This window comes from Lycium ferocissimum, chromosome 7 (genome assembly GCF_029784015.1).
Source record: "Lycium ferocissimum isolate CSIRO_LF1 chromosome 7, AGI_CSIRO_Lferr_CH_V1, whole genome shotgun sequence".
In the NCBI taxonomy this organism is placed as follows: Eukaryota; Viridiplantae; Streptophyta; class Magnoliopsida; order Solanales; family Solanaceae; genus Lycium; species Lycium ferocissimum.
Window position 1 is genome coordinate 17755052 of NC_081348.1, and position 144179 is coordinate 17899230.

At 34.5% G+C, this 144179-nt stretch overlaps 12 protein-coding genes, 2 long non-coding RNA genes and 1 pseudogene across 32 annotated transcripts; 6 read left to right on the forward strand and 9 right to left on the reverse strand.

Annotated features, from left to right (window-relative positions):
• Positions 1 to 345: 345 nt before the first annotated feature.
• Positions 346 to 2108, reverse strand: LOC132063578 (deoxyuridine 5'-triphosphate nucleotidohydrolase-like). Its single transcript, XM_059456181.1, has 3 exons — positions 1901 to 2108; positions 1316 to 1407; positions 346 to 778 (listed from the first exon to the last, which is right to left on the reverse strand). Exons 1-3 carry the CDS (start codon positions 2008 to 2010, stop codon positions 534 to 536), a joined length of 447 nt encoding a protein of 148 aa, XP_059312164.1. The 5' UTR covers positions 2011 to 2108; the 3' UTR covers positions 346 to 533.
• A 3656-nt stretch (positions 2109 to 5764) lies between these two features.
• Positions 5765 to 9158, forward strand: LOC132063582 (late embryogenesis abundant protein 47-like). The gene is made up of 3 exons (XM_059456198.1): positions 5765 to 6212; positions 8436 to 8711; positions 8795 to 9158. Exons 1-3 carry the CDS (start codon positions 6084 to 6086, stop codon positions 9026 to 9028), a joined length of 639 nt encoding a protein of 212 aa, XP_059312181.1. The 5' UTR covers positions 5765 to 6083; the 3' UTR covers positions 9029 to 9158.
• Positions 9159 to 9992: 834 nt separating this feature from the next.
• LOC132063579 (cysteine synthase) lies at positions 9993 to 40894 on the reverse strand. Of its 17 annotated transcripts, none has more exons than XM_059456186.1 (11): positions 32635 to 32769; positions 30719 to 30774; positions 30518 to 30627; positions 30321 to 30378; positions 27300 to 27563; positions 27104 to 27241; positions 26909 to 26960; positions 26172 to 26251; positions 19708 to 19767; positions 19501 to 19581; positions 9993 to 10249 (listed from the first exon to the last, which is right to left on the reverse strand). In XM_059456186.1, the coding sequence occupies exons 1-11, from the start codon at positions 32645 to 32647 to the stop codon at positions 10160 to 10162; spliced, it is 1002 nt and encodes a 333-aa protein (XP_059312169.1). In that variant the 5' UTR covers positions 32648 to 32769; the 3' UTR covers positions 9993 to 10159. The 17 variants fall into 17 exon arrangements, 16 of the variants coding, with proteins under 16 accessions (XP_059312169.1, XP_059312168.1, XP_059312166.1 ...); XM_059456185.1 differs by lacking the exon at positions 19501 to 19581 and adding an exon at positions 11738 to 11816 and having other exon boundaries at positions 19706 to 19767; XM_059456183.1 differs by lacking the exon at positions 19708 to 19767 and adding an exon at positions 25621 to 25680 and having other exon boundaries at positions 32635 to 32767.
• LOC132063581 (cysteine synthase-like) lies at positions 12011 to 15624 on the reverse strand (annotated as a pseudogene).
• LOC132063583 (cysteine synthase-like) lies at positions 19776 to 22507 on the reverse strand. 3 transcript variants are annotated; one of them, XM_059456199.1, is made up of 6 exons: positions 21974 to 22507; positions 21785 to 21881; positions 21486 to 21616; positions 20823 to 20875; positions 20628 to 20679; positions 19776 to 20000 (listed from the first exon to the last, which is right to left on the reverse strand). In XM_059456199.1, exons 1-6 carry the CDS (start codon positions 21982 to 21984, stop codon positions 19991 to 19993), a joined length of 354 nt encoding a protein of 117 aa, XP_059312182.1. In that variant the 5' UTR covers positions 21985 to 22507; the 3' UTR covers positions 19776 to 19990. The 3 variants fall into 3 exon arrangements, with proteins under 3 accessions (XP_059312182.1, XP_059312184.1, XP_059312185.1); XM_059456201.1 differs by lacking the exon at positions 21974 to 22507 and having other exon boundaries at positions 21560 to 21616; positions 21785 to 21967; XM_059456202.1 differs by lacking the exon at positions 21974 to 22507 and having other exon boundaries at positions 21560 to 21616; positions 21730 to 21967.
• A 1915-nt stretch (positions 40895 to 42809) lies between the features above and the next one.
• Positions 42810 to 43292, reverse strand: LOC132061986 (uncharacterized). The gene has a single exon (XM_059454652.1). The coding sequence runs from the start codon at positions 43290 to 43292 to the stop codon at positions 42810 to 42812; it is 483 nt and encodes a 160-aa protein (XP_059310635.1).
• Positions 43293 to 47625: 4333 nt separating this feature from the next.
• On the forward strand, positions 47626 to 48075 carry LOC132061987 (S-protein homolog 5-like). Its single transcript, XM_059454653.1, has one exon. It carries the CDS (start codon positions 47626 to 47628, stop codon positions 48073 to 48075), a length of 450 nt encoding a protein of 149 aa, XP_059310636.1.
• Positions 48076 to 52705: 4630 nt separating this feature from the next.
• Positions 52706 to 53623, reverse strand: LOC132063584 (uncharacterized). Its single transcript, XM_059456203.1, has one exon. It carries the CDS (start codon positions 53435 to 53437, stop codon positions 52823 to 52825), a length of 615 nt encoding a protein of 204 aa, XP_059312186.1. The 5' UTR covers positions 53438 to 53623; the 3' UTR covers positions 52706 to 52822.
• A 10631-nt stretch (positions 53624 to 64254) lies between these two features.
• LOC132063585 (probable transcription factor At3g04930) lies at positions 64255 to 65906 on the forward strand. Its single transcript, XM_059456204.1, has one exon. The coding sequence runs from the start codon at positions 64481 to 64483 to the stop codon at positions 65651 to 65653; it is 1173 nt and encodes a 390-aa protein (XP_059312187.1). The 5' UTR covers positions 64255 to 64480; the 3' UTR covers positions 65654 to 65906.
• A 1161-nt stretch (positions 65907 to 67067) lies between these two features.
• Positions 67068 to 73321, reverse strand: LOC132063586 (guanosine deaminase). The gene is made up of 5 exons (XM_059456205.1): positions 73163 to 73321; positions 72003 to 72062; positions 71289 to 71479; positions 67834 to 67938; positions 67068 to 67723 (listed from the first exon to the last, which is right to left on the reverse strand). The coding sequence occupies exons 1-5, from the start codon at positions 73176 to 73178 to the stop codon at positions 67535 to 67537; spliced, it is 561 nt and encodes a 186-aa protein (XP_059312188.1). The 5' UTR covers positions 73179 to 73321; the 3' UTR covers positions 67068 to 67534.
• Positions 69414 to 70101, forward strand: LOC132063587 (uncharacterized). The gene is made up of 2 exons (XR_009416404.1): positions 69414 to 69706; positions 69926 to 70101. It is a non-coding gene; the product is annotated as an uncharacterized LOC132063587 (long non-coding RNA).
• Positions 73322 to 84601: 11280 nt separating the features above from the next.
• On the reverse strand, positions 84602 to 87239 carry LOC132063588 (small ribosomal subunit protein eS24z). Its single transcript, XM_059456206.1, has 5 exons — positions 87076 to 87239; positions 86159 to 86200; positions 85884 to 86054; positions 85006 to 85092; positions 84602 to 84915 (listed from the first exon to the last, which is right to left on the reverse strand). Exons 1-5 carry the CDS (start codon positions 87145 to 87147, stop codon positions 84886 to 84888), a joined length of 402 nt encoding a protein of 133 aa, XP_059312189.1. The 5' UTR covers positions 87148 to 87239; the 3' UTR covers positions 84602 to 84885.
• A 10631-nt stretch (positions 87240 to 97870) lies between these two features.
• LOC132063589 (uncharacterized) lies at positions 97871 to 107752 on the forward strand. Its single transcript, XM_059456207.1, has 6 exons — positions 97871 to 98676; positions 100581 to 100683; positions 102664 to 102719; positions 106579 to 106743; positions 107307 to 107420; positions 107503 to 107752. The coding sequence occupies exons 1-6, from the start codon at positions 98035 to 98037 to the stop codon at positions 107593 to 107595; spliced, it is 1173 nt and encodes a 390-aa protein (XP_059312190.1). The 5' UTR covers positions 97871 to 98034; the 3' UTR covers positions 107596 to 107752.
• On the forward strand, positions 98958 to 99602 carry LOC132062573 (uncharacterized). The gene is made up of 2 exons (XR_009416211.1): positions 98958 to 98995; positions 99174 to 99602. It is a non-coding gene; the product is annotated as an uncharacterized LOC132062573 (long non-coding RNA).
• Positions 107753 to 135613: 27861 nt separating the features above from the next.
• LOC132063591 (probable serine/threonine-protein kinase WNK9) lies at positions 135614 to 139389 on the reverse strand. Its single transcript, XM_059456208.1, has 7 exons — positions 138933 to 139389; positions 138768 to 138805; positions 138310 to 138537; positions 137961 to 138181; positions 137697 to 137854; positions 137156 to 137615; positions 135614 to 137081 (listed from the first exon to the last, which is right to left on the reverse strand). Exons 1-7 carry the CDS (start codon positions 139005 to 139007, stop codon positions 136012 to 136014), a joined length of 2250 nt encoding a protein of 749 aa, XP_059312191.1. The 5' UTR covers positions 139008 to 139389; the 3' UTR covers positions 135614 to 136011.
• Positions 139390 to 144179: the final 4790 nt, after the last annotated feature.

Below are 144179 nucleotides of genomic sequence, written 5' to 3' on the forward strand. Positions count from 1 at the left end.
GCCAAAGAATAATAATTTGTTGAAAAAGGGGGATAGTCATCTAATTCTATCTTGCATTCATCATTGGCTTGAAGTTGTGACCTAAGCACAGACGTACTTCAATAAACGGAGTACTTTATATTTAAGTATTACCATAACTTTCATCAGTACTTAAAAAATCCCTTTAGCCTCTTTGTAAACTCTGCCCGAATAAGTTTTTGTAAGTTGGTAAAGAAGTAGCCGCTTGAGAAATGGCACGTTATTAAATCTATATAGTGAAATGCCTAAAGACTGAATCATTCAGCTTCCGGACCTTTGCCATCAGGTTGAATTTACAAGGTTATCTAACATTTTCAAACAATTACCTGACCAAATTTAATTCCCATTGAACAGTAACCTAAACTTATATCATGACTTAAACAAATGTCATTTAGAAAACACAGAGATCAACATTGACAAAGCATAAAGCACAAGTCATGCGGCAGCAAAATTTACACATCAGAAGATCCTGGTAAATATAGTGATCAATATGATTCTAATTCAAGCCAAAGGTTTCAAACACCGGTGGATCCAAAGCCTCCAGAGCCCCTAACTGTGGAGTCTAGATCATCAACCTCCTCGACATCTGGCACAATGATTTTCTCAATGATTAATTGAGCTATTCTGTCACCAATTTTCACTTCAAAATCAACATCAGAATGGTTGAAAAGTATAACACCAACTGGTCCCCTATAGTCTGCATCAATAACACCTGCCCCAACATCTATAGAATGCTTCCAGGTCAATCCTGATCTTGGAGCTATAAAAAGAAACAACATATCACGAACTAATTAGCCCCTTGTGTTCTAGAAAATATAGAATTAAATTTCAAATATCCGACCTAAAACAAAATCAAGAACATTACTCTTATAATCTAATTACAACTATGGAATAGCAAACTAAATTACTGGATTAGTATAATAAGGTTGTATCCAAAACTCAATGGATTATGGGCCCCCTTTCTATACTTCTCTAACAAGAAGAAAAAATAGGATTGGATTCTGAATTTTATAAAACTTAATCTACTAGGTTCTACCGAACCCACCAGTGTTCAAGACTTCAAAAGTGCGGGTGTGGGTCTAACAGACACATAACACAATAATTATTACCGCTAGACCAAAGCTTATGATAAGTACAACATTATTGTGTGCCAACTGCCCTAATATCTTTAAAGTGTTTTGCACAATTATGAACTCGCACCTCTAAAGTAGAATCTTCTTTTGCAATTTCTACCAATCAACTCCTAATTAAGTGTGTTAGACATGATGGAAGTGAAAGAAAAGGAGCAAGAAAATACCTATGCGCGCATATGTTCCTTCAGGAACGGCAATACTAAGATCTGTAGTTACTAGAGCCTTTCCCCTGGCAGGCACTTTCGTCTCCATCGCACTGCACAAAAACAGAAGAAACAAAATGAGAATAAGTTGAAGAAAAAGTACAGATCCCCAAAATTGATTTAATCAAAATACCCACAAGATTTAGAGAAAAGATCTACAACAACAACAAAAAAAACTCGGTGTAATCCCACAAGTGAGGTCTGGGGAAGATAGAGTGTTGACAGACCTTATCCCTATCTAATGACGGAGCCAAAATTTTAGGAGCCAAAATTTTAACTTAGCGGGTTAAAAAATATAAAGAAGTAGACAAAATAAAAAGTCAAGAAAATTTAACATCTATTATACATAGATAAAAAATAATTTTCACCTTGTATATACAGTATAATTTTTGCCCAAACCCCTTGGGCTTTACTGGCTCCGCCCCTGCCCCTACCTTGATAGGCAGAGAGGGCTGTTTCCGATAGATTAGAGAAAAGATCTAATTATGTGAAATGGGTTTAGTCTAATTTCATATAGAAAACAAGGGGGGGGGGGGGGGGGGGAACCTGGAGAGATCATAGCCAGCAGAGAGAGGGGAGCCTCTAGAGGGCAAAACAGCCTTATCTGAGAGCTTTTTGACGCGGAAGAAGGAAGCGATAATGCCATTTGCAGCCATTTTTGGGAGTAAAATTGTAATATGGGGATGGAGAAGGGTTTCAGGATCGTGGAAGAAGATTGATGTGGACGTTTATATAAGGGTGTATTGACTGGGAAATGTGGGATACCGCCAAAAGTTCCCGCCATTCTAAATTGAGGACAGATGAACCTAATATGTGTGTCGATTAATCAAGAAAAGAATTTATAATGTTTATATTACGTTATTAATGTAGCGTGACATATTATATATAGGTTGATAATTTTCCTAATACTTATTATAGTGATTTACCTATAATTATATCACAATAAGTGACGTAATTTTTGTATTTTTAACCAGTAGTGTATTAAAAATTAACGCACTAACAAAATTAATATGTATGGATGAAAAGTAATAATATGTTGTATGTAAAGAAAAAAAAAAGAATATATTATACAGTGTAACTATTACAGCCAAATAATATAAGTTCAAGAATGCTATTTAGGATTGGAGAATAAATAATGCTCCATCATTTTTCAATGGGAAAATGTCTAAATTTAACCCCTTTAACTTTGTGAGAATAGTCCACATTTTCCATTAGTGATAATTGAGATGTTTCTGCCATTATAAAATTGAGCTAGATTCGTCCCTGTTAACTAATGACAGAAAATTTTCAATATATGGGCCTTTTTTAATAAAAGAATATGGTCGATTTGCCTTGCACTGTGCGAAATGGTCAATATTTGGTCATTTGAATTTTGCAAAGTAGTCTAGATTTGACCGCTATTGTTATGAACCATCATCCCTTTTCACTTTTAAATTGGCGACCGCCATAATAATTGGTTCTCTCTGCTCCCAAAAACACCACTCGAAGATCATTGTAACTTTATCACTACTTTTCACTTCCGTGTCATTTACAAAACAGAACACACAATTTTTTTACAAAGAACACCTTATTCAGACGATCTCTCCCACCATTTCATCTTTATAACTTTCACCCGTTAACAGTTTACTCTATCGACTCTCAACCAATATAACTCCACCTTAACCGCTACAATACTATTGCAAATGATTAGGAGCTGAATTCTACGTAGTTGGGATTGTCTTAGCTTTAGGAGGTCGATGGGGAACTCTCTTATCACCATTGAAGAATGAGAAGGATTCATGATATAGTTCTATCGTTGGAGTTCCACAGAAGTGAAAATTCAATTTGGTGGTGCAACTAATCATTATTTAAGTTCCATTTGGACTCATTTTAGGAGTCCGAGAGCCTAAATGGCATAAATTTGCCACAAAAAAACCAAAATGGTATTTTTTTTTTTTCAAATTAAAATGGGTATTTCGTTGATAACCAACGAAATACCCGTGTCATCTTACTTGTTCATGCCCGAATTATTTCAGTCAAATTTTTTTTTTTTTTTTAATTTTGGTGCATTTCGTGAAATGTCAAATGGCATTAAAATTTTTTTTTTTTTTAATTTCGTTTATACAAAAAACGAAAGTAAAAATAAAAATATTTTTAATGCCATTTTTCGTTGGACTACCAACGAAATAGACAAATTTTTTTTTTTTTTTAATTTCGTTTTTGTTAGCCAAATTGTTAGCCAAATAAAAAAAAAAAAAATATATATATATGCTTCAAGGGAAAGTCTCCCACCATTTCATCTTTTAGTTGTGTTTAAGTAAAAGTGTCTGTACAGGCGATTTTTAGTTATTCATACAAGAACTATACATATTGCGACAAACTATAAGATTTTATTATAGCCAACCAAACCAAACACGTAATGTTGATAACCAAATTCATATCAACTTTTCAACATTATTATTATTAAAATTGTATTACGAATGGCATAAAGTTTGCCCATTAAATTTTGCCTTATAAGGCAAACTTTTGTTATATAAGGAAAACTTACGCATGGGGCATACTTTTAGTTATGTTTTGGGACACACTTTTAGCTAAGGCATTACGTTTCCCTTGAAAAGTTAAAAAAAATATATATATATGCTTCAATACTATTTTAGTCGCAAATGATTGTGTTTAAGTAAAAGTACGAGCAAAGAACCACATATTGCGACAAACTATATATATATATATATATTTCATTCATGTACCAATGAAATAGGATGAATATATATATATTTTTGTTTCTTTTGATTGTATCCAATCTCAATGAATAACATTTTCCCACTCAATGCGATAAGTATTTGCCTACCGTCGAGGAAGTGGAATACTAGAAATGACGTATCGATCATAAAGTACAAAAATATTAGTTGGTGCCATGGCAATAATGGAAGCCCTATCTCTTATGGAAGACACAACAACCCTTGGCAACAATCATAGCCGACGTTACTTCCACTCTCTCGTTTCGTTTTTCTTCTTTTGTCCTTCTAAGAAAATTGCTTTACATATAGTTCAAAGTTACTTCATGTTTTTACAATATTTCAATCTTTATATATGTGGAGATTGATACTCATCAAAAGAAACAAAAATATATATATATTCATCCTATTTCATTGGTACATGAATGAAATATATATATATAGTTTGTCTGTATGAATAACTAAAAGTTCGTTCTTTTTTACTTAAACACAACTAAAAGTCTCCGTTCTCTCCGTACTTTTTACTTAAACACAACTAAAAGTTCCCACACTTTCCTTCTGAAGATATATATATTTTTTTTAACTTTTCAAGGGAAACTTTTAGTAATGCCATTTTAAAAGTGTGTCCCATAAAACATAACTAAAAGTATGCCCCATAAGGCGTAAGTTTTCCTTAAGGTATAACAAAAGTTTGCCTTATAAGGCAAAATTTAATGGGCAAACTTTTATGCCCATTACGTGTAGAACCGAGTACAATTTTAATAATAATAATGTTGAAAAGTTGATATGAATTTGGTTATCAACATTACGTGTTTGGTTTGGTTGGCTATAATAAAATCTTATAGTTTGTCCGCAATATGTATGGTTATCCGTATGAATAACTAAAAGTCCGCCCTCCCAGACTTTTTACTTAAACACAACTAAAAGTCCGCCCCCTGAAAGGAGTCCGGAGGGGGCGTACTTTCCTTGAAGATATATATATATTTTTTTATTTGGCTAACAATTTGGCTAACAAAAACGAAATTAAAAAAAAAAAAAATTTTAATGCCATTTCGTTCAGCATTTCACGAAATGCACCAAAATTAAAAAAAAAAAAAAAATTTTGATTAAATAATTCGGGCATGAACAGTAAGATGCGGGTATTTCGTTGGTTATCCAACGAAATACCCATTTTGGTTTGAAAAAAAAAGGCATACCATTTTGGTTTTTTTGTGGCAAATTTATGCCATTTAGGCTCCGGACTCCTCATTTTTTAGGCTTGAAGGTGATTACTTTTGAGCTTTGAGAATATAAATATGGAGATTGGAGGTATTGAGTATTAAAGAAGATGGTGGTGGTGCTGCGTGAACTGCGACCATGTTATTCATAGTTCAGGAATAAATATAAACCGTAGTTCAAGAATAAATTTGGTAGTTTTTTTTTTTTTTTTTTGGGTAAAAGTTCCACGTATTGGAAAACTTTATGACATGGTTAGTCAATAAGAACAAATCTAGCGCATGTTGAAAATGTTTGTTTCCCATTCTTTTTATCAAATTATAGTAATCATTTTCTTCTAACTGTAATTGATCATAGGGGATCATTTCATTTGTAATTAAGCACAAGGTTTTATCAAATACTTTAACTTTTAATCACATGCAACGTGACAAGTTATATAAATCTCCTAAAACATCATGGTCCATTTTGATTGAAATTTCCCCTTCAAATTCTTGTGACCCTAACAAACTCATGATACAAGTACATCTAAAAGAAAAAGTCACAAGGAGTTTGCAATACTTTCGGGCCTCCCATCTCCACCAAAGTAGCTAACTCCTAACCAAAACCCATTCCAAACAAAACAAGACTAGTTACCCAACACGTGTTTAGCTTTGATACTTCCCCCTTTTATCGACACAAAAGTGGAAACTATCTTCTCCATGCAAACTTATAACACCATATACAAGATCAGGCGTTACCATCTTTAATTTCCTTAAAAAAATATTCCTATACTTGAGATCTTGTACTTTGAGATATTAAAAATGAGCCAGGAACAACCAAGAAGGGAAGAAGCTGAGGAAGAGCATGCGTCCGTTAAACAAGAGGATGTAGTTGATGTTCAAGGTTCACTTGCTCGCAAGAGAGCTGTTGCTGAGTCTATTGGTGGACAGGTTCTATAACTATTTTTCACTTTCTTTTTGGTTACATGTACATTTAGGAAATATCTCCTATTTTTCGTTTTATGTTAAGCATGTTGAACGGATATTTAATCATAGATACTATTTTCCTTTGAAAATACATATTGAAAATACATACACAGTCGCGCACGCACACACATCTATGTTTTAGAGGGAAAGAGTAAACATAATCCTTTACTATTTGAAAATCAATTAGAACAGAAGAAGATGGCCTTACAACGATTTCCTATATATTATTTTTAGATCTTTTACGTATAACACAAAAATTTCTAATAAAAAAAAACTAAACTAAAAATAATTTTGTAAAAGGCTACAATCGATTGACCTGTTTTCATGTGCTACGCGGATGTGATAGAGAGGTTTCCTGCTCTTTCAGGTAATTTTTTATCAAACAGTTTATACCAATGCAACTAAGCAAGGGCAATTTGCAGGATTGCCCTTCGCTGGAGGTGGTCTTTAATTTTTACCCCTCAAAATGGTGGTCTTTAAATTCTGCCCTTAAGGCAGAATTTCTGCCGGTGCAAATTCTGCCTTAAGGCCCAAATAGACAGAATTTGCAAAATTCGGGCAATTCACAGAATTGCCCTTCTTTTGGGGTGGTCTTTAAATTTTGCCCCTCATATTTGAAATCTTTAAATTTTGCCCTTCGGCTAAACCCCATGGGTTCCAGGTTCGAACCCCCATACAGTCAAAATTTTAAAAAAAATTCGCAAGACAGAGTTTAAATTTCGCTATGCCCCCACCGGCATAAAAGTTTGCCCATTAAAAGTATGCCCCCACCGGCATAAACTTGTCAAGGAATTACCAAACTTATGCCGGACCCGACATACTTATGCCTTATGGCCAGACTTGGCATAAGTATGTCGGGTCCGGCATAACTTTGATAATTCCTTCACAAGTTTATGTCGGGTCCGGCATAAAAGTTTGCCCATTAAAAGTATGCCCCCACGGGCATAAACTTGTTAAGGAATTACCAAAGTTATGCGGACCGATACTTATGCCAAGTCTGCCCATAAGGCACTTAGTATGCGGTCCGCATAAATTTGGTAATTCCTTAACAAGTATATGCCGGGTCCGGCATACACGCGACCCAAACCTTGCCTTGCAATTTTTTTTTTTTTTAATTTATGCTCGAGCAGGGATTCGAACTCAGAACCTCTTGATTTCTGCGTGAACGCTCAGAGTTGCAATGCGAAGGGCAAAAATTAAAGACCAGCAAAATGAGGGGCATAACTTAAAGACCACAAATATGAGGGGCAAAATTTAAAGACCACCCCAAAAGAAGGGCAATCCGCGCAAAAAAATGGCAAAATTCTACCTTGCGATTTTTTTTTTTTTACCGGAATTCGAGCTCGAACCCACAACCTTAGGCGAGGCAATACTTAAAGACCACCAATTTGAAGGGCAAAAATTAAAGACCACCCCAAATGAAGGGCAATCCGCACAAAAAAAAAGACTTAAGCAGGGGCATTTGAAGTTAATGTCTGGGGTAGAGACAAAATTATTGTTTTTCCTTTTTTTCGGAATGAGATACTAGTATTAATTTTTATTTATTTATTCTTTTTTTTTTTTTTTTTTTTTAAAAAACCTCGAACCATTGAACGAAGCTCACGAACCATTATTTGGCAATATTTCTTCCTTAGGCATCATATGATTCTATCATCTCAAGTGTAAATATACCCAAAAGCTCATTGAATGAAGCTCACGAACCATGATCTTGGTCGTTACTGTTTTTATCTTTTTTTACTTTCCGGTCCCAAAAGTAGAACTTGTAAATCTAGAAACTGCAAATAAACTACCAAAATGTTACAAGTATATCATAATCTAAAGATGCTAAAATAGTTGAGAATATTAGAGTTAGAATAAAAGGTTTTATGATTTATATAGCCAACCCTAATTTATTTGGGAGGCAGAATTGTTATTGTTATTGTCATATAGCCTTTAGAAATAGAAAGGAGGAAAGTGTAAAAAAATGTCAAGATTCTTAGACCATTTCTGATTCTATCCAGTCAAATTTCCAAGGTGGATCCATTTATATTTGAAGATTTATTTGCATGGGAAAAAAGAATGCTCTTTAGCTACCAACTTTTTAAACAAAATGGTGCTGTCAATGTATTATGTGCAGTTAATTGTAGTAATAAACTCGACACAAGATCAAATTGTCTTACTTTTGTGGAATGTGACCTCTACTTCAAGGTACTTGGAAAAGACAGAAAACAACCGAGTTCAGAATCAGTCTCAGCAAGAGCAAACATTACCATTGGTGAAGCCCTTGAAGCCACTGTTGTCACAGCTGGAAACAGGCCGGTTGATTACAGCGACGCAGCGGCAATACAGGCAGCAGAAGTGAGAGCCACCGGACGTACCAACATCATCCCTGGTGGAGTTGCTGCTGCTGCTCAGTCAGCTGCTACTCGCAATGCTAGACTTACCAAAGAGGAAGAAAAAACTAAACTGGCTGAAATCCTCGCGGTAAGAGTTCTTTAAATTGTCAGTGCATATAAGTTAAACCGTCGGTGTATATATAAGTAAGACATTAAATTGATGTTTGGCAGGATGCAAGTTCAAAGTTACCATCAGATAAGCCAGTGACACGCAAAGATGCAGAGGGAGTGATCGGTGCGGAACTGAGGAATGATCCAAACTTGTGCACCCGTCCTGGTGGTGTAGCTGCTTCTATTGCTGCTGCTGCAAGGCTCAACCAAAGTAACAGTACTACTAATACCACTAGTGGCACCAAGAATAATGATAAAAACAGCACCAATCTCATGAAACAAAAACAAAACTAGGATAAGAGTAAACTTCTGTTATATCTAATCCTTCAAGCCTGTCCTGTCTCTCAATCCGTCTTTAATTAAACCGTTCTGTTCTTGTTTTCTTTTGATGTTTTGAAGACATATCACATTTTTTCTCCTGCCCTATAGTAGCTTTTGCGCGAGGGACTGTTACACGCCCTAACTATTGAGGCTTAGCTTATAGGAGTAGTTATTTGTAGTGAATAATACTCGGAGAATCTGTATGCTGAGTTTCTTTTCCCTTCCCAGCTCTGTGCAAGGGTTCAAGAGTATTTCAAGAATGTGTGCCTTTTCATTACTAACTGTTGAGTTAGAGAGATGTTTTAGAGAGATGTTTTGCAATTAAGACCAGAAAATGTATGCTTTACACTGTACAGGAATAATCTCTTGAATTGCTTCAATCTAGTTCCAACTTCCAAGCATTTGCTGGATATCTTCCTAGTGGGTAGCAGAATGGTACAAGTGTTCAGCAGTCCCTCTTTTTTCCATTCTTTCATTTTCCTTTTTTGTCCCTGCCTTCATTACAGACCTCCAGTTGCATAAGTGCAAGCGAGAAAAAGAATAATACGAATAGTAGCTGGTTTGACAACCCGATGTGAAAGGTATCAAAACAGTAAATACCTGCCTGCCTGCTGATGGAAGCCTTTCTCAAAAAAGTATGCCATTGGGAAATTGTCGAGGATGTGCTAACTAGTGACAGTGGTTACACTGTTCAAAAAAACAATGTTGCAAATTTTGGTTCTGTTAACAATTTGTAAGTTTAAAGTGGTAGATTTTAAGAAGCTAAATTAGTTAAATACCTGCAAAAAAATAGTTTGGGGAAATTGTAACCTAGAGAAAAAAGGAGGTTAAAAGCTAATTTGTGCCAGTAAGAAAAAGAGTTTAAAATCTAATTCTCATGTAACTTATAAAGGAGACAAGCTAAAGCAGACCACGTAACACGAGAGGTTAATATCTGTAGAGGAACAAATAGCTGCTCTTTGTACCATTCAAATAGTAAGAATGTTTGTATTTGTGAAATAGTTCACCCATTTAGAGGTTACACTCAGTTGTCTTTACTGTTTTACTGGATTACAACATATAACCTCCTTCATACCCTTTCTCTCAACCCCAAGAAGCATAAAGTTACTCAACAGTCATGTTTGCCACCTCTTCTCGAATAGAATCAAACAGCACAGTGGAAAGATAACGCTCCCCAGAACTAGCGAAGATGATCTGCATAGAGAATTAAAGCAGAGAATTTAGGCCAGTCTTCAACTGTTCATTTTAGGCCAGAATCAAGTGTGCGCAACTCATGGTAATGATTGGTGGAATACCAAGCAAGTTCCTTAACTAAATATCAGAGTAATATTTGAGTTATTGACCATCACCTGACCTCACGCGAGAGACTCCACACCGAGTGATTTTCCCTCAGAAAACTCTACATGTGATGTTCCGAAAACAAAAACATGTGATTTAATAAATTAGAACCCATTGTCGGGTTGGGCTGTTCACTTTATCGATTGGACTGATTCAGGCACATCAATCAAAGATCTTGCTTATCCGATAGCTTTCCTCAAGAAGGAGAGAAAGTTTGACAAGCTAAGAAAGTCATGTTGAAAGCATGAACTCAGTCAAAGGGCCGCTTAAGCCATGAAGCGAGACTCAAAACATGTTGAGCGCTTCACCTCACTTAATGCGCTTTGTGTCGTCATCAAGGCTTTAGGACATACTTTTCCTTGCTAATGAGCGTTTTGTTGAAGAGGCGACACTAAACAATTAATACTTCACTTTATTGTTATTTTTATTTCAATTTATATATCTATATATTTGTTATTCATGCTTATAATTATTAGTCTTGGACTACACAAAATATTTTGTATTTTTCTCCATTTGCACCTTTTTTCATTAAAGCTCACGCTTTATTTGCGCTTTGCGCTTAAAGCCTCGACGGACCTTAGAGTTATTTTTGCTTTTGATAACACTAGTTTGATGTTCGTTAACACTATCATAATCATCGTACGACGAGTTCGTTCCCATGGTTTGATCCTTCCCAGTAAAACACACCAGCACTATACATTAGTATCTCTCAAGCTTCCAGTCGATATAAAAAGTAGTTTGCAGAGATCAGTATATCTGGCTTTTCCTCGCGTAAAGGACTACTAAACTCCATCATAGATGAGAAGAGCCTGAATAATGCTTAAGCAAAGAGATTTGTATGACAGTAAAAATTAGTACTATAATTTACACATTCTTATCTGGTGAAAAGATATCTGCAGTGATGTGTCTAAGCATACATTTCTTTATCATCTTTTTGTGTTAAAAATATTCAGTTGTTTATTTCTTCTATAGGTGGAGTCTTAATGTCCTATCAGAGTTGAAGAATACACTATAAACAAATATCCAGCATTCTAATTCACCCAAAATAGATTTTTCCTTGTGTTCGCTATAGATCACACTTCAATTCAACAAGTAAACAGTCGCAGAGCAATTACTAGAAATTCCAGCATTAACCTTCATACCAGGTACTATGTCGCATATGGAGTTAACCAGAGGGAGTACAAAGTACAAAAATACTCTTGCTTAGAATATAACAGTCTATGAATGAATGACTCTATAGGAAAAAGGGGGAGAAAAACAGAAACAAGTAATACACATGTACCCGAAAAGTTTGAAGGAGACACAGAAAGAGTGTTATCAGCTTACAGAATAGATCTAGCTTACCACAATAAGTTTCCCAGCATTTTCTGGCTTTTTTGCTACTTTTACTGCTGCAGCGGCTGCAGCCCCTGATGATATTCCCACCCGAAAATATTCCAAAAGAAAAAGGAAGTATGTCGTGATGATATCAGAATGCATTTAACAAATGAAGCGGCGGACACAGACAATCGGTGGACTCAGAAGTGATTTTTATAGACTGGTGAACTTACCAGCAGACCTTCTTTCAATGCAAGAAGCTTTGTCATTTCAATAGCTTCATCACTAGATATCCTGAACACAAATAAAAGGAGCAGCTGTCATCATACCAGGAAATATAGCAAGCAGTCCCATTGGAGGCCAAAAAATTAACAACATTAGTAACATAAGGGAGGGCGCGATTATTAGTTTAGTTTGATCTGTTAATGAACTAAATCAGATGGACATGTTACAGAGATACAGTAAGCTGGAAACTATTACTTTGGAAAGTCACGAATATTCTGGAAACAATTCTGTCAATAAATGGATATATCTAACTTTATCCTACACAGAGATCTGGTCTATGTTCCCATTTTTGTATCTCTGCTTCTGTGAGTTGTAAATGCATTAGTTTTCTATTAACCAAATTGATATTGTCAATCAGATCATAGCAGATTCATCATCTGATTGGAGAATTATTTGTAAGATATGCAGGCTTGATAGAAAAAACTTATACACACTGAGCAGAAATTTAAATGTTATAATCTGACAGCTATTTATATGATTTACAGCCTTACTTGAAGAACTTCATCCAGGATGCTGAGATCGAGAACAGATGGGAAAAGACCAGCACCAATTCCTTGGATTTTATGCGGCCCTTTAAGGGTAACATTTAATTACACACACCAGTCTATGATAAAAAATAATTTACAGAAAGTAGTGATAAAAACAGTGTGTGTGAGAGATGAGCTGGAAAAACTCTTTACATAGAACTAATGCAATGACATGTTAGTTTCTACATGGAGCTGGATATTCTGAGAAGACACAGAAAGATGGAGATTTTTTGCAGCAGAAAAGTTTGGATGAAAAGCACATTTTCTCTGAAAAAGGAATGTAATACTTCGTCTGTAGCAAAATAGCTTTATTAGGTAGCATATTAGTCCGTTTAGTTCCATGCGTGATGGAGATACCTGTATACCAGAGCATAAGGAGGTAGTGCTAATATTCAAATAACTTGAATGAGGTAGTATTTGGTTTAAAAATGCTACCCAAGCAAAACAATAAAAATATGATAGAAGGTGCTGCTTTATCATGAGATGGTGAGATGTGTTAGGGCTTCATGTTAACAATTAGATGCATCTACAAGAGTTAATGTGTTTAAGAAAAGATGCATCTTTAAGAAAGAACCAACAGGTCTGTGCTTAATTTCTCCAACGAAAATAATAGCACGGCTCCAATCAATTTCATGAGACAGCTCAAATAGGGGGGGGGGGGGGGGAACTTGACTGACCTAGTTGTCCTCCATTTAGAAATGCATTTTCGGCTGGTTCTATACCATATACCTGATTTGCCCACAAGACAAAGGAAGGAAAAAAAAAAAACTAAGAAATCAAGACAAAAAGAAAGAAGAACAATACCACTTATCTTCTCTCTTTTATCAACATTCTTGATACCACTTCTTCCATCTTGCCACTCACAAATAACCTAACCTTTATTTCTGGATTCTTCTCCTTGAGAAACCATCCAGCTCCTGTCACTGTGCCTCCAGTCCCAATCCCAGCAATAAAAATGTCAACTTTCCCTCTTGTACAATTCTATATTTCTGGTCCAGTTGCTTCATAGTGGATCTACAGATGGATACTTGATAAGTATGATGTTTTTATAACAAATGAACAAGCTATTCAGAAAGACACCTTTGGATTGGCAGGGTTCTCGTCCTGATGAAGAAAATGACAGTTTGGTGTCCTATCTATTATCTCTTGGGCCTTCTGAAGCAGACCATCTAAACCTCTGGCAGGATCTGTGATGTATAACTCAGCCCCCAAAGCATTAAGAACAATCCTTCTCTCAACACTAAATGATGCTGGCATCACTATCACTAGTTTATAGCCACGAGCTGCTGCAATAAACGCAAGACCAATGCCGGTATTTCCACTGGATACCTCGATGAGGGCCGTCTTCAGCCACCATTATTTCAACATTAGAAAACCAAGTAAATAATTTCAGTTCAGCCTTTCAGACAAATGAATCATAGATCGCAGGGAACTACAGGTAAAATTTCCACCTCTATCAAGAGAGAATTCATATTATTATCACGAGAAATGAGCATATATGGAAAGTCATTTTAAGCATGCATCAAAATTTGTGACAAAGTACTTGAAATCGTAAAATATCTCTTCAATGTGTTTCTTTTTCCTCCTGACGTGTATTGTCACACAAACTTCACCAACCTTTCCTGGGGTAATCAGGCCCCTCTCTTCTGCGTCTTTGATCATACTGAGTGCAACCCTACATATTAAGGACTGAAAGTTAGAAATAAGAGGTGAAAATTTCTGTAAATTCAAGATTTTGCAAATTGAGTGAAGAGCGACGGGCACACTAGAAACAGGAAGAAAGAAAACTTCTCGAGAAGAAACTGTTTGAGGGGAGTGAAAAATAAACACCTATCTTTGATACTTTTGCATGGCTGCATTGTCTCCAATTTGGCTGCAATTTGGGCAGAAAAACCTTCCACGATTTTGTTGAGATATACCATAGGGGTGTTTCCAATAAGCTACATTGTGAAGACATCAAAATGAGATGATTTGATGCTGAAAAAGGAAGATGTAAAAAATACCAAGAAAGATCTCAGAAAGGAAACTACTTCCGTGACATCTTTCGCGATCTCACTCTTCTCTTCCATATTTTCTTGCAGACTTACTGCAACAAATAAACAAGAGAGAGCTATACATAGTTTATAGTTAATACTACGAAGAAGATAAACTTATGTAACCTACTACACTCTCATGGAAGTGAAGCCAAATGAGATATCATGGTAGAGTACAACCAATTACAGCGAAGGAAATAATTTGTTCTGTTCATTGAAATGAAAACCATGAGCTCTCTCAAAACTGGTAATAACAAAAGGAAACTAACACAAAATTTACATCAAGTGTAACTAGGATAACATGAAACTGAGGAAGAACCCCAGATGTTTTCCACAGCAATCAGCATATATAGAATGAGGATAAATTACACTAGGAGCTCATAAACTAACATGAAATAAAAACCCAAAGTAATTTTAGATAAGGAAAAGAGCAATTTTTTCCAGCATATTGTTTGCTAATTTACTACATAATCTTCCATATGAGAGCATCAAATAAAAAGACAACTACTAGTAATTGCTTCAATTTAAATTGGAATGGGACTGATTTTTCAGATACTCACTTGCAAAAACCAATCAAACAGAGCCTTTTCTGACGAAGTCAACAAGTTAATCAGAAATTTAGAACTAATACAAGAACCCAATTTGGTTCTTTGTGGTTATGGGGAGAAAAAAAAAAAATACCGTGTGGATGCTTTGACATTTGCTAACTGCCTACGCAAAAACCCATATGAAAAAGACCAAAAAATGTGTGGTATTAATAGTACCTTAAAATCTACAAACAGTGAAACAACTACGTACTCTGATGTGATTTGCATGTTATCCATGTTATAGGTTCTTAACTAGTTTTCAATTCAAAGTGTCCTCTTTGACTTATATGGTCCCTCTGTTCCTTATCCCAATTTATTATACAGTTCCGATTTCGAAAGTAAATTCTTTATTTTGAGCATGAGTTCGGACTTAAATTTTTTGAAAAATAATTTACTTATTTGAAAACTACACATAAGTCAAAATTATTAATAATTTAAAGTATATAAAGGGTGTACGAATAAATTGCGGTCAAAGATTTTCATATTTGTGCTCTTAATCAGCTTGTCACGTAAAGGCGGGGAAAGTGAGTACAAACTTTGTGTCAGGTTTTGGCCATTTTAACAAAAGAATAAACTCGATTTACGGAGTTCAAGAAGAAAGAATTAGGGTCGTCTGGTTGGCGGATTAGTTATATACTGAAATTATAATCTCTGGATTATAATATAGACATTAAATAATGATGAGATTGTAAATAAATTGAGGGTTGATTACGCTAAACACTCTTATAATATGACTCAGTTGTGAATGCACTCTATGTAGTTTAAATCAAACACTTACGCCTCATATAATACCGTACTAAAAGTACTACACTCACACCCTCTATGAGATATATTTGTAACTATATATATATATATATATATATATATTAAACAATAATTCTTAAAAGACAAATTAAAATTATAAATATTTTTTGTGATGAAATTTTAAAAAGAAGAGAAACTCTTTTGTTGAAATCTTTTATGCATGCATTTGACTAGAAAAGCGATTAAACGCTTTTTAAAAATATGTATCTTTTGGAACTCATAATTTAGAAATTAGCAAAAAAATATAATCATCTTATTAAGTGTTTGTGTTCATTTTCTATTAAGAGTTTCAAAATATACATGTTTAATAAATTATTTATTCTCTTTTTTAATCAAAAGCATAAATAAAGGTCTTCAATAAAAATGTTTATTCTCTTTTTAAAATTTCATTAAGAAAATAAATGCATAAAAGCTTTTAACTAATTTTAATTTGTCACTTAACAGTTGTATTTTGATATATTTAATTAAGGAGAATAAATTTGAGGATACTTAATTTGAAGTATCCTCAAATAAAACAAGTTTTCTTTTTATTACACTTTTGTCATATAAAAAAAGGATATTTAATTATAAATAATTGTCATGACTTATTCCACTTCTTTTGTTGGTTCTAAAAATATAACATTTATTTAAAGAATGATTAAAAGATAACGTTTTCAAATTCTTTTTAGATATGTAACTTTAATCATCATTTTTGCACAAGAGAGGTCAATATGTGTAGCCGTGAAGGCGAACAAATAGCAATTTTTTGCACGGATTGCCCTTCTTTTGGGGTGGTCTTAAATTTTTATTTTTCATGTTGTGTTAACAAGTTTTGCCTTGGCTTGGATACTTGAGGTTCTAGGTTCGAACCCCCGTTCGGAGGCATAAAATAAAAAAATAATTTCGCAAGACGAGGGGGAGAGTGTATGGGATCCGGCGTACTGATCCTTAAGGAAAAACCAAAGTTATGCGGAGGAAATGACGGACTTTGCCTTGAGACTTTTTTTTTTTTTTTTTTAAACTTTTCAAAGGCACACTTTTAGTTAAGGCATACTTTTGGTTATGCCTTAATTAAAAGTAAAGCCCATAAGGCATAGTTCCTTAGGAAAAATTTTGCCCCATAAGGCAAAACTAAATTATGCCTTGCGGAAAAGTTATGCCTCAAGGCATAACTTTAGTTTTTTCAGGAAGTTATGCGGAGAAATGAGACTTTGCCTTGAGACATTTTTTTTTTTTTTTTAACTTTTAAACACACTTTTAGTTAAGGCATACTTTTGGTTATGCCTTAATTAAAAGTATGCCCCATAAGGCATAGTTCCTTAAGGAAAAATTTTGCCCCGTAAGGCAAAACTAAATTATGCCTTGAGGAAAAGTTATGCCCCTCCGGCATAACTTTAGTTTTTGTTAAGGAAGTTATCTTGCCGGAGGGGCAGACTTTGCCTTGAGACATTTTTTTTTTTTTTTTTTTTTAACTTTTAGTTAAGGCATACTTTTGGTTATGCCTTAATTAAAAATCCCCCATAAGGCATAATTCCTAAGGAAAAGTTTTGCCCATAAGGAAAGGCAAAACTAAATTATGCCCTCGGCATAACTTTAGTTTTCCTTAAGGAAGTTATGCGAGGGACTTTGCCTTGAGACATTTTTTTTTTTTTGAACTTTTCAAGGCACACTTTTAGTTAAGGCATACTTTTGGTTATGCCTTAATTAAAATCCTGCACTTGTAGGCATAGTTCCCTTAAGGAAAAGTTTTGCTCCATAAGGCATAACTAAACTATGTCTTGAGGAAAAGTTATGCCCCCTCCGGCATAACTTTAGTTTTTCCTTAAGGAAGTTATGCCGGAGGGGGCAGACACTCCCTCCAGCCCTGCCTTGCGAAATTATTTCTTTATTTTATGCTTGAGCGGGGGTTCGAACCCAAAACCTCAGGTATCCAAGCTAAGGGCAAAACTTAAAGACCACAAATATGAAGGGCAAAATTTAAAGACCGCAAATATGAGGGGCAAAATTTAAAGACCACCCCAAAAGAAGGGCAATTCTGCGAATTGCCCAACAAATAGTTGTTCTTTGTATCATTCAAATGGTACGAATGTTTGTATTGTGAACAATAGTTCACCCATTTAGGAGGTTAAACTTCAGCCGTCTTTTTCATGAGGATGGTTCACCATTACTTTAGAAAATAATGGCAAAAATTAAAAAAGCTGCCCGAGCTGGGGATTGAACCCGGGAGCTTCAGAATACAAAAATAACCTTTGACCAGCGCTCCACTCAGCCTATTATGACCGTGTGTTCACTTAGTTAATATTAGATATATTTTCAGAATTATACACATAATATATCGAGATTAATCGAGTGACCATGTGTTCACGTGACCCAAAATTTACACACAAATTCGCCCCTGCTCACAAGTTACAACAAATGACTTCTATCTATCAGTCCAAAGAAGCATAAAGTTACTCAATTGAAATGTTAGCCACCTCTTCTGGAATAGAATCAAACAGCACGGTGGAAAGATAACGCTCCCCAGAACTAGCAAAGATGACCTGCATAGATCATTAGAATTTTAGGCCAGTGTTCATTTGCTTCAACCATAGAGATATCTCTTAAGGAGCCATGCTAGCTGCAATATAGCAACTTCCAGCTCATAATTCTGCAAAGTAGTTACAGAAACATCTAAGATCATAAAAGTAACAATTCAACCATAAAGTTGCTATCATTTGCATGTGAAAACTGAGGAAATGAATGAATATGTCCACGAGATCCCAAGTTCTCGTATATCATCAAAGATCCCCTAGTGAAATGACAGATAAGACTAAAGAGACATAGAATATGGGCATGAAAACTAAGTGTAAGCTGCTATTATTTGTACCTGAGCTTCTACTGCGAAGAACAGACAGGAAAAGAGTGAAATATTAACATAACAAGGTTAAAAAGATTACTGATTATTAGTACATTCTTATCAGAAAAGTGTGCACAACTCATGGTAATAATTGGTTCTTCTTCTCACCAGAAACAGGACCGAGTAGGAGATATTGGTTAGCTTTTGAGAATACATCACACTATGAGTTTGGTTAATGATACAACGGTGAGCTCCAAGGGACCTCTATATGCAAAGTTCCCATGCTTCTGCCGTTACATGTCATATGCAGGAATTTGAAGTCAGATCAAGTTAGTTCCTCGAAGATGGGAGAGCATGTTTTATTAAGCTAATACGAAGAGACTAGGGACATTGAGCACCCTATGACTGACATTCGTAATGGTGGTATCACTTCAATTCAACAATTAAACGCTACTTTTTTCCATTAACAGTAGCAGAGCAATTACTTGAAAAGTCCAGCATTAAACTTCATACATACTACGTTACATATGGAATGAACCAGAAGGAGTACAAAGTACAAATACTCTCTAGAATATAACAGTCCATGAATGACTGTCTGTATCATAAGGGGGAGAAAACAGAAAAAATGGAAAATAGAAACAAGTAATACACATTGACCCCATTAAATGAATTAATTAGACAGTGAAGAGTTTCAAACAAGAATCAGAAAGAGTGCTATCAGCTTACTGATCTAACTTACCGCAATAAGTTTCCCAGCATTTTCTGGTTTTTTTGCTACTTTTACTGCAGCAGCAGCTGTAGCTCCTGATGATATTCCTACCTGAAAATATTCCAAAAGAAAAAGGAAGTATGTCGTGAATTGTGATGATATCAGAAAGCACATTACAAATGAAGCGGAGGACAATCTGTAGACTAAGAAGTGATCTTTGTAGACTGGTGAACTTACCAGCAGACCTTCTTTCAATGCAAGAAGCTTTGTCATTTCAATAGCTTCATCACTAGACACCTGAACATAAATAAAAGCAGAAGCTGTTATCATACCAGGAAATATAGTAAGTAACCCCAGTGAACCAAAAAATCAATTAGAAACATAAGAGAGGACATCATAATGGATTTACTCTGATCTGTCAATGGAATAAATCAGATGGATATGTTTCAGAGCTAGAACTTCATCCAGGATGCTGAGATCGAGAACAGATGGGGAAAAACCAGCACCAATTCCTTGGATTTTATGCGGCCCTTTAACGGTAACAGTTAATTATTCATATCAGTCTATGATAAAAATTAATTTACAGAAAGTAGTGACAAAAACAGTGTATGTGAGAGATGAGCTGGAAAAACTCTTTATATAGAACTAATGCAATGACATGTTAGTTTCTATATGGAGCTGGATATTCTGAGAAGACACAGAAAGATGGAGATTTTTTGCAGCAGAAAAGTTTAGATGAAAAGCACATTTTCTCCGCAAAAGGAATGTAATACTTGGTCCGTAGCAAAATAGCTTTATTAGGTAGCATATTAGTCCATTTAGTTCCATGCGTGATGGAGATACCTGGATACCAGAGCATAAGGAGGTAGTGCTAATATTCAAATAACTTGAATGAGGTAGTATTTGGTTTGAAAATGCTACCCAAGCAAAACAATAAAAATATGATAGAAGGTGCTGCTTTATCATGAGATAGTGAGATGTGCTGGGGCTTCATGTTAGCAATTAGATGCATCTACAAAAGTTAATGTGTTTAAGAAAAGATGCATCTTTAAGAAAGAACCAACAGAGTCTGTGCTTAATTTCTCCAACGAAAATAATAGCACAGCTCCAATCAATTTCATGAGACAGCTCAAATAGGGGAAAAAAACTTGACTGACCTAGTTGTCCTCCATTTAGAAATGCATTTTCGGCTGGTTCTATACCATATACCTGATTTGCCCACAAGACAAAGGAAGGAAAAAAAAACTAAGAAATCAAGACAAAAAGAAAGAAGAACAATACCACTTATCTTCTCTCTTTTATCAACATTCTTGATACCACTTCTTCCATCTTGCCACTCACAATAACCTAACCTTTATTTCTGGATTCTTCTCCTTGAGAAACCGTCCAGCTCCTGTCACTGTGCCTCCAGTCCCAATCCCAGCAATAAAAATGTCAGCTTTCCCTCCGGTACAATTCCATATTTCTGGTCAAGTTGCTTCATAATGGATCTACACATGGATACTTGATAAGTATGATGTTTTATAACAAATGAACAAGCTATTCAGAAAGACACCTTTGGATTGGCAGGGTTCTTCAGAAGAAAATGACAGTTTGGTGTCCTATCTATTATCTCCTGTGAAGCAGACCATCTAAACCTCTGGCAGGATCTGTGATGTATAACTCAGCCCCCAAAGCTTTAAGAACAATCCTTCTCTCAACACTAAATGATGCTGGCATCACTATCACCAGTTTATAGCCACGAGCTGCTGCAATAAACGGAAAACCAATGCCGGTAATTACACTGGATACCTCAATGAGGAACGTCTTCAAGCCACCATTATTTCAACATTTAAAAGCCAAGAAAATAATTTTGGTTCAGGCTTTCAGACATATGATCATAGACCAGAGGGAAATGGAGGTAAAATTTGCACCTCTATCAAGGGAGAATTCACATTATATCAAGAGAAATGAGCATAAATGGGAAGTCATTTTAACCCCATTTTAAGCATGCATCAAAATCTGTGACAAAGTACTTGGAATCATATAATATCTCTTCAACGTGTTCCTTTTTCATCCTGATATTTATTCTCACACAAACTTCACCAACCTTTCCTGGGGTAATCAGGCCCTCTCTTCTGCATCTCTGATCATACTGAATGCAACCCTACATATTAAGAATTGGAAGTCAGAAATAAGAGGTCAAAATTTCTGTAAATTCAAGATTTTGCAAATTGAGTGAAGGGTGATGGGCACACTAGAAATAGGAAGAAAGAAAACTTCTCAAGAAGAAACTGGCTGAGGGAAGTGAAAGATAAACACCTTTCTTTGATACTTTTGCATGGCTCCATTGTCTCCAATTTGGCTGCAATTTGGGCAGAACAACCTTCCATGATTTTGTTGAGATATACCATAGGGGTGTTTCCAATAAGCTACGTTGTAAAGATAACAAAATGAGATGATTCAATGCTGAAAAAAAGGAAGATGTAAAGAGTACCAAGAAAGATCTGAGGAAGTGAACTACTTCTGTGACATCTTTCGTGATCTCACTCTTCTCTTCCATATTTTCTTGCTGACTTACTGCAATAAGTAATAAGAGCTACCTAAGGAAAGAGCAACAAATAGTTAATAATATAAAGAAGATGACCTATGTAACCTACTACACTCTCATGGAATTGAAACCAAATGAGATATCATAGTAGAGTACAACCAATTACAGCAAAGGAAATAGTTTGTTCTGTTCATGGAAATAAAGCCATGAACTTCTCAAAACTGGTAATAACAAAAGGAAACTAACATAAAATCTACATCAAGTCAACTAAGATAACATAAAACTGCGGAAGAACCCCAGATATTTTCCACAACAATCAGTATAGAATAAGGATAAATTACACTAGGAGCTCATAAAATAACAACAACAACAACATACCCAGTATAATCCCAGCAGGTGGGGTCTGGGGAGGGTAGAGTGTACGCCTACCTTACCCCTACCTTGTGAATGTAGATAGGCTGTTTCTGATAAACCCTCGGCTCAAGAAAAGATGCAAAGACAACAATAATAATAGTGATAATAATAATAATAGGCAGTAATAGCAGCAATATAATAAGATAAATTAAGTAAAGAAACAATCAAGTTGTCATAGAGATCTTAAAAAATAAGCAAATGTACAAAGATATTAATACTCCTAGTACGGAAAATAAATTCTCACGGCAACCTACTAGTCCTCTACCCTGATACTCCACCTCCACACCCTCCTATCAAAGGTCATGTCCTCGGTAAGCTGAGGCTGCGCCATTTCCTGCCTAATCACCTCTCCCCAGGACTTCTTTGGCCTACCCCTCCCTCTCCCCAGGCCCACCAAGATCATAAACTAACTCAAAATGAAAAAAGAAAAAAAAAAAGAGACATCTACTTTTAACTGCTTCGATTTAAATTGGTATGGAACTGATTTTTTAGATACTCACTTGCAAAAACCAGTCAAACAGAGCCTTTTCTGACGAAGTCAACAAGTTAATCAGAAATTTAGAACTAACTCAAGAACCCAATTTGGTTCTTTGTGGTTATGGGGAGAAAAAATAATACCTTGTGGGTGCTTTGACGTTTGCTAGCTGACTCTGCAAAAACCCATATGAAAAAAAAAAAACAAAAAATGGGTGGTATTAATAATACCTTCAAATCTGCAACAACTACGTACTATGATGTCATTTGCATGTTGTCCACATAATAGGTTATTTACTATTTTTCAATTCAGAGTGTCCTCTTTGACTTAAACTACTCCCTCTGTCCGTCAAACTTTTTGTTGTTAGCGTAAATTCGGATATACAATCTTAAGTCTTTGAAAAATAATGTATATATTTGGAAATTATATAAAATGTATAATAAGTCACAATTATTAATAATTTAAAGTATTTAAAGGACATATGAATAAATATGGGTGAAAGATTTTCTTATTTGACGCTCGAAATCCGAACTATATAGGAAGTACAAATTTTGTGTCAGCTTTTGGCGATTTTAACAAAAGAATAAGCTCGTTAGGTGAGTTCAAAAGATTGGTGGATTGGTGGATTTGTTATATACTGAAATTATAATCTCTGGATTATAATACGGACATTAAATAATGATGAGATTGTAAATAAATTTTAGGGTTGATTACACTAAACACTTTTATAATATGTACTCAATTGTAAATACGCTCCATGTAGCTTAAGATCAAACACATACAGCTCCTATGAGATATATTTGTTACTAAGTATATAAAATTATAATTATTAAAAAACAAATTAATAAAGTATGCTATTGGGATAGTGTCAAGGATGACTTGTTTGTTGACAGAACAAAGAGCTAACTAGGGACAGTGATTACACTGTTCAAAAAAATAATGTTGCAAATTCTGTTCTGTTAAAACAGTTTAAGTTGGTAGATTTTAAGAAGCTATGTTACTTAGATACCTGCAAAAAATAGTTTCAGGGGAAATTGTAAGCTAGAGGAAAAAAAAAAAGAGGTAAAAAGCTAACTTGGGGGGGGTTGTCACTAAGGAAAAAGAGCTTAAAAACCAACTCTCATGTAAATTATAAAGGAAACGAGCAAAAACAGACCACTTAGCACAAGAGAGGTAACAAATAGTTGCTCTGTGTATCATTCAAATGTAAGAATGTTTGTATTTGTGAACAATAGTTCACCCATTTAGGAGGTTACACGTCAGTCGTCTTCCCCATTCTACCTCAAGTAACAACAAATAACTTCTCTCTCTCAGTCCAAAGAAGCATAAAGTTACTCGAAAGTCATTTTTGCCACCTCTTCTCGAATAGAATCAAATAGCACGGTGGAAAGATAACGCTCCCCAGCACTAGCGAAGATGACCTGCACAAGAGAAATGAAATAGAGAATTTTAGGCCAGTGTTCATTTGCTTCAAATTATAGAGATATATCCTAAGGAGCCATGGTAGCTGGAAAATAGCAACTATAAGCTCATAATTCTGCAAAGTAGTTACAGAAACATCTAAGATCATACAAGATACATTTCAACCATAAAGTTGCTATTATTTGCATGTGAAAAGCGAGGAAATGAATGAATATGTCAACGAGATCCCAAGTTCTGGTATATCATCAAAGATCCCGAAGTTAAATGACAGATAAAGAGACATACAATATGGGCATGAAAACAAAGTGTACGCTGCTATTTTCTGTACTTGAGCTTAATTCTACTAAGAAAATCAGACAAGAAAAGATTGAAATATTAACATAGCATCATTAAAGATCAGTGGTTATTGGTACTATGGTGACGCCGTTCTTATCAGAGAAGTGTGTGCAACTCAAGGTAATGATTGGTGGAATACACAGCAAGTTCCTTAAGTGAACAATCATTAATAATCTATTCCTCACCAGAAACAGCACCTAGTAGGTGATATTGGTTATCGTTTAGAGAAGAGATCACATTATGAGTTTTGTTAACGATACAATGGTGAGCTCCAAGTCACCCCTCTATGATGCGAAGTTCCCATGCTTCCTCTATTACATGTCATATGCAGGAATTCGAAGTCAGATCAAGTTAGTTCCTCGAAGCATGGGAGTGCATTTTTTCCTAAGCTAATATGAAGAGACTACGGAGATTTGAGCACCATATGCTGACATACATAATGGTGGTATTACTTCAATTCAACAAATAAAACGTTACGTCCTTTCATTAACAGTAGCAGAGCAATTACTAGAAACTCCAGCATTAACCTTCATACATACTAAGTCACATATGGAATGAACCAGAAGGAGTACAAAGTACAAATACTCTTGCTATAATATTGTTGTCCATGAATGACTGACTGTATCGGAAAATGGGGAGAAAACAGAAAGAAAAGAAAACAGATTCAGGTAATACACATTCACCCCATAAATGAATTAGTTAGACAGTGAACAGTTGCAAGCAAGACTCAGGAAGAGTGCTATCAGCTTACTGAAATAGATCTAACTTACCGCAATAAGTTTCCCAGCATTTTCTGGCTTTTTTGCTACTTTTACTGCCGCAGCAGCTGCAGCCCCTGATGATAGTCCTACCTGAAAATATTCGAGGATAAAAAGGAAGTATAGTTGTGATGATATCAAAATGCACATCACAAAGGAAGTGGAGGACAGACAATCTGTGGACTCAGTAGTGATCTTTAGACTAGTGAACATACCAGCAGACCTTCTTTCAATGCAAGAAGCTTTGTCATTTCAATAGCTTCATCACTAGATACCTGAACACAAACAAAAACAGAAGCTGTCATCATATCAGGAAATATAGCACGTAACCCCAGTAAACCAAAAGTCAATAGAAATATAAGAGAGGACATTATAATGAATTTATGTTGATCTGTTAATGAACACAATCAGATGGATATGTTTCAGATATTGAGTAAGCTCAAAACTTTTACATAGGGAAGTCACGAATAATCTGGAGATTCAGACAATTCTTTCAACAGAAGGATATATCTAACTTTACAGTTTGCCCTACATAGCGATCTAGTCTTTGTTCCCATCCTTCTTATCTTTGCTTGTGTGAGTTGTAAATGCATTAGTTTTATATTAACCAAATTGATATTGTCAGTCAGATCATAGTAGATTCATCACCTGATTAGAGAGTCATTTGTAAGATATTCAGTTTTTTATGGCAAAATTTCATACACATTGAGCAGAAATTTAAATGTTTAAGAAATCTGACAGCTATTTATATGGTATACAGTCTTACTTGAAGAACTTCATCCAGGATGCTGAGATCGAGAACGGGTGCGATAAAACCAGCACCAATTCCTTGGATTTTATGCGGCCCTTTAATGGTAATACGTTTAGTTACATATATCAGTATATGATAAATAATAGTTCACAGAAGCAGAGATGAAAACCCAGTGTGTGAGAAGATAAGCTGGCAAAAACTCTTTATTTAATGAGAGTATAGAACTAATGCAATGGCATATTAGTTTCTAGAATGATCTGGATAATCTGAGAAGACAAAGAAAGACGGGAAATTTTTTGCAGCAGAAAACTTTGGATGAAAAGCACATGTCTGCAAAAGGAAAGTAGTACTTAGTCTTTATAAATATAGATTTATTAAGCAGAAATATAGTCCATTTAGTGCCATGACAGTATGCATGCCAGAGATACCTGGATACAAAATATAAGAGGGTGGTGGTAATATCTTTTAGAGAAAAAAATGAGGTAGTGCTAATATTCAAATAACTAGAATGAGATAGGGGTTAGTTTAAATGCTACCCAACTAGAATAATACAAAAACGATAGAAGGTACTGCTTTATCAATGAGATAGGAGATGTGCTACTGTTTCATGTTCACAAAAGGATGCATTTTTAAGAAAAAATCAAAAGAGTCTGTGGTTAATTTCCCGAACTAGTAACTGCAGTTATGAATATAACTGTACAGTTTCAATCAATTTGATGAGACAACTCGACTGGGAAAAAAACTTGACTGACCTAGTTGTCCTCCATTTATAATTGCACTTTCGGCTGGTTCTATTCCATATACCTGGTTTGCCCACAAGACGAAGGAAGGAAAGAAAATGAGAAACCAAGACAAAAAGGAAAAAGAAAAATATTACTTTTCTTCCTCTTTTGTCAACCCTCTTGATACCACTTCTTTTTCCATCCTTCCACTCACAAACAACCTACCTTTATTTCTGGATTCTTCTCCTTAAGGAACCTTCCTGCTCCCGTCACTGTGCCTCCTGTCCCAATCCCGGCAATAAAAATATCAACTTTTCCTCCTGTGCACTCCCATATTTCTGGTCCAGTTGTTTCATAATGGGTCTATAGATTGATAATTGATAAGTATAGCAAATAAACAAATTATTTGTAAAAGAGACACCTTTGGATTGGCAGGATTCTCGAACTGACGCAAAAAATGACAGTTTGGCGTCCTATCTAGTATCTCTTCGGCCTTCTTAAGCTCACCATCTATACCTTTGGCTGGATCTGTGATGTATAGCTCAGCCCCCAAAGCTTTAAGAACAATCCTCCTCTCAAGACTATATGATGCTGGCATTACTGTCACGAGTTTGTAGCCACGAGCTGCAGCAATAAATGCAAGACCAATGCCGGTATTACCACCAGTTACCTCAAGGAGTACAGTCTTCAGCAGCCATTGTTTCAACATTTGAAAAAAAAAAAACAAGCAAACCATTTCAGTACAGCCTTTCAGGCAAATAATCATTAAGAGCACAGGGAATTAAAAGTAAAAGGTTCCATCTGTCTTCGGACAGAATTGGCAAAATACATCAAAACACCGCTAAACTTAGAGGTGTTCACGGTTCTGTTTGGGTCGGTTATTGATTAAAACCATAACCAAACCAATTGAGTCGATTTTTAAATATCTAAAACCATAACCAAACCAAATAAAATAATGACCACCGGTTTGGTTATTGTCGGGTTGGTTTGATTTTGTTTTTGTCTGAGACAAAAAAACATTAAAAAGTTGAAAAAGACATGTCTTTTTTTTATTATTATTTAAACGGTAACTTTTATTTATAGTTTAAGGTTATACATCATGGAAATATTTTCACTATTAGATTTATTAAGTTACCCAGAAACTATTACATATAGAGCCTAACTTAGTAGTGGCTGCACCATTTTTGTCATCTTAATACACATACCAAGAAATATGCATGCTTTTAGTTGTTGATACATATTAATTAAACATAAAGACTACCTAAAATTAAAATGAAAATATATGAAATAAAAAAACTTTGTGTAATGATCCCAAATTTTGGGGCAATACTTGCATTTTGCCCTCAATTCTCCCATTTTATTAAAAAAACTGTGTGTAATGATCCCAAACTTCAAATGTTTTTCTATCATTATCCCCAAGGTAGTGGTTTCGACTATAAGGAGTTATTCTTTTTGCTTTTTAGAGGATTACCCGCGAAAGAAGTATTCAAACATTACCAAATCTTCTACGCAACCTCCAAATCTACAACCTCCGATATAATATAAATTTGGAAAAAAGAAGAAGAAACAACCTAAAATCAAATGGCCGACAAAGAAAGACAAAAACGATAGAAGGTAAAAGACTTAAAGACTTTACACACTCAAAAATGAGATAGGAGATGTGCTTTGTTTCATGTTCACAAAAGAATGCATCTTTAAGAAAAACATCAAAAGAGTCTTTTGGTTATGCCTGGATCCGGATAAAGTTTGCCCATTAAAAGTAACTAGTAACTGCAGTTATGAATATAACTGTACAGTTTCAATCAATTTGATGAGACAACTCGACTGGGAAAAAAACTTGACTGACCTAGTTGTCCTCCATTTATAATGGCATTTTCAGCTGGTTCAATTCCATATACCTGGTTTGCCCACAAGACCAAGGAATTTAAAGAAAGAAAATGAGAAAATTTAAGACAAAAAGGAAAAAAAATGAAATGAAATTAATATCATAAAATATTTATAATTATTTATGAAAAACTAATATTATACATATAAATAATTATAAAATTTATGATATAATTTATCGGTTTGGTTTTATTTTTTCGGTTATTTTTTAATAGAACCATTTTGGTTTTTCCATCCTTCCAAACCAAAACAACCTACCTTTATTTCTGGATTTTTCTTTGATTTTGGTTTTATCCAAAAGGAACCTATATACCCAAAATGTCAATATCACACCTAAACTATGCCTCACACCTTAACATCTTAAAAGTCCCAATCCCGCAATAAAAAAATAATTAATAAGTGGCATTTTTTATAAAAATTTATTTTTTATTCCATTTTTTATTAAAATAAATAATTTTGTAACCCCCGACCCCTCCTCCCCACCCTCCCTTTCTTCTTCATCCCTATTTCTTATTGCATAACCACCATTGTTTCCAATGTTCAATATTTTCATAATGGATCTTCTTCATTTTCCGATTGATCTAATCCACCTGAAAATAATAATGAGCATATTTTCCGATGAGCTTCCATTTTTTCGTTTCTATAGCAAATAAACAAATTATTTGTAAAATTTGCATCTAATCCCTATAAAATAAAATGGGAAATATTGAAGAAATTTGCATCAAATGAAATTTTCTTCATTGTTGTTAAACAATGAAGAAATTGCACGAACTGCAAAAATGAAGACATTGGCGAATTGCCCTTCATCTAGTATCTCCCAGTGTAGTTAGGACTAAATCTGTTATTTTCACCATCTAAAAAAAAAAAAAAAATCCCTTCAGTTCAGCAAAGCTTTTTTTTTTAGCCCTTTCAAATTTGCTGGACGCCGTCATAGCTCAGCCCCCAAAGCTTTAAGAAATCAATCCTTCTCTCCTTGAGAACTAAGGTAAAAAATGAATTTGCTTTTAATCACTGTCAACTGGGTTTTCAAGATTTTTGGTTCTTACATAATTTTTTCAGTTGTATTATTCAGCATATAAAAATGGAAAATCAAGACTAGTTCTTACATGATTTTCTCAACTTGTTAATTTTTTTATTTTATGGTGGTGGGTTTGATGGTTGGTAGTTGAAATTGATTGTGGTGACAGTCTGAGTGAAATGGGTGGTGGCAGCAGCCATTGTTTCAACATTTGAAAAAAAGAAGAAAAGGAAAAAGAAAATAGTGCAAATTAAAAAGAAAAAAGAAAAAGTACTGAAAATAATAAAATTTATTTTATTTCAGTACAGCCTTTCAGGCAAATAATCATTAAGAGCACAGGTAATGAAAAGTAAAAGTTTCCATCTGTCTTAGGACAGAATTCGAATAACCTGGTATTAAGAGAAATGGGAGAAATGGGCATATATGAAAAATTCTGTTAAGCCTATTTTACAATCACATCATATTTTGTGAATTATATAACATCTCTTCAAGCTGTTACTTTTTCCTCCTAGAATGTTTTCTCAAATGAATTTCACCAACCTTTCCAGGGGTAATTAGACCCTTCTCTTCTGCATCTTTGATCATACTGTATGCCATCCTACATAACAGTAACTGAGGTGAAAAATTCTGTGAATTCAAGATTTTTCAAATTCAGATAAGAACGATGTACACACTAGAAACAGGAAGAAAGAAAAGTCCCAAGAAGAAACTGGATCAGAGGATTGAAGAATAAACACCTGTCTTTGACACTTGAGCAAGGTTCCATTGACTCCAATTTGGCTGCAATTTGGGCATCACAACCTTCGACGATTTTGTTGAGATATACCATAGGGGTGTTTCCGATAAGCTACATTGTGAAGACAACAAAATGAGACGATTTGATGCTGAAAAAGGAAGATTGTAAAGAGTACCAAGAAAGATCTCAGAAAGGGAACTACTTCTGTGACATCTTTCGCGATCTCATTCTTCTCTTTCATAATTTGTTGCTGACTTACTGCAACAAGAAACAAGAGCTAGATAAGGAAAGGGCTACAAAGTTCAAAATAGGAAGAAGAGAACCTACTTAACCTACAACACGCCCATGGAAGTGAAACCACAAAGTATGATGAGCCAGACAAGGAATGCATTATATATACCAACCATACAAGAAAAACCTGCTCGATCTTTGACACTCTCTTGGAAGTGAAACCACAACAAAAATATCAACTTTTCAAGTTATGCTAAAGTAGGAATAAGATGAAGAAGTTAGAAGACGAATATGATATTAACCAACACAAATGAAGATGCTGATCAGGTATCTCAAAGAGGAGAACAAGAATGAAAAAGAAATAAATCAACTGATTGAGGACGTAATCAGCAAAACAAAGCCAGCTAGATAAGTTCCCAGAGAGATATCATTAGTATCTTAAGATCGTGGCAGGGTGGACCCACTTTTATCAATTATTGACACCCCTTCGCTGGAAAATTATACTGTGTAGATAGGTAAATTTTTAATATATAGAACTATATGTTGAATCCCTTAGCTGTGTATACTTGTTTATGTTTTCACTCCTCTTAGCAAAAGATCCTGGAACTACTGAAGGGTGTGTGTAAGGAACTACTGAGCTTTAGGAATAAACACGGGACACGATTATCTGGAGCTAGAAATTCTCTCCTGGAGTCCTAAACAATGAAATCTATTTTGGCTTTGCAACAGAGGCAAAAAATCAATACACTGCAAATACCAAGTTAAAACCCCTAAATTTCAATTAAAAAAATGGAAGAACTAAAGAGATATGACGGGCGAACAAATGAAATGTGGCAGGCAACCCCAAGCAAATGGCAGTAAGAACTATAGCTCCAGTATTTGTTCAAAGAACTCATTTCCTCCAATGAGAACCAACTTATAGGAGAGGCCATTAGTTCAAGAACAACATCAGAAGGGTTTGACCAGAAATACATCTCAAAACTAGACAGAGATGATGAATAACTTGGAAAATAGATGAGGAATCGCAAATTTTTACCTGAAACCAAGGGCCAGTGGCGGAGCTAGGGGGGCGCAATGCCGGAAAGTTACATTGTCTAAACAAGGTCAAAGTTATCTTTTCATGTACTATATATAGTAATAGATGTTAATCCCCTTGAATTCTTCGTAAGTTTTGCTCTTTATTTTTTGAATCCCCTTAGTGAAAATTCTGACTCTGCTACTATCAAGGGCAATAAATTAACTTCTGCGGAGACCAAATGAGATACTCCCTCCGGATCAAAAAGAGTGTCCACTTAGCCATTTGCACACCCCTTAAGAAAATACTAACTCCTAGAACAAAATAGTAGGTAATTTAACTAAACTGCTCCTAATTAAATATGTATTGAGATTTGATCACATAGCACTTAAATTTGAAAAATAAGGCAAATTTGAAAATAAATGAACACTTTTTTGATTTAAAAAATAAGTGACATGACTTTTTTATCCAGAGGGAGTATCATAGTAGAGTACAACCAATCACAACAAAGGAAAGAACCCCATATATTTTCCACAACAATCAGCATAGAATTAAGATAACTTACACTAGGAAATAAAAAACTGCCACAAAAAGAACAACCCAAAGCAATTCTAAATAAGGAAAAGAGAAAATTCGAGCTCAGCACATTGTTCACCTAAGGTAATTGACTACATAACTTCCATATGAGAGGTTCAAATAAACAGACATCTACTAGTAATATCTTCTATAACTTGGAACAGAACCGATTTTTCAGATACGCACTTAAGAAACAAATCAAACAGTGCCTTTTTCTGAAGAAGTCAACAAGTTAATGATAAATTCAAGAACCCAATTTGGTTCTTTGCAGTTATTATGGGAAGAGAAAACAATACCTTGTGGATGCATTGACGGTTGGTAGCTTCCTTATCTTGCGATTCCAAAAAAACCCAATATGAAAAAGACAAAACAATGCGCGGTATTAATAGTACATTAATATCTGCAACATACGTAAACAACTATGATATGATGTGCAAGTTGTCCATATTAAAGTAGTTTCTTTAACTAGTTTTCAGTTCAGATTGTCCCCTCTGAGTAGTATCATAAAATAAACTGGCGGCTAATAAAATACAAACTCCTTTTTTTTTTTTTTTGTCAAATTTCTTAATTTTGATCGTGTGTTAAATATAAAATCTTTAAATTTTTTGAAATATAATTTACATATTTAAAAAATATATTTAAAAAGTAAATAAGTCAACATAATTAATAATTTAAAATATTTAAAAGTTTTTCTTTATTCTTCAAAAAAATTCAGCTCAAACCCATCCCATTCCTCTCCTTCTTTTCTCCAAAAGAAAAATGTCAAACTAATTCGGATGGATGGAGCAATAACCTTACTGGCTGAGTTATTTTAATACTCTCAATGTCGTTAACATGGTTTGAAATCATGGTTTGAAATCTCAAATCATGCTTTTTTTAATGATTTGGGATTTCATCCCATGATTTGAAATCATGAGATAAAATCGCATGTCCAAACGCCTACTTAGATTCAAAATATAAAAAATACTCCATTTGTTTTAGATTTGAATGTTTATGTTTCCTTCTTCTTCTTGTTCTTCTTTTTTTTTTTTTTTTGGCCTTTGTGTCAGAACACTACTATTAAAAAATACAATTAGACTTTTCAAACATTTATTATGATACATTTTTATCATTTTTTATGATACATTTATTACTTGAGAGTTAAAATAATTTTTCTTTTGACTACAATTTTATCATACATTGTTAAGTATTTAAAAATTAGAAGTAATTATGATTAAAAAGTACTTCTTCATAGTTTTTAAAATATGTAACTTTTTAAAGCAAAATTGGTAATAAACAATTTTCATATTTTTATATATGTATTTTCATATTTTTATATATGTAACTATTATTATTGTTATTATTATTATATATGTTTGAGAATAATTCAAGAACCTATTTGGTTCATTCTGGTTATGGGAAAGAAAACAATATCCCGTGGATGTTTAATCTAAAGATTCAAGGTTGGTTTCTTTAATATTTTTGAATGAAGTATAAATCAGTAAATTAAAAGGTAATCTGGTGAAAGGAGGTCAAACTAGGTATTGATATATAATGAAAATTAGAAAAATATGGAGCAAACGCAAGCAATTATGTATTATGCGATGTGCAAGTGGCAGACATATATTTATTCTACAAATAATGGACGAGAAAAGGACCAAAATAGTACATTATCTTTGGGTTTGGACCTAAAATAATACATGTTCTTTTACATGGAGTATTAATAGTCCATTATGTTTGCATAAGTAGTACACTTTTAGTCAACTCCCAAATATTTTGTTAAAATTTAACGGAAAAAGGCAAAAATGCCCCTGAACTATTAGAAATGGTCTAAAAATACTCTTCATTAATATATTTTGCTACCTCCTTTTTAGCTCATTTATTCCCTTTAACTTACAGTCAACACTAAATTTTTAAAAATAATTATTCAAATTACTCATGGCATTCTATTACTAGAAAATTGATTTTTCTTTAAAAAAATCTGGATTTTTTTTTTTTTTTTTTGAATTAGGAAAACTGATTTTTTAGAAAGAAAAAAAAAACTAGAAAACTAGATTCTTGTAATTAAAATATCATCAAAAATGGTTTTTCTTTAAATCAGGAAAATTGATTTTTTTTGTCCTAAAATTTTTAGATTTTCATGATAAATTATTTTTAGGACACTTTAAAAAAAAAATACGAAAAAGTGTTTTTTTTTCTTTTCAGAATCTGAAAAACTTGATTTTTATAAAAATCTGGAAAAAATGATTTTTTTTATAAAAAGTATGAAAAAACCGTGTTTAAAAAGAAAAATCCAGAAAACTATTTTTTTTTGAATTTAGAAGAAAATTATGGAGTATTAGTTTTGCACATTTTACTTAAAAAATTCAGTTTTTCTGATTTAAAAAATCCAAATTTAAATAAAAAATTCAATTTTCCATATTTAAAAAAAATGGGTTTTCCACCCTTTAAAAAAAAAATAGTTTTCCAGATTTAAAAAATTCCACATTTGTTAATAAAAATCCAATCCTGATTTTTTTGTTTTTTTTAAAAAAGGGATTACCACATTTTTAAAAAAAAATTAGTTGTTCCAGATTTTATAAAAATTGAATTTTTTCAGATTTAGAAAATCAGACTAGTAATAAAATGCCATGTGTAATTTAAATAATTTATTTTAAAAAAATATAGTGTTGACCATTAGTCAAAGGATATAAATGAGCCAAAAATTTGAATTGAGAGGTATTTTTAGCAAAATAGATGAATGAAGGGTATTTTTAGACCTTTTCTAATAGTTCAGGGGCATTTTTGCCCTTTTTCGTTAATTTTTAACAAAATATTTGGGAGTTGACTAAAAGTGCACCACTTATGCAAATATAATGGACTATTAATGCTCCATGTAAAAGAACATGTATGGTTTTAGGTCCAAACCCAAAGATAATGTACTATTTTGGTCCTTTTCTCACCTGATTTTAAGTTGGGCCAAAGGTGCAAATATACCTCATCAACTTTGCGATTTAGAGCAGATATATCCCTTATTACAAAAATAATGTATATATACACTTGTCGTTATAAAACAGTGTAAATATACCCCTGGCGTTATAAAATGGTACAAATATACCTTTTTCGCTGACGGAATTTTTAAAAAAAATCTACCCATTTTTTTTAGTAGACATACTTTTCTAAAGCCACATAGTAATTTTTTTCTGGTGAGTCGGGTGTAGTTTGTTTAAAAAAATGGATAGACTTATTTTTTAAAAGTCACAGAGATATTTTTTAAACGAACCAGACCCGACACACCAGAAAAAAATTACCATGTGGCTTTAGAAAAATATGTTTACTAAAGAAAAATAGGTAGACTTTTTTTTTTAAAGTCACGTGGCATTTTTTTAATTAAAAATAACCTACATAATTTTTTTTTTTAAATTCCGTCAGTGAAAAGGGTATATTTGCACCATTTTGTAACGGCAAGGGTATATTTGCTTCATTTTGTAACAGCCGAGGTATATATACACTACTTTTAGGAGCCGTTTGGACATGGTTTGAAATCATATTTGGACATGTAATTTGGATGTCTTAAGTTGTATTTTCTCTTATAGACATAAAAAACCCACAAGTAATGAAAACTATCAAAACATTCCCAATTCTTCAAATGAGCAAGTCATAGTTCATAACAAAATTAATACGCTATTAGAAGGCCTTTCTAAAAAATTCTACCATCAATTGATCAAATTTTAGTTCAATAAAAACGAAAATTTAACATGAATAATAATGTAATTACTCTTTAATATAATCCTCCCACATGATAGACATAAATAAAGGTTGGTGGAAGTTAGTGATGTTAGTAAATGGTTGGTGGGACTAATTGTTAAAAATATTTATCAACGTATGGGTCTTTTTTTATAAAATATAAACTTATGGGTCAAGTTTTATATTTAAATTTTTTGAAATCATGGTTTGAAACTCCAAATCATGCCTTTTTGGTTGATTTGGAGTTTCACAGATGAAATGCATGTCCAAAAGCTGATTTCATCTCATGGTTTCAAACTACGGTTTCAAACCGCATGTCCAAACGCCTACTTATAACGAGGGGTATATCTACTCTAAATCGCAAAATTGAGGGGTATATTTACACCTTTTTCGGTGCTCACGATCTAATCACACAGACTTTAGTGTTGGTAAAAACTTACCAAGATTTTAGAGTTGATATACTGTACAAATGTTGAATATTTTTGTTAAGTCGTCTAATTCAATGTATAAACAAGGCAAGAGGCATAAATTGGCCCCTAAACTTGTCCTCAAAAGTCGATATCACACTTAAACTATCATGTCGTCCCATTACACACCTTATGTATCTAAAAGTGATATTTTTTATCCCTTGAGAGCTGATGTGGCACAAGATATAAAAATTAAAAAAAAGGAGGCGCGTTTTGGTTATATATTATTTATTTTTTCTTTTTTCTTTTTTTTTTAATTGTAAAATTCAATTTTTTGTAACCCCCCCCCCCCCCCCACCCCCTCATTTTCTTCTTCACTTCCACTTCTGCCGAAGCTCCGACGAGTTCGTCTCCGGCAGCGACCCACCAGCTGACGACCATCTTTGCCCACAAAAACGATCTCCGCTTTAATTTCATCATTAATAATCTTTTCTTAAAATTTGAAATAAATCTTCTTCTTCATCAACCCACATGTTAAGAAAATAATTAATTTTTTCGGTCCCAACCCGATTTAGTCATAAACCAATTCATCATCTTCACTTTCCTCAATTTGCATCAGATAGTCTTATTTAAGGGTGAAGCAAAAAAGTCACATAAGGCACCATTACCTCCCTGAACTATACCCGAATTTGCTACGACACACCTTACCTTTCCCTGGGCCCTATTACCCCCCTAAACTTATTTAAAACGGAATAATTACCCCCCTAAACGCTGATATGGCAAAGAGAGTGTATTTCACTCTCTTTGAGAGAGTGAGAAACATAAAAAAGGGGAAAACTTAATTTTTTTTCTTAAAAATCTGCATTTTCTTAAAAATTTGAAAATAAATCTAGTCTTCTACATTTAGTTTTAAAAAACGGGTTTTCCACATGTTAAGAAAATAATTAATTTTTTTCAAAATTTTATAAAATATTTAAAAATAAGCTACAGTTTTTTTCACATTTTGGCAAGAAAAACATTTTTCCGGATTTTATTTGAAAAATAAAAGTATCCTAAGAAAATGAAATCAAGATTTTTTAAGACATTTTAAAAAAATAATCAAGTTTTCCATATTTTTAACAAATCCATTTTTCCATATTTAAAAAAAAAAATCATTTTTCAGTTTTTTTTTCTTTTTCAAAAACGGGTTTTAAAAAAAAAAAAAAACAAATTTTCAATTTTTTTTTTTTTGAAAAGGGTTTTAAAAAATCCTTTTTTTAAAAGAAAATTCAGTTTTTTAATCCATGTTTTTAGTTTTTTTTTTTTTTTAAATGGGTTTAAAAAAAAATTAATTTTTTGCCACGAGTCAAATTTTCAAATTAAAAAAAAAAATAGACGGGTTTTAAAACTCTTTTTTTTTTTTAATGAAAATTCAGTTTTTTATTTTTATTTTAAAAAAAATTGACACGTAAATTGCATTGTATAACATAAAAAATTTAAAAAAAAAAACTATTGAAAAAAACAAATAAATACACATAGTGGCAAGGAGAGTGTATGTCACTCTCCCATATGAGAGTTTTTAAAGAAAATATAATTTAATTATGGCTATCGCTAATTTAGGGGGTAATTATTCCGTTTATATAATAAGTTTAGGAGGGTAATAGGACCACTAACAATGAAAAATTTAATGTGGTTGAAATGTAAGTCCATTAACAAAACGATTATATTATAATATACTTATTAAATAAGTGTCGTTTTGATTATAATTAAATTAAATCCAATTAATAATTTAAGTAACAAATTATAAAGTTTAAACAACTATGGGGGCTTTACTAATTTAATCTAGACATAAAAATTGGTAACGTTTATTAATTATCCCTTTTTCTTTCTCTCCAGATCTCTCTCTTTCTCTATCTCCATACCCACTCACAAATTTGGTTAATCTTGAGTTTCTTTTCTTTCAAATTTAGGATTTTGATTTGTCCGTTTCAGCCGGTAGAGATATGAAATTGCACTTTTTTCACTCAATTTCTTGTTTGGCCACTTTGTTGGTTATGTCGATCTGTAAAGTTTTGATTATGGATTTTTTCTTGATTTTGTAGTTCATTGGTTCCGTTAGAGTAGAGTAGAGAGGAAGAAGATAAAGATAAGATAAATATTCAAAATTAAAAGATTTCTGACGTGCTATTCACATGGCGGTGATATGGCGAGAGAGTGTGTGACACCTTCCACCATGTGACTAGTTACATGTGCGTCAGGAGTAAATAATATCACTTTTTCATATATTAGGTGTGTAATAGGTCACTAGTAAAGTTTAAGGGTCAATTTATGTCTTTTGCCTATAAACAATTTCACATGTTCTGGTACGGATGTTACGCGAGACTTGAGACTTTAATGGTTCCTAAGTTTTCATTAGTCTATTACTTTTCTGTCTCAATTATTTTTTTAATGACATGGGGACAATTTTAGAATGGAGGGGCAAAAGTGTTGCCTATACTTTAATATGGTTCCTTTCTACGTCGGTGCGCAAAGATAAACCCAGTCCTCTCATGTAATAACTCACAAACCACATTTTTTTTTTCTTCTCTTAGAGAGAGATAACCCGCACTAGACAAGCCCCGTGCGACGAGCTCGACTCAAAAGGAACCAAATGAGCTACCCTAGTTGGAGTTAAATTTTAAGGTGATTTCATTATGAAAATATAAAGTTTAAGAATGAAAAAGGAAATTGAAATTTATATTTAAAATAAGCTACAGATATTTGAATGATTATAAATTATCTAATTAAGAGTAAAATGAAAAAATTAAAGTTAAATTGTTACTAAATGTAGAAAGGTGAAATTTTGTTGGAACTGACAAAAGAGGTAATAGTGATACTCCTTCCGTTTTATTTTACTCGGCCCTTATACTAAAAATAAATTTTTCTTTTTACTTTTTCATTTTGCAATTCAAGAAAGATTTATTATTTTCTTACAATATGGTACGGATGTTACGTGAGACTTGTGACTTTAATGGTTTGTTAACTTTTTTATTAGTTTAATAGTTTTTCGTCTCAATTTATGTAAAGGTACTTGACTGAGTATGAAGTGTAAGAATGAAAAAATAATTTTTGAAACTTATAATTTAAAATAAGCTATAGACATTTGAATGACTATAAATTATCTAATTAAGTATAAAAAGAAAAATTTAAAGTTAAATTGTTACTAAATGTAAAAAGGTGAAATTTAGTTGGAACTAACTAAAAAGGAAATAGTGATAGATGTTAATCCCCTTGAATTCTTCCTAAGTTTTGCTCTTTATTTTTTGAATCCCCTTAGTGAAAATTTCGACTCTACCACTATCAAAGGCAATAAATTAACTTCTGCGGAGACCAAATGAGATACTCCCTTCGAATCAAAAAGAGTGTTCAGTTAGCCATTTGCACACCCTTAAGAAAATACTAACTCCTAGAACAAAATATTAGGTAATTTGACTAAACTGCCCCTTATTAAATATGTATATTAGGTAATTTGACTAAACTGCCCCTAATTAAATATGTATTGAGATTTGATCACATAACACTTAATGAGGGCAAATTTGAAAAATAAGGTTAATTCTTTCTTGATTTGATAAGTGGACACTATTTTTTATCCAAAAAAAGAAGAAGCTAAGTGGACATTCTTTTTTATCCGGAGGGAGTATCATAGTAGAGTACAACCAATCACAACAAAGGAAAGAACCCCATATATTTTCCACAACAATCAGCATAGATTTAAGATAAACTACACTAGGAAATACTCCCTCCGTCCCATAATAAGGTGTCACCTTAGCCAAACTTTTTTGTCCCATAATAAGTGTCACCTTAGGAAATCAAGACATAAATTGACTAGTTTTTTTCAATTCTACCCTTAGACAATAAAGTAACATTTAAATGATGATTGGAAAAGCCACATAATAATTCGGTATTGTTGGATTCCCAATGTCAAAAGGTTTACTTCTTCTGCATGCTCTAATCAAAAGATAAAAGTAATTTATTTTGATTATATAGGGGTAATTTGGTAAACTTTACATTGCATTATTGGTTTCTTAATATGCATATTTTGGTTAAGGTGACACTTATTATGGGACGGAGGGAGTAACAGACTGCCACAAAAAGAACAAGCCAAAGCAATTCTAGATAAGGAAAAGAGAAAATTCGAGCTCAGCACATTGTTCACCTAAGGTAATTGACTACATAACTTCCATATGAGAGGTTCTAATAAACAGACATCTACTAGTAATTTCTTCTATAACTTGGAACAGAACCGATTTTTCAGATACCCACGAAACAAATCAAACAATGACTTTTTCTGAAGAAGTCAACAAGTTAATCATAAATTTAGAATAAATTCAAGAACCCAATTTGGTTCTTTGCAGTTATTATGGGAAGAGAAAACAATACCTTGTGGATGCTTTGATGGTTGGTAGCTTCCTTATCAGGCAATTCCGCAAAAACCCAATAAGAAAAAGACCAAACAATGGGTGGCATTAATAAATAGTACATTAATATCTGCAACATTTTACTACTATTACTATTACTTTACTAATTTTTACTTTAATAAGAGAGAAAGTGAGGAGCTTCAGGTCAAAGTGAAATTACCAAAAATCTCAAAACCTTAACATTTTAATTTATTCCTTTCTTTGTCTTGACAATGCCTGCTGCATCACGAGGATAAGTTGATCATTTGAAGTAAGGATATTTTCGACATTCAGTTACTTTAGCGCGATAAATAGTCGTACTTCATTGCTTTATAAACGTATTTTTCTACTATTAGACTGAAATATCCCACGCTCATCTTTTATTTGTCACGGTCATGTCAGCCGAAAAGCTGCAGGTCAGCTTTCCCTATGCCTATGGGGCCCTCCACTCAATCCTCAGTCCTTACTCTTTCTTGGAATGCATGGTTGATTACTTTCATTTAACTCAAGTGTGGCATTTTATTCAAGTTGCATAAAGTATACGCAAGTATTTATCAACGTATTACCTTAGTGGTAAATGAACTAGATGCCCATAATTAAAAGTGATTCTTTTATGATAAAACATCTATATATGGGATTCTCTAAAAAGCCAAGGTCGTGGGTGGCCAAGAGGGCCCACTTGGAGACTTCGGATCTCAACAGGAAATGGGAAGGTTGCAACAAGCCGGCCGGTCAAAGAAAATCAACTAGTTTTGTTCTAATCTGAGTAGGCTCATAATAGGGAATACCCTCACTCTGGGAATACAGATAGCAACTCCCGCTAAAGCAATTGTAGCAGCTCCTGCACCTATTGATTTTGCACCTTCTAACATTTCGAGTTTCGAATTCTCCTCACGCTTTTTTCATCATCATCATGATTTTCTCTTCGAGAACACTCGCCTCGTCGATTCTATCCATTAATGACACAAGGTAGACCGCGCATATATCAAATTAAAAAAAATTAAAATGTTACACACTTTTAGGATGACATAATCTATTCCTTAGCATTTTGTTGGTGCAATTCGACAATATTATGAATCGTGCATTTGCAACTTCTTTATCTAGGTTCTAAAAAAAATTATGTATTTATAAGTACTATCCTATTTGATATTTAATACCAAAAAAATAGTGACTCCAACTATTAACACCAAGTAGATCACATAGGGAACTGTTTGTCCATTTTTTTTTCTCTTCAAAATATTATTTGATCAAATATTGGACTATGATTTGGAAGCTTCTATGAATATTTTAATTGTTGTAGGATTAAAAGATACAAAATGAATTGATAGTAACATTTACGTGTTTATACTTATTTTTAAGTGGAGAAGAGCAAATATACAATCTTTAATATTACTTTTCTAATCCAAATGTTGGGCCCGTGCATAGCACAGGCTAAGCACCCCTAGTTGCTAATATTAATAGAAGGGAATCGAGGAGCTTCCCGTCAATGTGGATGGACAGAAAAGCCCTCGGTTTCCCAGTTATCCAATTTGGTTATCAAGGGCATTTATGTAATTTTCATGGTTTGCCATAGCTTCAACATAAATTTTTGTGATGAGTTGGTTTGTTTGTCCCAACAACATCAATTCAATGGGCCCCACCTATTGACAAGGCTTCTGGGAAAGAATCAGGTATTCAAAACCACATAACTGGACTTTCTTTCCTGTGTTGCAGCCAGGAGTCAGCTAATGCCCGGGACTAAAAGTTTATGTTGGATATCAATGTTACACACACCAATGTTTTTTTTTTTGGCAATAAAAGTTTTTTATTAACCAAGTAAACGTTTATGTACAGGGAAACAAATTGAACTGGATAGCCCCAGTCAGTAGAACAATTCTTAACTACCAAATCTACTCAAGTTAACACCAAAATCTAGCCTATGATCAGTACATAACAAGCACTAGTCTATGGATAGAAATTCAACTGTTCCAGTCTATATGCTAGTCTTGCCTTAAGATGTCCTCTGTAAAATACTTCGTGAATGATCAGTCTGAGAAGTACAGCTGGAGCCCTTGTCTTCTGTTGAAAGATCCTGTTGTTCCTCTCAATCCATAAATGGTAGACACTTGCTGCCATCACCATTCTATATACTTCTGCTTTGTTGTTCCTTCCCTTTGCATGTTCATTTGCCCATTGTAGTTCCCGAGTCCATTCCATGGGTAGTCTTTGGATCCCTTGCCACTTTAGTAGTTCCCTCCAGACTGTTGCTGAGTATGTGCACTGAAAGAATAGGTGCCCTATAGTTTCCAACCCAGTCTGGCAAAGTGGACAATCTGGATTTTTTGTCAGTCCCCATTTCACCAACCTGTCTCTTGTGTAAAGTCTCTCATGTGCTGCCAATCTCAAAATGAAGATCCATTTTGGTGCACCATATTTGTTGCATACCATTCTTCTCCAAGGCACCTTCGTAAACACACCTCTCATCAACAAATACATCTTCTTGATAAAGAACTGTGGCATACTCATTAGATCATCTTCATATAAACCAGCCTACTCTATGTATTTTTTTCACCTTAAACATCTTTTGCACCATCCAAGATGCCTGTTTAGGCTCAATATCCCAAATCTGCTTCCCTTTCATATAGAATTCATGTATCTATCTCATCCACAATTTGTCCTTCTTACAAATGTTCCATAACATCTTGCTTATGGCTGCCCTGTTCCATGTTCTAATGTCAAGTATGTTCAGTCCACCAGCAGTACACACATCGATGTTACTGCTTCTGATAATATAAGCTGGTAATGCAATTTTGAGGCATAGAATTCCAATTGCAAACTTAGCTTAAAACTGAAGAGCTGAACTTGTTACCCATCATGCAGCAGTAATTGGTATTTGGTGCTCAGATACTCACCTGAAAATATTCCTTTGAATAAAGGACTTTTGTATACACCATCGAAATTCTTTTCATTGTTGATCCAATGTTTTGGTCGAAGAAATTGGTGGTTGGGATTTGTTCACTGAATTTTGAGGAAGTTGAATTTCAAATTGAGCTCATTTGATTGAGAATTGAAGGAGATTGGCTCAATTTTTTAGCATTCCTGGGTCGGGGCGGGGCGGGTCATGGAAGGACTTGGTAATTTTTTTAAAATCGGATAATTTAATTTGATTTGGGGTTTTCCTTCTAAGATAGGGGTGCAGGTGTAAACTTTGTTGACGGTAAGGATATATTTGTTCACTTTCACTAACGGAGGATAAAGTTAGCTAATAAAATAAAGTTGAGGGGTATATTTGACCCTTTTCCCTACTAAAAAATACAATTAGACTTTTCAAACTTTTAATCCCTTGTGTCATTTTTTATGATACATATTATTTGAGAGTTAAAACAATTTTTCTTTTGACTACAATTTTATCAAATATTTATCCACTTTGACGGGTGCTAGCTTCCTTATCTTGCGATTTCGCCAAAACCCGTATGAAACGACCAAAAATGGGCGGATTAATATCTGCAACATACGCAAACAACTACGTATTAAGTGATGTGCAAGTTGTCCATATTAAAGTGGAGAGGACTCAGTCTATAGTTTCTTTACTACGTTTTCAATTCAAAGTGTGTTCTTTGACTAATATCATAAAATAAAATGGCGGGTAACAAACTACAAACTTTATCGTCTCTGTTTTGGGGATGTTACAAATAGTTTAGTCATCTTTTAATTGAGTCTCAATTTATAAATAAAAAATTAAAAGGGGGTTAAAATATATATATAAAGTTATCACTAGTCGAAAGCTTGGATTTTTCGATAATTATGACTTTATGTTTGTAGGGTGAAAGTTTTGTAATTTCTTAGGAAATTTAATTATTTGACTTGGATGAAAAAAGTCATAGTTATGTAAGCAATTTAACCCATTTATCATAGTTTTAATTGAATGTTTACGTTTCTTTTTTTCTTTTTAATCTATGTCACACCACTAGTATTAAAAAATATAGACTTTTCAAACATTTAATCCCTTGTGTCATTTTTTATGATACATTTATTACTTGAGAGTAAACCGTACTTCTTTTTATTACAATTTATTCAAATATATTTTTAAATATTTTAGATTAGAAATAATTATGACTAAAAACTTTTTTCTCATAGTTTTTATTTTATTTTAAATATGTAACTCTTTTTCTTAAAATGACTACTAAGTAGTTTTCATATTTTTTAAATATGTAATTTTTTTTCATTATTATGATTTTCGTTATTATTATATATGTTTGAGAATAATTCAAGAACCCATTTGGTTCTTTCTGGTTATATAGGGAAGAAAACATTATCTCGTCAATGCTTAATCTAATGATTCAAATTACAAAAAAGTTAGTTTCTTTAATCTTTTTGAATGAATTATAAATCAGTAAAGCAGGTACGGAATATACATAAAGAAAATTATTTAGAGAAACATGGAGCAAACGCAAGCAATTACGTATTGTGCGATGTGCAAGTGGCAGACATATATTTATTATACAAACAATCCACTAATCTTTATTGCTTTTTCATGCTCCTGATTTTAAGTTTGGTGCTCACGATCTAAACAAAGACTTTTGTGTCATGTAATTAAAGTTTTACCAAGATTTTAGAGTTGATATAATAATCTCGTTTGTTTTAACATTTTTTATTTTTATAGTGATCGGTTGTTATACACTTATAACATCATTTGACGTTTAAATATTATTTGGCTGCTATAGAAATACCCAAGATTTTTTTTTTTCCATTTCTTAATGTTATCAAAAGATAAAATTATTTAAAGTTAAAATCTCAAGATACTCATATTTCACAAATTAAATATTAAAGAAAGATAATACTATGTTATACTAATTAAAATAATTAAATGTTAGCACTTCGGCACCACTTTATTCACGATTATCAAGGAAATACAATCTTTAATGATGGAAGTGTGTATTCATTCTTTGTCATAAGTGGTTTATTAAAGTTTCAAAATATTTGATCAACATCTCAAGACTTATTATTTGTATTTTTAGAGATGCTATTTCTATAATGATAGTTTTTATATTACCAAAAAATAAAAACATAACTATTATAGAGGGGTAATTTTACAAATAGGATACTGTTATAAATATAAATCAATATTGTTGTTATAAATAAAAAAATTATCATAAAGGGTAAAATATAATTAGAAATTACGGTATCGAAAAATTTGATTTTTATAGTTTTTATAAGGTGGCTATGATAGAGAGGTACTGTTATAAATGTTAGCATATATTTATATAATTGAATATTTTTGTTAAGTCGTGTCTAATATATTCTCGGGATAAACAATTCACATGTTTTAATGGGATGCTTGAGTATCCCACGTACGATAATTATGGTATTTGTTGCACTTCCTTTCCGAACCCACTACAGAAAATTAAACGGACTTTTGGTGGTTAATGTTTAGTGTATTCTGTTAATTTCCACGGGCGTATCAAGAATGCGATATTCTGGTATCGATGTTACGTGAGACTTGTAACTTTAATGGTTCCTTTAACTTTCATTAGTTCAATATATAATGGAGTTAGAATATGTTAAAATTCTCCAAAACTATCATCATTTTGAGTGTTTAATATATAGATATTATCTCCGGGATTATGTACAATTTTCCTTAGATTAAGTGGGCGTTTGGCCATAAGAATTATTCACTTTATTTTTGATTTTTATTAGATTTATCAGATTAAGTTTTTTTATTCACTTTATTCACTTTTTTTCACTTTTTTCACTTTTCGGTCATGCCATAAGAATTCGAATGCAACTTGAAGTTGTATTCCGAATTCCAAAAACAAAAAAAAACTTATTTTTCAAAAAAAATTACTTTTTTTTTACTTTTTTACAACTACATTTCAACAAAAACTACAATTTCAAAAATTATGGCCAAACACAACTCCAACTCCAAAATTCCAAAAAAAAAAAAAAAGTGAATTTTTTTTTGGTATCTATGGACAAACAGGCCCTAAAAATCTTTAGTTGAATATGCGGCAAAATATTTGAGTACATAGATAACTTGTTGAGAGGCACATGGAGATGAAAAAAAATCTTAAAAATGAGTCCACCTGGCACAATGAGTTCGGAGGGTTGTGGTAACACCCATTAGTTTAGGTATGAAACCCATAAAGGTTTTTTTTTTTTTTTTAACCTATTCGCTCAAGAAAATCACATGTACTGCCCTTGGAATTCTTTGAAGGTGCTTTTGGAGTGTGATGTTCACGTAGCATGTCATATTCCTCCAAGAGGTATTTTAATATGAGTTCATGATAAATTAGGGGTTTTTGTGTTCACCCGCAAATTTAGCTATGAAAATCGAAAAATAATGATAATTTAGAGGTGTTTTAACCAATTCACTCTTAATAATGTTATCCACTTCCTTTATATATAGTTTAACCTTTATGCTTTCACATCATATAATTTTTTACACCATCGTGTCAATACGACCTGCAACATGTAATTATCTATGCCTTATTTTATAACGTGCGTACAAACAAAACGAATAACCTATTACCTATTATAGCAAATGAAGACACTTTGAATATTGTAAAGTTATTCACACAGTCAGTGCATCTGTGCATGCAAGTAAATTTGCTTCCAAGTTCCAAATCACTATTCTAACTAAAAAGTTAGTTGGGGACACATAGGTTGGTAACTTAACTAGAAGTTTAGTTGGAATATTAATTTGTATATATAAGTCTTGTATATACTCGTCTACCAGAATCAGTAAATAAGATATTTACAAGTTCTACGTACTTTTGTACGAATGAGTTCTCCTTGTGAGTCAAAATACCTCTTTTTCATACTGTTTTTATTATTTAACTACATACACCTGATAAATGGCTTCAGTTTTAACCCAAAATTTACTGTTGTCATTCGTAATAACCTCCCAGAAAACTCTGATAAATTGGAATTTCGTGTTCAATCTGGAGATGATGACTTTGGCCTTCGTCCTCTGGATGTTAATAAGGAATTTAATTTCTCCTTTCATTGGAGTACTTGGGGTGACACTCTCTTCTTTTCTCACTTTTATTGGGGTTCAAAACAACAGATTCTTGATGTATTTAATAAAGATCTTCCATGTGCATTTAAATATGAACATGGTCTGTGTCTCTGGGTTGTGAAAGAGAGTGGTTTTTATTTAGCTGTTAACACCCTAAATCCATCTCCTCAAGATCTGCATAATAAAGGTGGCTGGGAATCAAACAATGTTTAGCTATACTATATTGCCATTCTTATCTGAATGAAAAAAGTTTTAACTACATGGTATATATGCAGTATTTATGATTGCATTTTAATTTGTGTTTTTTCTGTTACATAAATACAATTATGATGGATGAAGATAAATATCTAGAGCCAAACCACTGCTCCTCCAACATTTAGTTGGTTTTGCATGATTATCCATCCCTATGCCTAATCAGAGGATTAGCTTACACGTACAATAGTGAAAACCAACGAAAAACATATTTATTGAACTCGAAAAAGATGGAAAATTATGATACTAAAGAGAAACTGTGAGGTATTTTTGTTGTCAACTTTTAACGGATGGCAAAGCTAAGTGTCTATGCCAAAAATGCAGATGAAAAAATCATCAAATCCAGAAAATAGTCTATACACTGCAACTTTCCCTTGAAACAAAGTTCAAACCAACTACTTCCTTCTTAATTCCAATTTTCCATTTCAATTCAAACAAACAAACACAGAAGACATTATCTGAAACTGAGAGGAATGCTAGATTCTTATTTAACAAAAGAAACACAAGAGTAATGACAGCAGCATAGAGAATAATCTGTTGTAGAAAATAAAGGTTAATGGACAAAAATCAAATATACTCAGTTATATTAACTTGATCAAGGAGTTCATACTGAGAAAACTCAGATTATGCTTCACATCATACTCAGCGAAGGATACATAGTAACAGGCAGTCATGCAAGATAATGCTTCTTTGCCAATAAAGCACTAAAGATACTGACAGAGTTCAAATACTCTCATGTAAAAAGGTATCAACATTTTGGATCTATCAAAAATGTTTACTTGCTATAGAACTAGTCTATCTCCGGTTGAGGATATTACTCTCTTGAAACCAGGTTCTCATTTTGTTTAGTCTCTCTTTCGCAGATCCTTGGCACTCCCTATTGTTGGTGCTTCTTCCATTTTGTATACGGAGTAACTCATGCACCTCCTTATTCTTTACCAATCAAAAAGATCCATGGGAGCAAGGATTAAAAATACTGGAACTGAATTGAGGCGCACATTAAGACAATCTGAATTGGCTAGTGCATTTTCAAAGGAAACAGAGCAAAGGGAAATGGGAAACAGATATAACTTATCAAGGAAGAACCACATTAGCGACACGATCTCATAAACAAAGTTTTCTCATTTTTTAATGATATGATATAGAGAGTGATCTCTCTATGATCTCTCTATGTGACTGAGTTTGCTCCTGCAGAACTATATCACTTCCTAATTGTGTGGCAATCTTATGAGAAGAAGAGATTGTAGAATATAGTTTCTCTCTGGATCGCCCTTGCGCACTGAAACAAACAGGGATGGAGCTCTCAACACACGTCTCAACCAAAAGAAAAGGAAAAAAGGAAGCTGAAAGAAGATCAAAAAATGTGAGCACAAAGATTTCAGATAGAATAAAATACCTCGTTCCCCGTACATACCTTAATACTGTCTATTTGGTGTCTAAGAGAGAAGATATAGTACACCTTTCATTGAGCTCATATTTTGTGTTAATGTGCATAACCATAAGTTATCAAGGGGTAAATATATCATCTAGCATCCAATGCAATAACAAGGTCGCTAATTGCAAAAACAAAGCACTGTGACATCCAAAGTGACGATAAAAACATAAATAATTCAAATGCTAAATAGCAAACAAAAGGAGACAGTAAGTTGATTTCAGTGCTCGCAATAAATCGCAAATGTTGTTTTAACAGGGATGGTGCATAGGCTAGGACGTCGGAGTCATAACTTACCTATTACTCTATTTTTACTTCTTTAAATGTCGACATTGCTTAAGAAAAATCCTGCGGATGCCACTGAATACGGCCTGCAACAACATGTAATTATCTATAGTACTACCTTATTTTATAGCCTACAAACATAGCAAATAACCTATTATAGCCAATCAGAACACATGATATTGTGAAGTTATTCACAGAGTCAGTGTAAGTAAGTAAATTTACTTACAAAACACTATTCTAACTAGAAAGTTAGTTGGGGACACACATAGGTTGGTAGCTTAGAAGTTCAGTTGGAACATTAATTTGTATATATAAGTCTGGTATATACTCAGTTGTCTTCCAGTATCAATAGATAAAGTGTTTACAAGTTATAATACTCTTATTAGAATGAGTTCTCTCATGAGTCAAAAATCCTCTTTTTCACACTCTTTTTGCTATTTAACTGCATACACTTGATAAATGGCAAAATCAGCCTTAACCCAAAACTAACTGTTGTCATTCGTAATAACCTCCCAGAAAACTCTGACAAATTGGAATTTCGTGTTCAATCTGGAAATGATGACTTTGGCCTTCGTCCTCTGGATGTGAATAACGAATTTCGTTTCTCCTTTCATTGGAATTTTTTGGGTACCAGTCAGTTCTATTCTCACTTTTATTGGGGTTCAAAACATCAAGTTTTCGATGTATTCAACAACGAACTTCCATGTGCAACTAACTATGAGAATGGTCTTTGTCTGTGGGTTGTGAAAGAGAGTGGTTTCTATTTAGCTGTTAACAATCTAAATCCATCTCCCGAGGATCTGCACATAAAAGCTGGTTGGGACTCAAACATTGTTTAGTTAAACAATATTATTATTATTATTTGACTGAAAAAAAGTTTATCTACATGGTATTTATGATTGCATTTTAAATTCTTCTACATTATTTGAAGGACTTGTGTTTTCTGTCACATAATTATGATTATGATGGATCCAGATGAATTTCAAGGGCCAAATTACCCACAGCTAATTTTCCAACATTTAGTTGGTTTTGGATAATTATCCATCCATGTGCCTAATCAGAGGATTGGTTACACGTACAATGGTGAAAACCAACGAAAAACCTGTTTGTTGAGCTGGAAAGAGATGGCAAATATGATACTAAAGAAAACTGTGAGGTATTTTTGTTGTCAACTTTTAAAAATGTAAGTGTCTGCCAAAAATGCAGACCAAAAATCATAAAACCCAGAAAATAGTCTACGACTGCAACTTTCCCTTGAAACAAAGTTCAAACCAACTAGCTCCTTAATTTAAATTTTCCATTTCAATTCAAACAAACACACAGCTCTCATTTTAGTTCTTCTTGAGGATTAAACCTCATCCTTAAGGAGGCATAGTGCATACTTAGGTTAGTCAAAAACCAGAAGCAGCTTTCACCAAACAAGAGATAATATCTGAGACTGAGAGGAATTCTAGATTCTTATTTAACAAAAAAAACACAAGAGTAATGACAGCAGCCTGAGGAAATCTGTTAGAGAAATCAAATGGACAAAATCAAATATACTCCGTTCTATTAACCTGATCAAGGAGCTCATAGTGAGAAAGCAAAGACTCTTCTCCACATCATACTCAGAGGATGATACAGAATAACGAGCATAGTCATATCATTCATGCACGATATATGGTTGTTTGGAAATAAAGCACTATAGATACTGAAAGAGTTAAGAATACTCTCATGTAAAACCCGCAAGAGTAATAATGAAGGTCTCTGAAACCCCCGACGTTTTGCCTTCTCGGGTCGAAGACTTGCCTAGTGCGGGTTACCTCTCCCGTGTAAAATTTCGAAAGATGTCATCAAAAAAAAAAAAAAAAATACTCTCATGTAAAATTTCTGAAGGAGTTAAGAATACTCTCATGTAAAAAACTACCAACATTTTGGATCCATTAAAAAAGGTTTACTTGGTAAACGACTAATCTATCCACACTTGAGGGTTAGACTCTCACGAACCCAGTTTCTCTATTTTATAACATTTCTTTTTGGTAAAAAGCTAACATTATTTAGACTCTCATGTACCTCCTTGGTGCTTTCCCTTTAATACACATTATTCTTTACCAATCAAAAAGATCCACAAGAAAGGACTAAACAGACTGAAACTGAAGCGAGATGATGCTGGAGGAACATAATCAATCCGAGAATTGGCCAGTGCATCATCAAACGGAAACAGAGCAAAAGGAATAGATATAGAATAAAATGCCTCGCTTTCATAGCATATCTCAATACTCTGTCTATTTTGGTGGATAAGTGAGACGAAATAGTATACCTTTGAGCTCATATTTTGTGTTAATGCGCATTACCATAAATTATCAAGGGATAATCTGTCATCTAACGACCAACGCAATAACAAGACCGCTAATTGCTAAAAGAAAACACTGAGATATCCAAAGTGACGATAAAACAACATAAATGAATCAAATGCTAAATAGCAAACAAAAGGAGAAAAAGAGTTAACGTTAGTGCTCTCAATATATTACGAATGTCGTTTAAACAGGGATGGTGCATTCAGATTGGGACGTTGGAGTCATATTTTACTTGTTACTGCTATCCCATTGTTCAAATGCCTTAAATTTTTGTTTCAGTTACCTCGGTCAACACAAGCAAGAACAATCATGATTGAAAAAGGGTTACAAGGGTCCCTCCTGAAGCTTGACATATTCCAGTAAGTACTAATGATCAACTGGATTAAACCTTGCTTGAGAGTAATTCATACTATGAAAAAGATACACCTTTGAGGGAACACTTAGCTTGTTTAGGAATTATACCAAGCTAGAGCAATCATGAACTTGCCTCAACTGACTCTCACCTCTACATGAATGTTATGTATAAACTTCTGATCAATGTTAAAACGAAAAAGTTCCATTCTAAACCATGTACAGTTATTATACATGTACACATACACATACACATACACAAACACATTATACTAACTTCAAAACTTTCTCAACATAAGCTCTCTTATTGAATAAAATAACCAGACAAGAACAACACAAAGCCTAAAAGCAGTCCACCATATATAAGCAGTGCCTTTTGGCCAGAGGTAAGAGTATTACCACCTAAACCATACTGCTGATTCTGAGCAAACCCAGCAATCTCTATACTCTTGTTATCAAAAAAACTCTTCGCAGCGCCACAAGTCGGGCACCTCCAATCCTCTGGCAGCTTATCAAATGGCAACCCTGGAGGAACAGGATAAGAGGGGTCCCCTGAAGCTTCATTATACTTGTATCCACAAGACCTACACTCATAAATCCCAGTATTCAACACAGCAAACTTCTCCTCAAGTCTTCTCTTATCAAATTTCTCTTCCTCTACCTCCAGCTGAGGTTCTTGATATTCTGAAGTGGGTGTCTCGGGAATTGGTTGTTCTGAGATGGGTTTGTCTTCTTTGGAGACATCAATGGACTTTGGTAGATTGAATTGGGTTCTTGGGGTTCTATAAAAAGATGAAATTGAGTGGGATTTGAGGTGAAAGGGTTGAAATGTGAGGTGGGGTTTGGGTTTTGGAGTGGATGAGAGGGAAGGTGAAGAGAGGTTGAATGTGAAGGAAGCTCTTGTAGTTGCTGAAGCCATTAAAAAAGGATTCTTTTTCTTGTTCTTACAGCTTCTTTGATGAATCAATGGTTATGTTTTTTGGTAAAGGTTGAAAATGGATCAGTGGTGTTTGAGTTCTTGGGTTTGCTGTGTGGAGGGAACATGTGGATATAGAGAAACCAACAAACAGGGATCCATCAAAAAAGCATATGCCCTTTCAAATTGGGGGGAATTGGATAAGGTATAAATAAACTGATTCTAATACTACTTTCTTTATTTCTCTACTTATTTTTCTTTTTCTTTTCTTATAAAAAGATATATAGTAATCTGGTTTGACTTGAGATTATAACAATGCAAATATTTTCTTATCACATAACCCTCCGTCTCAAAATATTTGTCATATTTCGTTTTTCAAGTGTCAAACTAGATGAACTTTGATTAAAATTATAAGCTACTACATTTTTTCATCATATCAATATAAGAAAATTTGCAACTAGGGCGCTCAACACTCCGCGCCTAAAACCGACTTCAACGAGATGCCTTAATATTTTTATTTTAAAAAAAAAGTTATATAATAAATAAAACTTATTTAAAATTTATTTTTCTAGCTTTTTGAGATGCAAAGTTATGAATTATAATGGATTTCTTCTAATAATTCTTTTTCAATGGATAATATACCTTATTCATTCAATCTCTCTTGTACAATCTCATTTCTAAATCAATTCATGTGCACTCATATTAATAATATGCCCGATTGATATTGCATGAGCTTTAAGCTTAGGACTAAGGTTTCTCCGATCTCTACTACCCTCACTTGTTAGTTTAGTGTTTTTTTGTTTTTTTTTTGGGTTTTGAAGGCTAAAGATACTTATATATTATAATACTTTATTTTTTTGCGCGGATTGCCTTCTTTTGGGGTCTTTAAATTTTGCCCTTGTGGTCTTAAATTATGCCCCTGCTATTTCACTTTAATTTTTGCCCTTACGAAGCGTTCTCACGCGTGAAATCATGATACGAGTCCGAACCCCCGTTTTTAATTAAAAAAAAAAAATGCAAGGCAAGTATCTCTAAATTTATGCGGGAATCGCATACTCATGCCTCACTTGTTAGTTTAATGTTTTGTGAAGGAATTACCAAAGTTATGTTTTTTTTTTGGGTTTAAACTGAAAATTTTGGCGAACTCGAAAGATACTTATATATTATAATACTACGGAGGGTTCAAAATATTAGATCCCATGGTGCCACTTAGGACACTTTGATTCCCCGTACTAGCTAGGAGATTTCATAGATCTCCCTTAACGTTCTTAATACACAAAATACTGCCAGATTTTTCCAAATTAAGTCGGTTTAACAAAAAGATAGGAGGCTGAACATAGTGCTTGGTTGTCTTGGACTTGGACTAAGCAGAAGCTTCCTTAGCTATTTGATGTGCTGCTTTATTCCCCTCCCTAAAGCTGTGTCGAAGCACCACTTGCTTCACCTGGAGCATTAACAATCAAGAGAAAATAAGATTTGGGTAAGTTTTATTGCCTTTATGGATAGCATTTATGGCATCTGTGCTGTCAGATTCTAGTTTGAACCATGTGTATGGGGGTTTATGCCAGGATATGGAGATAGTTTTTTCAGGATGATAAGAAAGTTCTATCACGGTGAGTAAGTGGTATTCCATAGCATGGTGTATGATGGTAGTAGCATTTGGAGGATTTCACATATTATTATGATGATTATTATGGCGGTTTATCCATATGGCCCAAATAATGAAAGGGAACAAGTTTGGCCAAGACAGATTTGAGGCTTAAGAGGGCGGGGGGGGGGGGGGGGGGGGGGTTGTAAATGAATGTTCCCAAGTGATTCTATTTGGTTGTGGGGGTGGGGGGCATTCAGTGAAAATATGGGAGATAGTTTTTCTCGTATTTCAGCAGACTGTACACTGCTCGTCAATGTTGAGACCAATATGGTTAAGATAGGATCTTGTAGGAAGCTTGTCGTGATAACATTGCCAAATAAGGAATTTAATCTGTTAAGATAGGATCTTGTAGGAAGCTTGTCGTGATAACATTGCCAAATAAGGAATTTAATCTTATTGGGACATTTTATATTCCAGATCCATTTAAAGTTTTTAGTAGAACTATTTAAAGGTTCAATAGTATCATAACATGAACTAGTAGAGAATTTAGAAATATTGTTCTTGGGAGCCCATAGCGGGGGATCACTGTTGTGGTGATCATCAGTGGGAGAGGAATATTAATAATCCGGATCTTAATGGAAATGGGGAGTTCAAAGGAGATAGGGGTAAGTCCCATTTATTATGTTTGTGCAGTTGTTTAATGGTTATGGGAAGGTCATTAAGATGAAGGGGTCCTCTATGCAGTTTCAAAGGCAAAGGGAGTTTGGGATCCATTTGTAGAACCAGATGTTGAGGGGGAACTTAGAAGTGGGGCACCATAAAATATTATGATTATATATTTTCCATCCACACTCAAAATAGATTTCCAAATAAAGGAAGTGTAACCTTATTTCCTTTAGTAGCTTAAGTGTTCCTGATAATATTGGACCATAGTGCAGTAGGATTGGTAATGAGCATGCTAGGCTACCTAGAAGTGCTAGATTCTTGGATTTTGCCTTTCGAAGACCCAACCCACCAATTTCTTTGCTCTTGGTAATGGTGTCCCAACTGATAAGGTGAAGTTTTTTGTTAGTGTCAGTAGTACTCCATACGATATTCCTTTGTATCCTATCAATTTGCTTAAGAATAGTTGGTGGTAGGAGGGTGGCTTGCATACAATGGCTAGGAATGGCACTTAGTGTAGATTGGACAAGTGTGGATCTACCCGCAATATTTAGAAAGTTGGTTTTCCAAGTAGAAAGTTTTTGCCTCATTTTATCAATTATGAATTGATAATCTGAGGTTTGTTCTCTCTTATGAATAATTGGAAACCTCTAGGTATTTACCAAACGTATTACTGATTTTAATACCAAACAGTTGAGAAGTGGCCTTAGCAACATTTTCAGGACAGTTTTTGGAAAAGAGGATTTTAGATTTATTTAAATTGATATTCTGCCCAGATAATGTACAAAAAAGATTAAGGTAGGAAAGAATGATATTACAACTTTTAGTATTAACCCTAGAGAACAAGGTTAGATCATCTGCGAAGAAGAGATAAGATAGAGCATGGCCTTGTTTGTTCATTTTAATAGGTCCCAGTTTCTAATGTCAACCTGATGAAGAAATAAATTAGAAAGCATTTCTAAGCAAAGTATAAAAATATAGGGGGATAAGAGATCACCTTGTCTAATACGCCGGCTAGGACAAAAAAGGCTGGTGGTCATCCCATTAACTTTAACAGCAATACTAGTGGTAATGCAATTCATGATAAGTTTAGTAATTTTTGGAGGGAACTTGAAATAATTAAGAGTATAAAGGATAAAGGATCATTCTAAACGATCAAAAGCTTTCTCGAGATCAAGTTTAATAATCATATAGCATATTTCCTTTTTTCCTCCTAAGATTAGTCTTAAGCTCCTGAATTATAATAGCATTATCACTAGCCCTCCTCTTAGCAATAAAACTGACTTGGTGTTGACTAATAAAAGAGTGAAAGGAAGGGTTTGATTCTGTTAGCTATCACCTTGGTAATAATTTTATAAATAGTATTACATAATCCTATAGGCCTAAAAAAATTTAAGTTATTAGCATTAGGAATTTTAGGTGTAAGACAAATAACAGTATTGTTAATGGAGGAGGGAATGTAACTATATGTTGGAAAACATTGGAACAACAATTTACTACTGAATTTCCAACAATTTTCCAATAATTTGAATTAAAAAAAAAAAAGGATGAAAATCATCCGGGCCCGGAGATTTAAAAGGTTTAAAGTTGAACACTTCATGAGGTAAAAAGGGGGCATCTAAGATAGATAAGTCAAAGTGATGAAAAGAAGTAAGGAGTATTTTTTATGTTTTCCCAAATTGTGGAATTGTGAGAAGTAGTAAACATATTTTGGAAAAACAGGAAAGTGTGACTAAGGATAGCAGAAGGGTCATTAATCCATTGTCCAGAATCATCTATAAAAAAAGGTGATCTTGTTACGTCGTCGCCTATTAGTAGCAGAAACATGAAAAAAATTAGTGTTTGCATCTCCATCACTAAGCCACATAATTCTAGATCTAAGTTTTCAATAATCTTCCTCCATTTTTAGAATATTATTGTATTCCGTAGTAAGGTCCTTTTCTAAGTTCTGTAGAAAAATACTATAAGGGTAACGAGGAGAATTTTGAATCCCTTCTAACCTAGGTGAATAACCGAAGCATTATTGAACATGTCAAGGCACTCATTGTTGCAAAGTACTTTATCAAGCCTTTCCATGATCGGTCCTTGGTAATTTTCCTTTTATTTGACCAAGTAAATTTGCATCCTTTAAATCCTAAATCTATTAAATTGCATTCATTCAATTTATTCCACAGAAATGAAGATCGTTTCCAACTAATGTTTCTACCCTCAAATTTTTCATCACTGCTCATAACGTCATTGAAGTCTCCCCCTACTAGGCAAGGACCCTAAAAACTAGCAGTTAAAGAAACAAGATTTTTTTCACAAACTGTCTCTATTTGTTTTATTCGTGCTAGCATATATAGAAGAAAATAACCATGTCTTATGAGTTGAAATTACCTCAATTATAACACTAATTTCCTGGTCCCTGCAAACAAAGCTATGCACACTAACCAAGTTATGATCCCAAAGTATTACCATACCTTCAGATTGGCCCACAGCAGGGATCTCAATAAGATAAGAAAAATCAAATTCATGCAACAGAGGACTATGATTGTGCATCCTGGTTTCAAGCAGTGTATCAAATTCATGCAACAGAGGAATATGATTGTGCATCCTGGTTTCAAGCAGTGTAACCATGCTTGTTTATGGGTGTCTAAGAGATCCCTAAAACTCATGCGAAAGTTTTCATTGTTCCCGCCCCCCTAATGTTCCAGATGTTGAAACTTGTAGCACTACCCATTGGTTGGTGATTGGTAGATGAATCCCATTCTGCCTCACCCCATCTGTGGAGGGATTCTCTTGAGTCAAGGAACCAATATCATCGGCTTGTCCCCCACTGTTGGATCTTGTGGGGGACGAATGTCCAGAGTGCATTTCATCAGAGACATCGGGCATTCCAATATCTGTTTCTAGTCCTACATGTTCGAGAAAAGAAATATTTTGACTTTGTCCAGTGCTGAGATTTCCATTATTGGTTCTTCCATAGGGATGATAAGTCCCTCTGGAATTTCCATGGGTTCTTCTTGTGGTGCTGGAGATTCTGGCTCGTTTGGAGGGAGTGGGGGTGGTGCATTGTTCATTGGAGGGTTTACTGGGATGTTTTGTTGTTGAGTTCTTTTGTTGTGAGAATCCCATGGAATAAAGATTGGGTTGCGCGCTGATATTGCTGATGGTGGGAAGAATGAAAGGCCGATGGTTGGGTGTTGAGTTTGTAGGGGAATGAAATGTGGGGGTAGACTCCAATGTCCCCTCAATGTTTCGACAAAATTCTGGTTCATCATTGGGGCAATGCGACTGGGAATGTTGTTTAGCCAGATATTGTTTAGATAGTTGCTCATTGCAAGGTTCATTCCTTCTGAAATCAATTAAGTTAGATAATTTGAGTTTTGCAACACAAGCACTGTCTATGTGCCCTCTATTACCATGTTGAAGTTCATTGTATGACCCATTAGTCCTAACTCTACCCAAGATTGGGGTTGATGGTCGGGTGGTGGTAGTGGTTGGACATAGTAAACTGGTGGTGGGGCTAGTTGGGGTGGTAGAGGGGGTAAGTTTGCCATTATGGTTCTGTGGTGACGGTGAACCTGGGTGAGCCGGTAACAGCATCTTGTGGAGATTGGAATCTTTGGCATTCTTATGGTGATACAAGTCTTTATAAGTAGAAGAAACACTAGTTGATTTACTACTAGAATTAGGGATATCTCCACTAGTATCTAGGATAATAATTGGGAGATCTATTTGCATGTTGTTTAAGTAGTGTAGCGTGTGATTTATAGCAATATCCTCAAAGGATACTGCATGGGAGACATGGCAATTGTGATTAGCAATTTCCTTTGTAGGATAAGTATTACTCTAGGTGGGAGAATGACTATTATTCCCTAAATCGTTATAATTATTTATGTAATTAGAATTTTTTAAGCAGTAGTTTTATGAGATATAGAATTAGGTTAGTTGGGGGTGGTTAATTAAGGAAACAGCATCATTAATGTCTTGCATGCAATCTGAGGTGTGAGTATTTGAATTAAACACGCTCTTATTGGGTGTGTTACTGCTAGGTGATAGGGTTACGGATGGGGGGTGGGGAGCACAGCTGGTAGAAATCATGGTTTTGTGCAGAACAATTTGCTCACTGTGAAGGGTAGAAAATGGTTCAAGACTGGTAATGGTTTTTCTACGGTGAAATTTTTCAAATTTTTAGGTGGTTTAGTATTTTTTAGAGGAAAATTTGTAGAAACTACCGTATTCTTATTTTTATACTCAAGAACTTGAGTATTTAGTTACTTACCTGTTGCAACATTGAATTCTGACATTAATACCTATATTTGTTGCACTGCTGGTTGGGATGTTTGATTTGTTAGGACTAGTTCTACCTTTCGCCGAAAATTTGACTGTCTTCCATTCATTAATATTACGAACTTTATCTTGATTGGGGGATTCGACACTTTGTTTTTTAGCAATATTTTGCTTCTATTTGCATTGACCTGCTTGGTGCCCTAATTTCCCACAAGAGATACAAAGTATCTTTTCCCCCTCATAGAGGATCTGTTGACAATGGGAACCAATAAAAACGTGAGATTTGACCAGCACATCTAGTGGGAGTTCGACACAAAGTCTTGCATATCTTCCTCCTTAAGGTGGAGGATGTGCAAGCGTCTATCCGTAGCAGTCTTCCAATGGTACGTCCAACTTTTCCTAAGATGATTTTATCATAAAACTCCATTGGTAACTGGGGCAACTGGATCCAAACTTCCATATATAATTATTTTGCTTCGGAAGCCACAAATTAGGTTCCTATAGCTGAACAGAGAGGAAATGATTGAAGATGAACCAAGTACCATTTTGAAGGGCTTTCTTCATATTTTCCTCCTGACTAATTTGATTATAATAATCAGCACCAAGATCGATAAGAAGGAAATTTTCAGTTAGGCGCCATAACTCTTCTATTTTCCTCTTTGGGATTTCATGTTGTAATCTCCGACCTTGGAGTTTGATTATGAGAGCATATTTCCAGGATTGATATATTCTCTCTGTCTTCCTTTATGAGTTGAATCTGAGAATCTGATGGAATTTCAACAGGTTTCTCATGATAGTTGTTTTCTATAGGAGTGGTATCCATCAGTGATTATATTGGTTAGGGAATATAGATGGGCTCTGTTACACCTCGCATTTTTGTACGTTGAGTTTTTTCGAGTGCTAGTTGTCCTAGTCTTGGGAAGTAGGACAAATTTTTCGAGGTTATGAGGATAGAAATGTCCATCTTGGGTATATAAGAGAGTAAAACCATGTTTAGTAAGCCTCAGGAAGGTTTAAGACTTATCGGATAATAGGAATTAAGTTTCAGCGAAAATTTGACAAAATGTCACATTATGGCGCAATATGTGGCCCTCAGAGTGCAGCAAAGCACGCTTTGCGGAGATGCAATTGCGCAGCAAAGTGTGACAGTGAATTTTGGTGATGTTGCGAGGTCTGCGACACAACATGCGGCTCGCAAAGCGCACTTTACTACCCTGCCAACTTCGCAGCATGTTGTGTCGGTCCAGAATTTTCTGGACTACTATAAATAGAACCAACTCGACCCTAAATCATTATTTCACCATTTTTGAGCCTAGAAATTTCCAAAACTCTCTCTACAAGTCCTCATATAATCTAAGACCAAAATCAAGGGCAAACCAAGTGATTCCAACATAAAGAATTCCATGATCATTATTAGATTGTTCTTCCTCTTGTGGTGGTGAATTTGGAGACTGCTTGGAGGAAGGAATTTCGGACTTAGAGTGATCCTTGTGATTGAAGGTAAGATTATCACTCCATCTTCATGCTCATAGTATCATTTGGCATTTACATAACTTATGGGAAGGAGAAATTGTGAAAGTAAGGTTTAAGTTGTGCTAAAACTTGTCTTAGCTATGATTGAGTATGAATTGTTCTAGACTAATTGTTCTAGACTTAGTATGATTGTGATGTTGTTGGGCTGGTTTGTGCAAATAAAGTTGTAATATGATGTTGGATTGTTAAGTGAGTTGTGAAGATGAAAAGGGAACTAGTGAAGGATTGATGGTACCGAAATATGTATAGGATTGAAGAAAACAAGCTACATGAATCTTAGGCACATAAGATGTTCGACAAAATGTCTAAATGAGTTCGCTTATAACTTATGAAACCATCGTTGATACGGATACTTCGTTTACTGCAAATAATCATTCATAGAGCGTACGAGGACTCGTGGGATCGTGATTAAGGAGACGTTAAGGTATGTTAAGGTTATTCTTTCTTTCATTTTGGCATGATCCTATGATATGAGCGAACAAACGAGTAAGCGAGCTTCCATATTACTTTCTACTCTTAGAAGCATTAGAGTACTTTAGTCTTTGATGTTCCTTACCGCTTATGCTTGTTCTTCATACATTACATGGGTAGGTCCGATTATGTATACAGTTATTCATGCATTACATTCATTCGTATGTATGCATATTGACCGGTGACCAGAAGGCATTATATACGCATATATTATATGTATATAGGGTATGAGGGGAAACGGATAAGCGTTATATACGCATTACCACCTGATCAGCTGGTGCACAGTGATGATGATATATGGATCGGTACACGCGTTGAAGAATGGATATATGATGATGATGATGATGGCCACAGAAAGGCCGATGGGATATAAGATATGGATCGGGCTGAATGTTCCTCAGCACTATGACATACATAATTTACATACAGAGCATGCATATCATACGCCCTCAGGGGCATTTTCAGTTATGCAAGTTATACGAATATGTTGAATGTCGGTCATATTAGATGCGTTCGAACTGATCGATTTAGCTTATGAGTTTTCGGTTCCATTCATGATTCTTATATAGATGTGTTGCATCTTATCATGCCTTACATACTCGCACATTATCCGTACCGACTCCCTATTGCTCCGGTCGTTGCGTTCGTACCTACAGGTTCAGGTAGACAGACAGATGGTCCAGCTCAGTAGGACCTCTATCTAGCGGTGGTCAGTGCGCTTCACTTGATCCGGAGCTGCAGTGTATTTTGGTATGCCATTATTTTGAGTTGTATATGCATATGGGTATGATGGGGCGTAATCCCGTCGCTTCTACAGCCTTATACTCTGGTAGAGAGTCTAGACGCTGAATGTATTGGCATATGATGTAGCCTTGTACTCCTATTCTTTTGTATACGATATATGTAAGCGGCTAGTCGAACCGTTTTTTAGGTATGTATATATTTTGATGGTACATGGTTTATGATGTTATCCTTTTATGAGTCGGTATGGTTCAGTTTGAGTTATTTATGGGCCCTTGTTATGCAGTACTATCCAGATACGAGTATATAGGTGTTTGGTCGCTAGAGGTCAGACACTCGTCGCGGCTCATCGGTTTTGGTCGTGACAGGCTCTTCTTGGAAAATGGTGATATTCTCAGTGGATGAAATTAATTTCTCCTTGAAAGAAGGAAGGGAGCTTTTATTATCTCCAGTAGGAATTGTAGATTTATCCGGTGGTTTCGGAGGAATGAAATTTTCAGTTGCAGGGTTCTCCATCGGTGATTGGTGGTATTAATTTCATGTCGGTAGCCGCACGAGGATTTGGTTTTTCTAGTGAGAAATTAGAGGATTTATTTTAGAGAGAGAAACTTCATTCTTTTAGCTATTTTCCTTTCAAAGCTCTAGTTTAAGTTTTACTAATACTAGACTTTGTATTAAACAACTTACAACAAAAACAAAACACTTTTTTCTAGTCTTTAGAATAAACTAACCATTTTCTTTCATGTGTTTTCCCATTTGCCAATTTTTGAAAACAATGGGTATTAAAAATGTCTTGATAATTTGTCATTTGAAAAATCTATGTCAGTAATTTAGAGCAGTAGTGACATTACCAACAAGTTAATTACTTGTTCCATCTCAATTTATGTGTGAAGGTTTTGACTGAGCATGAACTTTAAGGGAAAAAAAAATTAAAACTTGTAGTCTAACATAAGCCATATAGATCTAGATGGTTATAAATCGTTTCATTAAGGGTTAATTAAAATATAAAATTAAATTGTCACCAAATATAGTAAGATCTCATTCTTATATCTTAACTAATTAAAAAAAAAAACATGTCATATAAATTGGAACAACGAGAGCTTCATTTTAACATGTTATGAGTTAGTGATTATCATATAGTTTTACTTGGGGTATTCTTTTTTTGTATGTTTCATGAAAATAACACATTCATTTTAGAAATTTAATTTTAAAACGTTTATTTTATCCTTAGTAAGATAATTTATAGTTATCTAATATTTTCTGATTAAACCAAATTATTTATACAAAATTCCTTCTTAAACTATATGCTCAAGTCAAAGGTAAAAACCTACCCGCATCGGGTATTTATATCAAATTAATATAACTTATTATGGTTAAGTAATTTAATGAAGTAAAAATACATGTTCATTAACCACGATTAAATAAAAGAACTCTACATCCAAACACATGACGTGCATTTATTTATTTGGTGTAAATACCGGAGGTACCTAAGTCAAATATCATCGCATTAATTGATGACACCGCATAACTAGACAAACGTACGGGGTTAAAAAAAAGTGAAACCAGGCTTACCTGGCACCGGCTTAACAGGGAACCAGTTAATGCTAACGGCGACCACGTGTGCACCATCCACTGAACCATTCAACCAAACAAACCCAGTCTTGCACGAAACATACTCAACACACTAACCAACTCCCCCTCTTTACTTTCGGCCTAACCACTTTTACCTTAGCCCACTTGAACCCTAACCCACCTTAATCTCCCCCCCACCCATGAGCTATCTTCCCATGGCAGACGACCACCAACCAGAACCCTACAACGACGACAACCTCGATGATGACGTGGACGTCGACGGTGATGACGACTCCACTTCCTCCCCTTCCCCTTCCGTCGCCGGCGAAGTCACCATCGCCGTCGCCGGCGTCAACGTCACCACCACTGATTCTCCTTCTCTAAAACGACCACGTATCGACGATTTCTCTGTTCCCATTGTTCTCCCAGGGACGAAGAAACCCTCCCTTTTTCAACGCCTTTGGACTGACGAAGACGAGGTTGAGCTTTTACAAGGGTTTCTCGACTACACAGCGCAGCGCGGGTTGAACAGTTCCTCTCAGCAACATCATTACGATACGACCGCGTTTTACGACCAGATCAAGTGCAAATTCCAGCTAGATTTCAACAAAAACCAGCTTGTCGAGAAACTCCGTCGCTTAAAGAAGAAATACAGGACTGTTATGAGTAAGATGGGATCTGGAAAGGAATTCGTGTTTAAAAGTGCTCATGATCAGGTCACTTTTGAGATCTCTCGTAAGATCTGGGGTAATGGAGGTGGTTCTTTTGTTCGCAATAGTCCTGGTGGATCTACTGTATTGGAATATGATGAAGATGCTACTCACCTTAACCCTAACCATAACCCTGATGCTATTGTTGTTTATAATAATAGCCCAAAGTTTAACCTTAACTCTAACCCTAACCCTAATGGAATTGCTGTCAAAACTCCGAGATCGTCACAAAAAAGGTCTCCACCAGTACCTACAGAACCAGTTAAAGTGGAGTTTCAGCCATCGGGTGGCCCGATCCCGACCACAAACTCCACCCCAATGGCAGCCGCGCCTGTGGCTGGGGCTGCCACGGTGGCTGCTTCAGTGCCTAGTTTGATTGAGGAGACAGTGAGGAGTTGTGTGTCGCCGATTTTCAAGGAGTTGTTGAACAATGTGGCAAATTTGAATGGGCCTAGTAGAGGGTTTGGGTTTGGATTTGGAGGAATGGGGATGAGTCCGATCCCGTTTGGGTTCGGGGGAGGTGGAATGAACATGGAAATGATGGGGGATGAGAAATGGAGGAAGCAACAGATGTTAGAGCTGGAAGTGTATTCGAAGAGGTTAGAACTGGTTCAGGATCAGGTAAAAGCACAGTTGGAGGAGCTCAGATCCATGGGAAATTAAGTGCTGATGAAAAAAATTGGAAAAAGGGTGCTTTTTTCAGTGTATACATTTTTCAAATAATTCTAGCAAATGATAATTTTACCAGGTTGTCGATGACGATGCCTGTTTAGGTATTTAGCTTTTGGTTGCTGAATAATGAGTTCTAATTTGGTTACAGCTGCTTGTTTGCAGAGTTTGTTGCAACATAGATGCTTGCTTTGTCTAGTTTTTTGTATATAGAAATGAAATGATAGAAGCCAAATGTTGAGTTTAATGTCAGTTCTTGATCCTCTCTGATTTAAATGCTCTGCATTTTCAATTGTCTATATCCGCACTGCCTTTACAAGTACCGAGTTTCCTTTTCTGTTTTTTATTTTCAGGGCAAACTTTTTTTTCCTTTTTGGATTGGTGAAAGTGGAGCAAACTTTATGTCTATGTTTAAGAACTTTATGTTCAGTGGTGATGAGGAAACTGTGTAGCTTGTGTCCGATTCAACCATGGGTTCGCAGATTTAACAAAATCTTTTGTTTCGTAGTCAAACGTTGTATTTAATGTGCGATGTATTGTTTAGAATCGACTCTTTCAACTCATAACTCATATTATTTGCCACAATGTGTATTGTTATTCCACCAAGAATTTCCAATGAAGAAAGAATGAAATTGCAGAACAAATGCGGTACATCTACATTAAGAATCTCCCAGGAAAGGATATGTTGCGGGCACTCAAGACATTCGAAGTTGATGTTCTCTCCGAGTAAATCACTAGTTATCTCGGAAGTTCAGAATTAAAGAGATGCTTCCGATAAACTGCTAATACAAGAAAAACAAGATGGGTCAAAAAACATTATTCGCATCCAAGGTTTATGCTAAATCATATCATTTTGCTATGGTAACTTGATCTAATGATGTGAAAATATATATATTAATTAACCATGATTAAGTAAGAAATTTATGCACAAACGGATTTATTCGCAGCGTTCTTTTTTTCTTTTCATGTTTTTCCTTTTTCCGCTGCTTCGTTCGTTTTCTATATGCAATATGCAGTGAAACCAGATCGATCCACGTATGGTTGGCAGGATCATATTTGACTACTTGCCTAAAACTCCTGTTTGTTGGCAATCAAAGAAGAAACATGGACGAGTAGGAATATAAGTGTGGGGTTTGCAGGAACATACTTGAATATTTTTCCCCTAAGCTTGGACAAGCTCTCACTTCCCAGATCCCTTTGTTTTACCCTCGGTTGTAATCAATTGCTTTCTAGCTTTGCATCCATTACCATTATGGAATGGAGGTCACCGTTCTTTCATCTTCTTTCAAAAATGATATCGCACTCGTGTAATGTAATGGAGAATGCTTATATTCTCGAACTCTTCAAAAATGATATCGCACTTGCGTAAGATCTACTAAATGCAATAATTTAAAAGGATCCGACAACACATGGAATCGTAGTATTATTGGCTGGCATCTATGTTCCCACGTCGTAATTAGTACATTACATCCTTCCTTATATATTTCACTCTCCCTAGAAGAGACTTTGCCCATATTTCTCCAAATACAGACCTATTTGCATCAGAATTTTAATGAGATCGCATCAGCAGGGAATTTTAGTTTACACCAGTTGACAACAAGAACCCCCCATCCCTCGAAGAACAGGCCCTCGAGTCCTTTCCCTTTCTACCCATCTGAGAGTACCTCAACTTCTTGAAAAATTATTATTTACTAAAAATAAGAGGTTTGTCCGCTCTACTGGTTTCCACGTGTTCAGTTCAATAGATACGTACAATTTGAGAAAATGTGTCTTCGAAATATTATTCAGAGAAAGCATAATTAGTTTATCAACATCAGGATCAGTAATGAAATCAGATAGCTGTAGTTTTCTTCCCCTTATGATTTGCTTCTTCTCTCAATAGATGGGGAACTTCTCTTTGGTCTTCTCAAATACTTGCTCGGCTATAAGGGCTCCCTTACCATCAGCCTGCTTGATCTCTAACTGAGCTTTCTGATAAAATCCAGTCCCTCTCAGAGCATCTGCAATGAAATCATCGAAGCCAATAGCAATTGCAGCTTCAGCTTTGGCTCCATATACCAACCTCTGTGCATAGAACATAAGGTAGACACATCAGCATTGTTGAAACGACAAGGATACATTTCAGTTTGAAAAGTATAACATAAGGGTAAAGTGTCGAAAGCACAAATATACACCTTGATGCGTGATAGATGGATAGCACCAAAGCACATCGGACAGGGCTCACAAGAAGCATATATCTCACAATCTGCAAGCTCAATTCGATTGAGCTTCTTACATGCCTGAAGATGTATTAAAACCGATAAGCAAGAGAACAAGGGCAAGAAAAATACTTCAACACAACTTGTGAATAGGGGGTTGAGAAAATGCTTTAAAACACAAAACTTGCAGTTCCATAAAATAGATGAGTAGAATTATGTCTATATCACATGACAAGCGATGTTTGACCACTTCCTTGTCTACTAATGCATTTTCATAAATGACCCTGACAACACAGAGCTACTTCATTCTTCAACAGGTATCTTATAATTAGTCAACTAACTTTATCCTAACCTCAATTGTTTCCCATTTGTTGATTAGAGAGATCTAATGCATCAATGATTGCACTTATTTTTCAATCTATGCATCTCTAAAGGTATAAGATGAGAACTTCTTGACATCATTCCACTCCTCAGTAAGTGGAGATGTCAGTTGATTTATCACACGTTTGCTACTTAAAGCTGTCAGTATTTCATTTTCACCAGCAAACTTGCCTAATGGAGAGAGAATCATAAAAAGGAATAACAAAAAGAAAGCTCATGAGAAGTAGCAAACCCAACATAAAAAGACATCTCCGCTTCATTGCTCAAGACTCCAAACAAATACCAGCAGGGAAGTTGACTAGTCATTCAGAATTATGCAGGCGAACTAACAAAAAAATTCACATCCCTGGGTCCCAGAGTTCCACTGAAAGGTATCAGGGATGTGTGAAGAAAAAGAAATAGAAATGAAGAGGATATCTCAACCCAAAGTCATTTCACAGTTCCGTTATATGTGTTCATACCCAGCACCATACCAAAGGCCATCATTGGAGAAGTTTGGGCTCTATAGTAACCCTATCACTGACTTGTATTCATTTTCTTCTCCAACTAACTTTTTCCATGAGCTGCTAATTAAACCTGACGTATCCAACCTAAGAAACATAGGTGCAAAATAATTAGTAGCCATGAACTCTAATAGTTGTTTAGTCGAGGTGTGCACAAGATGCCCTACAAACCACCATTATTAAAATAAAATAAAATAAAAAATAAAAAAAAACTTTAGCTGCTGTAAAGCCACGACATGTTGACATAGCTCATGCCATAAAAGAAGGGAGTGGGTGGAGCAATTTCACCCCACCCTCCACATCCTACCATGCTTGACATGCTATAAAGGATGGGAAGTAGTAAGATGGGGGATCCTCACCATGAGAATCCCCTCCACCACCTCCGACCAAACGACAAAAAGTATCCGAATAAAGTAGAAGGGTCAGTAGGTTGACAAACAGAATAAAGATAGTCAAATTCTAATGAACTCATTGCTAGGCCCCGATAGAAAGGAATGATTTTAGAGGATTCATATAGTAGACCCCCGCTTTATTTGGTACTCCTATTAAGTAGCAGTTGAATCTCTTTTATATCTTAGTGAGAGCTGGCCAATCCAAAGTAGCCAAACACTTTGCTCTCTTCGTGCTACAATATTGTTGCTCCCTCTTGCAACATCCAAGACTGAATGTGTTAAGTGTCATACCATAAGGGGGCAAGGGGTGCAGTGATCTAAAAGGGATGTTTGGAAAGGCTATGGTAGACCTACCCTGCAATACTAATGTCTTACAGCAGTTATTGGTGAGGAAATTACTCTTTCAATTGCAATTCTGTCATCCATTAAACTCCAGCACCAAAACAGCACAGGGCCTTTTATCTCCTTCCACCAATGGGTTAAGGAGTGGTTTCTCTGAAAAAACATCTAGTTCGAGAAGGGGGAAAGAGTGGCAGAAAATTGAGAAGATCAAATTGTTGACATGTATTATCCGTGGCGGATCCAGGATTTTCATTCAGGGTGTTCGGAAAAAAAAAAAAAAAAAAAAAAAAAAGCTAAATATACACTGTAATTTTTTGCCGAGGGTGTTCAAAAGTTAATATATGCACATAAACATAGAAAATTTACCCTAGATATATACTATAATTTTTTGCCGAGGGTGTTCGGGTGAACACCCTGGCACCCAAGTAGATCCGCCCCTGTGTATTAAAGAAATGATGCATGCGACATGCAATATAATCCCTCGTTCACAACTTACTATCCTGCATTCTGTTTCGGTTTATCCCAGTATTGTGTCTGCTTTCTTAGAAGGGTCTGTGGAGCTTTCTACATTCCTCTACTTCTCCTCCAGTATTTCACAATAAGAAGAGTACCATAAGACACAAATTTTCAAAATATTGACTTTTTTCTTCACTGTTGGTCTCCACTTTAGCTAACCAACTGGACTACCAAGAATACCCACCCCAACCCCCCCCCCCCCCCCCCCCCCGTCAATTAGGTTATCAAAACTTGGGACGAAGATATAATAGCTTGTTGCAGTGCAAGGACGGTAAGCTACAGAATCATAACTTCCCAAGCTGATTTTTGAATCCCTAAATGGAAGAAGAATTGACAGCTAACCACATGTCTGTTAAACATATTCTTCATTGTAGGAAGATAAACCTTGGATATAATGTCATATTGTAGCAATATAGAATGAGGAATAAAAATTCCTCAACGAGAGAAGATATTGACAGCTAAAACACGTCTGTTAAATAGATTCTTCACTGTAAGGAGGTAAACCTTGGATACAATGTCATATTGTAGCAATAGAAAATGAGGAATCAAATAAAGTTGGGCATAAAAAAGAGCATAACAGTGAACCCAAGGGTGTCTCCCAGACTCCTGTTGGTCAATGAAGTGCGTTGAAAACCATGAGGTATCAGGTTCAAATTCCAGCGGAAGTAAATTACTAGATGGTTTCTCCCATTAGTACAAGCCTTGGTGAACAAAGTTACCCTTAATTTGTCTGGTGGGAGGTAGCAAGGTAGCAGGTATACCGTGGAAATAGTTGAGCACAAAAGTTGGCCCGAAATACCACGTTCTACATCGCTGGGTGCGTGTTAGATCCTCCAAAGTAGTGCATTTTTGGAGGATCAAATACGGGTGCGGCAGCATTTTTGGAGAGTCGACGCAACATAGACCACGGTTATCAAAAAACAACAATACTTGTTGTGCCAGTATTACAGAGTAGATTGATATGGCAGAGGATCACAATATTGGCAAGAACAGCTAATTGATTCTACAAGCCCAAGGATTATAAGGTTATTCCAGAAAATAGGCAATCACGGTACAAAGCTAGACTACCTCATAAACTACTTTGACTAGGACTTGGAACTACAGAATCAGCAAACAGAGCCGTCAGACAATTGGACATGAAGAATGGATTGGAAAAACAACTCAAAAAGAAAAATGACAGTAGTCAACTCCATCAACATGCTGCCTGCAGCATATTATTGCAAGCGGATCATCCTTTGAATCCACATGAAACAAGAATCTCATAGAGCAGAACAAATCACGGAGTAAGAACACTAACCTCTCGTACTGCTGTAACCTCTGCATGAGCTGTAGGGTCAGTATGCTTATGAACCATGTTGTGGCAGCTAACAACTACTTCATCATTACAAACAACTACTGCACCAAATGGGCCTCCATCTCCACTTTCTACACCTTTGTAAGCTTCTTCGACTGCTTGGGTCAAGAATTTGTGGTCTCTATCCCGTACAGCTGGTGGATATCCCGGAGGATGAAGAGAAGTTTAATATTTATTCTTTTTCTTTTTCTTTTTTAGAAAGAATTTAACGTTTTACTCAAATATACACTGTTGATACACTTTTCCCAAAAGACAGTCAAATATTAGATCATTCACATTCTTCGTGCTACAACTGCATCAATAGTAACAACAAGACTTCCGGGAGCAAATCATCCAGAACAGTAAAATATATAAGCAAGAATTCAAATAAGGTAATTCAAAAGGCCATCTTGTAAGATGCATGTCCATCTGATTATAAGTAAAATAGATAAAGAGAGTGCAAAAAGAAGAGACATTTCACTTAAAGCAAATACTATTTAAGATGCAGAAAGGTAGAGAGGATAAACGAGACATATCTCAACAACATTTACTAATTAGTTAAGGTCATTTCAATGCGTGTAAGGAATAGTATACAAACATTTTTATTAGTTTCATGCTAGTTTAATGTGTAAGCTATTGACAGCAAAGACTACAGGAACCGGTAAATTTCAGATTTACCTTCTTGGTGACCAGCAAATGCAGTGGCTACTGAGATAGTTCCCTCCTTAGCTTCAACAACTGCTCAATGAAGACAAGAAGTTAGAAAAAAACTAACTAATACAAACAAATTTGTAAAACTGAAAATTCCAAATATTAAAACACCAAAATAAGACTGCACCAAGATGGGGGTCTTAACACTTTTCCACCCTTAGACAAAATAAACAAAGACAAATCATGCTTCCATAGAGCTCTAAGGGTGCACATAAAGCACTAGCAATACACCATTGGAGGCTAATAGCTTGTTTGTCCAAGCTTCTAAAATCTGCTTATTTTGAAAAGGGGTTTTTCCAAAGTGCTTTTCAAAAAAGTACAATTGGCGAAAAGCAGTTTGTGTTTGGTCAATTAATTTAAGAAACACTTTTGAGCAGCAATAGTTGTTTGGCCAAGCTTTTAAAAAGTACTTCTAAGTGCATTTTTCTCAAAAGTGTTTTTGGACAAAAGCTATTTTTTTTTAGCTTCTGAAAAACAGCTTCTGCTACCCTCCAGAAGCACTTATTTTCTCCCAACAGCTCAGTCAAAAACCTCACCTTTTTAAAAGCACTCATTGGAAAGAAAAAAAACCACTTTTTGGGAAAATAAGCTTGGCCAAACAGGCAATAAAACTAGGAAACAACACAACAATGTAGCAAAACATGTTCAAAGCAAATACACCATGGAAACAACCCGACATGGTAGCAAAACAAGTTCAAAGCAAATACACCATGGTGCCATGAACATAATTAGGATTAATTTAGAGAATCATAATAGACATGTACAACACCAATATGCACATTCTAGTGTACAACTTAGCTAATGTCAAATAGTACGAATTCTGTGAATTTTTCAGTCACATTCAAAACAAAATGCACGGATCGCAATTCAACTGGTCCCAACTCCCAACTACAAAAAATGCTAAACTTTTATTCAGTCAACCCAAAAAACCCAAAGACCAGATCATACCCAAATACCAACCAACACAAGAAATAACCAAACCCCATTAACAAAAATACATTGAAGATCCAAGATTAGCCCAAAAAACTGAAAAACAGACACAATGGGAAAACAAAACGAATCCCCACATGAATCAAAATTGTACCCAACAAGAAAAAAACTAAATATCCAATGTATATATGACTTACCCTTTGCTTCATCCATGGTGAATCGAAATTTCAGATGCAAAGAAAAGCAATTTGGGCAAATGGGTACTGCCAGAAAAGAGAAATAAATGAGTAAGTTGGTTGGGGAAGGGAAGAATGAAAGAGATGTATATTTATAGATATTGAGTATTATTATTGACAGAGAGTGTATATAGATAGATAGGATTAAACGTGGAAAAGTGGCAACTGGCAAAGTCAAAAATGAACCACGTATTATTATTTTTCACATATAAGTAAGACTGCAAAAGAAAAAGAGAGATTTATGAAGAGAAAGAGACTTAGTGATTGGCTGACGAAAAAAAAAAAAGGCAAAAAGAGATGGAAAAATAAACAGGATTCCCTTTTTTATTGGATTCACTGTATACATACAACTAAAAAGCGGTGGACAGTGACCAAAAAATTTCCTGGAAGTTTCCTACAAGATTAGAGAATTACGTGGGGAAACGTGCTATTCTTCTTCTTGTTTGTCTCTTCTTTTTTTCTTTTCTGATATATTTGGAATACGTGTTAGGTCATTACTATTAAATTTGCACTCAAAATTCTACATTAGGATTAAAGTCTCTTTTAACAAAGGCTACTTCTTACTCCCTCCGTTCCATAATAAATTTGCACTCAAAATTCTTTAGGATTAAACACAAAGGCTACTTTTTAAAAGCTCCGTCCGTCCATAATAAGCCATTCAAAATTAAAGTAAAATTAGAAGTGTTTTTACCAATTTATTCCTAAGTATTCTTGAAAAAGAGAAGATAGTTAATGAATGTTGATTATTTAAATAAGATCAATTTTGGAAGAATCTGTCCAAAGTATTCTTGAAATCCTAGAACACCACTTATTTTTTTAAAAATTAAAAAGCCTAAAAAACAACTTATTATGGAACGGAGGGAGCATCTTTTTTATTCTCTGTTTTCAAACTATGCAAATTTAATTTTTGGGAAAAGAATCAAATTTCTTGTTTTATTATTCAACATTGAATAACTTTAATCACTGTTTAATTTCTTTTTATCTAATATTACCGTCTATCTAATTTAGGCTTTTTAAAAAAAAAGAATTAGATATATGAATTTATAATTTTACGGTAGAATTCTGTTAATAACAAAAATAAATGTAAGATAATCTGCTAATGATAATAATATAAGTACTAACTTTAAAATACTTTCTCCGTACACTTTTACTTTGTCCTGTTTAGACTTTACACATCTTTTAAGAAACAATAATTAATACTATGAGTATTTTATCACAATACCATATCAATATATATGACTTTGAGAAATAATTTGGCGAATAAGTAATTAATACTAAGTGCATAAAACATAATTTTTTTCTTCATATGTTAAAGTAACAAATAAAAATGAAAATATATTTAAAGCACAATGGATAAGTAAAAGTGAATGGAGGGAGTACGACCGAAAAAAAGTTCACATTTCTGGAAATTTCTGGACCTTCATCTATAATTTTCCTAATACATTATTTAAGTTAGTAGGTGGATCATGGATGAAGACAAAATGAGAAGGGGGAGAGAATCAAATTTACACAATCAGAAATATGTGTAAATGTTATCACTTCAGAATGGATAAGCTACGTCCGGGCCTCACACATCATACTTTAATCTTGTCTGTTTTACTGGCTATAAAACGAATAAAGTGATCGATTTTTTTAATAAAGTGATCGATTTTTTTTTATTCTTTTTATTTAGGTAAGGGAAGGGGAAATGGGCGAGGAAATTACAAAGTGGGAATGAAACACTCACCAACAAAATAAAAATTGAGACAGCCAATCAACTGAGCTATTAAGATCCTCCAATAAATTGATAGATGCACATGTTTTCAACGTATTAACAAGACTTCCAATAACTTAATCAAGTCGGAGTAAAACTGCATGAGGGGACAACACTATTTGGGCTTGGGTTGTGACTTCAACTGGTTACCGGTAATGTTCCAAATTCAATATATGGTTCTTCAATTCTTGTACTAGAAAAGAGATTTTTTTTTTCTTTTCATTAGGTTCAGAATGTATTAATTTTGAAATAATCTCACAAGTAACAATGTCCATTCAGTTCAACTAATTAAGTTGACAAGAAGTTGGTTTTTAAGTTTAACCCGAATTTAGTTAAAATAGGGGGTGATTTGTTCCTTGGGAACATCCGCCAATTTTGAAAGGGTAAAAAAAGGAGTGAATCAATACATGTTTTGAGAATAAAAGATAATTACACTGGAGTTCTTCTTGTAACAGAATCTACACCTAGAAACACATAAAAACAATGTTTTTCACGTTTAAAATAAGTATCTTGCTGAACAGCTAACTATTTTCTTGTCGGCTACTTACTGATTTAGTTCAATTTTGCCTTTGTAGAGAGTCTACTATAGAGGGGTTTAATTTTCCCATGAAAGAGTACTCCAAACCTAATTGTTAAGGCAACTCTCGTCAGAAATCGCCATTATTCCATCACATTATTCGATTGTGCCTAATACTTATTTTGAAATCTCCAAATATGTCTGTTTATTAGCACAAAAATAAAAGACATTATTAAAGACTCGTTAGATCATTGTTCAACCACAACTTTAACATTTTTTCTATTTCAGCTTTTTGGTCTAACGCCTCAAGAAAATTTGGAAAGGATAGGGATAAAAAAGACGTGTTATTCTTCAATATCTTTAAGTGATAAAACTTACACATATGTAGGGGGTAAAGGCGATAAGACTCAAACATAAAAATATTAAGAAAATAGAGTATAGATAGAATTTCAGTAATGCTCGCTACAGCATCCAATGTGAAGTCTTTTAATAATTACTAAAATCAAAGAAAAGTTATTCCCCCATTGGATTCCAACTCTGTTTTTTTTTTTTTTTTTTTTTTTTTTTTTGGTTTAAAATCCGATTCCGATCTGCAGACGTACCTAATCAGATTCGTGCCGGGTAGTCTCACTTTGGGGCGAAATACTTTCCTAACAATAATAATAACTCCATACCCAAGGCTCGAGGCGACCTTGAGATTCCATCTCTGTTAGAACACCTTATCATATTTTATCCTTTCTCTTCATGCATAAATGCAAGCGACATATTATCAAAGCATATAGCACTTATCACCTTTACTCTTCATTTGTAACCGGTTTGTTGATTGGCTGGACCAACTGCATGGAAACATTTACTTATCAACTAGACCTATAGCTCTCTTATGAAGTTCTATAATGACAATATAAAAAATAATATCTTGAAAAATTCTTCGTCTCATTTGATGAGTAGAAGGAATATCGATATTCGAATTGAGCGTTGTATGTGCTATCATTTCTTTTGCAATTATCTTTGCTTCTAGAACCTCATGGAAGTATTTGTAAACCGTTTGTGAATAATACTCGAATTTTCTCTTAATAACCACAAGACTTCGGTTACGTCCTATGGTAGTTAAAAATATAGATATCTTCAACATACATATATATCTATATAGAAGCAGGATATAAAGCGTTCGCGGCGACGCGCACTTCTTAGGCGGAAACTCTATTTATCTTTAATCTCAATTTTTTGCTTTTATTTTGTATTTTAATTGAATTAATTAATTAGTAAAAAGATGTTTTGATATGTCTGTTCGGGAATAGTTGTGCGTAGGTTTTCAAAGGTTGTGCCTTCTCCATTTAATGCTACTTCTCTCTCTCCTGAATAGTTATGAATTAATCTCCATTAGTTCCTATTCACACGTTCCTTTCTCCTTCTCCATTTAATGTCATTATACTTGGTTACTTTCATATTCATTAATTTCCATTGTCCATTACTTCAGTTTCATATTTGTTCATTTTAGTTGTCTATTACTTGAGATAATACTCAAAATACCCCCCAACGTTTGACCAAAATCCCAACTACACACACTAACTCATACTGTTGGTCTATTACCCCCCTGGACAAATTTTTTGATATTAAAAATGCCACTTTTTTCTTGATGTGGCGTCCGAATACGACAACCCCCAATTATTAACAGTGTGTGTCCACACGCGCTGGCCACGTGACACATCTTTAATTTCCCCCATTTTTTATTAATTTCTCCCTTCCTCCATCCATCTACTCTTCTTCTTCAAAAAAAAAAAAAAAAAATCTTTCAATTTTCCATACTCCATTTTTAGTATAGGATCCGAAAACCCATACCCAATTCTCCTTCATCTTCATCATCATCTTCATCAACATCATCATCATCTTCTTCTTCTTCAACTGAGTTGAAAAAAATCACACCAACTTCCTCAAATCTAATCCAAAAAAAACCCAAATGTGAAAGGAAGGCTTCCTAACACCAAGTAGAACAAAGTTCATCCATTAATTTGATCAAACAATCAAGAATTTAAAGAAACTCACTTGGTGTTTTACATAACTTTCTCCAAAATTCCTAGCAATGGAGTTTAATTTTCTCCCCAAATCAACTCAAAGAATTAGTGCTTAAACAACTCCAACCAAGCAACAAGTAGCAACTCCAAACAAGCAACTTCCAATCGATTTTCTTTAACAAGATTAGATTTTCGTTTTTTTTTTTTTTTGATTTTCGTTTTTTTTTTTTTTTTCAGATTTGTTTTTTTTTTTTTTTGAATTTGATTTGGAAAAACGGATTATAAGAATAATCAACGTCCTAGCTCTAAATTTATAGTGGGTATTATTTTGACAAAAAAAAATGGAGATGGGTATTAAATAGGGTGAAGAAGAAGATGAAGTAGCCTAAAAATAGAGGGAATTTAAATTTACCTATGTGGCATCTATGTGGCAGTCTAGTTGGCGCTGAAAAACACGTCGACGATGTTGTTTTTTAAAGGCTATAACGCGCCATAAAGAAACAGTATTCACGCTCTTGTCCACATCGGCAAAAAAGGGGCATTTTAATGCGAAAAAATTTGTCCAGGGGGGTAATAGGACCAACGCAAAGGTTAGGTGTGTAGTTGGGATTTTGGTCAAACGTTGGGGGGTATTTTGAGTATTATCTCTCTATTACTTCCAATATTGAAGATTTCATTTGGTCTATCACGCTGTCATTTCCCTTGGCATTTACTTATATCTCAATACAAAGTATCTTGTTCATTAGTTAACCTAATTATTAGTTTGTGTGTTGATTTTTAACAGTACTCTGGCTTTCCATCCATGGATATGGTTATTCGTTTTCTTTAAACATCCTCTGGTGTGTATATGGTATATATAAAAGCAGGACATAGGCACGCTGGCGTGGCACTCTCCTAGACCAGAAACTCTATTTATATTTAATCTCAATTTTTTGCTTTTATTTTGTATTTTCATTGAATTAATTAATTAGTAAAAAAATATTTTGATATGTCTGTTCGGGAATAGTTGTGCACAGGTTTTCAAAGGTTGTGCCTTCTCCATTAAATTCTACTTTTCTCTCTCCTGAGTAGTTATGAATTAATCTCCACTAGTTCCTATTCACACGTTCCTTTCTCCTTCTCCATTTAATGTCATTATACTTGGTTACTTTCATATTCATTAACTTCCATTGTCCATTACTTCAGTTTCATATTTGTTCATTTTAGTTGTCTATTACTTCCAATATTGAAGATTTCATTTGGTCTATCACGCTGCCATTTTCCTTGGCATTTACTTATATCTCAGTACAAAGTATCTTGCTCTCTAGTTAACCTAATTATTAGTCCGTGTGTTGATTTTTAACAGTCCTCTGGCTTTCCATCCATGGATATGGTTATTCGTTTTCTTTAGACATCCTCTGGTGTGTATATATGGTATATATAAAAGCAGGACATAGGCCCGCTGACGTGGCACTCTCCTTAGTAAAAAAATGTTTTGATATATCTGTTCGGGAATAGTTGTGCAGAGGTTTTCAAAGGTTGTGCCTTCTCCATTTAATTCTACTTTTCTCTCTTCTGAGTAGTTATGAATTAATCTCCATTAGTTCCTCGTTCATATTCATTAATTTCCATTGTCCATTACTTCAGTTTCATATTTATTCATTTTAATTGTCTATTACTTGCAATATTGAAGATTTCATTTGGTCTATCTCACTGCCATTTTCCTTGGCATTTACTTATATCTCAATACAAAGTATCTTGCTCTTTAGTTAACGTAATTATTAGTTTGTGTGTTGATTTTTAACAGCACTCTGGCTTTCCATCCATGGATATGATTATGCGTTTTCTTTAAACATCCTCTGGTGTGTATATGGTGTCATTCAATTATTTTCTTTTTTTATACAATTTTTTATATATAGTAATGAGAAGAGGAACTAATCAAGGAAAAGAAAATACTTTTTTATTTGATGATTTTGCGAACTATGAGAATTTTACAAAAAATATTAGATGAGTAAAAATGGAGATTTGATCAGAGAGAGGAGAGTAAAGTATAGTAGAGAACCTTTTTCTAAAAGCTAAGATATGCGCTTTTTGCTGTAAATGGATTGAATATTGTATTACTAGCCTCATGTCTATGATCCTAAGTTATTTTTATTATTATCGTGTTATTTCATGAAAAATGTTGTTTACATTTTAGTTCATGTGATATATAGTCATTCCAGTAATCATTCTTATGGCAAGTCATTAAGTGTAACTTTTCTGGTGGTTATATACTTCTATAGCCTATATTGAGAAATTAATGAGAATGTGACTATTGTGCATTTAATCGCTTCAATTGCCATGGTTAGATCAAGGTGCGTGCAATAGAGTGATAATGGTGGGTTTTATATAGAAAATACCGAAGAAGCTCTGTCAGGGTATTATCCTATCATTTTTAGCGGACTCTTTTTTATTTCGATAACTATGTTTGATTAATAATCTTAAAATCTCTTGAAAAAAGTTTATTTTTCGTCGCAATAAAATCTCTATGAATGTATTATTTTTAGACGACCCATTTTTTATTTTAAGCTTGATCTGAACCTTATTATTTAGTAATAATACAAAACTTTTATTATTATGTGTAGAATTAGGAAAAAGAAAAAGTTTAACTTATTTGTTATTACTATTTGCTAGATTTTTTTTATCTGAAAAGGGAAAAAGTTGTTGGTTATTACCGTCCAGTCTTGAGTTGCATACACAAAAGTAGATTTGCAATGTGGTGATTGACACATTATATATGAGTCCGGAGCCAAAATGGCATTTTTTTGCAGCCATTAGCCCAAAATAGGTCGCTTTTTTTTTTATACATATGGGTATTTCGTTGGATAACCAACGAAATACCCACACAACATTGTTCGGTGCCTCACTAATAAGTTGCATTTCGCTACAAGTGTAGCGAAATGCAACAATTTTATTTTATTTTTTTTTTTTATTATTTTTTTGCATTTCGTGAACCTTTTAACGAAATAGGTTTTTTTTTTTTTTTTTTATATATATTTCGTGAATTTGAACGAAACTAATTGAATTTTTTTTTTGTATTTCGTAAATTAATTCACGAAATATAACTGATTTTTTTTTTGTATTTCGTGAATTAATTCACGAAATATAGTGTTTTTTTTTTTTTTTTTTTTTTTTTTTGCATTTCGTGAATAAAAAAATGAAATATGGAAAATATGATTTTTATTTCGTTCATCTAAAAACGAAATTGTAATATATATATATATATATATATATATATATTTTGCATTTCGTTGGTAGATCAACGAAATAGGATAAAATATTTTTTTTTATTTCGTTGATATACCAACGAAATAGGAAATTATAATTTTTTTTTTTGCATTTCGTGTATTAGAAAACGAAATAGGATAAAAAAAATGTATATATTTTTTTATTTCGTTTGTATAAAAAAATAGGAAAATAATTTTATTTTCATTTCGTTTATATAAAAACGTAATAGGAATATAATTTTATTTTCATTTCGTTTATATAAAAATGAAATAGAAATATATATATATATATATATGTGTGTGTGTGTGTCTGTGTGTGTGTATATTTTATTTTTTTATTTCATTCATATACCAATGAAATAGGATGAATATATATTTTTTTTTTTTGTATTTCATTTATATAAAAACGAAATAGGAAAATAATTTATTTTTTTTTCGTTTATATACCAACGAAATGTTTTGTTCTATTTCGTAGGTATATAACGAAAAACCCCCCCCCTCCCCTTTTCTTTTTTTTCTGCTCTCCATATCGCTATGGTTTTAATTTTATTTTTTTGTTCATTTCTGTTGGTTCAATCAGTTTTAGACGAGCATTGAATAGTTTTCAAAATAATATCTTTTACATTTCGTGACTTAATTTGCGAAATTTTTTACTTTTCTCCGTTTATAAATATTGTCCTATCTATATTTGCCAACCTTATTTTTTGCAACACTTAGTGTTTTTTTTTTATACTTTGACCAATGGTTAGTCGTGTGTCAAGATTCCGAAACGTCAATATTTTATATAGAATCTGATATTTTTTTCTGCGTACAATAATGTAGGCCCAGTACATCAGGATATGTTTTGTTTGGAAACTTTAGGGCGTTTTATTTTTTAAGATTTTGATTTAAGCGTGTTATTTTTTAATCAAGACATAACTTTATTTTGAATATAAATATAATTCTAAAAAATATAGGGAGAAAAACTAGTTGTAAAGTCGTCAAACTTTAGATGGTCATAACTTTCGGACGTCCGTTTTACGCGTTTTTTTTTTTTTTTGAACTTGCGTATTTTTTCGAGATCTACGCGGACAAACCGCCGTAGGCGGTTTGGCCGGGCCGATTTTTTAAAAAACACCTTTTATCCCATTCAATTTCAATTTTTTCCCAAATTAGCTTGAAATTTTCAGTTTTATTTACTTATAAGATGATGATACGCAATAGATTTCAACGTAAAAATCTCGGGGTAACGTAGCTATGAATGTCAATTTCACTTCTGCGGTTTCAATTTTTGAAAATAAAGCTGACTAATTTTCTCGACATATAAAGTTGACTAAAATAACCTTATAGTCAAACACTAAGTTTTTTCAAACAAAACTTACTTCGGGCACCTTTTCAACCCCTAAAATGACGATCCGAACGTCTACGTATCCTTGATGTATTGGGCCTATTTCATTGGTATATGAATGAAATATATATATATATATATATATATATATATATATATATGTATTCCCATTTCGTTGGTATATGAATGAAATAAAAACAAATATTTTATCCTATTTCGTTGATCTACCAACGAAATGCAAAATATATATATATTCCAATTTCGTTTTTAGATGAACGAAATAAAAAAAAAAATCATATATATTTTTCAATTTCGTTTTTAGATGAAATTAAAAAAAAATTGTATTTTCCATATTTCGTTTTTTTATTCACAAAATACAAAAAAAAAAAAAAATCATTTATATTTCGTGAATTAATTCACGAAATGCAAAAAAAAAAAAAATAGTTATATTTCGTGAATTAATTCACGAAATACCCAAAAAAAAAAAATTAAACCAGTTTTGTTCAAATTCACGAAATATAAAAAAAAAAAAAAAAAAAAAAAAAAAACCTATTTCGTTCTAAGATTCACGAAATGCAAAAAAAAAATATATATTTGTTGCATTTCGCTACACTTGTAGCGAAATGCAACTTATCAGTGAAGCACAGGAACAGTGTTGTTGGGTATTTCGTTGGTTATCCAACGAAATACCCAGTGTGGTATAAAAAAAAAAAGGCAGCCTATTTTGGACTAATGGCTGCAAAAATATGCCATTTTGGCTCCGGTATATGATTCCTTAATACAATGACTCTAATTTGTTCCGTATTTTTTATTTAGTATATTTTGATTTTTTTTTTTTTTTTGTGGATATTAATCATGTTTATGAAAGATATGTGAATAAGGCGTGATGATGCTTATCCACATAATCTGCAGAATTGAATCATATTTCTAAAAACATACACTACCATCTAACCATATACAACATTTATCATTTCTTTTAAAGTTTTGGGGGGTTTTCATATTTCCCCCCCTCTTAAACCAACTCAAAAGTCTGTTTTTATTTGAACTCTACAGATGAAAACACTGTAGATTGGGCCACAAAAGTACCCTGTACTTGGTTTAAGATTCACACAGTTCAATCTAAACTCTTTATATTTAGATTGTATGTGTTGATCGCTATATTTCACCAGACAAGGAGTTTTTATTTGATGCTTTAATAGATAAAAAGATAACGGTGTCACAAGCACTGAATTCAATTACATGTGCAAGATTTACAAATTGATTTTTCAACGTGTTTATATCTAGACAAAAGAGTAGTCACTTAAAAGTTCAAGGAATGTGTTACAATGCAGAACAAACATTGGTTATAATTCTGAAAAGAAGACTTGATACTGTTTTATAGCCTTAAGAAGTTTGTTGTGCACAATACGAGTGAGATTGCTTGATATTTATAAATAATTTAAATTAGGAATAGTAGACAAGATGATTGTTACATGTTTGCTCAGTGAGGAATCCACCATTGTATGCCTACAAAAGTAATGCTTTAATCCAGATTTTTTTTTTTTAACTTTATATTATATATTTGTTTTTGTTTTGTTTTAGTATTAATATGATCTCTTATCTTTTAACTAATACAAAATGACCATTTCATCAATTTGTTGAAGGCGTATAGTTTATGCCGCGAAGTTGAATAGTCCATACTTTTAATGAATACAAATATATGTCAAGGAAAAAAATTTCAGAGAATATATAGAACATAAAAAAAACTAATAAAAGAATAATACAAGTACATCATTCATTAGAGGTACTTGAGTATGTGACTGGGCTAATTTTTTTAATTTTAAGGCGGAATATTCTCAATATTTTTAATTTTTATGAGAATCTACCTTTTATTATTTTAATATTAATTTTAAGTTGGAATATTCTCAAACATTTCTTTTTTTTTTTTTTACAAAGAATCTATATTTTTTGTTTTAATATTTGAATATGGAAAAGGATTAGTCGCAAGTTCAATGAGGTCATTGAAGACCGCACGAAGCGCGGGAAAATTCCCTAGTGTGTGTATATATATATATATATATATATATAAGCAAGCAATAAATGAGTCATCCATTATGTCTAAAATTGTAGACATGATAGAAAATATGCATTACCAATCAACACTATTCACTGTGTATTGACACCACAAGACAATGCCGTGGAATTGATGCGCAGGTCTCTTGAAGCATGTGCGGTTATGCCTACACAGGGACATAATTAATAGCTCATAGATAGCTTTAATATATCTAGAGAAAAGGATATAGCAATATTTTTAACCATCAAAGGAACAAGCGTTTTGTTGTTTTTAAGAGAAGATATCAACATTATCCGCAAAAACTTTCGAAGACTTTTCAAGCAATATAGGTTTAGCAAAAGAGATGATAACACACACAACATTCGATTTGAATCAGAATACTTGTTGTACTTATAAAGGATAACAGAGAACATCTAAGGTATTTGTTATACAACCACTCTATAGAACTCCGTCGATAAGAACTCTACCATTTAAAAGTAGCGGCTGAAACAAATTAATAGAACCGAAATAACTTTACCATTTAAAGTTAATCAAAACAAACTTCCACTGCAGATAAGAACTCAACTAGAATAATAGTATCACGTAATAGGTAATACTAACTAATAAGAACTCTCAAGTACTCTAAGCCCTCCATAAGATGTTCCTAAGGAAAAACAAAACTGAATTGCCCCAAAGTCAGACAAAATCAACAGTAAATAATGGCTCAAACAACACCGAAAGAAAAATACAAGGCCACCTAAAGAATCCCAAAATGAGATTTTTTTGTTTGCCCAAGACTTATTTCTTCTTTGCATCACCAGCCTTGGTCTGCATCAAACAAATAGCAGCAAAACAATTGGTAAAAAACACAAGATACAGAAAAGAGAACAAAGAACTAAAACAGTAAAGATGACGCACCTTCTTTACACCACGGACCTTCTTGGCCCTGTTTTTCCGTTCCTTCATTTGTTTCCTAGACTTCTCAACCTTAGTGTCAAGCCCATTCTGCAATACAAAAGCATTGAACTAATTATGAGAATCCAAGTAATAAAGTTGTCTCAGCAAGAAGGTGCACCTAACATGCAAGAGCATAAAATTCTGCACACATGCAAACACACTGTAAAAACGACTTCCACTTTTATTAGAAAAGAGGGAGACTGCTCTTTTCCTATTTAGTTTTCTACAAGTTGGAAACAATATTTATGTACTTCTCTTCAAATCATTTGTCCTTATTGACTCACCTTAAAATTATCTGATTAGCTTCACTAAATGAAGGATTTCAACATCATATTTAATTCACATGGAAACAACTCTATTACTAAAAATTTCGAACCAAATACTGTAATTACAACTATTCAGAATTGAACTCAGCAAAATAACAGCGTGACTTGATATTGCCAGTGATTTAGGAAGTTTTCTGTTCCTACTTTGAGTGGTCAGAATTTTCCTGAATGATTCAGTCTACCCAATGAAAAAGATAATGTGTGGACAGCTTTGAAATAATTCAAATAAACTACAAGTGGAATCAGTCAGCATAGTTGAGAAAGAGGTTAAAATGGTCATAGTGCATGGACAAGGTCAGTATGGATCCTTAGATTTGATGAAGTCATAAGTCTATTTTGTAGATTAAGCTGGTCCCAGTGTAAATTTATCCACTGGAGGAAAAAACATAACGAGCCACAAATTATCTCTGTTATGAGTTTATCAACAACAGCAAAGCAGACGTGAAAACAAACATAATGGAAAGTTCCGACCATCTCAAGCATACAGGCTAAAAATTTAAAAGAATAACTTACCCTGATGAGCCTATACTTTGGCTCGTACTTCTTGGCATTTTCAACAGAGTCATAAATCAAACCAAATCCTGTTGATTTCCCACCTCCAAAATGTGTACGGAATTTGAAAACAAAAATAGCATTTGGGTCCTTCACTTCATACATCCTAGCCAACTTCTCCTTCAGCTCAGCCTTCACATTAGCAATAAACATTAATCAGCCACGCATCCCAAAAGATCCTCCCAAACATGAACTTCAAAAACACACAAGAAACATCAACAAAATTAACAGCTTACCTTTGAGACATTGGCTCTTCCGGGATGAAGTACATCAATAACCTGCAAAAATAGAAGCATTTATCATCACTTTTAATCCATAGAACGCAGCAATATCAACCCCACTATCTCAATTTAAAACTAGCTGGTTCGGCATGAATCCTCACTATCCATTCCTCTATAGTTGGACCCATCCCATTCTAATATTCAACATTTCGAGTTTCTTAACATTTTATACTGACATAAAATCACAACCCAATGCAGGTGTACCAACTTCTCATCACATTTAATAGCTAGAAAGCAGCAATACTAACTACTACATCGCCTCAATCCAAAACAAGCTGTGTCGGAATAAATCCGCACTATCCATTCCTCTATAGTTAGACCCGTCAGATTCTAATATTCAACCTTTCAACTTTCTCAACATCTCCTAACGACATAAAAATCACGACCCAATGCAGGTGTACCAACTTGACTAAACATCACTCCCACTAGTAATTATAGCCTATATGGGTTCTTTTGGGTAGCAATACTACAACCTTAAAGTTCGAAGATTAACAACAACAACACAGCCATTGTAATTCCAATGGTGGGGTCTAGGGAGGGCAGGATGTAAGCATACCTTACCACTAGCAGGATCATAAGAAACGACACATCAAAATAGCAAGATACAAAATAAACACAACAACAGATAGTACTGAATACTAGTACTAAAGGGAAAAGAGGAAAGGCGGAGGCTAACCCCCTCTTCGATGGGGTGCAACAACACTCAGCTACCTACTAAACTTCTACCATACCTTCCCATCTAAGTCCTGTCTAGCTTAAAATTAGATCATTAATTCAGAGACAACAAATGCAAGATCATTTCTTTTACTGGGGTTAATACCTAACATGAGATCTTAATGGATACGCATAAAGAGATAGTTAAAAAGGCTTACGAATTGTTTCCTGGCGAGAAGCCTGTTGGTCATGAACTTGCGAGTACGGATGGTGACTGCCTTGTCCGCCATGCTTAGCTTAGCTTAGCTGTCTCTTTAGGGCAAAAGAGAGACAAAGGCAGTAGCGATATATGCAGCAGAGAGAGAGAGAGAGAAGAAGAACTAAAACCCTAGAATTTATATACTAGTATATGATAAGTGCCCTAATTTGGTTCTTGGGCATCATGGTCCGGGTCGACTTCTTTTGGGTTTCAAATACCTATAATTAACATCAAATTTATTTTTGTTTTTTTTATTTCTAAATCATTCATTAATTCGATTATATATATTTATTTATTTTTTGTGTTTCAAAAAGTTTTGACTTCCTACTTACTTCTGAACCGTTTTGACATGAATAAGATTTGAATATTTAACATGATTTTTAAATCGGAAAAGGGCCAAATATACCCCCGTACTATGAGAAAAGGGCTAAATATACCCCTCGTTATACTTTGAGGCCAAATATACCCCTGCCGTTATACTTTGGGGCCAAATATACCCCTCATCCGTCAAAGTTGTCCAAGTTGGACATCCGATCCTATGTGGCTGCCACACATTTGACGAGGTGGATGTCATGTGGCATGTCACCTCAACACCCCTAACCCATTTTACTCCTTCCCTCTATTTGTTCTTCCACCACAAAAATTTCCTTCTCCTCCGTCACCATTGACACCATTACCGCCACCACGACCACGCCCATCGGGATTATTACTCCTTCCTCCCATGCTTGATTTTCCCCTCATCGTCACTACCCACAGAGAAAATTGGAAACAAACTTACAAGGATTCCACAAAATTATGTCAATCCAATCTAGTTTATGTTCAGAAATGAAGATTTATTTATTTCAAATGAAGTACTCAGTAGTAATTGTTATTGCTATGCACTGACTTCGATAATTTGAGTTGCAGTCGTCTACTTCATAGTGCTCATGATTGTTACTCCAACAATTCCTCACTCTCAAGAATATTAAGATTTTGCTGATCAACGCAAGTTTCTTGGTATTATTTATATTTTTTTCTTTCTTTCTTTATAATTTGGATCCTTAGCTTTCAATTTGCGATACTGTTGGAGTTCTAAGTCACGCTTCATGAATTGGTCGTTGTTCCTCTTAGTTTTCGGTTCACTCGTTGTTCTAGGTCGCAACTTATATTCAGTTTGCTAGTATGGTTACATTTTCTTGATTTTAGTAAATTTCACTGTAGTTCACTTTGTTGTATTGTCCTTTATTTTGAGGATCACCCTAGTCGAGTTTTCGGTGGCTGTATGCAAGAACAAATAGAGAGAAGGGTAAAATGGATTAGGGGTGTTGAGGTGGATGCCACGTAGGATCGGATGTCCAACTTGGACAACTTTAACGATTTATGAGGGTATATTTGGCCTCAAAGGATAACAGTAGGGGTATATTTGGCCCCAGAGTATAACGAGGGGTATATTTGGCCCTTTTCTCATAATACAGGTGTATATTTGGCCCTTTTCCGTTTTTAAATAAATGGCAATTTTCTCATATGAATGGCACTAGCCAGGTGCTTATCGGTTATTGATTTGTAGCGTGCAAAATCATTAACTGACCATTAAAATTTTAATTATTAGGTAGGGATTATCAGTTATCAATTGTTAATAATTTGATTATCATAAGGTTATCTCGATCATTTAATACATAAGTTTGTTAAAGAAAAATTTACTAAAAAACAGAAAATTAGATGGACAACAAATGAAACATTTTAATTACGTAATAATTTTGCGTTATCGTAGGTACTACTAGTACTCCTCACCTCTAGTTGAGAGCTGATTCAAATAAGCCAATGACAACGGTGTTCAAAATCAATATCTTGCCTTTCTTAAATATCACGTCATTGGGTTACGTTGATGGAAGCATTGTTTTAAAAAGCGGGCGTAAAGAAGGAAAAGATTTTACATACGCTTGCTCGGGCGTAAATCTCGAAAAATTTTGTAATAAGCCCCACGGGTATTTAATTTTTAATATTTTCCAAATTAATAAAATAAAAATATAAGTAAAAAATATATTAAAATTATATAAATAAAAAAGAATTAGTATAAAAATGTATATATTTATTATTAACATGCTAACATATGCATGAATTATTAAAAATATCTTGAAAAAGTGAATGTAAAGATGCATTACACAATAACATGACTATGATGAAACATAATTAGAGTTGACAAAACGATACTCTATCCTAATAATTCAAAGATAAAATTGACAATAATATAAAGTTATTATTTTAAAACCTAAAACTAGATACAAATTAATACTCATTATAATACAAATAGCTAGAGTAGAGTCTTCAAAACATTATCTAAACTAGAGTGATATCAAAAGAAATTCTAAAACTAAAAACTATCTTGAAAAAGATAAATTGAAGAATGCTAAAAAAATCTTGAAGAAAATAAAGCATAAAGAAGGAAAATGCAAACATGGAAGATAGTAAGAATTGGAGGACAAAACTCTTTGCTTTGTAGTTTACTTTGCATACAAAGGTGTAAAGTGTATATGTTACTCCATAAACAACAATGAAAAAAGCTAATGAAATTAGGATAAACGATTAGAAAAACTTTTGACTTTTTGAGATATTTAGTTTGAGAATTTACTATGAGTTAATTACTGGATATTTAACTTTTTTTTAAAAAAAACATTAAGCAATTTTGGCTCAAATTTGTAAAAGTTCCCGGGGCTTATGCCTAGGCGAACGCCCCTCCTGTACGCCTCGGTGCGTTTTTGGTACGCCTCACCCCACGGCTAGCCTCGAGGCTCGCCGCAAAAGCGCCTTTTAAAACACTGGATGGAAGAAAGTCATGGCCGGAAGAAAGTCATGCCCATCCCGTAAACTTCACTATGGAGAAGAACTACCACAAGAGTAATTAATTCTAACAAATATTTCATGGTATATATATATTGTTCTCATGGTATATATTCCAAAGATGTTTTGGATAAAATGTATATACTGTAGAAATGTTTTTTTTTTTTTTTTTTTACCGGGTTATCGGTCAACTCGTTAAAGAAAATGATCAAATCGGGATCCGAACCAATAGCCCAATAATCATAGGACACTGGACCGTATCAAAATGGGCAAACCACTAATCTGAACCATTAACCCAATAACTTTATTATCGGTTTGACCCGATGTTTGCAGAGTCTTTTAGATATCATGTTGAATATATCACTATTATTCTCTTCCAATAGTTGGATAAAATTTACATCACAATTATTCGATTAAAGCAACTTATCCAATGTTTAAGTTTTGAAGAGGAGTTAAAAATAATATCATACGACTAAATTTTCCGTGCTATGAGCACAGAAGAACACCTAGTTGAATTTACGAATTGGTCTTTATAATTCTTGAATCTTAAAACAACCAATCGGAAGAATTCATGAATGATTTAAAGTTACAAAAAAATAGAGCAATCTAATAAATTATATAATAAATATATATATTTGTTGGTTCGGTTTGATTTTCTTTTTTAATATCACAATCAAATTAAATATTATCGGTTTCTTAAGATTTATTACCAAATCAAACTAAATTGATATTTTTTATCGGTTTGACATGATTTATTAATTTAGTTCGATTTTGTTTGAACATCCCTATCGCAAAAAAATAATTTTATCATCCATTATACTTTCATACAAAAATACTCTTATTTTAAACTTCAAATCACTGATATTAATCAGATGGACATCATGTGTCATGCCAGCTTACCGCCCCAACTTGTTTTTAACCTCTCCTTTATACGGTTCTATCACCTATTCCAGCACAAGTACATCTTCCTCTCCAATTGATCCTTTTGTTATTCGGTAGAAGAGTAAGGACTCATTTGTTTTCATTGAGATTAAAACGTCTGAATCTGAATGCATGTCTGAATGATTAAGATGTTGTCTCTAGATTTGAACACTGAATAATTAAGACTGTTTGTTTCTCGGCATCTGAATGTGCATGAAGTATTTATTTAAACATAATAAATATACAATTCAAATAAAAAAATAACTAAATATTACAAAATAAAGACAAAATTAATAAAATCAAAATATTAATTGATTAAAAATGAAATATTTTTGTTCGCTAGTAATAGTGGAGATGCTTTCTAGCGGTGAGTGGGGGTTTTGAGGGAGAGTCCGGAACAAAAATACCTTAAAAAAAAAAAATTGAACCAAAATACCCCAACAAAAAAAAAATGTTACCAAAGTACCTTTAGCGCATTTTATAACGCTAGAGCACTTAACCATAACGGTAGTCATGCTTTAGCGCAAGAAATAATGCGCTAAAGGAGTTGTCTTCTCCCCTATAACGCAAAGATTTTACGCGCTATAGATAGTTGGGTTTTAGCTATAGCGCATTATTTTACTGCGCTATAGTAGTACGCCATTTTCCATTTCACTCCTTTTTACGTAGTTTAGCCTTATATTAATCATGCTTTGATACTCCGAAACTTCAATATTTTATATAGAACCCTACTTATATTTGTACAATTAATAAGATAGGCTCAATACATAAAGAATACGCAATACTTTGGATTGTCGTTTTAGTGGTTGAAAAGTGCTCGAAGTCCTTTTTTGTTTGAAGACTTGTAGTCATTAGCTTTACGTTATTTATCTTTTAGGGTTTCGTCTTATTTTTAAATTAATGCTTAACTTTATTTCGAACGTGTCGCTTTTTTTTTTTTTTATCAATTTAGGATGTGAAACTATAAACAATAATAAAAACTAAGATAATATATATAAATATGCAAAATATATAATATTTACGATAAATTGTATAACACTAATGTATATACACTATCGTGGATGGGGTCCCAGAAGTAGTATGCCGGAGACTATACCTAGGCCTAAGGCTCATGCCATCCCCACCGCCCTCGCCATCGTTTCCATCGTCCTTCTTCCTCTTAATAACCGGACGCTCCAAGTCATGATCATCTCCTCTTCCCCCAGCCCGTGCGCCCTGACTAAAACGTGCTTCTTCGGGATCTATTCCCGCCGGCACGCTCGTAGCCTCAGCCGAGCTAGGTCCGGAGACTCAACCTCTTCCTCGTCCGGAGTCGCCACCTCGGCGCCGAAGATGAACCCGAAAAGTATATAATAATTAGTACCATTTCTTATTTATATTGAATACATTAACGTTATTTATTTAATCAAACCTCGCGTGTCAACGGCGCCCTGAGTAGGCTCCCGAGACGGGTCCGTAGGCCCTCGATGGGTGTGGTGGTGAATACGAGGTAGTCTCCCCGGACGAGATGCTTGTTCGAAGTCCAAGTAAAGGTTATAAAAATTAAATAAATATTTACCTTATATTGAATAAAAGTAGTTTTAAGTAAAAAAACTTACGCGCCTCGCAGTCTCACGAGAGAGACACCTCCGCTTCTACAGGCCGACCGTACGTTCCCCGAACGGGTCGCTCCCGTGGACCGCCGGGCGCCGAATCCTAAAATATCAAATATTACTAAATAATGAGTAACATATATATATTTAAATAAATAATTTAAATGAACAAATAACCATTTTAAATACTAACCTAGATCAAAAAACTCATCGAAGTCAAGTTAATCCCGGGTCGCTCTAAATTCCTCACAAAGCCGCTCATCAACTAATGAAGCGCGTAACGCCGCCCAATCAACGTTATCACGCTCCTCCATGTATGCATTCTCGGCTCTACCGTGACGACGACCCGGTATCTCGCAAGCAAGAGCGCCGGCGTAAACGTAGCGAGTCCCCGTGTGAGTCGCCACCGCCCGGAACGATCATTGGATGGACTAGACCGTGAACGCCCTCTCGGAACGGGATCGGCCTCATCCGCCCTCATCTACCGACGGTGTCCTCCACCACCAAGTCCTCTCGGGCGCGCATCGCGGCCCCACGCGCACGGCGTCCCCGGAAGACGGCGTCCTCTGCCCGGCACGGCCGCCTCCTCCGGGAGCACCCGGCCCTCCTCCCCGGCGGCGCCCGATAGTCGCCCTCCGAATAGGCTCCTCCCCGCGCCTAATCTCGCCCCCGCCCGGATACCATCCTCCGATATCCGTACCATCTCCGCCGCAAGCCCCGCAAGCTCAGGGTAAAGCATATGCTCTAACCCCAACATGCGAAAACGCTGTACGGCCACCAGCTGCATTTGTGTTCAATAGAAAAAAAAAAAAGATATTTTTTAAAACGTAACATTCAATGCGATTAAATAAATCTAAATACGATAAACTTACCAATGCCTCGCATCGGCCGCGAGTGCCGAGTATCCTACATCCCCGTGGGGACGCAAAGTCGGGTTGCCGATCAATCGGCGTGTGATCCGATGATACCGCCGCATGTAATGCTCAACGGGAGTCAAATGACCGACCACGCCTAAAGTGCCTACCGTTCTCCCAACGGTGGAGCCGAACATCCATGAAAACCGAAAATCATCATCAACAGCCCCCATCGTCCCGCCGGTAGTGTCGGAGCTCATGACGGACGTCGGGGGTATACTACGTGTATGCCCAAACTCGTCGTAAGACACGCCGGGCGTGTGCTCCTCTACGATGTCCAGGTGTATCAATGGACACCGCGACATCCAAACCCCCGACCCGCCCCTACAAAAGGCCGCAAACCATCTAATATAGCGCGTACGGCGTCCATATAAATAGCTGCATAACATATACATACAAATCAATGATCACCGAGTCGAAAAGACGTTTAATCAAATTATTAATGTAAATTTAAATTGTTTTACCGCATCGTCCGTCATGTGATCAAGCTGGTCCCGGAATGGTAGAATACGTGCGCGTATCCACATCCCGATCAAAACCCGCTGTCCACCTCCTCGCATAAGGCATGTCAATGTCGAGGTGATGCCTAGGTGCACAGCCGAAAAGGCGCATCCTCTCCCATGCCCATAACGTACAAATGATATTAGAAAATACGATTTTTAAGTTGTCTTTTCAAGAGTTTTGTCTACATTAAAGGAAGGCATACTTAAAATATTACTCCGGAGAACAAGAAAAAAATCCACACACATCCGTGACAACACCAATAGACGCTCGGCACGAGCATGTGTATCGTAAAGATACGCCAAAAACAGCCCCCCCCCCGTAGTCTCCCAGGCGGTCCAGATGCTCCAAGAAAATCAAATAATTAACGTAAGTTGACAAAGGCACCCGATGAATTTGGGAACAAGATGCCCCCGAATATAATAAGCGACACAACGGGCATGACGATCACCGGCGTCTCGCGGGTGCCGTCATCAACCCATCAAGACCCTTCCAAAAAGTGCAGTGCACTAATCCGAACTCCGACTCGTCCCGAAATCGACCCGGGCAACAGGCACGAAGTGGGTGAGCCTAGTCAACTCTGTCGCCCACGTCTGACCAGGAGGAGGCTCGCACCGAGTGTATAATGGCTTTCCATCTACCCGCAATCCAAAGAGGACCTCCACATCCCGGTGTGTAATCGTGGCCTCACCAAAGGCGAAGATGGAAGGTATGTGTGTCTACCTCCACCGCTCAACCATGGCTGTGATGAGCGCCCAATCATGCTGTACTCGACCAACGGACACGCAACGGTAGATGCCGCCCCGAAACAATATCTCCAAGACGTGAGGGTGTGGGGGGTGCTCGCGTAAAAGAGTCCAAGCTCTCTGCAGCCTACGGGGGCGGAGCCTAGTAGATATCCCTATAGTACCGACCCATAATAAGTCTGATCTATGATTGTCTTGTAAAGACAATGCGATCTATCGAGGGTCCGGGTGAACGAGGGCCCCGCGTGAGCATCGGGCCCCGGGGAACATCGGGCCCGGGGGAACATTCGGATCCATGAAAGAGTCCTCGTCATGTACAAAACTAAATTAGTCATTATTCTTGAAATGAAAGATAAATTATATTAACTAATTAATAATTTGTAGGGAATATGTGAATTATGTAGTATTATATCTTGTGAATAATTAACATGGATATGCGAAATTTAATATGTGATAGTAAGGACACATATGTGATGGCAAAGACTTGTTAAGTTAATTAGTTTGAGAATCGAACTAATTAACTTAATATTTGAATATGTGATATATTTTTAGTTGACCAAATAACCAACACAGCTACGATAAAATTAGACTAAAAGAGTATATTCGTCGACCACATATTTTTCTACATACTTTACATTTTTATCGTTAACTTATGTATTTATGAAAAGAAGAACTTTAACTATTCTTTTTTGGATAATCTTTTTTTATTTAACATATATATATTCACGCTTTTTAAAATTATACAGATAACAATTCATAATCATTTACAACTTATCTGGATGGTTGTTACCTATTGTATTATATTATGTTGTTAATTTAAATACAATGTTTGTTTTGATTGTTACTTTTTTAGATAATCTTTACATTTTTATCGTTAACTTATGTATTTATGAAAAGAAGAACTTTAACTATTCTTTTTTAGATAATCGTTTTTTATTTAACATATATATATTCACGCTTTTAAAATTATACAGATAACAATTCATAATCATTTACAACTTATCTGGATGGTTGTTACCTATTGTATTATATTATGTTGTTAATTTAAATACAATGTTTGTTTTGATTGTTACTTTAATATTATTTTTATGTAACGACGAAAGGTCCTATTTTATGTAACCATTGATTTGGTCCTATATGATATGACACAATACGAAAAATGTCAAAATAATACATAACAATCATCCAATCAAAGTGTTAACAACATAATAATTCATTACCAATCAATTTCTTTCAATTCATAAACAATATTTAACAACTAATAAATTCATAATTAATATTTAACAAAATAATAAGTCATTAACAATTCATAAATAATTAACAAATTAACAACTCATAAACATATAACAAATTAACAATTCATAAACATTTAACAAATTAACAATTCATAAACATTTAACAAATTAACAATTCATAAACATTTAACAAATTAACAATTCATAAACATTTAACAAATATTGAATTAAAAAAAAAAAAAAAAAATTGGAACAAAGGGCAAAAGCCACCGCCCAAATCAAAAAAGAACAAAAAAGATTTTTTTTTTTTTTGAAACATAGCAAGGATTAAATGTTAAGCATGCTTAGAATATAATGTATATAACAAAATAATAACAAAAGTTCATAGTAAAAAACCTTAATCGAAGATTTTTTGTAGAGTTATTTAATCGAGTTCTATGCCGCTTTTCCCCAAAATTTGAACTTAGAATCTTTTGCTCCTCGACTTGAATATACCGAAATCTAAACTTTCCTGGACGAAATTTAATAGAAAGTGAAGTTTTTGGAAGTGGGACCACCTCTTTTTTCTCCGTCAATGGCGGTTTTTTTTTTTTTTTTTTTTAAAACCGCTGGAGGGACCGGTGGTGGAACCCGATGGGTTTATGTTGAAGAGTATAACGCAAAGATTTTCTTTATAGTATAACGCAAAGAAATCTAACGTTATAGGGGGAGACAGAAAACTCCTTTAGCGCAGTAAAATACTGCGCTAAAGGTACATTGGTAACATTTTTTTGTTGTTGGGGTATTTTGGTTCAAAAAAAATTTTTTTTTGAGGCATTTTTGTTCCCTACCCTTTGAGGGATGGGGTAGGCGGTTGGTATGTGGGGGTGGGTGGTGGTGGGTCTAGGTTAGGATGGGCGGTGGTGGTGCGGTGGGGTCTAGGGTAGGGTGGGAGAGTGGATGGTGGTGAAAGGGATGGTTGGGGGTAAGGTAGGTTGTAGGGGGTAGGGGTGGTGAATGAGGTGGGGTGGGAGTGGGCGTGAGGTGGAGCCAGTGGTAAAAATTATTCATACAAAATACCTCTTAGTGATATTAAGATTTTGTTTAAGATTTTAATGACCAAGACCTATTCAGACCAAATAAGTGCTTGAATTTTAATGTAAACAAATGCACTTAAGCCTCTGTTTGGATAGCCGTACCCATGGTTTCATAATGTACAGTGTGGTATTGTATTGTATTGTATTGTACTTTACTGTATTAATGAATACAATGTTTGGATAGACTGTATCGTTTGATTTGGTTTAATAGTAACATTTTATTGTTTGGTTTGACTGTATGATACTGTATAATAACATGTAAGTTTACTAAAATAACCTTAACCCTTAATTACAAACTAGTTTAAATATATATTAATAAAACTAAGGTAATGGATAAAATAAGTAGGTGGTGGTGTGGGTGGGTGGTTGTGGGGTGGGTGATAGGGTTGGGTGGGGGTAGGTTGTGTGTGATGAAGGAGGGTGGGTGGCAAAGAGTGGGTTTTGGTGGTGGTGGATGGTAGAGTGGGGGTGGGTGTGATGGAGGAGGGTGGGCGGGATAGAGGTATAATGGGAAAATGAAATACATAACCACGTAAAATCATTAAATTTGTGGTTACAAAAATTGGAGTTTTTTATGGTTATATAACCACGAAATTACAATGAATTTACAACACTATACAACATATTATAATGAATTTACAACACTATACAACATAATTTTAAGAATAATAAAAACAAGCGCGATTTCGTCGAAAACAATACATTAATGAACTAAGGGAAACAACCATTCAAATAGAAATGAATGACTTAAAGGACTGAACCATTCAGAATTTCAGATTTCATCTCCACTGAATGCAAACAAATGAGGCTTAAATTTTACCCATTTTTGGATTGCATTTGATGAACTTTGATAATCTGATCCTCAGTTAAAAGTGAAAACGACCTCCAGCCTAAGGGATGAGGCAATCCAACACGTTCATCTAAAACTAACCATTCTTTCTTCTTCCCTTGGGCCACCCTCAGATTCCCTCATTCTACTTTCCATTCCACACTTCTCTTTCAATCCAATAAATATCTAAATTCAAAACTCTCAACAACACAAATTCTCTCTTAGTTATCCCTTGCAATTCAAGAAAAGAAAAAAGAAAAAAAAATTGCCACCATTTGAGCTAAATCATGACTGCTGCTCCTTTCTTGATTGAATCAAACCTCAAATATAACCCTTTGTTGTATACTCCAAACCCAATACAATATACCCGTTTACTCCATCACCAAAAGCTTACACCCTCAAAACTCTCCAAACCCACCAAGCTTACCGTCAAATGCTTCAACAAGAACCATAAAAATGGGATCTTTAATGATAAAAACGGGTTAGAATTGAAAAACAAAGAAACCCCATTTGAGAAAGTTGCTAAAAGTGTTATGAAAGCCCTTAAAGCTTTGCGAAAACCCGCTGTAGCAGCTGTACTAGTCGGGTTGTTGTTGATGTATGATCCGAATTCAGCATTGGCTGCTTCTGGTGGGAGGATTGGTGGCAAGTCTTTTTCGTCGTCGCGTAGCTCAATGTCTTCGTCTAGGGGGTATTCTATGAGGACAGGAGAACCTAAGTTTTCGTATTCGGTACCATATTATGCTCCCTCCCCTTTTGGTTTTGGTGGGGGTGGAGTTTATGTAGGACCAGCTGTTGGTTTTGGGTCAACTGCATTTTTGGTTATGATGGGTTTTGCTGCTTTTGTTTTGGTTTCGGGGTTTCTGTCTGATCGGTCTGAGGGCAGTGTGCTTACTGCAACTGACAAAACTAGTGTTCTCAAGCTGCAGGTAATCGACTAATACATAAATGTACTGTTGTTTATATGATTAATATTAATGGTTATTGTCGAAAACTAAACATTGTTGTACAAAGGTTACTATGATATTTGCTTTGATTTGGTTGGTTATAGCTTTAGTGATGTTAACCCAGTGTAATCCCACAAGTGGGGTCTCGGGAAGTGAATCAGGATGTACGCTGACCTTTGCAAAAGTTGTTTGCTTTAGTTCTACCTTTGGGGGTAGAGAGGGATGGTGAAGTTGTCCGCTAGGCCCCTCGGAGAAATTTGGGACTCAAAAGAAGTGTAATCAAAGTAGGATAGAGCTTTATGTCAAAAGTTGTTTGCTTTCAATGAGTTCTTGACAATGGGATCTTATGATTGGTCAGTTACTTGCCCCTACCTTTGTGGGGTAGAGAGTTGTTATTTCCGCTAGGAGAAATTTGGGAATTAGGCCCTCGGCTCAAGTTTAAGGATTTAAAATGTAATCAAAGTAGGATAGAGATTTAGTGAGGTTATTAAGTAATAATTCTTGCATAGTTTAGTGGTCAAAAGTTGTTTGCTTTAGTTCTTGACAAATGGGTGATTGGTCAGCTTACTTGTCTGCGCTATAACCAAAGAAGTTGGATTGGGATGGTGAAGTTGTTTTGAGCTTAAGGTTGCTCTGGAATTCTATGGAGAAATTTGGGAATTAGCGACATGCAGAGGAATTCTGCTTTGGGAAGTTTATTGATAAAGCTATTAATGATGTAATGCTATAGCCAATGAAGTAAAATCTGCATTTGTTGCTGGGATGCCCGCATTTACCAAATCTGAAGATTTTACATGTGCTGACACCATTAGCATTGCCTTGCTATTTGTCCCATGTTCTTCCAGATAACAGTTTCAGATGGAATAAAGTAAATCCACAGGGATGTGGATGTGTCATCTCTGCTTGGACATGATTTTGGTGAACCTATTTTTTGATAGATCTGGTTGTTCCCTTCTTAAATGTTGTGATTAATTCAACTATGGAATGCTGTGAAGATCAATAGAAGTAATTGCATCATCTGTCTCATTTTTGAATGCTTTGTGTAATATAGCTAGAGATTTCACTGCCAGACCCCACATTGTGGGACTTCATTGGATATGTTGTTGTTGTTTGTAGAATGAACCATCTTAGAAAGGTAGTTTATGTATCCTTTCTTGGGTTTTCTCTGTGTAGTCATGCTATCTATTGTTCCTTGCTAAAATCTAGTACACCATCAGATGTTTTCTTCCGCCACTTCAACTCGGGGTTTGGCCGTATTTTTCATAAAATAAACCCACACCTTCCTGGTTGAATTTACCAAATCTGAAGGGGAGGGATAGGATATATGGTCCCCACATCGTTGATAACGTGTTCAGACCTTGCCCATACCTTTGTGGGGAAAATAGATGAAGCCATTTCTTAAAATTATGCATTCTGAAATTGATTGTGAAGTTGTTGACCATTATGTTCACTTCCAATGGCTACAATACCCTCAATTGAATTAAGTCGTTTGAATGCCCTCCTCTCCTTTCCCTTCTAATGGGTAGAGAAAAAGAACAAACTATTGGAAAGTAAATTGTAGATGTTGGATGCTTGAATTTAGTAATGGACTGAAAAAACTGCATATGAGGTTGACTTTTTGTGAAGAAGTGATATCAGGGAACATCTGCATTCTGACCTGATTCAGTATATCTACTGTTAAGTTTCCTCAGACATTGTTTATGATGACTTAGGTATCTATACGTTCTCAAAACAAGATTGAGTACTATTGATTCCGTATGTTGATCTCTTGTAATAATGCTCTGTTACATCCATTTTCAGAAATTTTGTTTGCCTTGCATTTGCATTGTGCTTACAATTTCTTTTCTACTGTTTCACTCCCTTTTCTCCTTTTTCTCTCTCTAAAGGTTGGGTTGTTGGGCTTGGGTAGATCACTTCAAAAGGATCTCAACCGGATTGCAGAAGTGGCAGATACATCCACACCAGAGGGTTTAAGCTACGTCTTGACGGGTAAAGATAGTTTCTGCTGGTCTATTAGACTATAGTACGTGCGCAAATATAGGAGTGGTGACTAGTTCCCATCTTCATGCTAAAAACATTGTAAAATTTCTTATTGATGCAGAAAGTTGTCACTGCTACTGCAGTTCTCCATGTTTTTCTCCTCTTTCCTTGCCCTCACCCCTGCCCAAAAGGGGAAACAGAGAAGAAATGACCCTTATAATAACTGTGCTTGAATTTTGAACCCATTGGTGTCATTAAATGTGATTTTGTATCCATTCCACCCTGTTCAGGCTGTTCTACTTCCATCTGAATACTGGCTACTTTTTAAAAGATAAATTAGAGGTTCAATATTAGGGATTCCGTTAATCTCACATTTATATCTAAAGTGACGTACAAATCTCTAGTCCAATTAGAAAGACTCCCGGCACAACCAAACCTAATGGAAGAGACAAACGATAACTAAACCTTAATATGGACTAGTTGGTAGCATTTATATGGATACTTCGTTTTCATTGTGTTTTGTGCTTTGTTAAGTGTGCATAAATTTCAAGAGAATGTAAGTAGTTTGCAGTAATGTCCTCTGATGTAATTTTACTCTTTGTCTACTCCATTTTCAGAAATTTTGTTTGCCATATTCTAACACCTTCAGTCATCTTAATGGATCTCAACCGGATCAGAAGTGGCTCATCCAGGCACCAGATTTAAGCACTCTTGACAGTAATGTTCTCTGTTGGTGCATTCAGTAAAATTTCTAGTCTACTGCAGTTCTCCAACGTACCCCTGCCCAAAAGGGGAAAAGAGAAGAAATGACCTTATAATAACTGTGCTTGAATTTGGAACCCATTGGATATCACGAGTTTGTATCCAACCCTTTTCAGGCTGTTCTACTCCATTTCATAAATTAGAGTGATTATCTCTGTTTGTAAACCTAATGGAGGAGACCTTTATGGACTAGTGGTATTATATATGGATACTTTGTTTTCTGTGTGTTTGCTAATGTCTTGCACCTTCTATCACTTGTAATTATTTCTAGTCCAGCTATCTCAAAATTTGTATTTTAGAACACTTATCTTGGGGATATATTAGAACTCAGAGGTCCAACATTCTTAGTTTCCAATTGTTCTATAGAACTTGCATTTCACTTTGATAAGTATCCTCTTGTAGCTCATCTTCATTTACGTCATCCTATCTCAAGTTTGTGTATTATATCTTCATCTATTTTGTTATTCTTCTCCTCCGCAAAAAAAAAAAAAAAAAAAGAAAAATTCCTTCTATTATGTCATTCTCTTGAAAGACCAAGCATAGATATCTGGTGTATTTGTATGTATGCGACAATCCCGTCTAGTCTCACCTCAACTTCATTCTTTATACGTGGGCTAAACTCGCAGTTTATATGTTCAACTTTTACTTATCCTCAAATCCTTATTCTATAGACAATAACTCAAAACTTTTGGGCGTAAACCCACAGTTATGGAAAAATCCTCTATGTCTCCTTCCTAGGTTCTCTCATACTCTTGACGACTCCTTCATATACGTATCCTTTATACCATTCATATATTTGATATGAATATCTTTCTTTCCTGTCACCCAAAGGAAATAAAAGCCTCTTTATCTTTCCACTAGTCCTGGGATTTATAGTCCTTTACTAAAGGGGTAATAAAGTATCTTAGTGAAAGTAACTTCCGTACATTGGATGTCTTGGTATTTTCATTCCAATTACTTAGTAGGTTAGGAAAAGACTTCTCTTTCCCCCTTTCTGCATTCAAGATTTAATCTGCTGGTGTTGCAACTGGAGGGCTTAGTTGAATTCTTTTTTTGCTTCAGTCCTTTTATTTGTTGCTAACGATAAAAAGATCCTTCTGTTTCTTGTTGAAATAGCTTATGCCTACAAACCTAAGACTAAAAATTAGGGTATATTTTTCTATTGATGTTCTCTGGAGTTATTCATTTCTTACATCAATTGCCTGATTTAGGGTTTTCCTCTTGCAGAGACAACATTAGCTTTGCTTCGACACCCTGATTATTGCATCTCAGCTTATTCATCTGTAAGTGAAAGCAAGTCACTTATGTGCTTTCTGATGTGTGATTATGTGATTATAAACCGCGATAGTGGCAAAACAATGAACTTTTGTTCCTTTTTGCCAGGATCATGATCCAAAATCTGCAATAGCATTAGTTCTCTTGGTTCTGCTCTCATTTTTGCTCTTGATTTGATTGAGTCAGACTTGAATTTATGATAATTTTACTTTTTAAACCAGCTAACATCCATAAGACTCTTTTTAAGTGAAGTTTGGAGACCTCTGTTTGACTTCAGTTTGCCTTTTCACTTCTATACTCTCTCCATTTAAAAAATGAATGAGTTTGTTCTACGTGCAAGGGACAAATTATAGATCTCAATTCTGACAAATGCTTAATTTTTGAAAAACAAAATTTTCTTAATTAGAAATATAGAAAAAGTACTGAATGTCACAAATATGGAAAAGTTGTTATTTAAAAAATTGTTTGACTCCTCATATAGCAAGGGTGTAATGCATTCTGCTATGTGCTACCAAGTCCAATAAAGCCTTGGTATATTGTCCTATATTCGTGAAGCTCAGAATTTGATAAAGAACAACGAGATGACTTGTGCAGCCTCTTGTTTCTTGATTGATATCCTTTATTGAGCTCTTTCTGCCATCTCTGTAACCTAGTCCTTCTCTCCTTTCTGTGGAAGAAAGACTGAAAACCTACTCATGTCACTGCTGAAAAGCCATGTCCTTAATTTGCACAAGGAGGTACTTTCAATGTACAAATGTCAAAATCCTGTCATCTATATGTTGGTCCAAATCAGAAGTAAAGTCAGCAATGGATATCCAGGTCATAATGGTAAATGAGTGGAAAATGAACTTTTAGCTTGTTAACGTGTTCAGTGCTCCAATGAATATAATAACTTTCTTTGGGCCTTATTGCCTCAGTTTTATAATAACTAATTATCAGATGTTTTCTCCTGATGAACTTTGGATGCGAAGCATCATTTGTTATTGGCTAAATTAATATATCTGCTAATTGTCATCATTAATATTGTTATTTTGGGGAATTGAACTATTCTTTGCACCCACGGGTGTGTCCTAGTGGTCAATGAAGTGGATTGGGAACCATGAGGTCTCCGGTTCAAATTCCAGTGGAGACAAAACACTAGGTGATTTCTTCCCATCTGTTCTAGCCTTGGTGGACAAAGTTACTTGATAACTGTTGCTGGTTGGAGGTGGCAGGTATTCCGTGGACTTAGTCGAGGTGCGCGCAAGCTGGCCTGGGCACCACGGTTATTAAAAAAATAAATAAAAATGTTGTTATTTTGGGGGCATTCACCAAAAAATGACCAGCTTTGTTGGACTGGATGCTCCAAGATTAGTTTTTGCTCTTGAGGATGGTTACTAACAATTATCTGTAGAAAGATTAATGCCCTACTATCCCTCTTCTAAGGTTGCCCTCTTCGAAACCTTAGATTGCAGATCCTGAAGTTACCGCACCCTGTCACCCAAAATGGTCTACACTTATCGTGATAATGTTTTCGCTTGAAGCAAGTGAATTGCTATAGAGTTTGTGCAGTATTAGAACTTTTTCGATTTTGGTGTTTGTGTCGCACTGTAATCTTCAAAAAGACACGATGTGGTACCACCCTGCTTCATACGTTACCCTACTCTGAGCCTTTGTTCTTACCAAAAGCCAAAACCATATGTTCGCCTATTTCAGAATTAGAATGTTAGCTTTACAAACAAGAAAAACTAAGTTGAAGAGGAGGAAAAAAAAAAAAAAGTGAAGAATGTAAACCGGTCACATAGATAATCCATCATGCTTGCTGATTTCATCTTTTTCCTTTTGTATTTTAATCATGCCTATAAAACAAACACATCTCCAAGAATGATACATACGTTCTACTTAGAGTGCTTTGTGCATCGTGTTGAAGCGGGGAAGTTTGCCTTCGTTCTCGTTGCAGACGTACCATAAATTTGTAGATATGCCATCTCTCTAACTGTTGCAACAACAACGACGTGAACCCTCGGGGGTAAATTTGACTAGATATGCCATCTCTCTAACTGCTTAACTTTTAATGAGACAACACACCCGGTGCTTAATCAAAAAAAACAACGTACCCAGTGAAATCCCACAACGTGGGTAACTTTTAATGAGACAATTCCTGGATTAAAGAGTTTGCTGCTAGGTCCTGTACTTTTTTTCTGGACCAACTTGGTACTTTTTAAACTTTACTTGTAAAAAAATAAAATAATGAGACGATTCCACAATCCAACATGGTATCAACGCAGCAGTCATGACTCAAGTTTCTCTATCACCTTTTATTGAAAGGAGTTTTCACGCAATTGGCCCAAGAAAGAGTTAGGCCCAAGCGTGAAGGAGCATGTTGCTGACCTAACATAAATAAACAAATATGTTCTTTAAGAGTTTAAACTTTTAGAGGAGGCGGTAACTCAACCCAACACTTCTGAAGGATAGAGTTTCTGGGTTACTAGCTTATGAATGCATAGAGAGGACAAGCTACTCTACCAAATTGTGGTCCTGTGTCCTCCTTTTGGAGCGTAGAACCCTCTTAAAACACATATATTAAGGGCTATTGGAAATATCACACCAATGGTAAATTGTGGTTTTGTAATTATTAAAGAAAAATTAGTGTACCTTCCGTTAATCGGTTTACAGGATTGCTTGTGCTAGAAGGTATTAACCTTCTTTAATTCTTTTTCCATTTCTCCACAATAAACAACTCCACTATAGCTCACATCTTCTAAAAAGGGTAGAGGCTCATAAATGGCAGCCTGCTGTTCTCCGTGAATGTGCAACTATGTGTAAGAAAAACTCTCTATTTCATGAAACTTCTTGTCTAGTGAACATAATTGTCAACTTCTAGGCTCTTCCGTTCCTCTTCCGCCACTGGTAGCCCTGAAGCCATGAAACCTGTGTGCACTTGTTTTAGCCTCATGCTATCTTCACCACTTTAGGTGTATCTGTTGTCCCAGTGAAAAAAGTTAGAATCTAGATCCCTAGCATGACACTTTTATTATGTTCTCCCTTTCAGTCTTTCCATACATTGATCGTTTACGAATCATCTAGCAATATGGAACTATAGTTAGTTCAATTGCAAGGAAGTCAATAGTACTCCGCCTAAACAACAATATACCCAGTGTAATCTCACAAGTGGGGTTTGGGGAAGGTAGGATGTATGCAGACCTTAACCCCCCTACCTTTGTGGGGTGGAGAGGCTCAATAGTACTCCACTTCCAGTTGCTAAATTTTTCATTGGTCTGAAGGAATTTAAATGGTAGATATGGAAGGGTTTGATTTGAGGGGAATAGTTAATCCCCTTTTGCAGAAAAGACTATTAGAGATGCACTAAACTTTAGTCCATCCTCTCTTTTTGGAAGTTTCATTTGTTGTGGACCCAACTAGATTGGCCGTGAACGTATTGGGATGAAGTTCTATGAAGTAGGAATAGGATCACATTATTACAGGACTGACTCAATCACACTCAAATTTTATCTGTTGCTAAGATTCAGTGATCCATAACTTCTGTAAAGAAACCGTTTCCCCTCTCAACCCCACTTGCTAGTCTTTTTAAAAGTGTGTGGTTTTGTAACATTAAGGGGGATAAAGCTGCTTCATCTTAATTTTATAGATCAGAACCGATTGTTTGCTATAATTTGAGGAATATTGGTAACAGTAAGTTGCTGTTTTTTTTCATGATCTTTATTTTTGCGGCCAAACGCCATATATTAGGTGAGTTTTCAGTCTGTTATTTTTTTTTTGGTTGTGTGTGTGTCTCCCCACTATTTCATTTTCACACCAATGCATATCAGTAGAAGTGTCTCAAATTTTGTCATTCTATTGAGTATATTTCTTGTGTCTGTCATGCAGGTTGATGTCAAGAGGGGCATGGAGGAAGCCGAGAATCGATTCAATCAACTTTCCATTGAGGAACGTGGTAAATTTGATGAAGAGACACTTGTGAATGTGAACAACATTAGGAGGAAAAGCTCTACGAGCCAGAGGTCAAATGGATTTAGCAATGAATACATAGTGGTAAGGATGACCTTGTATTTTATTTAAATTTTGTAGGTATTTTTGGTCCAAATTGTGGAAACAAAGATTCTTCCATTTCAACTACTGAAAGGAGTTTTCTCTTTTACTTCATGTTTGCTGCTGACTGGTGTAAAAATGTAGTTCACAGGTTGTTGGGACATAATGATGTAACAAGTAGAGAAAACATAGATCGTAAATGAATTATGTTAATCTTATCATAAAAATTATATAGATGTATCTTTGTTTTTTGTTTAGGGCATAATGATATGTCAAGGTGGACTTCTGTTGACCCTGATGCTCTTCCCCAGACGAAAAAACCGAGCTCTTATTTTGATGTGATAGACAAAAATCTACCTTCAATATTTTTCTAAAGTATCTATACCCTGCAATGGATTTATTATTCCATCATTTAATTGCTGTTTTAGTTTCTGTATCGTTTATCATTTTCTACTGGATTCAAATTTTCACCATTGAGTATATACTAATGATCCATCCTTTAGTTGAACACATCTAGTGGTCCCTTTGCATGATAATCATTCTTTTCTGCATATGTGCAATTTCAGGTTACAATCTTGGTAGCTGCTGAAGGTGCTTATAAATTGCCTACTATTAATGGAAGTGGAGACTTGAAAGAAGCCTTGCAAAAGATCGCTTCTATTCCTTCCAGTAGAACACTGGTAAGCAAACGAAATGGTCATCAAGAAGCAACAAGTTTTGCGCTACTTCTAGCTTTTAATCTGTAACATTTACTTGTTGCAGGCAGTTGAGATTTTATGGACCCCACAGAACGAAAACGACACATTATCAGAACGAGAACTTCTTGAGGACTACTCTCTCTTGAGGCCTCTGTAAGAAATCTGGGATTATACAGGGTCCTATTAACCCCTTTTTTGTTATATTCCTGTATATAACTCATAGAGCATCGATAATACTTGTATAAGAATGAGGGAATATCGTCGTAATTGTACTAGTCAAATTGTGTATATATAAAGGCTGTATTCTCTTTAAATTCCTCAGCAATCACTACTTCCACAATTCACCCCTCAAAAGAAAAGAGAAGGGAAATAATATGTCCTTTCATGATTTCAAAGGTGATAATGTGATGTAGTGGAGCTCTGGAGCTGCACTTGATCAGCATAATCTTTTGCATATTTTGTTAACTAAATATGGAAGCTGTGCTTTGACATAAGAATTATCTCATGCTTTTAGCTTTTTGGTTTTCCATTTTTTCAGTTCTCAACTACGGAAATTTAATTATATTATTACTGGATCTAATATTTTTGAGACTTTTTTTTGCGTGGATTACCCTTCATTTGGGGTGGTCTTTAATTTTTGCCCTTCAAATGGGTGGTCTTTAAGTTTTGCTCCTCGCCTAACACCTCGAGGTTGTGGGTTCGAAATCCAACTCAATAAAAAAAAAAAAAAAAAAAAAATTGCAAGGCAGAAATTCTTTCTGCTTTAAGGACAAAATTTAAAGACCACCATTTTGAGGGGTAAAAATTAAAGACCACTCTCAGCGAAGGGTAATCATGCAAATTGCCCATTTTGAGATGTCACATCCTAGTAGTGGATTTGTAAGATGAGGTAGTGATATTTGATTGGGATTCTTCAAATCAAAATAAGATTTGACATTTACCACTTTGCTAGTCTCTATCAGTACAACTTTAAGAAGGCTCTTAGTTTGCTCGGCATGGAGGATTAATAATTTGGAAATGAAAGTTATAAATTTGAAATTGATATGAAAGATCCCCCTAAACCAATTTTAAGAATAGCGGTTGAAACACTTTGTGTTACTCTCAAGATGGTAGTTAGTTCAACTTTGTGAGAGAAAATAACAATCATCTGTAATAAGTACGTGTATCAAAACAATGAGCGGACAACACGTGTCTTTTATAAAAGTTTACTGTTCAATCATTGATTAAATGCTACTATGTATTTTTACCTTCAGTTTATCACTTAATTATGATTGATTGACATGGTTTGGCGTAAGTGCGTGTGTTTTTCCTTGTGGGGTAATCCTGTCTCGGGTGTTTCTTGTTTCATTATAAAAGCACACTCGACTTGTCAATTGTGCTGTGGGCAATATTTCGATTAAACACGGCACTGTCCACATGTGTTCTTAGATTTTATTGAAGCATATGGCCACCTACACTATAAGGTCGTTGGTGGCTGGTTAGGAGTTAAGTTATTCATATATAAAATTCTGTATAAATAATACTCCGTCATATTTGGTAGCACTCTTTTGCAATGTATAGCACTCAACACACTTAATATGATATTTTGTTTGCAATTTAGAAATTTGCATAACTGATACATGTATAAGTTATGAGGAAATTTATAGAAGATGAAATAATTAATACATGAATAATTTAACCCTCCGTAAAATAATACATAGATTCTCTCATAACGAATCCTTGCATTACTATACCTGCATTAACTCTAGCCAATAGCAAAACGACCCTTAAGCATTTGTAACTTTTTGGTTTTTTCTTTTATCCATGATACCTGGTGGAACAAACTATTTACTCATATGTACTTATTTAAGAAATTGGCTCCTTGAAAAATTACACTGCAGTAATTATGTACTACATTATATCCTCGGGACGTAACATTCACGTTTTGTATACATGGTATACAATAAGAGGAATAGCTGAATGACACTACTGTATATCGTATAACCCAAAGCTATACAATGAAATAGAGAGATGGTGTTTACACCAAACTAATGAAGTTAATCTTAGCAGTTAAAGACACATGTATTGATCTGGTGTAAATGCCCGATGAGGGTAAGTTCTTAAACTACGTATATACCTGCTGGTTTTTCTTCTTTCAAGATTGGTATGGAGTGTATTTTTCTTTTGAAGTAAGTATTTCATGTAATTTATTGACCGTCCAGCGTCTAGGCACATCGCGTAAATATTCTTTCCTTTTAAAAAAAATAGTATCTTGTATTTTGTATATTTCTTAAATTCTGATTCTAGATGTTCTCAATTTTTTTTATCCTGGTGATGTGTTGGGTTTGGGGGGGGGGGGGGGGGGGGGGGAGCAGTAGGTAGTTTTGTTGTAGTCCTAGTGTCAAAATCATCCGCAAGTTGTGTTAAAAAGTAATCACTACAGTTACACAATAGATTTTCTTGTCAAGCATGAGAATTTTAATGCTCTCAACTCAAGAAAAAGAGAGGAAATGGAGTTGTCACATTTGAAGAATTCATATCTTAATATCCACATCCCTTAAAGTTATCATACTTTTTTAGTCTGCGATCTACAATTTTAACATCTTTTGACTTTTTCATCTATCTATTTTAAGGAGTAGAAATCTCGAATATGTAGTCCTAGTTGACTGCAATACAACCTCTTAGTAGAAGAAAGATAACAAACTTGCAAACCGAATAATTCGTCCTACATAAATTATCGCGATAGAGTTCGAATATATTAAGCAACTGATAATAAGAGTCACAAACAATCATTACATCTACAAGTATGACGGTGACGAAATTGTTGGGTGACTTATTAGCTCATAAGTAAGTACGGTAAGGAAGGGTTGTTGCATACTCGATATAATTGTTCGAGGTTACAATTTACCCAACGCGATTAAGTGAACAAGAATTGTGGATCGGATGCAGGTAAATTTTTTGCCAATGACTGAAATGTTTAGTCGACTTCCTCCCCCTTTGCGGGGTCCCGATCCATATGATTGAGTCGAAAATGGAGGAGAAAAGAGGTTCTGGTGAACCGTGATAATTTATACACAAGTAATCCCTCCACTTTTGATTAGAAATGAGCTTTTCAAATCAAAAACTTGTTAGCCGAGAGTGGTTTACTTCCTTAGTTGGCCTATTCGGCACAAATCTTGATTAATTAGATCAGTAAATTTTGAATACTTGATCATCCGTGAAATTTTCCCAAACTTTAAGTTGTTTGAGTTCTGCTTAATACCTAGATGATTGCAATAGTTGTGGAAAACAAGAGAAGGATGAATATGAAAGCAATGCATGATAGGTTAACATGGTTTAGCATAAGTACCGTGTTTGGGTATGTTTTTCTTCCTTGTGGGGTAATCCATTCTTGGGTGTTTCCTGTTGATTATAAAAGTACAATGGACTTGTCAATTGTGGGCAATATTTTGATTGAAGACGGTGCTGTCAACATGCGTTCTTAGATTTTATTATTGAAGCGCATCTACCAGAGCACTAATCATTTGTAATTTTTGGATTTTTTTCTCGTGATTACCCCAGTAGAATAAACTACTTACCTGGCGGTACTTTATGAAATCACCCTTTAAAAAATTAACATTATAGGAGTAGTAGTTATGTCCACTTTAATTCGGGATATACAATTGAAATTTTGAGAAGAATAGCTGAAGGACACTAGGTATATTGTACAACTCAAGGTATACAGCCTACATATCTGCTGTGTATTTTAAATATTTTTCTCTAAATAAGTATAGAGTGTAATATTTTTAAAAATATGCATTTTCATGTATTTTTGTTGACCGCCTAAGCACACCCCATAGATTTTTTTTTTAAAAAAGTATATATGTTGTAAATTTTCTTAAGAGTTCTAACTCTCGATGTTTCCGATGCCAGATTTAGGATTGTTTATTCCTTAAGCATTGTTTGATTCAAAACCAGAATTATAATTCTGAGACTATATTTAGGATTATAACTAGGATTATCTATCCCATCTTTTATATGAAGTAGATATTTTCAAGATGATGGTGTACAATTTATTCTTGTTTGACGTAATTCCCTCAACCAAATACAGAACAAATTTAATTCCAAATTTTTTATCGAGATAATCTACTTAATCCCTTCAGCCAAGCGGCCTCTTAGGAATTTGGAGGCGGAATGCGTGGGGTGGGGGGGAGTTTGGTTGGATTCCTAATTAGTGTCAAAATCACTTGCAAGTTGTGTTCAAAAGTAATCACTACAATTTTACGATGGATATTTTTTTTCAAGCATGAGAATTTCTGTGCTCTCAACTCAAGATAAACAGAGGGAATGAAGTTATCACATTTGGAGATTTCATATTATAATAATATCCACATCTTTTAAAGTTATCAAACTGTTTAGTTTGCGATCTACACTTTTAAACATATACATCTTTTGACCTTTTCATGTCGACATAGTATATTTTTGAGGATAGACATTTCGACTATTTTAGTCCTAGTTGATAAAAAACTTACAAACCAACTGATTGGTCCTATGTAAATTATTATCGAGATAAAATTTCCACCACTTTAATATATTAATACAAGTGCCAGAGGCGAATTCAGGATTTCAAGAGGATGAGTTCACCTTAAATTTTTTTTTTTTAAAATATGCAAAAGTGTGTGTAGTAGGGTTCGATCCCACAACCTTAAGGGATTAAATGTAGCACATAGCCAGTGCTCCATTCGGTCTAGTTTGTGCATGTGTTCTTTTAGTTAATATTAGATATATTTTACAGAATATATACATAATATACCGAATTTAGTCGGGAGACCATGTGTTCACGTGACCCATTTTTTATACCTAGATTCACCCCTGAACACAACTAACATAAGAGGCACAGAAAAAAGTAATACACACAAAGAAAGCTTTACTTCCTTATTTGGCGCAAATCTTATTTAATCGGACCAAGGAATTTTGAGTACTTCAAATATGTTCTTAAGTTCAAGATGTGAGTAAAACTCAAATTGGAGAAGAATATGGGTCTTTGGTTTCTTTTATTGGCAATGTTTAAATTAGTTAAGAGTTTGTTTTTACCTTGAAAAACTTACAATTACTTCATGGGGAGTTAGCATATATCAATGCATGATACAAATACTGTTGTTGCTTTGACGTTACTCATATAAGTGTCATATTTTTACGCAGGTCTTACATAAAGGAGATTGGGTTATTTCGGAATATATATTCATAAATACTGATGTTGCTTGGGCAAGTGTGGTAATAGGGCCCATTGTTAGTTTTTTTAGGAATTTGGACCCCAAGTTTTAATTATTAGGTGATACGACCTCATTTGGGATTAAGGCTAATTAAGTGGAGACGAGTTATTGGGGTGCAAAAATAAGCCCCCAATTTTTTTAAAAAAAAATACTTTTTTGCCCAAGGATTTAAAAAATAAAAATAATGATATAAAAAATATTATAAATCATTTTACCCGCAGTCGTCTCTTCCATATTAACGTTTTTTCCTTCAAATGAAGCTCCCAAATTAACTCTTCTCCTCTCTTTCGATCTTAACCCAAGTATAGCAGAGCTTTCCTTCTCCTTTTCTCCCTCCACATTCCTTCTTCTCATTATTGCTGCCATTGTTAAATCCATTGAAGATATTGAAAACAAATTCCGATTTGGGTGGTTATTTCTAAATTTTACGGCTTGGGAATTACTCTTTTTGGTTATAGTTTGGTTTGGTAAGCTTTAATTCGTGTTCTTCAAAATTTATAATTTCTAGTAATTTGCGTGTAGTATAGACCAATTTAAGTTTATTATGGAGGGTAAAAAGATAGCAGCTAGTGATTTCGATGGTAACTAACTAGTTGGTATTAAAACCGCCAGGAAATGGAATTCTCCACAAAACGTCCAACCTGTTGAATTGGATAATTATTACACCTATGATGATTTGTTGAGAAGCGTGATTCTGTCTGGTAATATAGACCTTGAGTCGAGAGAAGTGTCCATTAGCTATGTAATTGATGCTCCTAAAAAGGGACTGCCTCTTACCTACATCAGAAATGACCATCAAGTCTGTCTATACCTTATGAATGTTGATAAGCATGGTTCCAGCCCTAGGTTATATGTAAGTTTGAAAGAGAGGATTGTTAAAGTCCAATCAGATGCAGCGGATTCATCAGGGGCAGCCTCACCAATCATCAATGAAGATCCTCGCGAATCTCCAATTGACAATGACATCGATGAAGATCCTTGGAAACCTCCAATGGACAATGACTTTCCTGATAATGTTCAGGAGATGATTTGGAGAATTCTGCTTCCAGCAACCATAACCATGTTGAAGGAACAGTTTTTAAAAGTGGCAACACTTTAAAGGACAAGCGTACGCTAATGGAAGCACTTGGGACAACTGTCTTGAAGGCACGCTTCAATTTCTATGCTTGGAAGAACAAATCAGACAAATATGTGGCTAGATGTATGGATGATTCTTGCAAAGGTGACTGTGCACCAATAAATACGTAACAAGTTATAGGTTTATTATAACCGTGTACTAGAGCATGCACACATGCAGCATACAACAAGTTTCTACTAACCATTCAAAGGCATCATGTGTAGTTATAGCGAGGCACATTATGGGTAAATTTGAAGAAGGCGCAGGGATCACTCCCAAAAAAATACAGAAGGAAGTTTTTGAAAGATTTGTGATAGTTCCAAGTGCATTCGTGTTTTGATGATTTTCAAACTAGTTCGAACAGGATAAGAGACACTGTGCATAACTGCGTTCTCGTGCACCTTGTAGTGTCAGTAGAGAACAACCGTAAAGCCGAGCCACTTGCTACACATAAGTACAGTTATGAGTTGGCCCATACTTTCGGTCAAAATGAATGAATGGTTTCTATCCATCCCACATGCTCCCACTATATATACAACATTATGGCAACATCTTCAGTATCACTTGGAAAACCTAATCTAACTTGCGCAAAAGCTACTGCCGCAAGAATTCAAGTGATCACAGAACAAAGTTACTTTCAAGCTGAAGAACCAGATATTGATATGAATTTAGTCTATGTTCTTTAGATTGTTGTAAATCTTTGTTCATTTGTGCTGAAATTGTAAACTTACTCTTCTCTGTTAAGAAGTTGTTTATAAGTGTTTCGAAAAAACTCAAAGTGTACTTGCTGGAAGTGTGTTTCCGTAAGCTTTTGAGTGGTACTCGCAGGATAAGATAGAGTTAGTCTAGGTATATTGCAATTGGGTATTGCAAGTCCGGCTAGAGTTGCAAAAGCATCGAAGTGGAGGAATTGTGGAGTCCTAGCTTACACAGGTGGAGTATTGCAAGTGTGGAGGGACTACGGGGGTTAGAATTGGTATACAACCAGTTCTGATGGACGCACATCCATCCACAAGTGGTATCAATTCTAAAAGTGTTAACACTAGAAAGGATTGTAAATGGCAGCCCACCAAATATGGAGAATGACTCGTACGTGAATGAAAAGTACTATAGGTAGAAAGAGTTTTTTAATCCCTCTGGATGTCATTTCTGATGGTAACATTCATCGTGTAACAAGACAAAGAAAGAGATCACCGTCAAAACGAGAAGGAATACAAAGAAGCTCGGTTAAAAGGATTGAAAAAAACTATAACGGTAGGCCCAAATGATTTTTTTTTAATCGACATCTCCTTGGAGTACAATATGTAAAATGAAAGAGAGTGAATCTTTCTAAAGGTTAACACCTAATCAAGGATGCTCCACTCTCTTGCAGAAGTCATCACAACCACCAAAAATAAAGTTAAGGATGTATTAACTAACCCGGACATCTCCCAAGTTATATAACTAATAAATGGTGTATTGCATGATTTGGAATAATAATACATGAATAATTTACTCGAGCTAAAATGGGATGTCATCGCACGGTTCACCAGTCCATATTCCGTATTCACGCTGATGCCAAGCGTGAAAATCGTATCATTTTCCGACTTTGTTTTAACGCATAAGTGCTTAATACAAAGGAAGCTAACATTTCAAAAGATTTTCAAAAAACTATAAAACGAAAAGACCTTCTGCATTAGTGTGTGGAATAGGACCAAATGAGTACGGGAATCGATATGCAATCTCGGCTTGTTCGTCGACGAAAAGAAATGCGGAGAAAAAGAAATTCAAATTCGCCGGCAAAAAAAAAAAACCGAGAGAGAGACAACTGAAGAGATCGATCATGAAAACTCCAAGCTTTCCCCTACTAATTAAAAGGCCCTCGTTAACATGGAGTAGCAGATGTTCCACGTTGAAAGAGCTTATGAGAATACGTTCATGAGATGCACACAGTTATGGTTTCGCGGATAATCAATGGGCGAAAATATGCTCGGCTATGTGCTTACTGCTGTAGGAATAATGATTTAATTGTATTTAGCATGTTTTCAGGTGTTGTCACCGTGTAGAAACGAATGAAACTCATAAAATATTGGAGTAATGTCGAAGTGTGAGTTTTGGCTTGGTGTATTGGTGAAGAAAGCAATTTCATTCGGTATGTTTTGGTTGTTGTGTCATGGGAGATGAAAAATGATTTTAATGATCCAAGTCAAGTTATAATCAAGACGATAATGTGATATTAATATGGTTTTATGAAAATGAAGTTGTTAACTGGATTGTTGACATTATTTAAGAAAGAAGATGGAATAATTAAATGGAAAAATTAAGGCCAAGAATCTTAGTTGAATGATCTTGGATCGGGTACTGGAATCTTGTGTGTGTTAATTTGAAAGTATTTAGGAATTGAATGTAATGGAATGTCCAATTATATGATTAATGTTAGAATTGGCGATTGATTATTGATATTGTTATTATGTTCGTTGGTATTCATGATAGCAAATTTTCTGGGATGTCCAATTTATAGGGGAATGTAAAATTTTTGTAGATAAAGTATTAATTCTTTTCCCATGAATAACATTATTGTAGATCTGGTCGAGACGTAAATTAAACTTCTTTTTTGGCATGTCTTAGTGAAAAGTAGTTGACATCCTTGAAAAATTACTACTGCATCCGAGCAATTTATGATGTTTTATCATATTCTTAATGTAGCCATGCACTTTATGTTTTTCGCATGAATGGATTTCAAAGATTGCATAAAAGTTTGTTTTCAAAAAGTATTTGTTTCAAAACGAGAATAGTCCGTAACTTTCAATGACACTCTGTGGAATGTTCTAAAGTGAATAAAGTTATAACTTTCCGAGGTAAACACCATGCAATAGAATACGTAGATGTATATTATGTTTACGAAAGGTATATATAACTATTGTCCGATTTTCAAATGACATTCTTAGCAGCTAAAGCCACGAGTATGATTTTATGCATATTTGGTGTAATATGTCCGACGAGGGTCTATCGTAACCAACGCATTAACCGCGTGCTTATATATATATATATATGATATGATATGATATGACGATGAAATATGGAGATGGTGGTTTTCTTCTTTTGACACGATTCACCGAGTCCTCACTGTAGGCCCGGTGGTAGTGTAATATTTATACTTTTGATTTATTTACCGCGTCCCCTATAAGGGCCGGGCACGTTATGTGTATATGAATAATTTATTGACCGAGTCCCTCACAGAGGGCCGGACACGCTAAATGATAATTATATGATTTCGATTTCAAAGGCAAGTTTTATGATTATTTTGTACATTATCTTTTACTTACTCGTATTCCGTACCGACTCTAGCTTATGCCGAATTCTGATTTGTAACGATGTTCTCAATTTTTTATTCGGGGGATGATTCATGTTCCATGGAGGGGGGGGATAAGATGTAGTTTTTGTTCATATGTACTTCTTATGTTAGTTTTATCAAAATCATCCGCATGTTAAGAACTTAAAAAGTACCCATCCCCGTAGGCCGCTACAGTTATATCGGCACCCGTACCTACCCGCATCCCAAACCGTTAGTGTACGAATCTTGTCAAGCATGAGGAATAGAGTTTAATGACTCTATACATATCGCTATCATAATCCCACGTCAGATAAAAAGGTAAAGCCGACAAGCTATCATAGTATGGGGGACGTCCAATTCATATTATAATAACCCACACATATATGTCACATTCCTTAAGAGTCATATCATATGATTTGGTGTACCGCTTGTATACATATACATATGCATAATACAATCAAAGTTTTAACATCAAGTATACCCCTGCTGGATTTCCAAATCATCTAAACGCAACTCCCAAAGCTTTTAGAGTTTGACGCAATCTCGATATGTATAGGCAAACCGTTGACTAAATACAACCAATATCTTTTATAAAAAACAAATCATAACAACCGCTCGTTGTCAGCACGCGCGATCAACCGAATTTCGTATTCCGTATCCCCGTCACATATCACAACACATCATAATAACACAAGCATAACACCAAACGGAACTCCGATAATGAGAGCTTTCCCGTAACACAAGATTAACATAGTACGCACGATACATAAATCCAACGAGGTAATAATAAGAATTTCCATATGCATAAAATCATTCATCTCATTAAATAAGTAAGAAATCCATATGATTCAAAAGTAAAAAAATAGATGTTTTTCTCAATTTTTATTCGAAAGCCGCGGCCCCACTGCGAACCCCATCCGAAAGCCCGACTACGAGAGGGTTATGTCTTAAGAAGGGTTTCGGCATCCGAGCTCGTATGCAAAAGTTACGCGAGCGTTGAATTGGACTTTTTTGTAGCTAAATCTTTCTAAGAATTCAATCATTTGAAAATATCAAAACCTTATTAGGTTAACCAAAAGTTTTTGGAATCACTAAGATTATACAATCGGATCTCGAGAGTTTCACCCCGAGGCTCGTGGACAATGGTTAAGCTTCACATACCTCGTCCGCTCCTCAAGCTAAGTCAAGCTCAAGTCTCAAGAAATAACGAATATACCAAACATTAACCATAAGCATTTGGGCATTCAATTCCATGGAGGATTAAATACAACACCCGAGAATTCAATTCGGCCAAATTCAACAACAACCAAACTAACAACCAAGCTACGACATCAATAATCAATAAAGTGCATTTCAACATCAATAACTCTTTTCTACATAATTCGACAACATTTCATTTTGATTTATACAATCGAACCAATACCAATACACACGCATTCAAGTGCTAATACAAAACCATTCAAACAAGATTCACGAACATCTCAACCAATCCACAAAGTGTTCAAACGGCCTATACTACATAGCCCAAAGTCTTCCAAATTCAATCAAAACTACAACAATACATTTCTTCCTTCCAAATTCATAAATTACACCAACATTCCACACATTAACAACATCAACCACAATAATACAAAAACTATATTAAAAATTATCTTCCAACGACCTACAAACAATTCCAACCTCCATTTAAACCATTAAACCATCATTTTCATTATGGAACCCATCAACAACAACTAAAACATGCTAAATAAAATTAATTCTTCATTCCTACACACCATACACATACACGACACACCCACTTCCATATTTCCATGAATTTCATCCATTTTCACTTACTACAACATGAACCCTTCATAACACATAAAAAGAGGATTAAAACTTACTTTCCTCCCTTAGTTCTCCAACATGCATCCATGAGAATTGCATGAACAAAGGCTTGGTTGCCCTAACAATTATTCCATGTTGTTTAGCACCTTCCAAGTACTAGTGTTTGAAGATTTTTGATCTTCTTTTTCTCTTCTTCATGGCCGAATATGGCCTAGATTTCTTTCTCCATGTTTCTTCAATTTCCGGAAAATAAAATGTGAGGAAGATGACTTAATTGTCATCTTTTATAGCACACATAAGTTGCACAATGGACTTGGCCCACATTATGGCCGCCACCCTTAGGCCCCCTCAAGAATTTTTTTGTCACTTCTAGTCCCTAAAAATTGTAAAATGATCACATGCACACTCCATAGCTTGACTAGTCAAATTTGGCCAACCAAGGGTGGGTCCCACACCAAGCCACACGGCCAAACTTGGCCATTTCATGAAAATTACCAACTTTTCATAATTCACTTTTAACCCCAAATTTTCCTTAATATTCCATTCCAACAAAATAGCAAGCAACTTATGCCTTAAAATAAAATCGAAGGTCAAAAATTCAACTCGCGTCCCTACTTTGTCTTTGACCTAACTTTTCACGATTAGCTCGGAATATACTAATGCACAAAAATGCGGGATATAACACTTTCATTGTGTATCTATATTATAATTTAAAGGTCCAGTCTGATTATGAGTATTACGAGAGTCGCTGGGTTCTTGAGGTTATCACACCCTATCGGATTAAGTATGACAAATTGGTATCAAAATATCGAGCGGTTCGTCCTAGGGGTTGTCTACAAAGTCGTGTCCATAGAGTCATTTTGGTCGCGCCACATTTATAAACGTTGCTACGGGCATCTAGGTTACTCTTCTTCCACATACCATAGAAATGATTCCTTACCCCTAGACTTTGTGAAGAATGGCGTCGACGGAAGATGTTAAAAAGGTATGAAAGATATATGCGGGTAAGATATTGAAGTACGATTGAAATACAGTTTAAAAAGGGAAAGTAAATAAGAAAGTGTGACGGTGTTAAGTTATGTTTATTATTTTTGTACTTTTGTTGGGAGCCACCGTCTCGCATATATATGTCTTGAGGCATTTCTGGTATTTGAGTTTTGATTAGGAAACTTCTACAAATTTTCCCAGAAATAAAGTGAAAATGAGATATAGATTTGTAATATGTCTTGGAAGGTCGTGCCAATAGTAATGGTAAGATTTGACCAAGCTACCAGTACGGCCGACACCGAGAGAGAAGTTGTTCAATTGGGCATAATAATAATTATAAGGTCGATGTCGAGATAATAAAAGAAATTGGAAAGGGCTTGTTACCTAGTGAGAAAGTGGCAAAGCTATGATGTGGTTTACGTAATTTTATAAAAGTAAGGGTGAAACGGAAAAGCGAGCTATAGAACGAATAATTTATCAAGTTCGTAAGGGAAGCCGGTATATAGGAAATGAAATGGAAAGGGTAATCGGAAGGAGGAAGTAAGAAAGAGAGAGATAACGGTATAGTAATAGACCATGACATGAAAGTTAAGGATACAGCAATGACGTCGGTGAAAGACTCGACGTTAGAAAGGACGAAGAACGAGGTAAAATGAGAACGAGTCCGCAACAGTAGTTATAAGTAACGGCGATCGAAGTGTATTCCTCGCCATTAGAAGGTCTAAGACGACAAAGTAGTCAGGTTAGAGGTAAAAATATTGAGGATTAAAGTGCAATAGAAATTGTGAAGTCGAGACTAAGAAACCCTTCTAATTCGGAGGGAACGTGTTATGAGGACGTTTGAAAAGACTTACTTACTCTAAAATACGCGACAAAGGTGATGCGGTGAGGTGGACGCGATTATACTAGCGTTTTGATAGCCTCGTATTATCATCGGAGTTCCGAGGTTAAGCGTACTTTAAGCGAGAGGAATTCTGTTTGACCCCCAGGGAAGTTTCTTCTACAAATTTTCAAGAAGTAAACGAGGAGTTAGAGTGACTTAAGGATAAATTAAGAGTCCGAGTGAGTGGGCGGTAAACCCTAAAGATCGCGAAAAAATTAGACCAATCCAAGAAGGAGGCGGCACTCACATTTAGGCGAGTCGGAATAGTGTATGGAGATATCTTGTAAGCAAGATAGTAGGGACTATATGTGTACATAGTACGCAAATATCCTATACATGGTAGATCACGGAAATGTGTTCCTGATAGCGGTATATGGAAGGCATTAATCGGACAAGAGTAACGAGGTTATGGAAAAATAATATAAAGAGTGCAAATCAAGGCAAGTCGATGTTGTTTTCACTACAAGTTAAGCTTGGAAAGTGTTAATACAACGATATTTGGAAAGGAAAGAAAGTGAGAAACGAACGGCAAGGGATCAAAATGTCATAAAAGTACCGGCAATTGAGACCGGAAATACGAATTTTACTAAAGTAGAATTGGACGATAGTATAAGTACACCCCTAAGGGGAAGCGAGGAAGAGAGATACGGTGTAAGGCGAAGACAATCGACGCTACAATGTCCTCGGGATACGAACTCCGCGATTAAAGTTCTTGGCCGAGACAAGCTGTAGAGATCGAAAATAAAATAAAGCAGAAGTCGTAATAATCGAGATGGAGCTCGAGAATTAATTATAAGTATTTTAACATGATATTAGGAAATGGAGACTTTAAGAGGAATATGACAAAGGAAAGTAACGAGTAGCTTACGGAGACATTGTGAAAGATAGTACGGCATACGGGATCGTTTAAGATGTATGAGAGAATGGTTGCTAGCAACAAAAATTTCCGATGGTAGAAAGTAGGAAAGGCGGAAAAAGGATGACAAGGTAGACTCCTAGCAAATGCGAGCACCCTAGTACGAACCGGATTCGTGACTAAGATTAAATACGCGAGGTCGTGCGAATAGCGTTATGTTACCTTATGAATATTTATACAATTTAGGCGAGAACAAGTAAATGCTTTAACGAGAGGGTTTAGGGTCGGTAACAACAATATGGTGATAATACTTTAGGTGCACTAAGGAAAGATGTTAGGATGGTTTGAGATAAATTACCGAGGCGGAACTAGTACGAGAACGTGGTTGAACCAAAAATGTATTCCGACGTTGGTGGTAGGAGAAGAGAGGCAAAGATAAAGTGAAACATAGGGATTAGTGAAGAAAATCTTTCGAGTCTTAGAATAATTTGACCCCTCTTTCGTACATTCGGGTAAAGATTGCAACATCACGTGTGGCGAAAGTCGAGAGCAAGATCTGAGTAAAGGAACGATAGAAGAGTTCGGATTAGAGGTAAGGTAATGACATGAGACAAGGTGCTGAAAATGTAACAAGATGAGTAAAGAAAGATTGTAAGACGATTTAAGCAAAGGATCAGAACTCGTTGGCCACTAAAAGGAGGGTGAATTTATACGCCAACCTCTTTCGTTGTATCACCGATAATGGTTAAAGCAGGCTATTAGTAGCTCGAAACGACGATTCATATGACGACAATTGGTATCGACACTTAGAATTCCGTGTAGGTATGTTGAAGATATCATTCGTGAAGAACGTAATCGAGGATTCGACAAGAAGGAAAAGTTAACTTTTTATTACACTAATTGTAAGGCAAGGAGGTTGGGTGCTAAAGACGTGGCTTCCGTTACGGCGCCGTGGTGGAATAATAACAGAAAGGAAATGACTTGCGAACCTGAGGAGGAGGTAAAAGAGAAATATGATTGGTAGAAAAAAATTGCATGCTACGGTAGTAAAGGAAACCCGAGATCCTTAAGACCCTATGCGACTAGTTGAACATTCGAGGACGAATGTTCTAAAGGACAGGATGTTATATCCCGTATTTTGTACGTCGGGATATTCTTGTGAAAAGTTAAGAATAAGACTATTTTCGACTTTGTTTTTTTTTTAAGTGCTTATGAATTTGGTTGGATGGAAAGTTAGACATTTCATGAAAATTTTGGGCCAAAAGTTAATTATAGAAAAGTTGGCCACCTTATGTAATTAAAAGCCATGTGGCCGGCCACATGGATGTGGGCCATGGTCACATGGAAGATTAGTATATGCAATTAAAAAAGGATGACAAGGGATCATGTTCATTATTTTCACCTTAGAAGGTTCAAGAAAAATGGAGAAAAAGAATGGAGAGGCCATTCGGCATAAAACCGAGAGAGAGAGAGAGAGAGAGCCAAGAGATTGATCATGAAAAATTCTTTTCTTCAAGCTTTCCTACTAATTAAAAGGCCCTCGTTAACATGTAGTAGTTGGTAGAGCAAGCAAAGCGCTCGTTTTTGCGGAATATGGTTCTAGCCGAGGGAGCACTAGGTGGAAGAAGGTATGGTTCAATCTTTATTTTCACATGTTATGCATGGTTTGTGGATGTTGTGGAGTATGGAAATGAATGGAATTCATGAAAATATAGTGTTGTGTGTGTGGCCGTGTATGTGCCGTGTGTGTGTAGGAATAATGATAATTGTATTTAGCATGTTTTGTGTGTTGTTGTTATGTGTAGAAATGAATGAAACTCATAAAATATTGGAGTTGATGTTAGGAGTGGATGTGGAGTTTTGGCCGTGTATGTGTTGTGTTGGATAGGGTGAAGAACTAATTTCATCTGTTTTGGTTGTTGTGTTGTGGATTCTATGAAAAATGAAGTTTTAATGATCCAAGTTGAAGTTATAATCGTGTGGGCTGAATTGGATGATAATGTGATATTAATATGGTTTCTTGAATTTATGAAAATAAAGTTGTTAACGAATGGATTGTTGACATAGTTTATGAATTTGGAAGAAAGAATTGTGTTGGTGATGTCTTGTTGAATTGGAATGATTTCGGGTAAGGTTGTGCATTGGATTGGCTTGTTTGATCATTGAGCGGATTATTTAAAATGTTCTTGAATCTTAGTTGAATGATCTTGGATTGGTACTTGAACTTGTGAGCGTTGATGTTAATTTGAAAGTATGTAATTGAATGTAATGGAATGTCGTCAAATTATATGAAGGGAGTTATTAAAGTTAGAATGCGTTTGATTATTGATATTGTTATTATGTTTGTTGGTATTGTTGATAATGATTTGAGTTAAATTCTCGGGGATGTCCAATTTATAGGGGAAATGCTTTCAAATTTTTGTAGATAAAGTATTAATTTGAAATTGGATTCTTAAGTGTTATGGCTAATGGTTGATGCCTAATAACATTATTGTAGATCGTGAGAAGTCGAGATGTAAGTTCGGATTAGCTTAGGAAGCGGCTAAGGTATGTAAAGCTCGACCTTTCTTTCTTTGGCATGTCTTAGTGAAAAGTAAGTTATGACACGTACCCCGAGGTAATTCTACTCTTGCGATCCGAGCATGTTTATGATCCATATTTGTTTCTTGATATTCATATTCTTAATGTAGCCAAATTGTGGTCTTTATGTTTTTCGCATGAATGGATTTCAAAGATTGCATAAAAGTTTGTTTTTCAAACTTTGTTTCCTAAACGATTCCAAACTACGAACGTCCGTAACTTTCGCTCGGATCGCTTCGATTTGTTCGTGGAATGTTCTAAAGTGAATAAAGTTTGTAACTTTCCGAGGCGAACTCGGATTGGTTTGAATATGACTATGACCCTTAATGGATTTGTAAATACGTATGATGTATATTATGTTTCCGAAAGGTGTTTGATATAACTATTGTCCGATTTTCAAATGACATTCCGCTTAGACTACTTCATCGAGTCTCCGAGTATGATTTTATATGCATATGGTTTGTCACTTACTCTGCTTCAAAATAGGTCCTTCAAATGTATTCGTGCAGAGAGATTCGGGACGTTATATATATATATACGTAATAAATGATGATGTGATGATATGGAGATGGTGGCCGGGATGGCCGAATCCCTTGCTAGCGGGGCGGGACACGCGCATTTCCTTTTTTATATATATGTATATGTATATACGTTGATATTTTTACACCGCGTCCCTCGCTTTTATGTGTATATGAATATGATGATTTTTACTTCGGCTACTCGGGACCGTTATATGTTTACATGATAATTATATGATTTGATATGCATGACAAACGTTTTCAAAGGCAAGTTTTATGATTTTTTGTGTACTCATTACTTCGATGATCCCACTTATTGTATTTCACGGTTTACATACTCGGTACGTATTCCGTTTATACACCCAGACGAGTTGAAGATATTAGCAGATGATGTTCCAGCGGGATTGGCGAGCTCCATTTTCTCCGTCTTTGCCGAGTCTGAGCATTATGATATGGATTCATGTTCCATGTTAGAGACTTTGCAATCGTGGTTATAAGATGTCGGTTATGTAAGCGGCTATGTAAGCCGATGTGTCATTATGCATTGTATTATAAGTTCCATATGTTTCTATATGTTTTTTATTTGATAAAAAGGACAAATAGCATGTTTGTTTCCGAAGAACTTTCATTGTGTATCTATGTTATGATTTAAAGGTCATATATATATTACGAGAGTCGGTTTCGCTCGACTCAGTAAGGGTCGGGTGCCCATCATACCCTATCGGATTAAGGGTGTGACACTCTTTTCTCCTCCATTTTCGACTCAATCATATGGAGAGAAAAAGGTGGCTGCCCAAACTTTTGTATATCTATTGTTTGGGCAACCACCTTTTTTTATATTTTTTTCATCCTTATCCAAGTAACATATATAATTTTTGGGATCATATCCTCTCCACCACCTCTAATTTCGTTTTCTCCAAGAAAATAAATTTCTTCTGAACGTTGTAAGTATGAAAGTAGCTTTTGTTTCGTAAGTGGCATCCTCCCAAAAGGGCTGCTACAAATTTTGGTATCAGAGCCAGGTTTCGATTCTTCCATGTTTCTATGCTTAGAAGATATCACGTAGATCCATCTCATATCCTTCCTGTTGAATCCATTAAGGTCAGTCCTGACCTGACATACGAAGAGGAACCTATCCAAATCTTGGCGCATGAGACAAAAGAGCTTAGAAACAAGAAAATTCCACTAGTAAAGTCCTTTGGAGAAATCATTCTGGCAAAAAAGCTACCTGGGAGCAAGAAGAGGATATGCGAATTCAATAACCCAATTTGTTTCAAGCCTGGCACAAGGTAAATTTAGGGATGAAATTTCTTAAGTGGGAGAGAGTTGTAACACCCCGAATTTTTTTTTAAAACTAATACTTGAATTTTCGATTGATAATATCTTTATAGTAAGGACATATTTACTTCGCATTCCCTACGTGAATTTGACAATATATGAAAATTGCTTACTTTAGATTGTGTTAATATTTACAAGGAAGTTTCGTGATGTATGTTTACCACTTATCATTCTTTTGATAAATTTATTATGAAATACAATAGATATACAAAAGTTTGGGCAGCTACCTTTTTTTTAATTTCTTTTTTATCCTTATCTAAGTAACATATATACCTTTTTGGGCTCATATCTTCCTCACCAGCTCTAATTTCGTTTTCTCCAAGAAAATAAATTTCTTCTGAACATTATAAGTATGAAATTAGTTTTTGTTTCGTAAGTGGCATCCTTCCAAAGGGGCTGCTACAAATAATGAGGAAGAAATAAGAAAAAATTGCACTTAATTTTGCTAAACACATCCTTGCACAACCCAGCAGAAGGGAAATTTTAGGAAAAGTAATAACTGATATTAATGAGGAACCAATTTAATTTGCTGCAGTTTAGGCTATATTTATTTGGCTATTCCTCCTCATTCACAGATTTTCCATCCATAAGTTTGTCCAGACTTGAAAGCTTCCATTACTTTAATATTTCTACCAATTCTTTTATGAGCATTGCTATGAGGTGTTTCTTGCATATCATAATTGTAAAACACAATTCCTTCTCCTCCTTTGATGTGTTGTCTGAGTCATTTTAATCGCCTTTGTGTGTTGTATCACACTAGATATATAGATTGATGTGCAGATATTTGATTTGGTGTCATTAAATCAAATTGTAATGAATATTTATAATATGTGAACGCTATGTATTCTAATTTATTTTTCATCCGCAATTTGGCAAAGGCAAAATTGTTGAAAGTTCTCCTCTATGCATAGAAATTGGAGGCACATAATACACATGCCAAGGCTAGCGAACAGATGTGAAATTGTTTTTGATAAAAGGTGCCACCGGTAACGTTTTCGAACTTTTTTTTTTTTTTTTATGTTAAAGAACATGTTTTGTTACCTATATATAAATTTCTTGACTAGACTATGCAATAAATATTTGTAATACATGAAGTTATGCATTATAATTTATTTTTTATCGTCAGTTTGTCGCGTCAAGAAAATTCTCCTTTATACATGAAGATTAGAAGCTATACTAATGCACATGTGTCAAGGCTAGCGACCAATACTAATATGTTTTATAAAACTTACTAATACACATACCAGGGCTCGCGAATAGAATACTGATACTATTTTTGATAAAATTTACTACAACTAACCCTTTTAGATTTTTTAGCATTGAAGAACAAATATTATTGTCTATATCTAATTTTCTTGACTATAATAACATAAAATAAATATGGTGGACTTGTCTCATAGGTGTTCTTCATATTTTTACTGGCGCTTAAATGTATTATCTTCTTTTATAACTAAGCAAATAAATGTGATGATGAATTGGAGCTATCACTATTTATGATTTAATTAAATTATAACATATTAAGTTTGAAGTTTCTAACTAAAAAAATTTTACTCCATACAAAGTATATATGTGAAAAGTTTTCTTTTTTTGTAACATTATAGTTCAAGAGAAAAAGCAAAATAATTCAGAAGAGTCTGGTTAGGCATTTTATTGTACAATAAATTCTGTTTCGAAAAACAATAAAATTATTATACATTCCATTTCCAATTATTCTTTATTTTTCTTCTGTTTTTACCTTTACTTTTTGTTTCATGTTTAAATTTATTATATATATTAAAAAGTGAGAAAAATCTTAATTTTTTTTAAAAAAAAAAGTTGAAGATGCAAATCATCTAAGTTGTGATTCTATATTTTAAAATATATACATTCTTATGATTTTATCTATATACATAATAGATTTTGTATGTGCACGTAAAAAAGTTACTATCTCTTTATCTTAACTATGTTTATAATAAAATTTAATTTTAAATCCATAAATATTTTATCACCGCGCGAAGAGCGGACAAATTTACTAGTTAAAATATTATACTTATGTCCATTTTAATTCGGGATATACAATTCAAATTTTGAGAAGAATAGTTGAAAGACACTATGGTGTGTTGTATACCTCAAGGTATACAACCCACATATCTGCTGGGTGTTCTAAATATTTGTCTCCAAATAAGTATAGAGTGTAATATTTTTAAAAATAGGGATTTCACATAATTTTATTCACTGCCTAAGCACACCCCATAGATGTTCTTTTCTTTAAAAAAGAAATTTTTTATGTTGTAAATGTTCTTTAGAATTCTAATTCTCGATATATCTAATGCCAGATTTAGTATTGTTTATTCCTTAAGCATCGTTTGATTCAAAACTAGAATTATAATTCTGGGACTATATTTAGACTTATAACTAGGGTTGTTTATCCCGCCTTTTATATGAAATAGATATTTTCTTGTTATGGTATACAATTTATTTTGGTTTTAAGCAATTCCTTCAACCAAATACAGGACAAATTAATCCCAAAATTTTATCGAGATAATCTACTTAATCCCTTCAGCCAAACGGCCTCTTAGGAATTTGGAGGCGGAATGGGTGGGGTGGGGGGAGTTTGGCTGGATTCTTAATTAGTGTCAAAATCACTCGCAAGTTGTGTTCAAAAGTAATCACAAAAATGTTACATTGGATTTTTTTAAGCATGAGAATTTTAATGCTGTCAACTCAAGATAAACAGAGGGAATGAAGTTATCACATTTGGAGAATTCTTATTATAATAATATTATCCACATCTCTTAAAGTTATCAAACTTTTTAGTTTGCGATCTACACATTTAAACATACATCTTTTGGCCTTTTCATGTCGACATAGTATCTTTTTAAGGATAGACATTTCGACTATTTTAGTCCTAGTTGTAACAAACTTGCAAACCAACTGATTGGTCCTATGTAAATTATTATCGAGATAAAGTTTTCACCACTTTAATATATCAACGCTACTAACATAAGAGGCACAGAAGAAAAAAAAAAAAGAAGAAGAAACAATACACAGACAGAAATCTTTACTTCCTTATTTGGCTTATTTGACGCATATCTTATTTAATCGGACCAAAGAATTTTCAGTGCTTCAAATATGTTCTTAAGTTTGAGATGTGAATAAAACTCAATTTAAAGAGGAATATGGGCCTTTGGTTTCTTTATTGGCAATATTTTGTGTTTTAAATTAGTCGAGAGTTTTTTTGTTTTTACCTTGAAAAACATACAATTACTTCACGGGGATTTAGCATATATCAATGCATGGTATAAATACTGTTGTTGCTTTTACGTTACTCAAATAAGTGTCATATTTTTACGCAGGTCTTACATAAAGAGGTTAGGTTATTTCGGAATATATATTCATAAATACTATTGTTGCTTTGACTTTTCTCACATCAGTGACATATTTAATTCTACGCATGTCTTACATTAAAAAGATTAGGTTATTTCGAAAAGTATATTCAATCAACTCTAATTCTTTTGCCCATCAGTATTTTAGAAGATTTCACAAAACCATTGTCACTTTCCTGCTTTTCGAAAATATTTTAGTCGATGAAATAGTAATATATTAATGTTGTTGTCGTATCTTTAGTAATTCCTACCACCCATAAAATTTTGCCGAAATAAGTTGTTTTAGTTTTGCTTAAACTAATACGTAGTAGATGTTTGTATTATTGTCGAAACAAGAGAAGGATTAAAATGAGAGAAAGTGCACATGGAAGGTTTCTAACTTTCAGGCAAGTGCTCGTATTTTATCCACCAAATACGGAATATTTTTCTCTCTTAATTTATACTAAGCCATATAATTTGAGTATCTTAGGACTATTGGAATCCAATGCAGATTTTATAATGTGAAGGACTAGTTTACTTGCTTCCTTATGGGGTTGGTTATTATAGAAGGAAGCCATTATTCTAGTTATCATAACTATCATCATTATCATTGTTGTTATCGCAAGTAGATTACTTTTAATTATTGTTGTTATAAAAATTATTACAAATTTCTCTACAGAGATCAGACCTAAAATTAGGTCATATAAAAGTAATTAAAATAAAAGTGTCTCAAGACGTACACTTTTTTTTTCCTTGCTTAAGAAGGTATGCTTTAATTATTATCATAACTTACTCTTTCCTTTTTCTTTTCAAAAAAGTTGAGATATACTAGTACAAGAGGTACGCTTTAATTAGTACCATAATAGTTAGTGGGGAAATTTTCGATCATCAATCCATAATGACGAATTAACTTTTTATATTGTTTTGGACAAATAAGTCGGAAAGTAAAAATAGTGATTGGTACGTGGAAAAAAAAAAATGGTGGTTGATAAGACCGAAGGAAAGAGATGGAGTTAGTGGAAATTAGGGATAAGGATAATAGAATGATTGAAAAGCTTTCTTCTCATGTTTTTACACTTTATGGAGTAATAAAGTTAAAAAGTTGTTTTTGAGGATATATATGTATTTGTCTAAAGGGAATTCATCAGCAACCTTTATTCTCACTTTTGATTATTAATAATCAAAAGACAGTCAACCTTTCACGTTTTTGAAAAGAAAATTTGGGTCAAATACTCAAAAATATAGATGGACTTCCCTTACGTGAGAAATTTCACCTTCTTTTGCTATAATAAGTAGAATTCAAGCGCATTATATATTGCGTAAATAAAAAGATAAACGAAAAGTTAGAACTTTATTATAGCTCAGAATTCAAATTCGGGTTAGTTATTTCTTGTTTGTCTTTTTTTTTTCTTTTTTTCTTTTTGGCAAATTGGCAATCATAAGGAAATTCTTAATTTTAGTAAGAATTGAGTAGTTTGAATAAATTGTGATGATTACGAAATCAATGCGTTGCCTATCTTCTAAAGGATGGTCACTATCTTTCACTATCTTGATCAATTAACGGAAAAAGAAAAATAAGAATGGAAAAAGAACTTATCTTTCATTTTGAAATTGTGACATTATTAGGCTATTAATTAAATATCTCATCAAATGTTTTGTGTATCTGTGTGATGAAAAGTGCTTGCGAATAGATTCAGATTATAACAATTTATGTATCTTTTGGGTCAAAATTAACTTGTTAGAGTTATATGCCTTTAGAAATTGTAGAGAATTTGATCTCGTGTTGGAGAATTTCGGATACATATAGTTAAATGGATGGAGCGATATAAATAGTGATTATTTATTCAACGTTCCTTACTAGCTTGGAGTTGAACAGTAGTTTTATTCGTCATTGTAATATTCTCTTCATCCTAACTTATTGATATGGTTAGACTTTGGAGGTCAAACTTTATTAAGTAGATCATGAGTCTTTAAATGCTATAAAGAATATTCAACAAATATTATCACAGCAATCAACAAATATTTTGATATGCTTCAAAGAATACCTTAATGTTGTAGGGATTTAGTAGTTTAGTTGGTTGGCTACCTGAATTTTCACCTTGTTGTTAAGTGTTCGAATCTCCACGTTGTAATCCCCTCCCCATTTCCCCTTTTCCGTACCCCCTATGTAATAATTTTTTTTTCTTTAAAAAAAAAATACCTTAATGTTAACTCTACCTCAAATAAAACGGTAGCATAAATTTTAACAGCAAGAAATACTTATTTCCATTTTGAATTTAATTTTGCCTCGACCTTAAGAAATTCAAGTTTAATTCTTTTGACATTGAATAGTCAACACGTTTACAGAGTTTGCAACATCTGGAAGAATTTAAATGCCTTCATACGAAAATAACCTTGCAACCACCAATAAAACAAATATTTTTTCGAATTAACCATAAATCATCTTCAGAAATTTTTGAATCAAAACTAGTAGTCGAGGAAACTTGAAATCGTGGAAAACGTTAATAATCAACCAAGAATTCTTGCATGGTGGACCAACTTTTCTTAACATTTGTTGACATATGAAATTTTCAAATATTTATCAGAATAATAGTCCCGTCTTTGTCTTCAAATTGATAGGACACTTTAAAGCTATAAAAAATGGTAATGATTTGACCATTAATAGTCCACAAATTGAACATAGCATGCATCTTTCGTTTTCTATTTTTTTTCAATGGATCTGAAACTCTTAAATACGAATTCTGCTATCTCTTTCGTACTAAGCAAATTTGTGGTCTTTTTTACCAAATTTTTCAATTTTCCCCTTTGAATACTTTTTGAAATAGTTCTAGAAAGCTTCTTTTCACTATTTCTGGAGCTATATCATCTTTATGGGAAAAGAAAAATCCTTGGGGAGAAGTTTTTATTTTATTATGTTGTCTTTGTGAAAAAGATATATGAACTTGAATACGTCAATAATTGTGTCCATCTGCAAATTTCCCAAAAGAACTAAATTTTTGCCAGTGCCCAAATAATTACACATAATATTGTTGTTTAATCTAATCAACACGCATAACAAAAAATACCTGGCCAGAAAATTCAGTGCATATTAAAGGGTTACAATTTTTCTTATGGAATTTTTTAAAATAGGATTCGATTCAACTGTTTGCTGTAGAAAACAATAAAATTTATGGTGGTCGAAATCTTGAACTTGTTACAGATATACCAGCTATTTATCAAATTTATGACATTGTTACAAATATAAAGTTTCAACTTATGTGGGGTATAGTTTGTTTAATTTATTGACTTTAGAAAAAGAATAAAAGAGAGAGAAGAATAATTTGGAAGATACCTCTAAGAAAAGGCAACAATTATTGAGTAAGCCAGCCTATTCTGAATAGATCAAAAAAATTGTCCAGTGCCCATATGTCTATGGAATCTCTTTAGCTTTTGCCTATAGACCTTGAGAATTGGTCAAGTTTTAGAAATTCAATAGATGTGTAACAATTTAAGTTGAGATTCCTTCTCAAATTGTGAAGTCCTCCAACCTCATCATTGCTGTCCAAAGAAAAAAGAAAAAGCCAGAACCAAAGATTCTTTCCTTTTTCCCCAAATACTGTAAAAATAATTACACATTTATCTCAAGCGAGTTGAGATCAGCTATATGTATCTCACTATTTATGTTATTTACGTCCCTTCATTTAAGTTCATCTTTAACCAAAATAACACATAATTTTAGTTTCTCTAACACTAGAAGTTCTCATTTTACTGGCGTTTAGGTCTCTAACAAGGCTAAGGGGGCATTTGTTTTTATTAAGATTAAGATGTCTGAACCTGAATACGCATCTGAATATTAAAATGTCGTCTCTAGATCTGAATGCTGAATTATTAAGACTGTTTGTTTTTTCAACATTTGAATATGTAAAAATCTATCTATATTTATCAAACATAATAAATATATAATTCAAATAAGAATTAATTAAATATCATATCAATAAAGTATTAAAAATCTTAATTGAAACAAAATAAAATCATAAATTGCAATTCCTTCGTCTTGTGGATTTGAATTTAATCTTCGCAAACTTTTCTGTGTTCCTACTCAATTTGGGTGTAAATTATACCCAAGATGCATCTAATAATATCATATTGAAATCTGAGGATGGCATGTCAAATACTAAGCAGGGAAGAATTGAGAAAGAAAAACAACTCCTCAATACTGTTTTTATGCAAAATAAAGTGCCCCTTCGACTTTTGAAAATATTTACAGCAAATTAGCATAAGGGTAGTAGTTTAAGTTGGATTTTGCCATGGCTATGCCCACAACATTGATATCTTTGATTTGAGCCACCATTCTATTGCAAACAGAAAATCAAAAAAAATAAAACTACAAAAGATATTGTTTTCCAACAACAACCAAAAACACATAAAGCTTTACAAAAGAAAGCAGGTAAAGTTTTTGAAATCTAATATTAAAGAGAGAAGGTTTCGCTAGACGATAGTTGAAGAAAGAGAGGCGGGCACGGTTGATAGTCGGAGAGAGAGAGAGTCCGTAAATAAAATGGTAAGAGTAGAATCTGAAAGCTATTCAGACTCTTTCACAGATCTGAGCGATTCAGACTCATTCAGATATAATAAGAGATTTTAAAATATAAAAAACAAATACACTTAATGAGGTGAGATCTGAGGTGAGATCTGGACCATTCAGATTCAGAGCCTCATTAAGTGCAAACAAATGAGGCCAGATTGTGAGTAGATTAAAGACTCCTATTGAGCATTTACCCCCTGTTTGGATGGTGGTTTCCCGTGGTTCATTAATGTATGGTTTTCTATGAAACCATGTTTGTTTCCATTGTTCTTAAAATTATGTGGTATGGTGTTGTAAACCCGTGGTTCATCCCATGGTTATATAACCATGAAAAGTCCCAATTTTTGTAACCACGGATTTGGTGGTTTTTCCGTGGTTACGTATTTCATTTCTCCATTATACCCCCCGCCCTCCACCATCCACCCCACCCTGCTACCACTCACCCCACCCCACCCCACCCCACCCCGCCCTACCACCCACCCCCACCCTCAACTACCCCACTCCTCTGCCACCAACCACCACCCACTACGCCTCACCACCGCCCAACCTCTTTACAACCACTCAGCCCCACCCTACCACCCACTACCCCCAACCTCATTCCACATTCCACCCACCTCACACCACCCACCCCTCCACCACCCCCACCCACTACCTACTTATTTTTGGAAGTTCCTACTTTATTCTTTACCTGAGTTTTATTAATATATATAAACTAATTTCTAATTAAGAGTTAAAGGTATTTTAGTAAAATTACAAGTTATTATACAGTCAAACCAAACAATACAAATGTTATTAAACCACAACAAATACAGTCTATCCAAACATTGTGTTCATTAATACAGTACAATACAATACAACACCATATTGTACATTGATGAACCACGGGAAACAACCATCCAAACAGAGGGTTAATCTAAAGTAAACATATTACCAAGAAAAAAAAAAAGTTAATCTCAACGGGGTGATGGGATCACCTTTGTAAATTATTTTCTTCCATCATGTCCCTATTTTTCTTTGAGTTTGCTTGGATTCTGAGAGATTTTAAGACTTTTGAAACAACTTCATTTGATGTAAGATTATGTCCTAGTTTTCATCTTCTAACACCCTAATCAACATAGTTTTATAGCTACACAGTAATGCATATGAAAGTCGACGCAAAACATGGCCAAACCATCTCAAGCGATCATCTCTTATATTATTCTACGTTCACGTCGTTGTAAATCTGTGGGTGGCTCAGCTTGTAGATCTAAAATTGGCTGGTATCAACTTAAATTATACTAAAAAATTCTTTTCCAGGGTCAGCCAAACGCAGTGGACACAATTTATTGAAGTTATCCCTTCTGGACCATGTATAGAAAAGGCCAGATTGTGAGTAGATTTTAGTTAGATGAGGCATGATGAGGGTGGGACATAGAGCAATAATTTCACATGTTAAAACCAACCTTCTATCATTGACACGGGACATCAAAGTTGAGGATGCAATAGGCAAACATAAGAATTCTCAATAAAAGCTCTCATTGGCCAGCAAATAACTGACATACTAAAAAATAGTCAGCTCTTGCAGAAAATAATGCACTTCAAGTGACCCTTTCAACTTAAAATAAAGGCACCAATAAGGAGAAGACAAATAGATTGCACTTATTTGGCAATTTTAAGGTAAAAGGATAATGCTATTATTGTACATACAACTCAAGAATTTGAACCAAGTCATGTACAGATCAAGAAAGGATGGATATCTCACTTGGAGAAACCCTCTAAAGCCTCAATAATTACACTCATAATTTGCCTGTCACAGCTCACTATCATTCATAATTTTTCTATTCAAGAATATTATATAGGCAAACCCCAAAAGTGGAAAAGGCAGGGGGTGGGGTGGGGAAATTTAACAAGGGAAGAGAAAAGGGGTGAAATGGGATGCCTCATAAACTAACCTCATAGATAACAAGACAATTTTACAGCCTCTACTATTGTATGAAGTGCTTGTGAAAACAAGAAAATGGAGTTTCTTATAAGAGCTATATATCAACAGCATCGACTGGTAAGGATGTTGTTCTGTGAAGTGAATTTGGAAGCAATGTTCTGGTGAAGAAACTCTTTGCAGTACTAACCATGTCCCTGACGTTTGGGGAACCTTTGATCGCCTCACATTTTCGGGCCCTTTGGGATACCGAAATGGGGCAGCTATTAGTGACAAGTCCATTTGATTCTGAACTAATGGTCTTACCACAATCAGAAGATTTTAGCAGAGTTTCAAGACATGAAGTCCTATTCTTTGTCTTCTTCTTTTTCCTCTTAGAGGAACCTGTAGGAGGCTTTGAAGCTTTTGGTGGAAGTCCTAAGTGTTGATCTTTTAGCTCCCTTAATTTTATCTGGTAGTTCGCTTTGAGCCATCTCATTTCCTGCTCAATCAAGTGCTCATACTCAGATATTTCATTAGATGCAGGAATTTCACCTAAAGAACGGGGATTCGATAAAGATCTGACTAAACTTTTTGCACCTGACTCTTTCTGACCTTCTGTTGAATGGTCGTGATCCAATTTCTCACCTTCTTCAAGGGAATGACTCTCCTCAGATCCCACCGAACTGCATTCGAAGCTTTCATGCCGATCCCAAATCTCTGTATGATGGAAACCATTCATTTTGAACAAATTGTAATGGACACCATTAATATGGCTTGATGATGTTGGTTCATCAGAATAAGTCGAAATAATAGGCCGAGGACTGTTAGATTGATACGTAACCTCTTCAAACCGACCATGTGTAGCAGCACATCCATTGCATTCCGCTAGCTGCAAATTTTGAGCAGCTGGATTTTTTGACAGGAAATTCATGAACGAACCAATAGAGGAATTGTTGGACGAACAGTTGCGACAGAAACTAGCAGAATTTGCAAAGCGAGGGGTTTCTTCTATTCCTGGCCCTGGCTTCCAGTCGGGTTCTAATTTGGAAATCTCACCATCAATCATATCGGCTATTTTTGTAACATCCTGATCAGTTATATCCAATTCGGACACCATTTCAGTTGCAACAGTTAATGCTGTATCATATTCAACATCAAATGGGAAATATATATTCCTGATACGGTCTGCAAAGACACGAATTTTCAGCTCATGATAAGCATAAACAATAAGTTCAAGAAACTAAAATATTGCTGCTTACCTTCTTTGTCTGCAATTCTAAGTCTTAAAAAGATGCTACCATCTTCTCTTCTCTTCCCTTTGATAGTTATATCCAAATCTGCGGAATGTTCGTCGTGATCATCATCGTTATACTCGAAAAGTTCAATTCCAGTTTGCTCATATTCATTTGGATCAGATGCCCATTCATTCGGATCATCAAAACCATAATCGTTGCAGTATCCATTGTAGGCGCCATTACGAAAAGATTTTCTATCATAATCTAGTCCACGACCAGGCTTCCTTAGCAGAGGGTTCATATAATCTAGTTCTCTCCTGGACTCTGTAGGTCTTATATCTGATTCATTATCATCAATTTGGAGAAAAGGGTCATCCAGAAGCTCTTTTGCTGAGAGCCTTAGAGACACGGTGGCCAAGCATTTTTCAACGAATTGACGTATCTCAGGATCCTTCACTTGGTACAAGGCGTCTGGTTTTTTCCCCTAAAAAGTTGATGAAATCAATTGGGAGGACCACAACAGAAAGGGAAGGACAATGGGGGTACAAAAGATATAAGTACTTACAGACATCACTTTCTTGTAGATCTGAGCAGGATGGGTGCACTCACTATATGGGTACTCAAAAGTAACCATTTCTAATATGCACATCCCAAAAGAATATATGTCAACTAATTCATTGTATTCCTCCTCGTATACTTCTGGTGCCATGAACTCAGGCGTTCCTGATCATTACAGACCGATAAACATTTGAGCAAACCAGTTTCCAAGTTGATCATACATTTCAAACATCTAAGTTTAAAGGGACTAAAATCAGTGTAAGAAGTATACCAACACAATGAGCAGCGTGTGATTTTCGCAGAATAGCAGCAAGGCCAAGATCTCCAAGTTTAACTTCTCCTTGGTTTCCATTGATAAATATGTTATCACACTTAAGATCTCTATGGATAACAGGGGGATCATGGCTATGAAGATAAAGAAGTCCATCCAAGATCTGTCTACACCAGCGCTTTACTGCTCTAATATTGACTCTTTTATGCTTCTGTCTATACCTATCAAATCCCATAAACAAAAAAAATCAATGATTTGAGGGTGGTGGAGGAGATCCAGATTTAGCAATAGTATGAAATCAAATGCCAATAAAGTGAATAAGAAGATGAATAGAAAATTAAGAACTCACTGTCTAAGAGTTCCAGAAGTGAACATTTCAGTGACAAAATTGATGTTCCTATTAGCAGGATCCACCCAAGAAGTATAGAAAGTCATGATACTTTTGTGCTTCAAAGTCTTGAGCAAATGAATTTCACAGTAGAGCCTTTCAAGATCTTCAGGACTTTGTAAGAAATCATAAAGCTTCACTTGGTTCCAAGCAACTTCAATCCCTTCATATTCATCAAATGCTCTATAACTGCATAAATCATTAGATACAAACCAAACAAATCAGAATGATCCACCTAGAAGTTTCATCCTTTATCCAAAAAATTGGAGGAAAAAAATACCCAAATCTTGAAACATCCCATTTCTATAACCCCACAGTAAAGATGCAACATTTGGACCAAATACCAAAATGGGTGTCTAGTAGATCTAGTAAATACCCAATTTTTACAAGGTAAAAAAGAGATGAGTTTTGATTCATACACAGTCTTTGAAGCTCCTTTTCCAAGAATTTCATTGTACTGCACCAAAAAAAGAGAAAAGAACAAAACATCAAGCTCAATACTTTAATAGAGTGAAAAAACTGACAGTTGGTATTGTTCTTTTTGGTTATTAAGACAAAGACACATAAAAAGAAAGAGAACATACTCTGCCATATCTACCAGTTGGATCAACTTCAACAAATTCAGAAAACTCTGGTTCTGTATGTGTAAGGCCATTCATGCTTTGACAAAAATTTATCTTATTTAGCTTCCAAAGATTGTGTCTTTTTTTTGTGAAACATTCACCAAGAAAGAGGTCAGTGGAAACAAGAAACAGATGGAAAATATTATCTGTGTTTGCAGCTGCAACTCTTTATTTGTTTTGGGAACTTTTTCTTGAAAGAGAGATTTATGATATGAGAAAAATATGGGAAAGTGAGTTTATTGGAGTTTTCACAAACCCAAACAACACTTCTTGAAGGGTATCCACAATAAACGTGAGTCTACAGAAAATTAAGAGAGAAAAAAAAATGAGGTTGGGTGGGGTGGAGGGGGTGGAGATAGGGTAAGGTAGGGAAATGAAAATGAGTGTTGTATCTCTTGCTTGTTATTTTATTTCATCAATAGAGAAATCAATGAACTGTATCAAAAAGAAAGCTAGCTTAAAAGAGAGAAGACAAAAGAACAAGAAAAGGGGATATAGCAAAAAAAGGTCACATCGTCAAAGATTTGATTAAGATTTAAGTGCATGCTATTTCTCAAATGTCATGTCATATGAATGAATTTACTAGAGTCATTAGTGTCAATTAGTTTATTTTAATTACGGAAAAGGCTCAAATATGCCATTAAACTATCGAAAATGACTCATTTATGTCATTCGTCAATAGTTTGGCTCATTTATGCCATCGAATTATAGGAAATGACTCATTTATGCCACTCATCAATAGTTTGACTCATTTATGCTATTACTCATTACCAAAATGACTCATCCATGCTATTTTTCATTAACGCCGATTTTATAATACAAGATATGATACGTGGCCTCCAATTAGAGGTCTATGTCGTTTAATTAAACCAGTTCAATTTTAAATATCAAATTAAAAAAAAATTCGATCCATACACCCTGCCCACCCACAACCATAATCTAGTTGGAGGCCACGTGTCATATATGGTATTGTAAAATTAGCTTTAATGAAATATGGCATGGATGAGTCATTTTGATAACAGACGATGGCATAAATGAGTCAAACTATTGATGAGTGGCATAAATGAGCCATTTTCTATAGTTCGATGGCATAAATGAGTCATTTCCTATAGTTCGATGGCATAAATGAGCCAAACTATTGACAAGTGGCATAAATGAGCCATTTTCGATAGTTCGATGGCATAGTTGAGCCTTTTCCGTTTTAATTAAGATTAAGACTTAAGAATCTAACAATTGAATGCTCTGTGTTAGGGGTGTACAAAGTAAACCACACCAAATCTATAAATCGAGCCAAACCGAAAAAAAAACTCGACTAGTGGTTTGGTATTGAAAAAAAAAAAAACTCGATCATAATTGGTTTGGTTTTAGCTAAAAAAAGTCAAACCGAACCAAACCAACCTGACGTTACATGTATTCAATTTTTAAAATATTTTATACATAAAAATATTTATTTGTAATGTAATTTATAAATATTTCTTAAATTTTTTTATTAGTTTTTTTTTATCTATTATCATATTATTCAAATTTGAACTTAGAATTTTGAATGTCAATAAGTTTTATATTCTATGGATGTTAGTAACTCAAATAAAGTCCAAACCAAAACCAATTCAACACTAATGCTAACAAAAGAAATTCAATTCACTACTAAGAATGACAATAATGTTGGATATCTATTTGTTAGTTTTGCATAATTGGTTTAGAGAGTGAAAATAAATAACTTAGGTTTTTTTTTTCTTTATCATGTAACTAATACTTGTTAGCCGTACTTCTTTTAGCATGACTTAGTATTTTTAAATTATGGTCATTTTCTTTATGGCTTATTAATTAGTAATATTTATTTTAACCAATTTTATTATTTTTTGTTGAATATTTTAATACAATGTCATCACTCTTCTCACATTTTGTGTTATTTTCTTAAGAAACACCTTAATTATATAGTTGTATCTTACTGGGACTAAAGAAATATTTGAAGTAAAAGTGTATATGTTTTGTATCAAGACTATGCCGGAAAAAAAATCAAAAAACCCGAGAAAACCCGAGGTTGAAAAATCCGAATTTTATTGGTTTGGTGTTTAAAAAATCTGAACCAACCCGGTCCATGTATACCCCTACACTGTGTATTGCATAATTAAGTTATGGTAAGTACAAACAACATAGTATAAGATATAGGGACCAGTAGGGGTGTTCAAATGAGACCGAAAAAATGATCCGAACTGATAAACCGAGACTTAATAAATTGAAAACCGACTTAGTTTGACTTGATTTGGTTTTAAATTTTAAAAAATCGATAACATTTGGTTTGGTTTGGTGTTAAACCAAAAAAACCCGAATCAAAACCGAACCAAACCGATAGATACATACATATTTAAAATATTATATATATACACACGTCTTCATCAAAATTAGTGCTCATTCCAAGTCCAATACAAATTCAAATAATTAGAAAGAAAAGTGTGGCCCATTTAAGTTTAAGGTAAAATAAAAAGAAATTTGCAAATAGAATTTTCCCCTTATTCAATTTTACGGTTTCCTCATTTACATGTCATCTTAATTACTACTAATAAGCTAGCATTTTATCCGTAACAAATTAAAGGGAAGAAAATGACAATTGAAATGTAAAAAGATTTGGTAGATGACTTTGTCTTTCTGTTTATCATCTTCTGTTTTAACTTCTGTGCTTTCTTCTCAATGCTTCATAGACACAATATAATGAGTCTAGATAACAAAAATTCCGAAAGGGCTGCTTAATATCAAAAGACTGTATGTGGGGAGGTAACTGGAATCGTGAAAAGTAGATGTTATGTTTCTGTAATTTCTATATATACCCATAGCCATAGGCCTATACCTAAATAAAGTTAATGAATTAATTAAGAAGATTCTTAGATTTGAATGGATCACGATCAAAGCCGTATTTAGTTACCATTTGATTCAAAGGTTCTTGTATTAATACATTCTTAAAATCCGAAAAAATCGAACCAAACCGATAAAAACGACAAAACCAAAACCGATAGAATTTATACTATAAGGGTTTGGTTTGGTTTGAATATTAGAAAAAATCAACTTAATTAGTTTGGTTTGATTTTATCCAAAAACCGAGTCAAATCGGACTATGAACACCCCTAGGGACCAGAACCGTGCATTTATAAAATATCTGTAAAGAAAATATCAAGTGTTTAAGTTGAAGTAAATGTAGTGATTAGTGATTACCAGCTTAGGTTGAGTGTGAAATAATTCTGATTTCTTTCTACATTCATAAAATAAGGATGATTTACAGAAATATGATCATTTAATGCCCACTGTTTAACTTTTGGTCCTGTTTAAGGATTTGTGCAAAATGGCCTAGACGCTACACACTCCGAAGGATGGAAAATCACGCTTCAACAAGTTCTGACGGGTGCATTTTAACTTTATTACAATCTTCATTATCTTGTTTTGTTAAATTGTTCCATAGTCTGGTTAGATTGACAAAACTTATCTTTTCTTAATTGTTCACATGTTATGACGGATGCGCTATAACTTTAATTGGTACAATTCACATTCTCAAATCTTGCTAAATCGTTCACAAATCTTGTCGAATTGGCAGAAATTTCATGTGTTCAATTATTCACGAGCTTTACAGACGTGCATGTGTTGTAGCCACCAAATGGCCATTTCTGTACAAATTCATTAAACGAGGGCAAAACTTAAACTACAGTCCACAAGTTTGAGTAAAATTAACAATTTCTTTCTCGTCTTAACTGCCTAATGATGCTTAATTATTTTAAAGAGAAGAAACATGCAGGTGTTGGTTATTTTTTAGTTTTTTTATATATTTTTTTTTATAATTTTTTAAATTTTTTTTTTTTTTTTTATAATTTTTTAAATTTCTTTTCTTTTTAAATTTATTATTATTATTATTTTTACTTTTAAAATATATTTTTCTTTTTATATTATTGATCGTTCATTTCCTTTTTTCCTCATTCCCAACCTTTACTTCTTGTGATTCCATGTAATTGCTCATATTTTTTTGTTTTTTTATTTTATTCATTTAGCATAACTGTATTGTTATTCTAATTTTTAAAATTACGCTAAGTATGAGTCATTAACAAACTTGACATATAATAAGTGTTGTTATTAAAGTAAAATTTCGTTGTGACTGAGATTATAGATTTATACTTTCTCCTTTTCTTTTACATTATATTTACTTAAGTTAAGTTGGAGCTTAATTATGTAATGTTGGAATTTGACATAAGAATATTATCTTAAACTTTTTTTTTTTTTGGATTTTGAATTTAGGTTATATTTTCGATTTTAATTTATTTGCTTTAGTACTATTGACTTGTTATTTCATATCACATGCTGTTTATTTTTCACTTACGATTGATAGATTTTTTTTCACTTACGATTGATAGATTTTTTTTCTTGTCAAACATTTGAATAATGTTATGGGATTATATTTTAATTTTTTTTTCAAACATCCAATCCATGATGCTCTCGCAAAAAGGCTACTTTTAATTTTTATAATTAATTAAAACTAACTTATTATTAATTTGAAAAAAAATATATCAATAATCTTTTACAATATTAGTTACAAATATATGATTATTAATTAATATATTTTCAAGAAATAATGTGTTGTTAAAACATAATTTAATATCATTTATAAAAGCAAATATTTTTCAAATATTAATTTTAATTTTTTGATAATTAAATTTTATTTTTAAATTAAGCTAACTGTGTAATTACACTTGTGCAACCAAACAAAGACGCTTGTAATTATACTGTAATTACGTGATGATAAACAAACAGATCGTTGTAATTACAATACTATGTAATTACTAAACTATTTAATTACTACCCTAGTAATTACACCAATTCCAATTACCAGGTGGCTTTCCAAACAGACTCTAAAAGTAATCAGTCCCTTCTCTTTTCTCTCATGAAGTTTCCAATTAACTAATTTTGATGGCACATATATTTGCTTGTGAGATAGAGGGCCCTATATGTGAAACCATAGAGTGTGAAATTTCTAAAACAACATTTTCAAGTAATGTGAAACCAAAAAAAAAAGTAGGGAACTAGTGTGAAATTTCTAAAACCCCTTCCCTGCTTCCCTTCCCATTTTAAAAACAATTTTAATGTATTAACCTTTGTTAAAGATTATTTGTAAATTATAATATGATATTTGTTGTCGATGATTTTACCAACATAATTATTCGACGATGTTAA

Bases quoted from the DNA above. Each gene is read 5' to 3' on its own strand.
- LOC132063583 (XM_059456199.1), bottom strand. The intron at 20,876-21,485 runs GTACTTTGTCAC...TTGGGACTGGAG, and splicing joins GAGATATTATATGATTCCAA to GCACAGTGACAGGAGCTGGA. The intron at 20,680-20,822 runs GTTAGGTTATTG...TGGGCAAATCAG, and splicing joins AGAAGAATCCAGAAATAAAG to GTATATGGTATAGAACCAGC.
- LOC132063584 (XM_059456203.1), bottom strand. From the start codon at position 53,437: ATGGCTTCAGCAACTACAAGAGCTTCCTTCACATTCAACCTCTCTTCA.
- LOC132063578 (XM_059456181.1), bottom strand. From the start codon at position 2,010: ATGGCTGCAAATGGCATTATCGCTTCCTTCTTCCGCGTCAAAAAGCTC. The intron at 1,408-1,900 runs GTTCCCCCCCCC...GTTTTTGTGCAG, and splicing joins GCTGGCTATGATCTCTCCAG to TGCGATGGAGACGAAAGTGC. The intron at 779-1,315 runs GTATTTTCTTGC...TTCTTTTTATAG, and splicing joins AGGAACATATGCGCGCATAG to CTCCAAGATCAGGATTGACC.
- LOC132063589 (XM_059456207.1), top strand. From the start codon at position 98,035: ATGACTGCTGCTCCTTTCTTGATTGAATCAAACCTCAAATATAACCCT. The intron at 102,720-106,578 runs GTAAGTGAAAGC...TCTGTCATGCAG, and splicing joins GCATCTCAGCTTATTCATCT to GTTGATGTCAAGAGGGGCAT. The intron at 106,744-107,306 runs GTAAGGATGACC...GTGCAATTTCAG, and splicing joins TTAGCAATGAATACATAGTG to GTTACAATCTTGGTAGCTGC.
- LOC132063585 (XM_059456204.1), top strand. From the start codon at position 64,481: ATGAGCTATCTTCCCATGGCAGACGACCACCAACCAGAACCCTACAAC.
- LOC132063582 (XM_059456198.1), top strand. From the start codon at position 6,084: ATGAGCCAGGAACAACCAAGAAGGGAAGAAGCTGAGGAAGAGCATGCG. The intron at 6,213-8,435 runs GTTCTATAACTA...CTCTACTTCAAG, and splicing joins CTGAGTCTATTGGTGGACAG to GTACTTGGAAAAGACAGAAA. The intron at 8,712-8,794 runs GTAAGAGTTCTT...GATGTTTGGCAG, and splicing joins AACTGGCTGAAATCCTCGCG to GATGCAAGTTCAAAGTTACC.
- LOC132063591 (XM_059456208.1), bottom strand. From the start codon at position 139,007: ATGAATGGCCTTACACATACAGAACCAGAGTTTTCTGAATTTGTTGAA. The intron at 138,806-138,932 runs GTATGTTCTCTT...TTTTTGGTGCAG, and splicing joins CAACTGGTAGATATGGCAGA to TACAATGAAATTCTTGGAAA. The intron at 138,538-138,767 runs GTATGAATCAAA...TGATTTATGCAG, and splicing joins AAAGGAGCTTCAAAGACTGT to TTATAGAGCATTTGATGAAT.
- LOC132063588 (XM_059456206.1), bottom strand. From the start codon at position 87,147: ATGGCGGACAAGGCAGTCACCATCCGTACTCGCAAGTTCATGACCAAC. The intron at 86,201-87,075 runs GTAAGCCTTTTT...CTATTTTTGCAG, and splicing joins TTCTCGCCAGGAAACAATTC to GTTATTGATGTACTTCATCC. The intron at 86,055-86,158 runs GTAAGCTGTTAA...GCTAATGTGAAG, and splicing joins GAAGAGCCAATGTCTCAAAG to GCTGAGCTGAAGGAGAAGTT.
- LOC132063586 (XM_059456205.1), bottom strand. The intron at 71,480-72,002 runs GTAAATCTGAAA...GATATCCACCAG, and splicing joins ATTTGCTGGTCACCAAGAAG to CTGTACGGGATAGAGACCAC. The intron at 67,724-67,833 runs GTGTATATTTGT...TTCTATGCACAG, and splicing joins TCCATCTATCACGCATCAAG to AGGTTGGTATATGGAGCCAA.
- LOC132063579 (XM_059456186.1), bottom strand. The intron at 26,961-27,103 runs GTAGGTTGTTTG...TGGGCAAACCAG, and splicing joins AGAAGAATCCAGAAATAAAG to GTATATGGAATAGAACCAGC. The intron at 10,250-19,500 runs GTAAGTTAGATC...TTCTCTATGCAG, and splicing joins ATGCTGGGAAACTTATTGCG to ATCATCTTCGCTAGTTCTGG.
- LOC132061986 (XM_059454652.1), bottom strand. From the start codon at position 43,292: ATGGTATGCAACAAATATGGTGCACCAAAATGGATCTTCATTTTGAGA.
- LOC132061987 (XM_059454653.1), top strand. From the start codon at position 47,626: ATGAGTTCTCCTTGTGAGTCAAAATACCTCTTTTTCATACTGTTTTTA.